At 45.1% G+C, this 144,179-nt stretch overlaps 1 protein-coding gene across 1 annotated transcript; it reads left to right on the forward strand.

The window, feature by feature from the left end:
- Positions 1–225: 225 nt before the first annotated feature.
- LOC135877596 (cytochrome c oxidase assembly protein COX16 homolog, mitochondrial) lies at positions 226–78,874 on the forward strand. Its single transcript, XM_065403092.1, is given in 6 exon segments — positions 226–374; positions 1,735–1,797; positions 1,799–1,819; positions 23,746–23,823; positions 51,337–51,399; positions 78,514–78,874. Coding segments are annotated over 6 exon segments (438 nt in total). The 5' UTR covers positions 226–278; the 3' UTR covers positions 78,631–78,874.
- Positions 78,875–144,179: the final 65,305 nt, after the last annotated feature.

Raw genomic sequence — 144,179 nt, forward strand, 5'->3', positions numbered from 1 at the left:
CAGTATCCGCTACCTGCCGCAAATTACACCGGAAGCAGTTTAATGTTACACTTCCCCCCACCCCGACTCCTCTCTGAGCGGGGCGCCCCGCAGCGGGTGCCGGGGGTTGGATGCGGGTCTGTCCAGCCGCGTTCCCGAAGCTTACGTCATGCTATGCCTGCGCTGAGCGTGGCCCCTCCCTGCAGCAGGGCGGAACCGAGTTGCTCAGGGCGCGGTGTCCGCGGGGGGCTAGTTTGGAAAAGGACCGCGCCTCCCGGAAGTGTTGTGGGCGGTGCCTGATGCAGGAGGCGGCGGCGCGGAGCCTGCGGCGGGGCTTGGAGAGGCTGCGACCGCTCGCGAAGAATAAGACGCTGCGATACGGGGTCCCCATGATGGTGAGTAGCAGGGGGCGGGGCCTGGTGGATGGGGTGGGGCCAGTAGCGCTCTTCGCGGCCGGCAGGGGGCGGGGCTGGTGGCGCTCTCCGGAGCCGGCCGGTGCTGCTTGCTGAGGCGAGCCGCGTGGCGCCGGCGAGGGAGCGGCCTGTGCGCGAGGCCGCCCGTGACCCCGCTACTGGGAGACTCCGCCGCGCCCAGGCCGTGTCCGTGGGGGGCGTTACCGGTTCGGTTCCCGTCCCCGGCGCTCCGGTCTCGGCGGAGCCCGGCTGAGGCCGCCGTGTCGTGCCCGGCTCAGGGGGCGCTGTCCCCGTGCACCTCGCCTCCGAGCCCCGCTGTGAGCGGAGCGCTGGGGTCCCCTTCTCCGCTTGCCGGTGCTCGGTGCGGAGCCGGGTCGCTGCTGTCAGCTCCTGCTGCTGAGAGCGGACTGGCCCCGCCTGAGCGGGTTGGGTCGTGGCGGACCCCGGGAGACGCTAACCGGGGCGGGCAAACCCCGATTTCTTTGTGAAAGACTTTCTGAGCGCGCTGTTCAAAGGCTGCGCTGTTGGAAACTTGGTTGGTTTAAATCAGGCGCTTAGACGATGGTGTTGCTGGTGTTAGTTCGTTCACATAGAGCCTTCCCTGCCTGGCTGCATCGCTCAGGCCTGTTAGGCACATAGGCCACCCCTACTCTCACTATAGACGCTGCTCGGTTATGAATGACTTAGCTTAACCTCTCAGCGGGTTAGATTAACTACAGTGCCCTTCCCTAGATGTAGGAAGCGTCTGTGCTGCAGCAGTAATGCTGGGAGGGGGAGGGCAAGCAAAGAGGGGGCGGTCTGAGGGGTGGGGGCTTAGAGGTCTGTGGCAAAATTTTAAATCAAAACGTTGGTTCTCAGTTTCTAAAGTTTGAGAACCGCTGGTGTAGAGGGGTGTGTGTGAGACTTGGGTTTAGCTACTACTGAGCTGTAGCTCTGCAATGGTTTTTTGTGCTGCCTGTACTTTTAAATGAAGGAATAGGTAGATGAGTGATGTGGCAAAACTGTAGATGCTGCACAATTATTTAGGATAACTAAGATTAGAAAAAGGAATTAAACTCAAGAGTAACCAAACAAAGTGGTGCAATTGGGCAGGGTAATGTCAAATAAAGTTCAGTATAGGTAAGTGTAAGAGAATGCATATTGGCAGAAATAATTCAAGTGCTCAAACGTGCTGATGAGTTTTAAGTGTAACCACTCAAAAAGGTTTCAGAGTGGTAGCCGTGCTAGTCTGTATCAGCAAAAAGAATGAGGAGTACTTGTGGGTTTTAGCCCATGAAAGCTTATGCCCAAATAAATTTGTTAGTCTCTAACAAAGTACCCCTCATTCTTTTCACTCAAAAAGGAAGACCTAGCCAGCAATGTGGACAGCTCAGTGAAAAGATCTACATGCATTGTGATGGTCAAGAAAAGCAAACAAGGTTTTTAAGGTGAGTGAAAAATAGAATGGAAAATAATTCTGATATTATCCCATTATATAAATTGATGGTATACCCTCACCTTGAAAACTTTGTTCAGTTTTGGTCAACACATCTCAAAAAAGCTAAGATAAAGTAGAAATGGAAGGGGATCAGAGAAAGGCAATAGCATTTCTTAGCCCCACAGCAGGGCTTCTGTCTGAGGAGATATTAAAGTATACAATTTAATCCTTTTACAGTGGACGCAAAGAGGTGACTTGATAGAGATATGTAAAACAATGATGTAAAGAAGGTAAATCGGGCTCCTAATTACCCCCTTTTCCTTAATGCAACAACAAGGTGAAATTTCAAATAAAAGGCTATTAACAAATTTAACACTTAATAACCATAGCTCTTATCCCTGGGGATGCCTTATTGTTGGTTGGGGAGTGAAAGTCTCATACTATATCTCTTTCCTAGGCCCCTCCCTTTAAAGTTTTTCTCCCCCTGTACATACTTCAGAGCCCCCCTCTCTTTTGCTTTCCAGAGCTTTCCAATGCAGGAAGAGAGTGGTGAGGATATGATTCTTGTTAGTTTCACAGCTGCTCAAGGAGTTCTGAATAGCATTAGTGAAGCTAAACAGAATCTTGTTAACTTCACTCTTATACTGTTTGGGAAGCTAGGAGCAGCAGCAGTGGCACTGGATCTGTGTGCATAGTCAGGAAGATACCAACTGTGAACTGAGGCAACAATGTCTTTGCAACCAAAAAGAATAGATGCTTAATTTCTTCAGAAGTTGTTGGTACATAGCATTGTTCTACTGTGAGGAAAACTTGGAGTGTTGTTTCCTGTGCCATACTTGCTTTGTTGATTAAAAAGAGGTCTGTCAGCCCTTTCATCAGCACTAAATTCATTTAAAAATACATTCAAACTGCCTTGAAATGAACCTCTTTGTCTTTCATTTTACAACTTGAAGTCTAATCTGCCACTCTTTCTGCAGATCTGAGTGAAAAAGATAATCTTAAAGGCTGTCGGTCTTTTAGTTATTTAGTTATTTAAATATATATAAAATTTTGAATAAAGACATTTGTATATTTACCCATTTTCAGGGTGAATTTATAATTTTGATCTGCTTTGAGTCAAAGAGGTTTTCCTATTTAAGTGATCTTTAAAGCCTCAAATTATCAGCCTCTGAGAGTAACATGGTCATCAGAGTTCCTCTGTCACATTATCCTAGCAGGAAAGAGTGTTTTCTTCCCAACGCCAGCTGGACTGTAGAGAGTGCGAATTAACAAATCAATGGAATGAACAGGGACAGATCTCCACCCTCACCCCCAAGATAAATCAGTGAATCTCATTTTCTTTAATTCTACAAACTTGACATGTGGTGATACCAGTGCCTGGCATAAGGCAACATGTGCCTAGGAAAGTGATGTAACCTGGCATGGAACAGCATTTAGCAGCTTGAATGCTAGAGGGTGTAGAGTCCTGAAGCACTAAGATGGTAACATCTGTGTAGATGTTGGAATGAACTCCACTGACCTTGCAGATGTAACTTGAACTTGCTATTGTGAGGAAGGAGGCTGTGTTGCCTGTGTATCCACTTAGTGTACTTACCTTTATTTCCTGCTGTATCCATCTCTCTCCCTTTCCTATTGCAGAAAGATACAGGGGGATTAACTCTTTCATTACCACCTGCAGGTTATCATGCAGGCCTGTATGACACTTGGTTCTCCATTACAGAGGAAGGGTCCTAGCTTTCAGTCAGTGTTGTTTCTTATTCCACAGATAACTCTGTCTGCCTGAATAGGGATATGTCTATCAGTGTCCCATTCCTCCTGTGACACTTTCAGATGATACTGTGCCAGCAAGGCTCTTTGGTACCACTGCCAATGGAGCTGGCACTATACACTCTTCTGAGACACTGAGCATGTAAGATTACTTCTCCAGTGCAATTAACACATTTAAAGGTGACTGGAAATGCATTTCCTTCAGACAAATACAGATTGTTTTTCCAAATGATTAAGAAAGTACGTACTCAGACTTAAAAATTACAAATAAATAACGTTTTAAAATGAATGTTGCAAATCACCTCCTATGCTCACAGTAGTAGCCAAGAGTCAAGTTAATTGTTCTTCGTTTGTCTGCTACAGCCAATGACTTTCTAAGCACCTAAAGCAGTATAAGGAATATAAATGTGGAGCTTCTTATGATTCTTCTTGCTCTGCCATCAGATATTGTAAGAGAAAAACAGAAACCCGAGGCTCTGAACTTGAGTCATAGCAGGTAGACCTTTTTAAAATGCAACTTGAATTCTAACTTTATTGCATACAGAGATATAGTCTCAACTGAGATATAGTCTCAACTGTTGAACTATTGCACTTTCTAGCCTGATAAAGGTAGATTCTTCTGTCTTCTTTACGTTTATCGGTTTCTCTCTCCGCTGTAATAAAAATGCCTTGTGTTTCCCATTCTTCCTCTGAATTCTGCCTCTGGCATTGAAAGTGCTGTGCATATTGTTGCATTGCCATTTTGTGTGTTCCTATTAATCAGCACTCTGCTCTCTGTGTGTGTCCCATACAGAGCAGGGAACAGAGTTCAGCCAGGAAGGAACACACCAGCAGCATTGGAATAAGTGGTCAGTACTTCTAAGCACCATCAAGGGAATGACAGTGGTCTGCAAGGCTCCTACTAAAGACTTATTTGTCTGTTTAATAAACATTCTGCTGGCAGGACAGTTTGGATTTATATGTTTTGGGGTTATTTTTATCGCCAGTTGAAAGCTCTGGAAGCTCTGACTAGTGTTCAGAAAGATTTTTGTCTGCATTCTGGAGCCTGCCTTTTTACCATGCAGTGTGTTTTTTGGGTGGGCAGTCTCTTGCAGGCCTAATGGTCTGGTGAAGCCACCCTGTTTTTTAATGTATTTAAATAAATGGCTATCTGAGGGTCTCTTAATGAAGTGGGTTCAGACTCCAAAAAGTAGGTGAATTTCTGAATTCCCGATCCTGTAATATGCTGAGCACACTTCACTTCCATTACTTTGTAGGATCTAAGTGAAGATGGCAGATCCTAGAACTGAGGAAGATTCTTGCTATGAATAAAGATTCTAAGGGACATTGCTGACATTAATTTCTGGGTACACAGATCGTTACTACATTGTCTTCACTTGATGCATCAAGTGCCAAAACTCCCATTACAAACACACAAGGAGCATTTCCTCTGCTTCTTGATGCTCTGCCAGCATCATGGCACCCTTAAGCTCACATATAGCATTCCACTAAAAATTCACAGAATGTGAATCTCAGAATCTTCAGGGAATTGATATTTATTGCCTCATGTGACTTTTCTGTTCAAAATACAATTTACTGTATGAAACATAGTGAATTGAAATCTTCATATGCCTAGAATTTGTAGATGAAGAACAAATGGGCCTTAATACTTACCCTTGAGACCCAAACTGGCTTCTGAGTCTTGTAGGTAAACTGATGTATATGTAAACAAACACCTACTAGTGCTCTACATAGAGGATAAAAATCTTTTGTTAATGCTATTTTAGTCTTTAAAACAATTTCTCTCAACCACTGATTCATATGCTGTCACTGGTATGTGTCTGTGGCTATTATTCCAAGCACTGCTCCTCTAATCTAATGATGAGATGAGTTTCTGTACTGGGTCCCTGCTGCACCACTGCTTCTAAACTCTTATTCAGCTGCATTCTTTCTGGAGTATGGCACTGCTGTATGTGAGACCATCCTTTGAAACAGCCTATGGTATGCTGGAAGCTAGTGTGCACACCTGAATGGTCTGCTATGGCTGGTTCAGCTCTGGTCTTAGTTTGGTAAACTAGTACGGCTGCCTGAATTAGCTGACGTACAGTGTCTTTCCTTAGTCCTTCGGTGCGTTGATTTAGGTCTACGGCATGTGAGAGAGTTTCTGAATGAATGTCTTCCGAAAACAAAGCAATGTTCTTTTATTCTGTGAATAAGACCCCAACTTCATTTTGAATAGATTGTGTATGTGTGAATTTAGTGCTGGTAGAATTGGCCAGCCTGAGAGTCATGTAGACTGAAGTCCTCTGTTTATCCCCAGAAAAGATACACATGAGTAGTGGCGATGTTGGCTTCCTTCTCCTCCTCCGCCCCATTTCCTCTGTACAGCCCTGCAATATGTCTCAGTCCTTATCAGGTGGAACCACAGAGAGGGGCAGGAGGTTAGTTCTGTTTCCATGGCTCATTCAGTTTTAGCCCTGTCCTAATACTGACAACTAGGGGGACAGTTAATGGCAACAGTGGTGATGGTTTCTTTGTGTTTTTTGTAATGTAGCTATTAGTCTAATGGTAACTGAACTTATACCAACATCTTTTCACGCTCAGAAACCACCAATGCGCGATCAGATGGAAAGAGCCTTGGTCACAATAAACCTTAGCTGGATTTGCACCTATGATTTATGGGTGGCAGTAAACTTAGTTTTTAAAATGGTACTAGGATTCCCTTTTTATTTATTTATTTTTTTAAAGAAAGGGGCAGTGTTGTTTGTAACAGTAAGCTGCGCTTGACCACCACAGCATATTTGTTCTCCAAACAGCTGCAACTGCTGAGTGAAATTCCCTTGTCACCTGACCAGTCCATGCACTGTGTATAATGCAAGATGACAACAGTCTGGTTGAAAAAGCCCATTTTTGCTAATGCTCACACGAACATATGGGTTGCTGTTTCCTCTGTTGTTCTGAGATTGGTTTCTACTAAATGCCTTTTCTGCATTCTCCCATACGTTAAGAAATGGACATTTTAATAAACAAGATTTTTTGCCAAAAAAATAGACCGCGGTGTCTACAGCGTGTGACAAAACCGAGCTTTACAATGTGGCCCCCAGCCATTCGCATCTTGAATGTCGTCCAGCATCACCGCTGTGATGCTCTGCTGTGTTCAATGATAACAGTCGGGGGTGTGTGTGTGTGTTCCCTCTGTGTGCTGCCCCGGCTCTGCGCAGATAGCTGGCACAGCAGACCCCAAGAGAAACCCCAAGGACCACAGACTCTGATAAGGCACCAGGCCAGGTTTATTGTCAAACAAAACGTAGTCTCTAACTCCCCGGATCAGATGTTGACAGTTCTGCTCGTATATATGTGCTCCCTGACAATGGACTAGTTCAGTCAGTGGCAGGATTCTTCACTGCCCCCTAGGCCAGACAAAAGACAACCACTCAGGGGTGCATTCTTATACACAGGTACAAACAAGTTACACATCACTCCTGACGTATTGAGGTACAACCCCTTTACGTGTTAGGGTGCTGCCTCTCTCCTGGTACATGTTGGTTCGAACAAAACAACTCTATCCATCATATAATCCTTTTGACCCTGTCTTTAGGATGGGTCAGCCTGTTCCTTATTATCTATGTGGAATGTTAGTACCGGAATGTTCTGGTACCGTCCTGGCACATGTTTATCTTACTAGTGCTTAGTACCTTTTAGGTATGTGTATACGTGCACTATCAGCTGCCTTCTTGCCAGCTTCTGTGAGCAGTGCCTGCCTCTGACTCATAGTTTAACTTTGCTTTATGTTAAAGTCTTGACCATTACTTTAGTTGAGGCCTTAGGTCTCATACCAGGCCTCTGATACAAGGGATTATGTTTCAGGGCCTCCTCTTACTACATTGAATATGGTCCCAATATGCAGTGCTCCATACTGATCCAGGTGATCTGGTTGCTTGGATCAAGATGGAGTACTGTGTGCTGAGACCTGCAATCTTAGGCCTGATTGTTCTATTCAAGATTGGAGACAATGGCAATCTGCCCCTTTTTTTTTTTTTTTTTTTAAACCAAGTTGCTGCCCTAGGATCAGCATGGCCCTTTACTTGGTATATTTTATCTGCTCATGAAATACACATACACACCCTTCTGTGTTTCTCTAGTTGTGTATGAACAGTGCAGAAGAATTCTGCTGGCAGTGGCTACAGGAGGCAGAATAGTCAGAGAACAACAGGTTGCAATGTTTGTTAAGGAGTAGGTTTCCCAGCAGGGCTGGCCCTTGTTTTCAACTTGGGTAGGTGGCAGCAGAAGAGAGGCTATTGCTGATCTCTAAGCTAGAAGTATTTATGCACTGTAATGATGTTTGCTCCTTTCTCTATTGGTCATCATCTGCTAACACACAACTCCTAAACATTTTTTTCTTAATTTGTGCTTTGCATCAAATATATATTTTTCAAGGCACTCTAGCACCTTTCAAAAGGAGGCTCTATGGCCTGTAATGAAAATCAGGTTAATCTTTTTGCCACAAAGAGGAGTCCTGGGTTAGAGACCCTCCCCCTTCTGTGGGGAGGAGAACCAAACTGAATGATCCCACCCAGATTTCTGCTCAAATGAAAAGGGAGAAGGTGGGAGGGGAAAAATGAGGCTTGTGTGAGGAGATTTTTTTTACCTCCAATCCACTTCTCTGTCCCATTTGTCTTCACACTTGGATTTAGCACACACAGATTGATTGGTTTCAAAGTAGCAGCCGTGTTAGTCTGTATCCACAAAAAGAACAGGAGTACTTGTGGCACCTTAGAGACTAACAAATTTATTTCAGCATAAGCTTTCGTGGGCTGCAGCTCACTTCTTCAGATTGACTGGGTCACCATATAGATATAGATATATAATATAAATAATAGTAAAATGATACCTTGTATTTCCTTTACTACTGCTACTTGCCTGCGTTAGTGGTGTGGCATGTTTTGATCCATAGTGACTAAATCAGAGGTGGGCAAACTACAGCCCGCGGTCCACATCCGGCCCGCGGGACTGTCCTGTCCGGCCCTTGAGCTCCTGGCTGGGGAGGCTAGCCCCCAGCCCCTCCCCTGCTGTTCCCCCTGCCCCGCAGCCTGAGCTGCTCTGAGCGGCATGGTAAGGGGGCGGGGAGCGGGGGGGCTGGATAAGGGGCAGGGAGTTCCAGGGGGCAGTCAAGGGAGCAGGGGCGGTTGGATGGGGCAGAGATGCGGGGGGGGGGGGGGGCGGTGGGTAGAAGGTGGGGTCCCATCGGCAGTTAGGAGCGGGGGGTCCTGGGAGGGGGTGGTCAGGGGACAAGGAGCAGGGGGGTTTGGATGGGTTGGGAGTTCTGAGGGGGGCGGATAGGGGGCGGGGGCCAGTCTGTTTGGGGAGGCACAGCCTTCCCTACCCAGCCCGCCATACAGTTTCGGAACCCCAATGTGGCCCTCAGGCCAAAAAGTTTGCCCACCCCTGGACTATACTTTACCATCTGGAGGCTGTTCATACGAAATGAGTTGGGAGTCTCAGTAAATTTCCCATTTAGACAAATGTTCATGGTACAAAACCACCACTACAGCTGGCACTAATTGTCTCCCTTATTAGCAGTCACAGCATAGGGACCAATGATTTGAAATGTCCATGGAGGCTAAACTATCGCCTTGCCCTAGAGGGGCATCCCTCCAGTTCAGAGTTGAGCCAGATAGCTGTTTTGGTGGGATGGAAGCTTGCAGTGCTGCTGCACTTGTTTAGTGGATAAATAGGATATCTCCATTAATTCTAAATTCTATCTCCTAGAACTGGAAGGGACCTTGAAAGGTCATCAAGTCCAGCCCCCTGCCTTCACTAGCAGGACCAAGTACTGATTTTGCCCCAGATCCCTAGGTGGCCTCCTCAAGGATTGAACTCACAACCCTGGGTTTAACAGGCCAATGCTCAAACCACTGAGCTATCTCTTCCCCCCCCCCCCCCCCCAATAGAGGACTTCATTCTCCAGGGTTGGCCAAGCGGCACCTCTCACCAGCACTGAACTGCACACACAACAGTTTTTAAAAAAGGAAACCCCCAAAACCTTTTAACTCTGATCACTGCAAACCAAAAAAAAATTTCATATGACTTCCAGTTTTGCAGCTGCACAATGCATAGCTTGAGGCTTTGGCAGCAGCTGTCTTGGAGAAGATTGGCTTGAAAATTATCATATTACTGCTCCAGTAATATATTTCATAACATTTTCCTGCTTTCTTTTCACCAGTGCATGATCTGAGTTGCCAGTATTGAATATTGTGATGTGATTAATTTAGGGATTTATGACAAAGGAAATGTAATTTTGTAAGTTGGCTTTCACAATCGGTGCTGCAGCAGGAATGAGTTTCTTTAGCAATGGGGATTCTATAATATAGCAAATTGCTAGGTGATGTCAGAGAAATTGCCTCTTGTTATTTTGCTAACCCAAGAGACTAAGCGTGGCTGCTTTAGATTGTTCAGGATAACTCAGGGAAGTGCAGTAAGTCAGCGAGTTCTCATGCCATCAGTGAACAACTCAATTTTAATTGGTGACAAGCACTAGCATCCTCCATCTGAAATGCAGCCTTAATAATCAGCTCGATGCCATCCATAACTGTTTGCATAACACACTTCTCAACAGAGAAGAGAATGGGTAGATTTAAAAATAAAGTTAAGGAGAATTTAATGTCAATTGTTTTTGCATAAAATGCTTACTGAGGTTGCTGAATTTGTGACAGATGGTACTCTTACGTCACATTCTTTTATTCTACTTTGCAACATGTTAGTCTTCTGTGCATGCATGATTACGGTAAAACGTTGGGTTATTTTATATATAATCATTGATGCATACAGGAATAATCCAGTTTAGAACATTTAAGAGGGTATTTATGGTAGCAGTGCTACTAGTATGCAAAGTATTGTATAAATTATAACTATTTATTTTTAAAGCTGATCTTTAGATGTCAAAAAAATGAAAAAATACCACCATTAGATCCATATGTTGAATGCTTCAAAATAACTAGTCAGAGGGACATTTCAGCATGTAATGAATTCAGAACCTTTTTTATTTCTTCTCTTGCACATTCTATAAAGTGTAAATTATTAACAGCTTTATCACATAAAAAAAAAATACAGGTTTATCTGAGCTTTTCAAGTTGATTCTGTTCTCCAGTTGGGTTGTCCACAGCATAGGGTACGCTGGGTCATCTGATTAAATGTGAGGCAGCAATTTGCAGGTTACTAGAATTGGGGTGAGTAAATATGTTTTAATCAGGGTGGATAAAAATCAATGATTTTCTTTTAAAATCAGTTTTGATTTATAACAGATTTTTTGATAAAATGCTTTTTGAGGAAAAAAATCTATTTAAAGAGTTTTAATTAGGATATATTATAGCTCAAAGATATCTCATCATGGAATAAGGATTATAAATTCTATAGTATGAGAATATATTCATGTAATGTTTAAGACAAGTTTTGTAAATTAGTTCATGGATTAGGGATCCAATCTTATGGGGTTCCAAGGGCTTCTGTATACATTATTTAGGTTAATCTTTCTATCCACTGAGACAAAGTTCCTCCTCTATCTTGGTGGGTCCTGCGCTTATTGGTGGATTTTCTTGCCTCAGAGATTCACCATGTGGGTTGGGGAACAGCCCAGAGACCTTCCCCTCTGGAAGAACCCACAGTCCAGGTCAATTGGGAGGTTTGGGGGGAACCCGGGCCCGCCCTCTACTCCGGGTTTCAGCCCAGGGCCCTGTGGACTGCAGCTGTCTTAGTGCCTCCTGTAACAGCTGCATGACAGCTACAACTCCCTGGGCTACTTCCCCATGGCCTCCTCCAAGCACCTTCCTTATTCTCACCACAGGACCTTCCTCCTGGTGTCTGATAACGCTTGTGCTCCTCAGTCCTCCAGCAGCACACCCTCTCACTCTTAGCTCCTTGCGCCTCTTGCTCCCAGCTCCTCACACTCGCACCACAAACCGAAGTGAGCTCCTTTTAAAACCCAGGTGCCCTGATTAGCCTGCCTGCCTTAACTGGTTCTAGCAGGTTCCTGATTACTCTAGTGCAGCCCCTGCTCTGATCACTCAGGGAACAGAAAACTACTCATCCAGTGACCAGTATATTTGCTCTCTACCAGACTCCTGTACCCCACTGGTCTGGGTCTCACATATCCCTCCCCCCTGCTCAACGCCAAGGGGTTGGGCAGCTTGGGACGCCAGACAGTGCACACGTGACAAGCCATTGGCATTGCCATGGCGGCTCCCTGCTCTGTGTTGCACACGGAACTGGAAAGGTTGGAGGGATAAGAACCATCTGGTCACCCTTGTGTTCTTCTCCTTGTTTCGCTGCATCCATTGAAGAGGGGCATGGTCGGTCAAGAGGACAAATCTACGCCCGAGCAGGTAGTAGCGCAATGTTTCCATGGCCCATTTTACAGTGAGGCATTCTCTCTACACCACTGCATATTTTTGTTCCCTTGGAAGGAGTTTCCGACTGAGGTATAGAATTGGGTGTTCCTTCTCCTTGACCATCTGTGATAGAACGGCCCCCAACCCTACTTCCGATGCATCCGTCTGCAGGATAAACTCCTTGGTGAAATCAGGGGCTATCAGTACGGGGTTACTGCAGAGGGCAGTCTGTAGGTCTGTGAATGCTTCCTCTGCTGCGTCAGACCATCTTACCAGATCAGGTCCACGGGCTTTCACTAGGTCTGTCAGGGGGCTTACCTTGTGGCAAAGTGGGGGATAAATCGTCGGTAATACCCCAGCACACCTAGGAACGCCCGGACTTGTTTCTTGCGACTTGGTCGGGGCCAATTTTGGATGGCCTCTAACTTGTTCACTTGGGGTTTTACCAGACCTTTTCCCACAATGTAGCCAAGATATTTGGCCTCTGTAAACCCTACAGCGCACTTGGCAGGGTTTGCTGTAAGGCCAGCTTGCCTGAAGGTATCGAGGACTGCCTCCACCTTCTCCAGGTGGGTTTCTTGGTCTGTTAATATCTCCTTCGGTAGCCCCATTCGGGCAAAGATCCCCACCAGCTCTTTGGCTATAGTTTTAGAGGCCGTGTTCCGCAGGGGGATGGCTTCTGGGTAGCGAGTAGCATAGTCCAAAACAACAAGTATATATTGGTGGCCCCGAGCCGTCTTCTCCAGGGGTCCCACTAGGTCCATGGCTATTCGCTCGAAGGGGACCTCTATGATGGGAAGGGGTACTAAAGGTGCCCTCAAGTGGGGACGGGGATTGTGCAGCTGACACTCCGGGCAGGAGGCACAGTACCTCCGCACTTCTTCATGTACTCCGGGCCAGAAGAACAGTCGTAGGACTCGTGCCAGGGTCTTCTCTACCCCCAAATGCCCCCCAAAAAGATGACTATGAGCAAGACTTAATACAGCGTTCTGGTGTTTTTGAGGTACTAGGATCTGCTGTACCTTCTGCCCCTGTACTGGTCCAACCCAGTATAAGAGATCCTTCTTCATTATGAAGTAGGGTCCTGGTCCCTGGGTTTTTCCTTCCACGGGGACCCCATCTATTTCAGTCACCTCCCTCCTAATGTTGTCATACCTTGGGTCTTCTGCCTGGTCCCTTCCAAAATTTCCTCTCCCGGGGCTAATCTGCCCAAGATCTGGGGCCCAGTCTCTGTTGCCTCTACTGGTTCAGAAGCATTAGGGTGGGGGTCAGACTCAGGTGCTTCTCCCTCCTGCGTGGTCTCCTTTTCAGCTGCGCGGGTCCGCCTACCTACAAGAGCGACCCTCTGGCTTTGGGTCAGTATTCGGGTTCCCAAGGCCTTAGCTGCCCTTCTTTCCCTTTTTGTCTTTCTAACCTGTCTGGGAGTGGAGAACAAATCTGGGGATATTTCAGAGAAGATTGGGGGTTGACAGTCTGCTGTGGATGCCTCACCAATTTTAGGGTCCCCATCTTTCTCCAATCCCCCTACTGGGAGTAAGTTTCCAAACCCTGGGAAGTCCCTCCCTATGAGCACTGGGTATGGGAGTTTAGGGACTACACCTGCTGCTATCTCCGTAGTGTTCCCTTGGATCTCAATTTTTACTGGGATGGTGGGGTGGTAACTAACTGTCCCATGGACACATGTTATCCCCGTACGTTTAGCCTGCAGCAGCTGACTATGCTTCCCGAGCTTCCCTGAGATAAGCGTGATAGCACTCCCCGAATCAACCAGTGCCGTGGTCCCTACCCCATTTAGTTTCACTGGTCTGGTATACATATGTGGGGTTAGTGAGACCCCCACAAGGTGGATTAGGGAGCATGGATCTGCCCAGTTCCCCAGGTTACACTGCATAGGCTCCTCAGCATTGGGACACTGTGCAGCTATGTGTCCCCACTCCCCGCAGGCATAACATCTGTATGGAGCCCTAGGCGTTCCCCGGTCTCTTGGGTTGGGCAGTCTGACATCATGATCCTCTTCTCCCTCAGTGCTCCGACTCTTTGTGGCCTCTGATGGGCCTTCAGCCTCTCTTTTTTTTCCCACCTGGGCCCTCCTGGTGGCCCAGTCACCCGAACTTTAGGGCTTGGTGCTGCTAGTTTAACCCGGGGTGCCTCTTCCTTAACTGGTCGGGTCAGCTCCCTCGCTGTCCTTTGCCTCTCTACCAGGGTGACAACCTCGTCATAGGTGGAGGGTTCGTTCTGGCTTACCCCGGCACGAAGGTCTGGTGGTAGTCCCCTCATGTATCGGTCAATGACCAGAACCGCTAGTATCTCTTCCGGACTCCGGGACTCTGTTTGCAACCACTTTCGTGCGAGATGGATGAGGTCATACAATTGGGACCGCTGGGTTTTGTCTTCCTGGTACCTCCAACCGTGATACTGCTGGGCTCGCACTGCTGTTGTTACCCCAGATCTGGCCAGGATCTCTGCTTTCAGCTGGGGGTAGTCTGCCGCAGCCTCTTCAGGCAGATCATGGTAGGCCTTCTGGGCCTCCCCACACAGGAATGGGGCAAGGATGCCAGACCACTGATTGCGAGGCCAGGCCTCCCGTAGGGCTGTCCTCTCAAAGGCCAGAAGGTATGCCTCTACATCATCCTCCCGTGTCATTTTCTGCAGCCAGTGGCTGGCCCGTATGAGCCGCGTCCCATCATGGCCGCGATTCAGCTCTGTAAGGGACTTTACCTGGTTTACCAGTTCCCGCAACATAGCTCGGTCTTGAGCAGCCTGGTCCATCTGCAGGCGATTAGTCTCTTGCTGCAGCCGCTCTGCCTCCTGCTGGGCGGCTGCCTGGACACAGGTAGCCTCCTGCTGGGCCGCCGTAGCTTGTATCAGTGCCCGCACTACATCATCCATTGTGGTGGGGGAAAAAAACAACCCTCTCCCTTTTTGTTTGTTGTTGTTGTTTTTTAAATCACCCTCCTTCTTCCGCTGCGCTGTACACCCCAAGATCCCACCGCTGACACCAGTGTGACAAAGTTCCTCCTCTATCTTGGTGGGTCCTACGCTTATTGGCGGATTTTCTTGCCTCAGAGATTCACCATGTGGGTTGGGGAACAGCCCAGAGACCTTCCCCTCTGGAAGAACCCACAGTCCAGGTCAATTGGGAGGTTTGGGGGGAACCCGGGCCCCCCCTCTACTCCGGGTTCCAGCCCAGGGCCCTGTGGACTGCAGCTGTCTATAGTGCCTCCTGTAACAGCTGCATGACAGATACAACTCCCTGGGCTACTTCCCCATGGCCTCCTCCGAACACCTTCCTTATTCTCACCACAGGACCTTCCTCCTGGTGTCTGATAACGCTTGTGCTCCTCAGTCCTCCAGCAGCACACCCTCTCACTCTCAGCTCCTTGCGCCTCTTGCTCCCAGCTCCTCCCACTCGCACCACAAACTGAAGTGAGTTCCTTTTAAAACCCAGGTGCCCTGATTAGCCTGCCTTAATTGATTCTAGCAGCTTCTTAATTGGCTCCAGGTGTCCTAATTAGCCTGCCTGCCTTAACTGGTTCTAGCAGGTTCCTGATTACTCTAGTGCAGCCCCTGCTCTGGTCACTCAAGGAACAGAAAACTACTCATCCAGTGACCAGTATATTTGCCCTCTACCAGACTCCTGTACCCCACTGGTCTGGGTCTGTCACACCACCCAATGGGACTCAGTGCTCAGTCTAGAAGATACCATCAGAGATTATTAGTTTTGCAGTTCTCAAACTGTGGGTTTGTGTCTCCAGAGATAACATGCTTGTTAACAGCAAAAATATTTTTAAATGAATGAATAAATAAAATAGAGGTGAGAAATAACAGGCCTCAACCCTATTGTCCCTCTGCAAATTTGTGTACACAGAGTCAATCCCTTACCTCTCTAAAAGTGCAAAGTTTCAGAAAGTTCAATTAATAGAAGATTGTTGGGGGTGGAATAGATCTGGACAAGGAAAAGTTTGGAGATAAATGTGAGAAGGGAGGGACAGGCAGTAGAAACAAAAATGGAACTGTTTGAGCAGCATATTCCAGAAGTCTTGAGGTCTTTCTGAGTATAGTCTTCGTTGATTTGAGATCTACCATACCACTCTCTCACTAGAAGGGAAAACCTATAATGGCTGCAAGCCATAAAAGAGACCCAGTTTGGGAATATTTTAATGAAGTTCCTCTACCTGTGGGTAAGACAGGCATGTGTGCAAAATGCAAACAGTGCAACAAAGAAATGCAAGGCCTGGTTGCCGGAATGAAACAACATCATGAGAAGTGTTCCTTCTCAGGAGGAAGCTGCGGTGAAGGTGATGAAAGGAACATGTCTGAATGTGACGGTCCACGCCCCTAGGGTCAGGGCAGCGTGGCCCATCGGTCACAGTCTATAAAGCAGCCCTTCAGTGCAGGGCAGCATGGTCTAGCGGCCAGAGTCTATAGAGCTGCCCCTTGATGCAGGGCCTAGTGGCCAGCGTCTATAGGGTTGGGGCACCCCTTATGGGGTGTGGCAGCCCCAGTAGGGTGGCCCGGGCCCACCCAACTCCACCGGGCCCCACCCAGGGCCCTAACAGTGGCATAGCGCCTTGCCACTGACTCAGCAGGGGGGTCCTACTGAAACACGATGAGTTTCCCCGGCGGGGAGGTACCACTCCATCACCCTACCTGGGTCACTTCCTACCAGAGTCTGTGTTGGGGTTTCCCAGGAGATGTCGGGTCCTCTGTGTTCGGCAAGGCCAGTCATCTCCAAGGGTTCCTCCAATCGCCTGGGTGCAGGCAGGCCGTGGACGGCTTTGATTCCTGGTGCAGTCAGGGGCTGTGGCTGGCCCTCCGCAGGAGCTTCCCAGGCAGGTCCTTCCCCTGCGACCTCCAGCCCAGAATGAGCTGGGCTCCCTCCCTTTATACTACTAGAGCACTTGGAGCATGCCCAGTCTTGCCAGAGAGGCAGGACTTCCGTTGTCAATAACATGGGCTTAACCCTGTCTGGGCTAGTGTGGGGTAAGCAGACCCCGTCACACTGAACATGCAGGATCTTCAGGTTGATAAACTTTTTGTATTTCATACTTCTTTCTTAAGGACTGCCTGTCTTCCTTCTGGACTATTCTTGAATTCTCATGTTTGAGCAAAAAATATAGTTGTTAGTACCATAGAGTATCATTTTAGATGCAGTTGTGATAATAAATAGCGGAAATAGGCAGATCTTCCTTTTTACAATTTCATCTTTAAAGTTGTACTGAGTGTCAGTGAATGCCGTGAGTAATACTAAATGAGCAGTATGGTAATAATAATTAAATAACTGCATTGACTTATTTTGTTTAGGAGAATCCATCCTCAACATACAGGATTCTGAAGACTATCCACCCTCAAGATCACCATCACTTTCTATAGTTTCAGAGTTATCTGCCAATGATAGTGTTTCAGTCATATCATGTATGTCACATAGCCACAGTATATCACCTGTAGCAAAAAGAAAAAAAAATCTCCATCATCCAGGAACAACCATAGATAAGTTTGTGATAAGAACCAGCAGATTACAAAGAGGTAATTGATGAAAAAATTGCCCGGTTTGTTTATGCAACAAAGTCTCCTTTCTGTATGATTGAGAGCCCACACTTCATTAACATGGTTCAGTGATTAAGACCAGGATACAGTCCACCCAACAGAGCAGATGTCGCAGGCACATTGCTGATAAAGTGTATGAAAGAGAAGTTGAGCAGTGTGCAAAAGGTCTAGAGGGTGAAATTGTTAACTTGAGTCTTGATGTTTGGAGCAATGTCCACAATGATCCTGTTGTATGTGCTTGTGTAACAACAGAAGAAGGGAATGTCTTCCTTACAGAAACAATTGATACATCAGGAAATGCACACACAGCAGAATACTTACAAGAAGTAGCAATAAAAGTTTTATAACAAACTGAAAAAAAAATTCAAATGTCTAGTATGCATCTTGGTCACAGACAATGCTGCAAATGTATCCAAGATGAGAAGAAATTATTTAGAAGAGAGTCCCAAGCTAATAACATACCGTTGCAGTGCTCATTTGATGCACTTCCTAGCCTAAGACTTCAGTGTTCCAGAAATAAAGGCTAATGTTGTTGAAATTGCAAAATACTTCCATAACAACCACTTTGCAGCAGCTGCTCTGAAAAAAATGGGAGGAACCAAGCCATCGCACGTCTTGTGGGAGAGTTAGAACTCAGTAGTGGACTGTTTTGAGCACTATATCAAGAACTGGCCTAATCTGATGAGTTTGTGAACAAAATCGTGAAAAAATAGATGGCACTCCCACAGCCAAAGTTCTCAACATTGGGCTTAAGAGAAATGTTGAACACATGCTGAGTACTCTGAAGCATATTTCTGTAGCCTTGAACAAAATGCAGGGAAATAGCTGTTTTACAGCTGATGCTGTTGAAATTTGGAAGGAACTGAGTGAGATCTTAAAAAGAAAAATAAGCAATGTGTGGCAGAGCTCTGACCTTGCCCCCATGGATCCTGTGCTTCTAGGCGGTATATGCTAGCCTCAGTGGCTCACTGTGACCCTCCACGTAGCCCTTCTCTCTCTAGGGCCAGGGTTACAGTCTACAGAGCCCTTTTCATCATAGGCCAGCAAGGAGGTTGGTGAGAGAACTCCCACAGTCTCTGTTGTCCCTAGGGGTGTGTTTTAGAACAGTTTAGCCTCCTGTCCTGACAGGGACCTGACTTCCCCTCCCAGGAGGTGTTCCTGTAGTGGTGGGTTAGGGGGAACCCAGGCCCGCCCTCTACTCCGGGTTCCGGCCCAGGGACCCTAATGGTAGCAGCTGTTGGCAGCCAACCTTTCACTGCTAGAGTTGCTACATTTCCCTGGGCCACTTCCCCACAGCTCTCCTGCTTCTCCCTTCTTCACCCTTACCTTAGGGCTCCCTTATCAATAACTTGAGGGTGTCTTCATTAACCAGCCCTTCAGCCGCACTTTCTCTTCCCTGGCTCTCTGTGCCTGATCAGCGGGGCCTTAATTAGAGTCAGGTGGTCACATTAGCTTAATGGCCTCACCTGACTCTTTGCAGGTTAATTGGAGTCAGGTGTTCTCATTAGCCTGGAGCAGCCCCTGCTCTGGTCAGTCAGGGAACAGAAAACTGTTAATCCAGTGGCCAGTATATCTGCCTTCTGCTATTCTGCTGTACCCAACTGGCCTGGGTCTATCACAAATGATAGAGTTAAATTACAAGCATTAAAAAAACAAATGGAACAAGCACTATCTCCAGCTCATTTTCTTGCAGATATTCTCAATACTCGGTACCAGGGTCAAAACTGCTGAAGAAGAGGAGTTGGCTATGACATGGACATCCAGCAATCATTCCTCCATAATGTCAACTATAATAAACTTCAGAGCTAAGGGTGAACCATTCAAGAAATATGTTTGCTGATGATGTTTTAAAGAAAGTCACACCAGTGAACTGGTGGAAGTCACTTAAGCACTTGGATTCAGAGACTGTTGAAGTGATAATCTCACTTTTAACAGCAGTAGCTTCTTCTGCTGATGTAGAAAGAATATTTTCTTCCTTTGGACTAATTCATTTCAAACTGAGAAATCATTTGGGACCTGAAAAAGCAGGAAAGCTTGTTCTTTCTTTTCCAGATTATGAACAAACAGGAAAATGAAGGTGAAGATGACTGAGTTAGCTGCAGAAGCCAATATTTTAAGTTTCTCATGTTGACCTGTCTGACACAGCCAATTTAATTTTTTTTTAAATATTTCATTTAACTATTTTAGTTAAAAACAATTTTAACAAAAACAAACTTGATTTTTCAAAAATTCATATGCTTGTTTTGTTAAAATATTGTTTGCAGTTGAAGAAAAAATCCAAATACATAACTTTGTTGTTTTAATTAAATAAAACAATTTAAATGTCTGTCTGGTGATGTTCTCCTCCTAATACAGCATGGCAAGAAAATCCTCCAAATATTAATGATTAACCTGTTGAATTGGAGATAGTTCACCTCCCAATGAGTTCATAAATATCTGCTTTAATTACCTTTTGGTAAATGAAATAACCAAACAATCATTCATTTTCTGATATAGCTGTAAAACTATTCTGAAAAGTTTTCAAAATAAATCACTTTAAACATGTAGAGTGTGTACTTTCTAAAAACGAAACCTACATCTCTGAGTTGTGAAGAATATGTATTAAGGTTATAACAACCAACAAGAATGCACTTTTATGTAGAAATCCATGATTAAATCGAGTCTTCCTCACTAGTGATTCAAATCCACCCTGGTTTTAATTTTCAGTATGTACTTAATTACTGCTCCTCCTTCAGTTGCTCAGCATTATATACATAATTGTAACATTGGTAAGAATTATTATTTATTATTAGTGGTGGTAGGAAATATTTATATTATGGCACACCCAATGGTCCCTGTTAGGGAAGGTGACTATTTCTGATTTGGAAATCAGAAAATGGAACCAATCCGTCTGGTTTCACTGTGTGAAGGGCAAAAAGTAAAACAGAATTTAAACATTCTTTAGATTTCATGATATAACGGTGATGTCAGTAAAATTAGGGCAGGTAAAGGTTTGGAACTGTATTCTAAGGAACAGAATAAATTAGTCACACCAGCTGAGTCATAGCCTCTCTCTCTCCACTGCAGAGGCTGCTGGTGGTTTTGTGATCTGAACAAACAAGTAATGTGTACAAGTCTGAAACCACCAATCTATTTTGCTTAGAGCCTCAAGTTAGGCCTTTGATGATTATTATATTTTATTTAATACTGTAGTGCTCAGTGCTGTACTATATTTGGAGGAAGACGGCATCTTGGTGTTACAATCTAAATTAGGTAGTACAGTTCAGATATTGACTTTCAAGAAAAATAGATACTCTAATCACCAGCCCCCTTTTGTATGTCTGTTTGTGTATGTAGCATTTTTATTTATCATGTACTGTATATAGCTGAAAGTGTGCTGGGTAGTATATAGTAAATGGTCTCTGCCAATCAATACAGGACAAGACAAGACAAGACAGAACATATACAGCGTGGTATGACTATTGTTTCATGAAATTTTGAGTGTTTTTCCATAGTTATGGCACAGACAAAAGGGTGATTATTAAATCATATTATATACAGTGTTTTAGATGCAGCAAAGTAAGAGTGTGCGTTGTCATTTCATTTTGGTTAAAGAGTGGCTTCACAAACCACAGTATATTGACCATTCTTAATTTAGTAGGGCTTGGCTTATGAGGAACAGGCTAGCTGTAAGTCTTTGTTAATGTGAATAAGACACAAAGTGAACATATGTTGTATAGTATAATTTTATGAGTGTTCATTGCTGGGCAAACTAATGCTTAATGGATCTAACAAGATTAATTATTGATTTCTGACTAGTTTGACAACTGGGTACCAGATACTTTTCTAGTGCAGCTGCTTCAGACCTGCATTCTTCATACTGTATGTTAGAGTGATTCCAGCTGGTAAACTATTGTGTGTGATAGCAATAAACTTCTTGAAACCAATCTTGCGGTCTGTTCATTAGAGCTTTAAGAATGTGAGGTAAATCATTGGGCTGTTAATTAACACACTAGTCATTAGCTATGAAAGAGGACCAGTTTCAAAGGAGATTCTTGTTTTAATGAGAATAAATGCTGTGACTCAAACCATATTTGGTTAGAGTTATTGCCTGATCCTGTGAGATGCTCAGTGCTTCATGCAATTGAACTTTAACGAGAAGAATGAATGTATTTGCTGACTAATCACCCATGCCATATTTAGGCAGATCTTAAAACCACTTTTAATCAGCATGTTGGGTTTTTTGTTTTTGTTTTTTCCTTCTCAGATCTTATTACCAAAATATTTGTTAGTGAGCAGAAGCTTTTCCCATATAAATCCCTGCTTTCTGCAGTATGTGTTTTTGTTGATCCAGCATCTATGACAATATCATCACTTCCTTGAATGGTGGAGTCAGAAATCTGGCCCAGTTTAGTTCATAATGGTCTAGGTTGTTAGCTACTGAAAATTATTTGCTACCACTTGATGGTTCTTTGATTGGCTTTGTGAAATGAGTTGTAGTTCTGGGTCCAGTTCCTATCAGGTAGGTGTCCATATCACAAAAGCCACTGCTACATTTGGCTCTAATTGTCATGTACACCTCTACCTCGATATAACGCTGTCCTCGGGAGCCAAAAAATCTTACCGCGTTATAGGTGAAACCACGTTATATTGAACTTGCTTTGATCCACCGGAGTGCGCAGCCCCGCCCCGCGGGACACTGCTTTACCGCGTTATATCCGAATTCATGTTATATCAGGTCACGTTATATTGAGGTAGAGGTGTACATCCAAAAGATCAAGACAGAATGAGACTGTGCAGACTTCACTCCTTCGAGCACTCATTGCCACTTGCCAAGGGGTGCCCATTTCTATGGCTATCCATAAGGGTTCAGTTTCCAGTGCTACCAATCTGTCACCTTTCAGCTTCTGAGGGGAGGTTATACCTATTGCTGTTTCTGTTGTGGGGCAGCCCGACCTCTTCCAGTGGAAAATCAATTTGGCCAGCACCTTTCAGGAGGAATAAACTGAGAAGAAAAGTCACTTTAAAAAAAAAAAAAAAACCAAAAAAACCCAGAACAAATACTGCATCACTGAAATAATCTGTCAGGGGTAATGTGCTAGTTAGGAAGGGCACACATTTTAACCATGTCTATGCAGCATGATTTTAACAAGTATGAGACTCCGCATGTTGTCGTGCTGTGTTATGAGCCTGATGCATTTCATTTGAACAGCCAGCATTGTATGGAGAACTGCTACCATGTGAATTGCAGCAGCCTGCAGAAAAGGAGTTAACTAGCAGTGAGGAGAGAGAGAGAAAATACAGGATAGTTTTCCTTGGGTCCTCAGAACATCCCCCTCCCATTGCCTTCCTCAGACATGCCTCTCTTTGAAGCCTGTTGCCCTCCCATTCTGTATGTCAGCCAATGGGCCTTGCCAGAGAACAGCAGAAGGAGTGTGTCAGGCCAGAGCAAGAGTCAGAACTCTGATCTTCCATGTGGCAACTAGATTACTTAGCCAGCCCTTAATGGTGTACTTGATCTTTAGGTTTGTCTGAGCATGGCAGGGCTCTCTAAAGGTTAAAATAGATGTTTACGCTTTGTGACGTCTCTCTGCCTGTCGTAAGAACAAATCATTTCATGATTTTCTTCATGCTGACATGAGACTCTGCCTTGCCTATTTCTTCCTTTATTATTCCTTTTCATAAGCTTCAGTGGTGTGGAGGGAGCTCCAACAAAATAAATGGGACAATAATGAAGATACAGGTGCAGTGGGTTTGATTTCTTCAGCGACATCATAAAGGACAGTAGGACCATTGTTCCAATCTTGCTTGTTTGTTCCAGAAACGTAATTGGGTCCTTTTATGCCCAGGCATAAGAATAAACCAACTGGGCATTGTTACTTCCCTGTTACTGGTATAAAAATAATGAGAACAAATCCAATAGCAGTGTCCTCTGCTGCTGACAAATCAAGGAGCCATTTGAAAAACAATTTATATATGAAGATTGTAAGGATGAAAGATGGGGAGGGAACAGGCACTGGGAAATCTGAGTCCCCCTACAGTCCTTTCTGCATAAATTAGAAACTTGGTGAGATCCATAGACAGACTATCATGGATGGAAGCTCTGATGCCCCCTGCTTATCAGGTGATGCACCCCTTGTCTTTTTTTCTGCCTTGGGAAGAATGCGAGGCCTCCTGACACTTGCAATGGGTGCAGGTCAGTGTTCTCTTGTAGTAGTCCAGTGTGTGTTGTACTGTGCTGTCTTTTTAGTGAGTGCTTTTTCTTTGTTTAATATTTCAGCTCCTGATTATTGGTGGGTCCTTTGGTCTCCGTGAGTTCACTCAAATCCGTTATGATGCTCAAAAACGCCACAGAAAGGTAAGTTAAGTGGTTTGTTGGTTTTTCAAATCTAGAGAGCACCAAAAAATAGTGAGGACTGGAAAAATAGTATGATTTGGTATTTGTAGCGTGCCTAGCATAGTGTGGCCCTCATCCATGGTTGGGGCTCCATGGGAGGCACGCCACAAAACAAATAATGATGATAATGAAACTTGAAAACTTTTCCTGGGTGGCAGGTTGGAGAGCAAAAGTAAGATGAGCGCTGCTACATCTTGCATGGCTTAGCACAGGGGTCGGCAACCTATGGCACGTTGGCCAAAGACGGCACGCGAGCCGATTTTTTTAATGGCACGCTGCTGCCTGCCGGAGTCCCGGCAGGCAGCAGCGTGCCATTAAAAATCCTGCCCAGTCTGGCCCGGCCCACTCTTCTCCACCCTCCGCTCCCCCGCCCTCCCCTGCGGGGGCAGGGGGCAGAAGCTTGGTCCTGCTGGCTCCCCTGCCTCTTCCCGTAGTGTGCTGGGTTCCTGCCCCTCCTCCGCCTCTCCGTCCCTCCCTCCCTCCGGCCGATCAGCTGATGGTCCTTGCGAGAGAGGGGGTCGGGAAGGAGCAGAGTCAGCGTGCTCGCTGCTTGAGGCAGAGAAGAAGCGGGGGCAGGGCCTTGGGGAAGGGGGGTGGTGGAATAGGGGCATATCCCCTCCAGCCCCCTGCCCTGCCCCCCCCCACCCTTCTGCTCTGTGCCCCGCACACCCCCCAGGTCCCTGCCCTGAGCCCTGTACCCCCCTCATACACACCCAGCCCTCTGCTTGACTCCTTCACCCCCCCCCCACGACCCCAGCCCTGACTCGGGCACCCCCACACATACCAAGCCCCCCCCACCCCCTGCCCTGACACCTGCACCCCCCTCACATGCCCCCAGCCCTCTGCCCTGACTCTTGCACCCCCCCCTACATCCCCACCCTGAGCACCAAACAAGAGCTCCTGCACTCCCCCCCCACATTCCCACCTGCACCCCTCGCATCAAATGGGAACTGCCCAGGTAAGTGCCCCACACCCAAACCTCCTGCCCCAACCCTGAGCCCCCTCCCTCATTCTAGCTCCTGGCCAGACCCTTCACCCCCAGCCCTGTGCTCAGTGCACTCCCACACTCAGCTCAGTGCAGGGAGAGGAAGAGAATGGGCCAGAACCAGGGAGAAGGTAGGTACCCACTGTATGTGGGCAGGGCTGGGACCCCAGACCGGCAGCAGGCTGAGCAGGTCTGGCAGCTGGGATCCCAGCTGGCAGGAGCCGGCGGATGGAACCCCTGAGTGGCAGTGGGCTGAGCCACTCAGCCCACTGCCGGTCTGGGGTCCCGGCCACCGGCCCCGCACAGCCCGCTGCCGGTCTGAGGTTCTGGCTGCCAGACCCTTGCCAACCAGGGTCCCGGCCGCAGGCCCCGCTCAGCCTGCTGCCAGCCTAGGTGAACAAAACCCCAGACCAACAGTGGGCTGAGCAGGCCGGCGGCATAAGATCAACATTTTAATTTAATTTTAAATGAAGCTTCTTAAACATTTTGAAAACCTTATTTATTTTACAATACAACAATAGTTTAGTTATATAATATATAGACTTATAGAAAGAGACTTTCTAAAAAAACGTTAAAATGTATTACCGGCACGCGAAACCTTAAATTAGAGTGAATAAATGAAGACTCGGCACACCACTTCTGAAAGGTTGCCGACCCCTGGCTTAGCAGAAGCCCCTCTGACTGACTGATTAAAGAGGAGCAATGATGAGTTACAGCAGGGGTCGGCAACCTTTCAGAAGTGGTGTGCCGAGTCTTCATTTATTCACTCTAATTTAAGGTTTCGCGTGCCGGTAATACATTTTAACGTTTTTAGAAGGTCTCTTTCTATAAGTCTATATTATATAACTAAACTATTGTATGTAAAGTAAACAAGGTTTTCAAAATGTTTAAGAAGCGTCATTTAAAATTAAATTAAAATGCTGATCTTATGCTACCAGCCTGCTCAGCTCGCTGCCAGCCTGGGGTTCTGTTCACCTAGGCCGGCAGCGGGCTGAGCAGGGCCTATGGCCAGGACTCCAGACCTGGAGGGCGGGGGGTGTTTCAGGGGTCAGGGCAGAGGGCTGGGGGAGGGGGTTCAGGGCAGAAGGCTGGGGTGTGTGTGTGTGGGGGGGGAGGTTCAGGGATCAGGGCAGAGGGCTGGGGTGTGTGTAGGGCAGAAGGCTGGGTGTGGGGGGGGTTTCAAGGGTCAGAGCAGAGGGATGGGGGTGTGTGGGGGATGCAGGGCAGAAGGCTGCGGGTGTGGGGGGTTCAAGGGTCAGGTCAGAAGGCCGGGTGTGTGTTGGGGTGTGGGGGGGGTTCAGGGCAGAGGGCTGGGGGTGTGTGGGGGTGCAGGGCAGAGGGCTGGGGGTGTGTGGGGGTGCAGGTCAGAAGGCTGGGTGTGGGGGGGGGGGTCAGGGCAGAGGGCTGGGGGTGTGTGTGGGTGCAGGGCAGAAGGCTGGGGGTGTGTGGGGGGGGTTCAGGGCAGAGGGATGGGGCTGTGGGGGTGCAGGGCAGAAGGCTCGGTGTGTGTTGGGGTGGGGGGGTTCAGGGCAGAGGGATGGGTGTGTGGGGGGGGTTCAGGGCAGAGCGGTGGGCGGGGGGGCTGAGTGGGGCTGGGGGCCGGGACCGCAGCAGGGAGCTGCGTGCCACTCAGAATCGGCTCGGCACGCGTGCCGTAGGTTGCCGACCCCTGAGTTACAGTGAAGGAGGGTGATTTTGCCAGAAGGATGGTGGTTACAATGGCCCTATTTAGACCAGAAAAATAGGTGATGTTTTAAAAGTTGCTAGCTAACATGTTTTAACCAACATGTTTTTAAATACCACTTAGTGCCTAGGGTAGACAGGGTGTTACTCCTTAAAAATTGGTGTTAAATAGTCCTGGTCAACCCAAGGTGGCAGTGAGGTGGGGTAGGAGGAGCCTAGGGTTGACCAAGACCAGCTAACACACTTTTTAAAAGCGTTAAACCATATCTCTCTTACGTTATAAGTGGTGTTTAAAATTTTGTGTTAATCAACATGTATTAGTTCACACATTTTAAAAATGTCACATATTTCCCCAGTTTAGACATACCCACTGAGGGTTGCTCTAGGGTCCCTGAGGGAGGTAGAGGACCCTTCTTCCCCTCCCAATCTTCCCGCATATATGAAACTTGTACTAAAGGGATGGGGGGAAAGAATCTTTCTTGTAATGTAACTGAAAACCCATAACTGGGGGAAGTAAGTATATTAGATATGGAACCTTTCACTGAGTACTGCAGCAAGTGGTGCTGGTGATTCACTGAGTGGTACTCTCACCTCTGAATCATTACTGAATCAATGCCCCAGTGTGTGGCTGTGACTGGTCCCCAGTGTACAACCTGGACTGTGTGACTGCTGAGCCTGGGCTGCCTCTCACACTGTGATGCTGATGTCAAGCTACAAACCTCTGATAGGCACTGCACTTACACAGACATCCATGGGCAGGGACACACCCAACTGTGTTACATGAATGATCTTCCAGCCACTCATGAACCATCAATAGTGAAGCTCCAGCCAATTCCCCCCAGCTTTGCACCCCAGAATTGTATTGTCTTGCGCTGGTCAAAAAGCCTGGCCAGTGTAAGTTAAGTAGTTCGCCACTCTCTCAATGTGCAATGGACTCACACTAGCCTTTGTAAACTGAGCTGAGATTTCACAAGCACTTCAACCAAAACACACTGTTTTAGGTAAAATATAAAACAGGTTTATTAACTACAGAAAGATAGATTTTTTTTTTAAGTGATTATAAGTAGTAGGCATAGAGATCAGAGTTGGCTACTTAAGAAACAAAAATAAATTCACAGTCTAAGTTCTACAAACTAAGCAGGATTTGAATCAAGCAGTGTCTCACCCTGACAGATGGTACAAGCAGATTACAAATCCTCAATACACAGACTGGGACCACTCTTCTGCAGTTCAAAGTCTTTGTCCTCCAGGTGTTGTGTTGGGGGCGGAGAGTGGCCAAGTGATGATGTCACTGTCTCTCTTGTATTTCCTTTCAGCTTGCTGGAAAGATCTTTGCTGTGATGTGAGTTACTCTCTGAGAAGTCTCTAGGATAGTGGATTCTTTTCTTGATGGGTGTTGATGAGCCATTAAAGCTGTCTGACTATTGATGCCTACTCCTGTGTAACTGAAAGGATGGTTGTGGGTGTTCCCAACCTCACAACATATTTCAGTAACACAAACAGTAATGCTTCATAACTTCACATACAATGATAGTACATACAATCCAACAGGATATTAATATTCAACAGATCAAGACTTTTAAAATGATACCTCACAATATATACTTTATACAAAACATATCATACTCGTATCACCCTGGTGAATATGGTGGTTCCAAGGTGCTACTTTGAGGTAGAGAGTGTCATAGCAGTGCTCGGAGTCATTCAGCTGCTGACTTTCCAGTGAGATGTAGAAATGAGCTTTTAACCCTTTGTAATCATTAAAGATTCCATGGCACTTTTTGTAAAAATCATTGGATTATTTTAAGAGGTGAAGAACAGAACTTGGTGGGTTAATGTAGCTAGACAGCACCTTAGCTCCATTCCAGTCCTTGGCTGCTCTAGGCCCTGGAAAAGCCCTTATAACTTAGATGACCCTGGGGTCAAACACCACCTCCCTAGGCTGTCCTTTGGGAGGCAGCACTGCCCAGAGTCTCTGAAGCTCTGCATGGTACAGTCCCACCTCCAACATACCTCCTGTATCAGGTTTTGCAAGGGGTTCTTAAAGGACAGCTTTACAGCTGTGCCTGCATTGCGGGACAGCAATTGGTGGGCAAGTTTTTTTGGGGGGAGAAGCTGGGGGGTCAGGGGAGTAACCTCTGTGACCACCCTCCACATGACCCCCCACTCCTAGCCTGGGACCCCCACACTCTCCCTGTCCCATCCTTTCCCACCTTATCTGGGGAGGGCCAGGGGAGGATGTCTCTGGCCTGGCTGGAGCTGCTCCAGCACACCTGGCGGCATGGCCGCATCCTGCTCTGGCGGGCCAGACCGGGCGACACAGCCACAGCATGTTCCAGCGGGCTGGACCGGGCGGCGCGGCCACAGCGTGGTCTGGCGGGCCGGGCGGTGCGGCCACAGCCTGCTCTGGGGGGCGGGTCCGAGCGGCACGGCTGCAGCCTGCCAGCCCCGGAGCTGCAGCTGCTTCGGAGGCTGGGGGGAGAGCAGTGTGGCCAGAAGCAGAGAGACTCTGGCCCGATTCTTCCCTTCTGGCTCTGCTGCCTCTCCTTGCTCCCTCTGTTGGGGGGAGTAGCTGTGTCCCACCTCTCCTCTTTATATCCGTTCATAAGCCGACCCCCTTCTGTAGTGCTTCCCTTTTTTACTAAAAAAATTCGGCTTAGGAACGAGTATATACGGTAACTTGGCTGTGTTCATATAGGGACTTTGTGGCAGAGCTGGGAATAGAATCCAGGAGCTCATTTCTTCCCACCTTTATCTCAACATGGAAGTGCATATGGCCAGGATACTGTGAATGGGAGCATTGCATACTAAGAGCTGTAGGCTCAGTTGGTTCCACTTTTGATTGTAGCTGCTTCATTGTGAATACAATCTTCTCCATTTTGTGACAATCGGTACTGTAACTTGGTCTCTTGGCAATTTTCTAATGCAGCCTTTGGTTAGGCATGGTTTGGGCACCTCTATTGGAGGGTCTCCCTCTGTGATGCACAGTAAATTTTTAATCCTAAACTGTAGCACCAGGGTAGTCCCCTTATCCTGAATAGGGTTTGTCTACCTGGGTTTTTTTCTTCAGTGTGACCACCACTGTTGCTGAGCTAACTGACAGCCAGATCAGCGTGAGGGTTTTCACTCCACAACAGTATTTGAGAGGAGCCTGCAGTAGAGCAGCTGGCCTTCTTGCAAGAATAATGCAACTAAGCACCACTTTCTTTTCTCACTGTTATGGTTTAATGAACAGAAGACCCCATTAAAGACATTCCTAAGTTATTAATACCTTTCTAGCTTGTTGTCCGATACCAGGAGTTGGGAAGAAGGTTAGTGTGTGACATTTTTGCATTTGATGAAGTATTGCCATGCTAGCTAAAATGATGGCCTGAACAGTAATGTCAGTGTGTAACAGCCATTGAACTGACAATGTCCCAACAACAGATGTTCTAGCTATTTAGAGTAACTTCTTTGGGTTTGAGAGTGGTAAAAGCCCATCCTTTTCCTCAGCAAAAACATGTTTTAGAATGAGCTGAGCCATTTAAATTACCCAGGAGTCAGATAACTAGATTACTCACATTATGTCAATACACTGAACATTCCAATTTGTTTATTTACCATGGGCCATATGTTGAGGTCCATAATCCTGCAAACTCCTACTGAAACCAATGGGAGTTATGCCTGAGTAGGGACTTGAGGATTTGGCCTTCAGAAAAGAAAACTTCCATTGACACAAAAGTAATTTTTGCAATAAAAACCCAGATAGCATTTAAATTGAACTCCTGTTAAGTTGCCTACTTATTCCCACTTCTGGGAAGATTAGATGCAAAGCAAAATTGCTTATAGAAAAATAAATATCTTTATGCAAAAGTCCTATAGAATTTAATGGAGCAAAAGCAATAGGTTTGTATAGAAATTACTCTAAAAACCGTATAGACTTTAATAGAAAATGAGATCCTTTCTATATCATTTTTATTCCAACCAATATATTCAATTTAATAGTGAAACTTATTCCTGCTATAGAATTCCGTTGAATCCTTCAAAAACTTTATAGAAAAAAATATTCTTCTCTATTAAATTCCAGGAAACTTTTCTGTAAGGACAGGAATTTGAACCTGAATATTTTTTAATAGACAGGTACTGTAGCCATCCAAACCATGACATACCTTCTCTGAAGATCAAATTTTGGACCATCGAAATAGGAGACATAGGAATGTCTTTTCACAGCTGTCCTGTTGGCCATTTAGTTACTGCACTGTGCTGCGGGAGATCCAGCTTTGATTCCAAATGCCCCATTCTATTCTATATAGGTTTTTATACCATGTAAATCACCATTGTATCTGAGTGCCTTCCAATAGTGCATTAAGCAATGTTTCTACTCATCTGTCACGTGTGTTCTGTCATCTTCTCCCCAGAGGGAAAAGCCATTTTCCGATGCAGGCAACCAGTAGGGGAGGCAGTGATCAGCAGTACGAGTGCAGAAGCAGTGCATTCAGCTCCAGGGAGAATGGCAGTGCTTTGAGCCCATCAGCTAATCCCTCTGACCAATTGAGTTGCATTTAGCCGTTGATTAGAGATGACTTGTAGGCTGTTCCAATGAGTCATTGTGCTATTGACAACTCTTAGGACTTTATTGTGAGGCTATGGCTACACTGGCGCTTTACAGCACTGCAACTTTCTCGCTCAGGGGTGTGAAAAAACACACTCCTGAGAGCAGCAAGTTACAGCGCTGTAAAGCGCCAGTGTAAACAGTGCCCCAGCACTGTAAGCTAATCCCCTTGTGGAGGTGGAGTACCTGCAGCCGTGGCAGCGCTTTGAAGTTTTGAGTGTAGCCATGGCCTGAGTCTCACAATACTTCTTGTTGTTGTTGTTGTTAAAGCCCAGCTCCTGGAGTCAAGTGATTACATGAGAATTTCAGCTTTAATTTTACAAAAGGACAATTCTAGCCCTCATGGTTGTGGCGAAAAGCTGGAAAACATGACCCCTACAGGCTCAGAAATTCAGAGGCAGGGGTTCTCAAACGGGGGGTTGTGAGGTTATTACATGGGGGAGAGGTGGGATCGTGAGCTGGCAGCGTCCACCCCCAAACTCTGCTTTGCCTCCAGCATTTATATTAGTGTTAAATGTAAAAAGAGGGGTTTAATTTATAAGGGGGGGGGGGTCGCACTTAGAGGCTTGCTGTGTGAAAGGAGTCACCAATACAAAAGTTTGAGAATCACTGTCCAAAGGCAAAGACAAACACCCAAATATTTACTATATTTTAAAATTTTAAGCAACTACATGATTTTGGGGTGCTGACTCATTATTTTTGAACCCTTAGGGTTGGCAATACTGCAGTGTGCCTATATTCAGGTTAGTCCCATTCATTTTTAGGGCTTCAGCCTATTGTTGGGGTCCCTGTTGTTGGCATTCAACCTGGTGGTTAAGGCACAGGAATGGGAGTCAAGAGACCACAGGTAGGCCCCATGATCCCTCTCGGTCCCCATCCAGGCAGGGTTTAAGTAACCCCTACTGACCTTAATAGGCATTTTACCTATATCCTGTTCAGAAAGAATTGGGCTCCTGGATTCTATTCCCAATGTGCAGCAGAATCCCTTTATGAACTTGGACAAGTCATTTAATTTCAATGAGTCTCAATTTCCCCATCTGTAAAATGGAGATGATAATGCTGCTGTACCTCACAGTGAGGTTTCAGAGTTGAATTAATTCACATGTTTTTAAAGTACTTTCAGATCTTCATATAGAAGGCACTATTTGAGTGTAAATTATTATTTCAGGTAGAAATTGCTCAAGTAATCTCCATTCAGTGATTTGGGTCAGGATGAGACAGATAAGGATGAAATGGGAGCACAGAGTTGACCAGTCCCTCTGGGATTAGATCAGGGCCAGGGCATTGTAGGCCTTGCATGAACAGTGAAAGAAAATAGAAGTAAGGAAACAGAGGACAAAATATTAATTCACAAGTGACCTTGTAAAAAACTTGTAGTTAGTAGATAAAGAAATGGTAAGAAGAGTAATGTGTGATAAGTTTGCAGCTGCAGCTTTGTTTACTAGCATATTTTGTATCTTGTGGACAGTTTAGGATTTGTTTATGTAAAGTATATGTGTTTAGTCTGCATCTGTAATCTCATGTATTATGTGCTTTTGGAATTGTGGGGCACCCTAACCCACCTCCTGATATTTGGGCATGATCACCTCATGTGTAGCTTTATGAAATGTCAATAAAGACACCTCAGTGACAAGACCTGATTCAAACCAAGCTTTTGGATTCCAGAGTATTGGATAAAGTGTTCTCCCAGAACCGGATGAGGTGTTCTGGGTAAGTGGAGTGGAAAAGGTCTCGGAGGGAATCTCAACAGGTATAATCCAGCATGCATCTCAGGAGGGACCAGAAATCCGGTCTGGGAGTTTCTCCTTATCCCGAATGAATCATCAGAATGTAATAGGGACTGCCTGTTAGATACTATTTGTAAGCTTTATATCTAGTGGTTACTGTTTTTTCCTGAGATAGTCATATGTAAATTCTAGTCTGGATTTTTGTGCACCACAGACTCTGGCAATACCCTTGAAGCAGGAAGTGCCTGTTTCTCTTACTGGAAAATAAATATTCCCAGAAATGTACTTAATGTATGATGATCTGTGCGTCACTTTTACTTTTTTTGGAAAATGTGTTTCATGTGCGTTCTTCCTGTAAAACAAGTGCAGCGGGTGAAATGAAGATAAGACCAAATCTTTAATTGCAAGTCAGTAGCATCAACAATACATGGATGAAACCAATTTTTTTTTCTAATCATGGAGTTTGGAATGTCAATATTTTATTACAATGTAAAATACATTTGATAGCAACAATGTTTTGTACGTTTCCAGGTTTTCTTCTGCCAGCAGGCATATTCCTAGCTGCTCTGATAGTTGTTGCCTCCTTTCTGTGAACTGCCCTTTTTTTGTTTTTTTTGTTCCTTTGAAGACCTCCAGATGTGTTAGAAAATGCACTTTGTACACATTTTGTGTATAATGAAACTACACAAGAAACCTCTCTTTAGAGGCTTGGCATTAGGATTTAGCTGGCAGAGAAGGGAATTGAAATCAGTGAAGCTATGTAGATTTAAACCATCTGAGACTCGGGCCCTCTATTTTTGTGTCTCAGCAGCGCATTTTGTTCATAGGAAATCAATGAATTATGGTAGTAAGTCAATGGGTTATTATAAACCTATGGGATTGAAATAGCTCATTAGTAGGATATGGCACCTTTCATCTCTGTCACTGGTACAGATCCAGCCCAGGAGAGTGACTGAAGGCCATTATAAGTTTTGTTTCAGTTCCTAATAGATAGATATCCACATCTTAAAAGCTACCATCACAACATACCTTCTTGCAGGCAAGTCTCAGTGTGGCTAAGGTCTGAATGTCTTTCTCACGTTTAAAAGCATCTATCTAGAGTTTAGGCAGGTGGATGGGGTGAAGCGGGGGAAGATCATGCAACTACAGCTTGTCCTCAAGATAAACAGAGGACTTTATTCTTTAGCAAAGTCAGCCCAACACACTTCATCTCCATGTTTGCTTTTTCATTTTATTTATTTATTTATTTTTGTTCCATGCAATCAGTTTTCTTCTGAGTTCTGTGGAGGAGATGAGCCTTTTGTCCCATGTAGGTTTCGACTCACCTTCTGGAATTCAAGTAGGCCAACACCCTTCACCAACATCGTTTACTTAAAATTAAAAATAATAATATAATAAAACTCTTGAATAACTTATAACTCAGATGTTTTTTTAGCAATCCATTGATATAAAATATTTATTTTATTCACTACCTAACTAAATCTAAATTTTTTTATACATGCAGAAGCACTGTACACTAAATATTGTTACCAGGATGCTCTGTCAGCAAACTAGTATTGATGAATAGGCAGTGGGAGAGAAGTGGAGGGTCTCTTTGCATTATTCCACTATATGTTGTTTTTTCCCTGAGGCACAGTGAGATTCTGGAAAGAGCTTTTCTCTGCCTGTCTGTCCCTTAATTTCATAGCAGGTTGTTTAAAAAGCTCTGTGTATTTTTGTCTGAACACTCCCTATTTGGTGGGGGGCTTGGGGGATAGGAAAATAACTTCAGTTTGTCAGCTAGGGAACAGAGTCATTGCATTGTCTGTCACTGAAATTTGAAGAATAACTAAGTCTTCTCATCTATCTGTGCTGCTTGTTTTTAATTGGTTTTCAGCAAGCTAATCGCACTAACACCGTGTGGCAGGGGATTGATGATGACTGCTGTTCATTTTTTTTTTTTTCTTTCTCCTTAAGCAGGTCAGGTTGGCCTGACTCTCGAGTCTAATGAAGACAAACATCAGCTAATTTCTTGGTGTAAGTTGATTTTTTTCAGAGACTAAATTCATTAATGAGCTTGGCTGTAAGTCATAAAAAAAAAACACATTAAAATGTTGTTGGTGGTTTAAAGGGCTTGTGCGAGGCACAAATTTATGAGTTCTTATTACAAAACCCAAAGCTGTGTCAGCCATTTGTCTGTATTTAATAGAGGCATTTTACTGAATTAAAACATACTTCTGTTTTCAAGCATTGCATTGCCTATTTGGTGGAGGATTTGAGGTAGTTTGATATTTAGTACAGTAGCCTTGCTCCTGATTGGTGGGGGACATGATACTGTTATGATAGCTTTGCTTCTATTAGCAAAGGGATCTTGGATCCCATTACCTCATTTTAGTTCACAGTTCTGAATCATCCAAGTTAGTAAGTTCTGACCTGCAACATGACAGAGGAATGAAAGGAGTTTTTCATACTCCATATGTTAGTCATACCGGGTGTTCAAGCATTAGCTCTTCCAAAAGGATTGTTTGGATGGGGAAGTCTGTTTATTTTCCCTCTCCCATTACAGAGTTTGGAGCCCAGCTACTAATGTTGAACTCCTGGACTTTCGCATAGGTTATGGTAGCAGCATTCTTTCACTTTCCTTGGCGTTCCTGGGCTTAACTGGGCCACTCCCTCTCTTTGCTGGATGCTTTCTTATTGAATTTATGATACCATGCACTGGATTATGGATCAGCTGAGATTGTGCATCATTTCCCCCCAATTCAGAAAGGGACTAATACTGTTACCATCTCCACCACAGCTGAGAGGAGGGGCAAGATTTTTGACTCTGTAGAGATCAACACCATCTGTGTGCCACAGGAGGGAGTTTTGGGGCCAGGTCTATGTGGTTCCACTGGTTATTGCTCCTGTAAAGGTCAGCAGCTCTACTGCAGCTCCTCCCAATACGCTCTTGTGGAGTGAAAGCCCTCACTCTGATCTGGCTTCTCCTTAGCTCAGCAACAGTGGTGGTCGCACTGGAAAAAAAACAAAAAAAACCAAACAAACGAGGTAAACAAATCCTATTCAGGATAAGGGGACTACCCTGGTGCTACACTTTAGGATTAAAAATTTACTCTGCATCACAGTGGGAGACCTTCCAACAGGGCAATCTAGAGGGAGTAGTTTGCTCCCTCCCTGACCCTGTGTTATCTCCTTGCACCAAGCTTGACTACTTGTAGTTAATGCAGTAGGAGGATTTGTCTTACAAGCATGGCTGGATCTGACACCAATAGAATGTAGATGGGGAGAGGAAAAACTAGACCAGAACCACCCTAGTGAAACAGATTAAAAAGTTGATACATAAATGACAAGGCCATATGCCCCTTATAAATACCTAAAATAGACATAAGCCTCCTGGACAACAATCTTGTTAAACCAGGACATGTGGTAACCCTAGTTGTGTAATAATACCAAGAGACCTTGATCATAATACATATGCTCAGTGGGGTAGAGTTAAGGTTGCTGTGTGAGCCTTAACTTTGAATTAGCTGGCTTTTGTGATTATAAAACTTCAACCTTTTAGTGCTGCACTAGCATAATTTTTCTGAATGTGACCAAAGATCCTAGATAAGTCTTCAGTATCAAAGGTCTACCTCTTCAGACATATGCACACAAAAGTATGTGGACATTGCTGCTCATACCTGACTTCTACATAAAATGCCTTGATGCACAGACACACAACATAGAGTTTGCTTGTGTACTTACATAAAATGAGTGCATGCTTTTAAAGATTGGGCCTCAAGTGACTTGCCCAAGGTCACCACGCTGTTCTTTGACAAAGCTGGGAATAGAAACAGGTCTCCCAGCCTTGTGCTTAAACACAAAAACATCTTTCCCTTATTAGTTTGCTTTATTTTTTCTTTATCAAAAATCGGTTCATATCAAATTACCTTGTAGAAATTGAGTTGGATATCATGCTAGCTGGAAATAACTTCAGCATATATAGTGCTGTTAGTTTTGAGGTGGTTAAATTTTCTGCAATACCAACAATTCTAGTTGGTTGCTTTGAGTTCTACTACACTTCCATAATTAATTAGTAGTCTTCTTCCATTGCAGTTGAAATGAACCTGTAGCATATAATTTATCTCAAAACACATTTTTGCCAAAGCATAATTTAATATTCAGCAGTGTTTCCCTTGGTCTTTTTCAAGTACTTATGATGCTTAGCGGCCTTTCACACACTGTATCTCCATTATTCGTCTTGCTTGGTAGCCTGAAGCAGGGCCCTGGACCAATGTTCCCTCTAATTTTTCCCATCCATGTGCGGAATAAATTTTGTCATGTGCACCGCGGTATGTGCGGATGTGAGCCACCAGCAGAAACAAAAAACCTAGATATAATTTTTTTTTTTTTAAAGTTACCATAAGGATAATTACTTCAGCCAGGACAGGTTAGGCATTTTAGAACTCGCTACTCAAAGAATTAAATTTAAGTGCAAGAGAAATAAATATTATGAAATGCATAGACCAGTCAAAACACTAAAATAACACACTTTGAGAGAATAAATGTACAAATAATATATGTGCATTGCAGGAAGTACCAAGAAGTAACAACAATAATACAAATATGTGTTGGGAGGTGAATGTGAAAGAGACACTGTGTCTGTGTGTGTCTCTCTCTCTCTCTGAGACAGAGCTGGCTGTTGGGGAAGTCTCAGAAACCATGCACTGTCTCTTTAAGAAAGGCACTCACGCACTGATCAGACTGCTGCAGCTCCAAGTCCTGAGCCAGGCTGTCCCCTATCCCCTGCTGTGCAGAGATGGGGTACAGGGGCGAAGGGAGGGGGACACACTGACATCAGTACCCCCCCTGCTTTGCACAACCAGCAGGAGGGTCCTGAGAGCAGCAGCAGGACAGAGCAACATGGCTGCAAAGCAACAGGGGAAGGGGCACCTGAACACATGCTGCCGGATGTGTGCGCACTGTTTATCAACTGGGCGGCACTTGAATCGCTCCTGGGTGGCCGTCCAACCGTGCAGCTAGAGGGAACACAGCCCTGGACCCATTTTACTTGGCAGACTGTTATTGCAAAACAAGTGACCACAGCATTAGATACCAGAGAGTAGCTCAAAACTCAAGAACAGAAGCACTTTAAATGTAGAGCTGATGTATCGGTCCCTAGACTGTGAATTGTTTTAAGAGTTGTAGCCGTGTTGGTCCCAGGATTTCAGAGAAACAAGGTGGGTGAGGTAATATCTTTTAAGCATTTGAGCTTACACAGAACTCTTCTGAAGAGAGATTACCTCATCCACCTAGTCTCTCTAACAGTTTTAAGAGTGAGCTGTGTCTAGATGACCTTACTTTTTATGTTTCTTTGTGGTTTTGATTTGGGTTTTTCTGTTGACTAATGTTCTGCAGAATTCTGAAGTAGCAGAACCCAAACCCTTTGGAAATACAATGGCAATTGAGAGAGGAAAAAGAGAACCAGTCACTCTTCCAGTAGTTGTCCCTGAACTGGTCATTTACAGCTTCACTGGTGATTCAGGAGGTGACGCATTTCCCCTGGAGTCAGTGCTGAATCAGTACCACTGTGAGTGGTGTTAGGCAGTTGTAAGCTGCATCTTTTTGATAAGGTGCAAAAATGCAGCTTAGCTTTTAGAATGGTAAAGAGTCTGGGGTCTGGTGTGATGTCATGTTTCACCTCTCTAGGAAGCTGTCTGATAAGAGCAGGAGAAAGGTGAACTTGCATTCTCTCCCCCAGTGGGGAAGTGGTAGTGGCCTGGTGTAACCCACACACCACCTGGGTGTGGTGCTGTCCCCTCTGTTCCTGGCCAATTGGAGCTGCGAAGCCAGCACTCTGGCCAGAGGCAGTCTGCAGAGCTGCCTGGTCGCGCCTCCACCTAGCAGCTGAGCGAGGGGGATGTTGCCACTTCCGGGGAGACCCCCAGGTTAGCACCGCCCAGAGCCCCCCTCACCCCATCCCATGCCCCTGCCTCCTCCATGCCCAAACTATGCTCCTGGGGTGGGTGGGGCCGAGACTGCCCCAGCAGCGGCCGGTGCGCCTGAGCTGCCCCGAGCCAGGCACAGCGGCCGCTGCAGAAGTCATGGAAAGTCACTGAATCCATGACCTCCGTGACAAACTTGCAGCCTTACCTATGACTAAAGTCCTTAGTCAGTCAAAACTTGCATTAACTTTAATGGAAGTATTGACTTAGCTATGATTACTGTATTGGGCCTGTACTGCTCAAAAATAGCATAATGGCCAGAGTGGAGAGAATCTGCTCCCTATTTGGCTCTACTGTTGATATTAATTATAAAAAACTGTAAGTATGGCACTGTCTTCCGTGTGCTATTTATTTTTCTCTTTCATTTTGCTATAAATAGATAAATTGCATTTAAAAAAATTGAGTCAAATTATCCAATTAATAAGAACACCTACTGGCAATATGTGAGACAACTGGCAATTTTACCAGTTATGTTTAAATGTAATTAGATCTAATCTACCCAATCTAATCTTTCTAGGTATTTTAATGTACCCATCAGAGTGCCTGAGACACTGCCAACATGTACACTATTTTTTATTTAACAAAAAAATAATATTCAAAATACAAATATCTTTTCAAGGGGATTATAGTTTAATTCTAAAAAGCATAAAATTCTACAAATATGTAGCAACTACTTTCCAAGGGTTTTGTGAGGACTAATTAGTTAATAAATCACTGTGAATATGAAAATCTGAGTGTTTAGTGTTAGGACAAAGTTGAGTTTATTTTTGTTACTGTAGAACTTCACTAGATGTCAGTATAGAAACCATTTTTACTTATACGCTGTTCAGTGAGCTTTGTAGAGAGTGTGGGCTTTTCTCCCTCTCAGTATAGCAGGAAAGTGAGCCAGTTTAATAAAAGGTCTAATTCCTTTAACACATACTACTTCAGGAAGGCATTACCATTTTCATGAAGTATGTTTTAGGATGGTAAAAACATTACTTTAACACATCTGTTCTTTTAAAAAATAAAATCAACATTTTTCCCTTTTTAGACCCTGATCAAGCATCCTTGATCAGGAAGGGTTCTTATGTCCTACTGAAGTCAATGAGAATTAAGCATGTACTTTAAATTTAAGCACATGCTTAATTATTTCCTGAATTGGGACTTTAGAGCCCTTGAAGTTAATTCTTCTAACGGGCATACTCCGTTGTCAAGTATTTCTTTTAAACGACTTCCTTTGCATATCTGCATTGGCTAGCTGCACAAAAGATAATGGGCCAGAACTTCTAGTATGTGGTGCCATTACTTTTGCTGCATTGTCAGTATAAACTGGACCCACCTTCAGTTAACTGACTCACGGGGGAAGCCATCAGTGCAAAGGTGGTCCTCCAGAAGCATAGAGCCAATGTAAAGGCTCTTATACCACTCCCCTTCTTTGCAGCTGGTGTGGCAGTGCACGGGGTGTTGTTGGAGGCATGGGGACGTAGCCAGGGTGCTCCTGCGCCATGCTTCTCTCCGGCTGCATTTTTATCTCCTGGAGTTGTTTGCTGTCAAAGAAAATTAGAGCAGCCCTTAGGTTGCCCTAACTTGGCAGAAGGGAACTGGTGCTGTATAGAACGTTAGCATGATTAAGAGAGTGTAAAGGTGAAGTTTATGCCATAGTTGCACCTTCTCCCCATTGCTGACTTGTACTGTGTGCACTTAGGCTGTAGCTCTGAATCTGACACATACATTAAAAAGCAACCTTTTCATAAATATTATGAAAAGTGACTCTGGGAGAACGGCATCCAGGCTAAAAGATGTTTTTTCAAACTGCTAGTCCTGCAAATTCATGCTGGCATCTGGGGATGCTTTCTTTCTTGCATATATTCACTAGTAATAAACAAGGAGTCCGGTGGCACCTTAAAGACTAACAGATTTATTTGGGGATAAGCTTTAGTGGGTAAAAAAACCTCACTTCTTCAGATGTATGGAGTAAAGTTACAGATGCAGGCATTATATAATGACACATGAAGCGAAGGGAGTACCTCACAAGTGGAGAACCAGTGTTGACAGGGCCAATTCGATCAGGGTGGATGTAGTCCACTCCCAATAATAGATGGGGAGGTGTCACACTGGTTCTCTACTTGTGAGGTACTCCCTTCTCTTCATGTTTCAGGGGGTAGCCGTGTTAGTCTGTATTTACAAAAACAACAAGGAGTCTGGTGGCACCTTAAAGACTAACTGATTTATTTGGGCATAAGCTTTCATGGAGGTTTTTACCCATGAAAGCTTATGCCCAAATAAATCTGTTAGTCTTTAAGGTGCCACCAGACTCCTTCTCTTCATGTGTCATTATATAATGCCTGCATCTGTAACTTTTACTCCATGCAACTGAAGAAATGAGGTTTTTTACCCACTAAAGCTGATGCCCAAATAAATCTGTTAGCCTTTAAGGTGCCACCGGACTCCTTGTTGTTTTTGTGGATACAGACTAACGCGGCTACCCCCTGATACTAGTAGTAAAGATTGTCTTCAGTGACACGTGTGGCTCCATTGCCTTCACAAGGCTTGTGCAAGTGTATCTGATTAACCCTATAGTTAGTGCTTAGGAAATAATTCTGTTGATGCACAAAAAGGAATGGAATTTCAGATCACTCTCTCTTACCTGTGTTAGCTCTGCAGGGATAGAGGGAGTGCAAACTTTTTTTTTTTTTGGTCACTAATGAGCAGATATGTCTTTGAAAACACATTTTTACAGTTATTTTTCAGAGTGGAACATTAGGTACCTTTGTATGCCCTAAAAAAGATCAAACGTTTTAACAATAGTAGCCAGATACCAATGATGGGAAAATTAGAAATGCATAAAAACAGATTTTGAAAATATAAATGTCAGACAAAAATTAGCAGCAAAAGGAATTTTGTAGAGAGGTTTGTTAGATTAACAAAGTACTTGCAGATAAGATAGCATATGGTACGATCAACATTTAAAGATTTCAGTTCTTTTAGAAGGAAATATGAATGAATTTTTCATAAATTGTACCCACTTTGAGGAGACAAGGAAAAAGGAGAGTGAGTTTTTGAAGCTCTGCCTTATATAACATTTCCTTTCTCTCAGCTGATACCCTAAGGGCATTTAGTTTAAATCCTGCACTTCAGGCTGTTTAAGTGGTTTGTAACAGGACAGGTACAGCATATTAAAGAGGCTTTACAAAGGCACCTTGAGGAATTGTCTTTTAATATTTTAAAGATGGGTGTCTTACTTTTCTCGCTCCCTTCCCTCCACCCATCACCATTTTATTTTAGCTGAGTCATCAAATTCTGCTGCAGCAGAACTCCAGAGTAAAATCCTACTGCGGGTTGTGCTATTTGTGAACCACACAACAGTCCACTTTTTGGCCTCAAAGGAAAGCACATGTGCCTGCTTTTTATTTCCTCTAGACTGAAATGAGGGCTAAGAGCACCAAGTCCCTTGATGAAAAAGGCAGGCTGAACAACTCTTGCCTTTCTCAAAATGCCTTGTGCTGGAGTATTGGGAAGTTGTGGCATTCATGGTCAGGTCTGCCTAATTCCTGAGAGAGATCTACACTTGCTTACATCTTTAGAAGGGGGATCACTGAAGGGCCAGAAATGCATGAAAGAGTGCACAAAAAGGCACAGCAAGTTCTTTCCTTCCTACCATTGGAGGTATAGAAAAATCAAGATGTAGCAAAGCTCAGGGGACTTGGCTTTGAAAGCTCCTTTTAGAGAGCTACGTCCTGCTGAGTCTGATCTGGGAAAGATGCATGGACAGTGCTTGGAATCTGTTAACCTTCAGGGCATGCTGCAAGGCCCACCTTTTCCCCAAGGCATTTGGGGAGGGTTGCAGGTCTTGTCATTAGTAGTGGGGGTTATTTTATGTATTGGATCATTTATTATACATGGGAAAGAACAGTCCATTGTATTAAAATGTTACTGTGAAATTAAATTTATTGGCTGGGTGCCCAGAGCTTGGGAAGGGGGCCTCTAGTTTTGTTTATATAAATCAAATAAATCAGTGTGCACCTAGAAATGAAGCAGAATGTGAGGGCATAGAAATAATTGATTAATTGCATGAGAACATTTTTTTGAGATGAGGGCTGATAACCCCTACCATTTCCCGATGGCCCACGTATGTGAGAAAAATATAGAAACATTTAAATATTATGCCAAACAGCTAGAGGGTGCTCAAGTAGCAGCCAAAGCACCCTCCATCTGTCCCCTATTTCAGGCTCTTAGAGCAAATCTAGCAATAAATTAAGTAGGGGGCAAATAAACACTCTCATTTATGATCTTCAGCTTAGTATATTTTTAAAAATTGAGAGAAATAAGAAAAATAGCACCCACTATAAACTGACCAGGTCACAGTTAGAAGGGCCATAAGTCTTCATATCTTGGGGCACGAGTTGATCCCTCCCCATCTATGGTATTGCTAATTTGGATGCTTATGGCAGGGATTCTCAATTTTTTTCATTATATGGACTGAAATTTAATAAATTGTCTCGTGCACAATTCCTTTTCCATTTCTGATTGCACAGACCACCTCCCTTCCCATTCCTGACCACATAACATCCCTGCAATTACAGCAGATGTTCACATGGAAAAATAATAGTAGGGAAGAACTTAATGTATTTTTAGCCTCTCTCAATGCAATTTGACAGCTGGAAATAAGGAGGAGTGCTGACACCACTTGACCAGCAGCTCTTGTCAGATCAGCAGTGCTCTATGGCTCACGTTTTGAGAGCTGCTGCCTTATAGGGTTTTATATGCGATTTTCTGAATCATGAGCTTGGTTATTGTCAGCTATCAGTTGGACTACTGGTCCTTCCCTGTGTGGCAATTTCGGTGTTCCTACGTAGACCCACTTTTTTTTTTTTTTTTTTTTTTTTTTTTAAAAGAGATGGGCCCAAACCATAAAGTTCAAATCTGGCTTCAGAAGTCTCTGGTGGCTGGAGGTGGTCAGATCTAGGGTGATGAGATGGGCCCATCTCTATATTTTATACAGCTGAAATGATTAATATAATAAAACTAAAGAGTATTACAAAGAACTGTAGGTAAATGTATTTTGTAAATACCTTCTCTGTCTTTTCACTATATTACTTACACCCTTCCCTGCTGTTCCCTTGCCTCCTGGGAAGTAAAATAGCATCTAATTTAGTTGCTTCCGTGTAATTATACATTGCACTTTTAAACTCTGGGATTCATCCCTTCTTTGCCTGTAGCTTTTAAATCTGCTCATAAACCACAGTTCAGTAGCCTGATGTCAGAGATCCATGTGAAGAGGTTAAAGTGTATTTTCCCCCCTCTCCTTTCTCAAGACAGATCCAACCTGGCTGAATCTCTGAAATGAATTGCTGTTTTGCCTTTTATAGGAGTAGAAGTATGATGTGTGAGCTCCAGGAAGCTGTTTCCCCACTTGTAAGGCTTCAATTGTTGCTACTCTGGATTATTTCAGATAATGAAGTACTTTGGGGGGGGGGGACAGAATTCATCTGGTTCTAGTGTACATGGTCACTCTCTGGGCCTTGCCCTGGTGTTATTCATACTCCGAAAGATTGTGTCCACTCTGCTTGTACTGGAGTGAACAGGTAAAAAAAAACTTGGTTTAAACCTTGTTCAGTAAATCCAACCACGAGAGTTTCTCTATTTACAGAATGAAAGTTGAAATCCTTTTTAACTTAGTATTGTTAAGTGGGGGATGGGAGGCAAGAAACTCATATTTTAGTAGTAAGAGTCCTAAATAATTAGTTTTAACACAGAAAGATCTTCTGCTGACCACCTGGAAAGATTTTGTAGCTCATGAAGTTCTGAAGTACAAATATTTGATCAGTGCTTGCCAATCTTTGGATGTAACTGTACCAGTTTACCAGATTAAGATCTAGTCAACATTACAGCTACTTACGCTAAAGGGAGCTGGTTCCAGCACAGTTGTACCCTTATGGAGTTTCATTTTGTAGTGTAGGTGGGCCCTTGACATTGGTCCCAAAAATGTCCTAAAGCCTAGATCTGCACCAGAGCCCCTGACCAGAAACGGTACATGTGTGCACACAAATAGATGTTACAATTACAACTAGAAGAGTGTGAGTTGCTGTTGCAAAAATTCATTTTTAAAACCCCAGTTCTAAGCTCATTTATAATTGGTGACTGTGATTCTACTCTGAACATGAGGAAAAAACTTCCCTTTCATCCTTTCTGGATGATAAATGGAACGGATGCTGCCAGTTTGCTTTGGATTCCTCCACTCAGTGTCAAAAGTCTTTTTTGGAAAGCTACCTCTTCCCTAGCCCTTGAGGCAGGGCCATCCCTAGGGGGCTTTGGGGCCCGGGGCGGAAGTGACATCACTTCCAGGACCAAACGTGCTGGGGGCAGGTAGGGGAGGCTGGATGAGGTGGTGCTCCTGCAAACAGCCAGGTGTGGCCGCCACAGGGCCTTGCTTCAGCAGCACCACTGGGCTCCAGGGGGCTGGGGCCACACCACCCGCCTTCCTGGGGCTGGGGAGGCTGCGACGGTGCCGCCATGCACTCTCCCCCCGGTGCACTCTCCCTCGGGTGGAAGGGGTGGGGCTAGGGGTAGCCTCCCCCAACCAGTGGTTCACCCGCTGCCCATGTGGCCCTGGCCAGTGGGGCCCGGAGCATTTGCCCTGATTCGCCATCCCCTAGGGTCAGCTCCGCCTTGAGGTAGTTAGTTGCATGCACAAATTTCACAGTCATCTCTCTGAGACTGTATTTTTTATTACTAGACTAAAATGAGCCATGATTGTCACTCAGGATCAGCGTAAGGTCTTTAGCTTGGGAGTGTTTTTAGTGGCAGCACAGTTAGTTATATTTGTGCCAAACAGCTTCTTGTCACAAACAAAAATTTCCTTTGGCTCAAAAGTACATGAAGAGGCCAACACTCTAGTAGCAGCATGTTGCAGGAGTCGCTGGGCTATCAGGCTGCAAGCAATGAAGTGCTTCACGTTGCTCCCAAGTGACACCCTTCCTCCACCCCCAAAATCTGACCAGTGCTTGGAAGGGCATTTATCAGCTGGCTCCAGTTGGATAATGGCAGCCTTAAGCTAAAGAGTGGGGTACAGATTTTTAAAGGTATGTAGATACCGAAAGATGTAGACATGCACCTAGTAGGATTTCCAATGTATCTAGGCAGGTATTGATCTTCCAACTGATCTTAGGTGCCTGGGCACTTCTGAAAATCCTGGGTTCCTGTCGGATCACTGCAGTTGAGTGTTGGGAAGGATAAAATTCAGAAAGAAATGGAAGGGTAAATTGGGGCAGGTTTCTGGGGAAATAACTTGGTCTTCGATCGATTTTTTTAGGATTTTTTTCATTTAAATAGTTTCAATGAGCCTATGCAGTGCAAAATACTCTGGCAAATAATGTTAATTTGAATGGGTCTTATCTGTAAGTAGGCATTGTAACAGGGTTGGGACTCACCACCTGGCACCTCCTGCTGGTTGTCTCTGGGAATTAGCTCAGTCCAGTGGAGCACCCTCTCCTGGTGGTGTCCCGTCCGTTGTCTTGCCCTTGGTTGGCGTGTGGACCCGCATTGCTCACCAGCTCACGGCGTCCTTTTCCGGACCACTGCCCTCCGGCAGTGCCCCTCAGTCCATCCACACCCCCTTCCGGGGGGGGGGTTGATCAGCAGTCTCTCTACGCCCCAGCCGCCATGTCCAACCACACACCCCAAAGTCTAATCCCTCTTGTCAGGGATCTGGCGTAGTCTATGATGGCCACTCCCTACGGCCAATGGCTGGGTGTACTGCAAGGGGGGAAGGGGGAGACCCAGGCCCACCCGCTACTCTGGGTCCTGGCCCAGGGACCCTCTGGCGGCAGCCTTGCTGTCCTCCTTCTCTCCCCTCGTCTGTCCGCTTCCCTGGGCCGCTTCCCCTACCGCCCCTTGTACCCGCTAGGCCCTTCCCTTCAGGGCCTGCAGCCTGGCAGGCTACAGGCTAGAGCTCCCTTTTGCTCCCCGAGCCTGGCCAGCACTGCACTGTCCACGGTGCTAGTCTCCCACCTCTGGAGACAGACCTTCCCCTCTCAAAGGCCTGGGACAGACTGCCTGCTCTCTCCCTGAGCAGCCTTTTTATAGGGCTGAGCCTGGCCCTGATTGGCTGCCCGTCTGCGCAGGCCCACTGGCCTGCTGCAGCCTAAATTCACCAGGAGTGGGGCAGCCGCCCCACTACAGGCATTTAAAAAAATACTTCCCAGAAAAGTAAAATACAAAGCCTGCTTTCTACCTTAAACCCATCTGAAAGGACTCCCTGAGGATTTGAAGGAATTCTCCAGTGGCATAGGAACACTGTGCCTCCTAACCCATGGTGCATTAGACACAGTCTTGTTCTTCCTGCACCTTGACAATCTCTGGCCACTAGAATGGCCCTTAGGGGCTTCTGGTCAGCTGGTGTAATGCACAGCAGCCTCCGAGGTCAAGAAAGCAAAAATGTTGCATAGCTACCTTTGTGCGCACACCCTTCCTTATCCAGGTGTGGAAGGATGGACTCCTGGATTTGATTGTTAGTTTCTCTCAGTGATTCCATTTCAAATGAGTCCATTTTATAAACCAAAGAACATGTTCAAGCTGCCAGGCCAGTGCTACAAACTCCAACTGGGATCTGAGAATTCAGCAGGGCTTTGTCTGCATCAAGATTCTGCCCTCAAAATTCAGCTGATGATTCTTTTGCTGATGTGTGAAGTAGAATAGATTCCAGCTCACTGTACTGTATTGGCTAGGCAAGGATAATGGAAACACAACTATGTTTGTGTCTGTGAAATGGGGAGGTGTGACTGCTTACAGGGAGGAGATCTATAGAGTAAGGAGTTGCCATTGTCATTTTGACATAGTTACTTTCCTGGTCATAGCCATACTCTAAATGTTCTCTGATGGTGCTTGATTATGGCTGACATGCTGTTCATAATTGTAGCATGTACTAATGAATGCTTTATTAGAGGGAAGATATGCCCATTCTGTCTTTCTTTCCTTTCCATAATGTTGCAGATGTGGTTCACTGAGACTTGGAGTCATGGGAAGTGGCGCTTTGTAAGAGACTTTTTCTCCATGGTCAGCCATCAGGATCAATGCATTGGTTCCGAAGACATGTATTCTTGCTTAACTCTTCTGATTAGACCTGGTGACTGAAATGTGGGGTCTTGAAAGCAGGAGTTGAGAAAGTAGGGCAGAATCCTTGAAGTCTAGAATCATTCAACTTTGCTGGATTGGGTAAATGTGTGGGAAACAAAAAATGGAAAAGGTAAGAGGGAATACTTATTTTATTGTCATTGCTGGGAATCTTTCTACAGAACAACTTTTATAACTTCAGTGGGTCATCATGTGCTCCACAGGAGCCACACACAGAGTGTGTGCTCAGAATAGGATCTAGCCAGTCTCTTTGTAATTAAGGTACTGAATGAAATTCTTATTTATAATGAAGAAGCGTTTTCTGTGTACTTGCCAGTGAGCGTTAACAGAATAAGATCTTGTGATGTTTCACTCCATATTTATGAAAATATGCTTATTATATGAATATGACATAACTGAGATATGCAAGATGGCTCATGTAAGATATAATTGGAAAGGTTATGATTTATTGAATGTGATTATCCAATTCGTATGCCTGTGATATTTCTGTATCTGAACACTTGTTCTTCCACTGGGAGACAAAGAGTTCCTGCCATACACAAGAGCTATATAAAGCAGGGGAGTGACGTCATCGTGGTTCTCCTCTGCCTCCCCACCCAAAGAGACAGTGAAAAACACCTGAAAGCAAGAACTGAATTGAGGGAAGAAGGGTTGAACCCAGGCTGGGAGGGCATCCGGTCTGAGAGTGGATATACCTGAAATCTCCAGCTGCAGGCCAGTGCAGCTGCCTTTCAAGACTTTCTGTAATCTACCTGTGACAATATCTAGGGTGAGAAATTACATTTTGTAACCTGTTTCTTAAGTATATTGAGCTTAGCGTGCGTATTTCATTTTATTTGCTCAGTAATCTGCTTTGTTCTGTCTGTTATCTCTTATATTCACTTAAAATTCACCTTTTGTAGTTAATAAACTTATTTCTTGGCTGTGCATACCTTCCTCCGCATTGAGGGAGGAGGCGGATTTCATAACCTATTTTTGGGTCTGCACCCCAAGGGAGGTGGACACCTGAGTGCTGGGGCAAGTTCCTTAAGCTGAGCCTTCCCAGAACTGATCTCTGTGTCTGTTTCATCCTGCAGTTTGGTGTGGCCCTGCCTGTGTGTGTGCTGGAGGAGGCTTAGTAGAATAGCTTGGCTCAAGCAAGACAGGTAAAAAGGGTACCCAGGCTGGCATAATAGACAGGCTCGGTGGTATCTCAGCACATCAGGTGGCATCCTAAGGGGGGCAACCTGTCGCACATCTGCTTGAGCAAGTTCAGGTGGCTTCTTTGGCTGACCAGGTTTATTTTGGGCAACATTGCTGTTACTGAGTCAAGCTAGTTACAAATTTGCAGGATTTCTGTGTCTTAGACTTAGATGCTCCCCTCTCCTTCCTCAGGTGGAGGGGAATTAATGCACAAGGAAGTGGGCTGAGAGCAGAGGGGGCCTGGAGTGGAGCAGCAGCAGTGCTCCCCTGAGTTTTCACAAATGTAGCCATGTGAACTAGAATCACCAGACATAAGTAAAATAAATCCGATAAATAGGGGATATTGAGATGTTTATGGTAACAGTCAAAACAAAAATAATCATATAGGTACATTTTGCCTGTTGTAATTGAAATAAAAACACAGATTTAACTACGTAGGTACTTTTATGGTACTCACCACCATGACATCTGAGTGCCCCCTAGCCCCTGCTCCCTTCTCCATCTGGAGAAGTAGCTTGAAAAGCATAAGAATTAATTTCCACCTTCCCTTTGTGTGTGTGGACTATGTGAAGAGCTATTGTGAGGACACTAAGGAGAAGTTCGCATTTAGTTCTGAATGACGTGAGGTCCAGAGGTTTTTTCCTCTTGCTCCAGAGAGAGTTCTCTCTCCCGCAGTGTAGAGAGCGGAGCCTTTTCACAGAAGCCTGTTTTGCTCACCGGACAGGCTTCTGCATTTTGTACCAGGTTAGCTTTTTTAGTCTGTCTGGCTTAATTCCCAGATGTAATGAGCTGCAGTAGAGTCTGGAAGTCACAAATACGTGTATTACAGTAGCTAGATCTGTGACTCATGCAAGGGGACTAAGGCCTGGTGTACATTTAAAAATTAGCTCAATCTAGCTACGTCCCACAGGGCTGTGAAAAATTCTGAGCACTGTAGTTAGGTTGACCTAATTCCCAGCGTAAATGCAGCTAAGTCGATGGAAGAATTCTTCTGTTGACCTCATTACTGCCTCTCGGAGAGGTGGATGTATTGTGTCACAGAAAAACTCCTTCCGTTGATGTAGAAAGCTTCTACATTACAGCACTACTGTGACAGAGCTGCAGTTCCATAGCTGTGCCACTGTAGCAGCTGTAGTGTAGACGTGTCCTAAGTCTTCTAGCCATTCACAGATGGTAATGATAATTTTTCACAGCCACAGCTGTCTGAGCATCTTTAGGAACTTAGATATGCAAGAGGATCCCAAGGCTATATATTGACTTTACAGTCAGCAGTCAGGTGCCTTAGATCAAGGGGAATATTATGGAGCAGACATGTGCTCTGAGCACCTGCCTCTTCCTACCTGTACCAATTCTGTCATGCCTGGGTTCAGTTTTAGCCAGCTGCTCTTCATTCAAGTGTTGATCTGTGCTAAGCATTAGGAATGCAGTGAGTTGGTCCTGTTTATATCTGATGGGAAGGAGACATACAGTGTATCTGTATGTTGCTGACATTTTTCAGTGTGTAACCAGCTCCCCCAGTGTCTTCATATAGATCTTGAATAATATTGGGGAAAGGATAGAAAGGCAAGAGAGCACTTTCAGGGCAGAGGAATAGTTGCCTATTACACCTCTCTGGGTTAGTTCTGAAAGAACTCAAAACCATTTTAGGACATTTCCATGGACCTGTGCTGTTCATTTGAGCAAAAACATCAGTCTAATGTGTATTGACTATTATCATCATTTCCACATTTGTTTGACATAAGAGAAGATATTGGAATGGGGGGGTTGGCAATGGGACAGTAATACAGTGTTGCTGGAGTGGGAAATGAGGAATTTACCGCTCCAGTATCAAAACTTCAACTGCTTCCTGAGTACCAATACTCTTAGCATCCAGCTGTGAAAACCCACCTCTATGCATTGCAATATAAACAGTGGTACATTGAAAATTTATGGGAAGAGTAAAATAAAATTCAGGTAATATACAATTAAGTAACACAAAGGTTACTTTATTGTACTTGGAGAACAACAGAGAGGGGGAGGGCAGTTTTCCCCCCCCCTGCTACTCTGAAAGAGCTAGAATCTGTTGACCTTTGTTCTATTCGGGTTCATATATTGCACCCATCACCTTGGTATCTGGGCAATGCATTTAGTTTATTTTTAAAAGAAGATTGAGAAATGTTTTTTTTTTCTTTCAAATTTGGGTATATTTTATAAATAAACATTTTGGATGTCTTTCTGTTTGCCTTACAGATGGATCCAGCTTTGGAAGAAAGAATCAGAAAGAATAAGTTATCATTGGAATCTGAATATGAGGTACTCTAGGCTTCTTGCTCAGGGCTTGTAGCCTTGTCTTGCCTACCCTAGCTGTTGGTCAGGTGTGCCTGCCCATAATTAAAATTAAACCAACTCTTTGCCTTTAATTCACTACTGTCCAGTAAAACTAGGTTTTTTTGGTAAAAGATTTTGAACATGCAATGCTTCTTTCTAAACACAGCCCTGCTTTGATCTCCAGTTGCCAAGTACAGCACTACAAATGAAGCTAACAGTTTCTGTGGCTAGCCTAGTCTATAAAAGTAAAGCTTACGCTGGACTTGGATAGAATATGTGCATGTCAGCATTTATGCTACATATGATGTGATGAGATCCTTGTGAGAAATTGCAGCACCATGTGACCGCCTAGCTGACACTACCCACTAATCTATCTGCCTCCATAACTACTACTTATATTCCAAACGTGTGCAGTTTTCACACAGCTGCCATTCCCCTTTTGTCCATCAAAATATATATATATCACAGAGAAATATTTCCTCCTTTCCCCCAAATGTATTTCTTCCCACAATTACACTGCTCTAAGATGGAGGCCTGAGCTAGCAACAGGTTTAATGTCCAGTATCTCATAAGTCTTCAAGGCTGGAAATGGGTTTGTTATCCCTGAGGAAAGCTGTTATCCCTTTCCACAGATAAAAGGTGTTTGTTTCAGGCTCAGTCCCTTCCAAGATATTAGACTTTAAAATTATGACACTGATATATAGAAAAGGTTTTGTAGGTAATTGTAGAGTTTTATAAAATTCAGTGGAACAAATTATCTGCTCGTTGTTTCTGCACTTGGTTTGTTTTGTTATTGAGTGGGGGGAGAGGGATAAAAGGGCACAAATAATTTGGGGTACAGTTTTTTGCCTACATTTATTTGCAGGTGAAATTCCTGACACATGGGTGTCAAGTACTTGATTTCACCCTACTTAAATATTCAAATGATAGAAACTAGGGATGTAAAAGGTTAACCGGTAAGCATTAGGCTTACCAGGTAACCAACCTTAACCGTTAACCCTGGCGGCCCCGCGCAGGCGCCAGGCACCCACGCCCCGGCTGCAGCTGGCCAGAGGGACCTCAGCCCTGGCTGTGCTGGGCTGGCCGGCGGGACCTCAGCCACGCCACGCCAGTGGGACCCCAGCCCCGGTCGCACCAGGACGGCCGGTGGGACCCGGTCGCACCAGGACGGCCGGTGGGACCCGGTCGCACCAGGACGGCCGGTGGGACCCGGTCGCACCAGGACGGCCGGTGGGACCCGGTCGCACCAGGACGGCTGTCCGGAGCGGGCCCAGTCCTCGCTATGCCAGAGCTACCTCGGTTAACGGTTAATTAAACGATATAATTTTAATCATTTAACCAGTTAACTTTTTTAACCGATATTTACATCCTTAATAGTAGCTGGACTTGCTAATAAAACCGTTCTATCACACTATCCCATCCATCATGAATCTATATCAGAATAATATGTTTTTTTTTTTTGCTTTTCTAATACAAGCACACAGATTTTTCCTTCTCTAGTATGGTAAAGTTATTAAATTAAGATGATTGGAAACAAATTTGGGGCATTGCACTTTTTACAAATAACTTTGTTTTGTACTGTTTAGGGGGCAGAAAGCTTCATACTCTGAGTATGAATGGAAAATCCCAGCCTGAAATTCATAATTTACAATCCACTAATGACAGTTCCGTTTGCCTTTTGGGAGCCTTTAGTCTTGTGCGCTCCCTTATATGCATTCTAACTCTGGTGTGATTTATTAATGTGAAAGAACCACAGTGCAATGAAAAGAACAGTCCCTGTCCTTTTAACATGATACATAACTCTAAGCTCAGAATGGAACTGTACGTGTGTTTGGATAAGCCGCACTTTCTCCCAACCACAATTAAGTACATGGTTGAAGGACAATATTTAAACGGCCATAATTGCACTGACTCTTGTAGGGGACGTCAGTGTTAATAAAATGAAGATGGCATAACACAATCTTAAACGCATGTTCAGATCATTCTTGTGAGGCTCATTCCTGTTAGCAGAAGTGACTGAAACATTCTTAATTTTTGTTTTTTAATCTAAACTGCAGATGAGCCCCACGCCACAGAGTTCAGATCTAGATCCAAACTTTACCAAACAACACAGCATTCAGATCTTGCATTCCAGTGTGGTTGATTATAGAGAGAGGACCAATATATGTTGTTTGGATTGCATCAGGATTTGAAATTCCTCATAATTAAGGTGGATTCAGATCAGTTCGGGGCCCATCTCTAATGTCAAAATACAAATATATAAAAGTATATAAATTATAAAAACTTTACTATGGGCCCAAACCTGCTAAGTGCTGAGCATCCTAAATTCTCACTATAGTGCAAGTTAAAGGAGCTCAGTGCCCCAGCAGAGTTGTATATCACCTCACAGGATTAGGCTGTATCAGAGTGTTTGACTATTTAATCCATTGTTTCCTCTCCATTCCTACTGAAAAGATTACTGGACAAGTCCTTTGTCATCTCTCTCCTTGAGTACAGTAAACTTTCTCCTCTGTGGACCCTATATTCTACCTTTTCCCTACACTATTCCCTAGGCTACCCAAAATATGGCTGCTTAAGAACATCTTGGAATTTTATATATAGAACTACTTGGAGGGTTATAATAGTGCCTCTTATTAAGGACAGTAATAGTAAAATGCCAAGGGCCCTAAAAAGGTTGCATAATTATTATGTAATACTCAAAGGAGAAGGGCATTATTTTACAATTTTGCTATACTAACAGCATTAATGTACACAGCTGCTGTTGAAGACAACTGTCCTTCTTGAAATTTGACTGTCTGATGTATAAAAACCTTCTGTTGACTACTTCTTCTTCTTCTTCTTATCGGAATATATGTGTTGAATGCTTTTGGTATGCTGAGATTACTGCTTAAAGCTTACCTACCACCTTTTGAGTCCTGGCTCACAGGGCAAAGATATTTCCAATGTACTATAACATTATATCCTGACTCAATATGAATTTTGTGAGTTAAGATATCATCAAGTCATGATTTAAAGTGACAAGTTCCATGTAAAGACATTTTTTTCACTATAACTTAATAGTTGTGCGAAGTTCAGTTTATCCCACATAAGAGCATAGTTGGTATTGATGTTATTTCAAGGACTGCAGTAGAGGCAACCATTTGTGTGTATAATCTATACTGAAGTGTTAATCTCTCGGGTCTATCATTGGTTCCATCCATCTTGTGCTTTGGGACGTGCCAAAGGCGCAAACTGCCTTTACACACAGGCAGTTTTGCCTTGTGTTCTCACACAGCCAGCTAGTCCTTGCTGCTCCCATTTGCCTAATAAATCATTGCCCTTTCCATAGCTGAAATTAGTACTAATGTGAATGTTCCATGCTTGAGTCTTGTTAAACAAACTGTAAAAAATGCGAAGTACACCTCTACCCCGATATAACGCTGTCCTCGGGAGCCAAAAAATCTTACTGCGTTATAGGTGAAACTGCGTTATATCGAACTTGCGTTGATCTGCCGGAGTGTGCAGCCCCGCCCCCCCGGAGCGCTGCTTTAGCGCGTTATATCCGAATTCATGTTCTATCGGGTCGTGTTATATCGAGGTAGAGGTGTAGTATATAACTTGTGCTAAGACAGAGGTCTAGAGTATTTTTTTTAAGTGCTAAAGTGGCACTTAAAAAATTAAAGCAAGGAGGGGAATTATTTTCCCAATTGGCACATTGTTCCCTATCAAATAATTTATTTTGAACACCCCAAAAAAAAATTCTTTCTAATCATAATTTTTTTTTTCTACAGTATCTTTCATCCTCCAGGATCTAAAGTGGTTTGCAAATGTAAAGGGTCACAGTCAACTTTTAATCACAATTCTGTTTGAAATTGTTTATTTACTAAATTATATTTTACCCTGAGGATTACTATACCTGAAAGAGATTAGAGTATTTTTTTCTTTTTTTCTTTTTTTTCTTTTCAGATTTTGTACTTTGTGGGCAATCACTTTCAATGTCCCTACATTGAGACCTGGATCCAGCATAGCACTTAACTTAAAGCCTGTGCTGAACTTAACTTACAGGAGTACTCCCATTGAAGTCAAAGCCTAAAATTAAGCACATACATAAATTTGAAGGATTGGGGCCTTACTTAGTTTCCCCTATTATTTGTCTGAGTCTTTCCAACAGCAGAAGAGAAGAGAAAAATATTTTTAAATTGGAAAATATGATTGTAAAACCCCCAAAAAATGGCAGGAAGAGGGACTCAGGAGCATGTGAAGAACCTGAAACTACTTTTAGCATCCTCTCTCTGTGTCTTTTCTTTAACTGACTAGATTTCAAGTTGTCAGTTTTCCTTTTAACTAACTGACTGCAAATACATAGTTGCAGTAAGAATTTTTCAAGACAAAACATAATTACCTGGGTTGGAATTTAGCAAAGGTATCCAGGATAACAAACCAGGTACTTAAAGGGCTCTTCAGTCTAGCAGAGAAAGGCATATCAAGAACCAGTAGCTGGAAGCTGAAGCCAGACCAAATTCAAATTAGAAACTAGGCATAAATTTTTAACAGTGAGAGTGATCAACCACAGGAACAAACATCCAAAGGGAATGGTAGATTCTCCATCTCTTGATGTCCTCGAATCAAGACTGGATGCACTTCTGGAAGGCATGCTTTAGTCAAACAAATTACTGGGCTCACTACAGAGATAACTGGGTGAAACTTAATAGCCTGTGATATACAGAAAGTCAGATGAGGTGATTAATGGTACTTTCTGGCCTTAAACTCTATGATATATGAAACCAGATACTGATCCACTTCCACCTTGCATAGTTTATTAGATTAGATAAGAAGTCTGCGTGAGGAAATATGACTGAACTCCACCACATGCAATGGGTTCACATCCCCTGTCCAATGGCCCACCCAAATCATGCCCCATACTTTGCACAATAGAACTACATCAGTTCTGCTGCATGGAGTGACCCAGGCATCCATGGAAGAGGGGGCAACATTTGTCCCTGGGTGAGGAATGTGTAACTGTTTACTTATCATGTGAGATTACTGGCAAATATTGCAAAATTATTAAATGGCATCTCAGTCTTCAAACAGCAGAGCAAGAGGTTTGGGGATGTGGTTTGGGAAGGCTGCTTCCTACACAAGATGCCTTGTGAGTGAAAGGAAATAATATATGTATTATCTCTGCTAAGCTGGTTAGTGCCATTTACATCTTATTAATTGAATTTGGGCCCGGCCCCTGCACCTGTCGGGATCCCGGACCGCCCCCACCCCCGAACGCGCACACACACGCCCAAATTTTAGTCATGGCGGGTATTTTTAGTAAAAGTCATGGACAGGTAACAGGCCTGTCAATTTTTGTTTACGGCCTGCAACCTGTCCATGACTTTTACTAAAAATACCCATGACTAAAACATAGCCTTAATTATTAGTCTTTCACATGCCAAGACTAGCAATAGGTATGACAGCAAGTGGATTTTAGTTAGGGCAGTTTTTGTGTTTAAGTACTGTATTTGTTGAGTGAATGTACAATATATACATAAGTTATCTTGTTCTCTCTTCTTCCTCTTTCAAAAATCTCATAAACCTGTGGTTCAAGATGTGGGTCACGGGGAAAGGTCAAAGTATTACAGGAAGGTGAAGCTGGGCAGCAATTATGGCACAAGCTCCTAAAATAAATTCTGGCAATAGAGCTTTAGTACAAGGAGGAAGGTTCTTACTCTCCCAACAAGACTTTTCTCTCTGTTGAAAATGTTGGCTTATCCAAGCCTTTGTTTCCGTTAGGCTAGGGTATGCCACCCAGAACTTCAACTAGTGGAGAGAGCACGCAGTGTATTAAGAGCAGGCCATGCCAGAAAGAACTTAATATTCTTGTACCACACATTCCTGCCAGAATGCTGGTTATTATCTATAAAGCCCTAATTAGCCTAGGGCACAGCTAGTCCAGGCACTGTCTCCCTTTCTGACCTGCCACCTAATCTGTGCTTGTCCTGAACATTTAAATTAACCATCTTATAAATGAGGTTAGAGGGGGCCAGGACTTCTCAGTAGCTGGCCCTCACCTCTTGAATTCACTATTGCTAGATATTCACGTAAGCCCCAGTCCGGCCACATTGATAACACAGTATAAGACACGTCTCTTTGTACTATACTTTCCATAAGTGCCAACTCTTTCTTCACTTGCTGAGTGGCAGCCTCCTTTTCATCTCTATCCTTAGTGCTTAGAGTGTCATTGGCTCCCCTTAGATAGAACTTTTTCTGGGAGGGTTGGTATTCATCTAAGCCATCTACAGTGTTACTGTGATCAGGATCATACAAATGCCTGAAATAAATAACCTCCTCTCTCCCCCTCTTCAAAATGGAGCTATCCATAATGGTTTGCAGTTCATCTGCTCTTCTTGGTGCTTTTATCTCTGTGCCACAGGCACTGATTGATTATTTCCACATTTCAATGCCAGCATTATGCATTATCTCAGCCATCAGAGAATACAGTGAAAAAATGTGCCCCCGTGGGGAATCACTAAGTCTTTGGTATAAAGTATCTTGCAGGAAAAATTTTAATGCAGTGGATGGGGATTTAGCCACACAGCTGAATCTCTAGGCATTCCCCTAATTGACTGCCCCTCAAGGAAGTGCACCAGGGCTGCTAGTTCCACATAGCCCAGGAGCTATCATTTGAGCAATGGTGTAAAGTGGTCTTTCACAGTTGTTTCCTTGTAGTTGTGTTACCATGTTCATTCTTTACTCTTTTTTGTGAACTCCTTAAGCATTACTTTGAAAATGTATTATTCTAGTGACTTTTGGCCATGTCCACATTCACGGTTTCATTGTTGCCCTGGATTTGAGGGTTGTGTATACCCCAGAATGTGATTAAGCTAATTGCAACCATATTATGTGTACTTAGCTACTATAAAATATTGAAATAGAACACTGCATAGTTAAGGGTTAATTTGGAGAGAGGCTTTTAAAAACAAGGTTAAAATGTAGCTGGCAGTTTTTGCTAATCAAAATTTTTTTAAAAAGTAAATAAAAGCCTTGAGTCTAAACACCTATAATATTAAAAGCTTATTAAAAGTTAGAAAAAATAATGATCCAGTTGGGTCATTCTGATCTATGTCTTTTGTAAAAGTTAGTTATAAAAATTTAGCTAATAAAGTGTACTTTGCAGCAGTCCTCTGAAGCCATTTTGAGAGACATATTTCCTGACACTTTTTCTCCATGGTGGGTGAGCAACTGGCCACTGCAAACCTGCTGTTAATTACTCAATACCGTTCATAAGAACATAAGAACGGCCATACTGGGTCAGACCAAAGGTCCATCTAGCCCAGTATCCTGTAATCCGACAGTAGCCAAGGCCAGGTGCCCCAGAGAGAATGAACAGAATAGGTAATCATCAAGTGATCTCATACCCTGTTGCCCATTCCCAGCTTCTGGCAAACAGAGGCTAGGGACACCATCCCTGCTCATCCTGGCTAATAGGCATTGATGGACCTATCCTCCATGAATTTATTTAGTTCTTTTTAGAACCCTGTTATAGTCTTGGCCTTCACAACATCCTCTGGCAAGGAGTTCCACAGGTTGACAGCGCGTTGTGTGAAGAAGTACTTCCTTTAGCTTGTTTTAAACCTGCTGCCTATTAATTTCATTGGGTGACCCCTAGTTCTTGTGTTATAAGAAGGAGTAAATAACACTTCATTATTTACTTTCTCCACACCAGTTATGATTTTATAGACCTCTGCCATATCCCCCCGAGTCATCTCTTTTCCAAGCCGAAAAGTCCCAGTCTTAATAACCTCTCTTCATATGGCAGCCATTCCATACCCCTAATAATTTTTGTTGCCCTTTTCTGAACCTTTTCCAATTTCAATATGTCTTTTTTGAGATGGGGAGACCACATCTGCATGCAGTATTCAAGATGTGGGCATACTGTGGATTTCTATAAAGGCAATATGATATTTTCTGTCTTATTATCTATCCCTTTCTTAATGATTCCCAACATTCTGTTCGCTTTTTTGACTGCCGCTGCACATTGAATGGTTGTTTTCAGAGAACTATCCACAATGACTCCAAGATCTTTCTCTTGAGTGGTAAGAGCTAATTTAGACCCCATCATTTTATATGTATAGTTGGGATTATGTTTTCCAGTGTGCATTACTTTGCATTTATCAGCATTGAATTTCACCTGCCATTTTGTTGCCCAGTCACCCAGTTTTGAGAGATCCTTTTGTAGCTCTTCACAGTCTGCCTGGGACTTAACTATCTTGAGTAGTTCTGTATCATCTGCAAATTTTGCCACCTCACTGTTTATCCCTTTTTCCAGATCATTTATGAATTTGTTAAATAGGACTGGACCCAGTACAGACCCTTGGGGGACACCACTCTCTCCATTCTGAAAACTGACCATTTATTCCTACCCTTTGTTTCCTATCTTTTAACCAGTTACCAGTCCACCAGAGGACTTTTCCTGTTATCCCATGACAGCTTACTTTGCTTAAGAGCCTTTGGTGAGGGACCATGTCAAAGGCTTTCTGAACATATAAGGACACTATATCCACCGGATCCCCCTTGTCCACATGCTTGTTGACCTCCTCAAAGAATTCTAGTAGATTGGTGAGGCATGATTTCCCTTTACAAAAACCATGTGGACTCTTCCCCAACAAATTATGTTCATCTGTGTGTCTGACAATTTTGTTCTTTACTATAGTTTCAGCCAGTTTGCCTGATACTGAAGTCAGGCTTACCGGCCTGTAATTGTCGGGATCACCTCTCGAGCCCTTTTTAAAAATTGGTGTCACATTAGCTATCCTCCAGTCATTTGGTACAGAAGCTGATTTAAATGATAGGTTACAGACTACAGTTAGTAGTTCTGCAATTTCACATTTGAATTCCTTCAGAACTCTTGGGTGAAAACCGTCTGGTCCTGGTGATTTATTACTGTTTAGTTTATCAATTTGTTCCAAAACCACCTCTGATGACACCTCAATCTGGGACAGTTCCTCAGATTTGTCACCTAAAAAGAATGGCTCAGGTTTGGGAATCTCCCTCACATCCTCAACCGTGAAGACCGATGCAAAGAATTCATTTAGTTTCTCCACAATGGCCTTATTGTCCTGGAGTGCTCCTTTAGCACCTCGATCGTCCAGTGGCCCCACTGGTTGTTTAGCAGGTTTCCTGCTTCTGATGTACTTAAAAACAATTTTTTTTTGCTATTGCTTTTTGAGTCTTTGGCTAGCTGTTCTTCAAATTCTTATTTGGCCTTCCTAATTACTATATATTTTTACACTTCATTTGCCAGAGTTTATGCTCCTTTCTATTTTCCTCACTAGGATTTAACTTCCACTTTTTAAAGGATGCCTTTTTGCCTCTCACTGCTTCTCTTACTTTGTTGTTTAGACACGGTGGCTCTTTTTTGGTTCTCTTACACTGTTTTTTAATTTGGGGTATACATTTAAGTGGAGCCTCTATTATGGTGTCTTTAAAAAGTTTCCATGCAGCTTGCAGGGATTTTTCTTTTGGTGCTGTACCTTTTAATTTCTGTTTAACTAACCTCCTCATTTTTGTGTAGTTCCCCTTTCTGAAATTAAATGCTACAATGTTCAGCCACTGGGGTGTTTTTCCCGCCACAAGGATGTTAAAGTTAATTATATTATGGTCACTCTTACCAAGCGGTCCAGCTATATGCACCTCTTAGACCTGATCCTGTGCTCCACTTAGGACTATATCAAGAATTGTCTATCGTCTTGTGGGTTCCAGGACTAGCTGCTCCAAGAAGCACTCATTTAAAATGTCAAGAAACTTTATCTCTGCATCCCGTCCTGAGGTGACATGTACCCAATCAATATGGGGATAGTTGAAATCCCCCATTATTGAGTTTTTTATTTTCATAGCCTCTCTAATCTCCCTGAGCATTTCACAGTCAGCATCCTGGTCATCTAGTTGGTAATATATTCCTACTGCTATATTCTTATTATTCGAGCATGGAATTACTATCCATAGAGATTCTATGGTACAGTTTAGTTCATTTAAGATTTTTACTTCATTTGATTCTACGCTTTCTTTCACAGATAGTGCCACTCCCCCATCAGCACGACCTGTTCTGTCCTTCTGATATATTTTGTATCCTGTATTACTGTGTCCCATTGGTTATCCTCGTTCCACCAAATTTCTGGGATGCTTATTATATCAATATCCTCATTTAATACGAGGCACTTTAGTTCACCCATCTTATTATTTAGACTTCTAGCATTGGTATATAAGCACTTTAAAAATATGTCACCTTTTAGCTGTCTCCCATTACATGATGTAATTGAATGAGACTTTTTTTCATTTGACTATTTCTCATCTGATCCTACCTGTATTTTATCATTTTCCATACTCTCCTCCTTACTAGGACACAGAGAGTCTCCATTAGTAGATCCTCCCCTAAGGGATGTCTCTGTCCGAACCACGTGCTCCTCCACAGTTGTTGGCTTTCCCCCAGCCCTTAGTTTAAAAACTGCTCTACAACCTTTTAAATTTTAAGTGCCAGCAATCTGGTTCCAGATGTTAGGTAAATATCTGGGATGTTCTAAACCTATTGCTTATGTCTGTGTGTGCTTAAATCTAATAAACTGCAGTTTTAGATAGAGCACACTTACTTTCATTAATCTTTTATCAGATGGAATTGCTGTGCTCCCATTGATTTATTCCTGACAGCGCCTGGAGTGAAATAGTTATGTTACCCCTGTTGGGGGTTCTAAAAACCCTAAGTAACAGTATCTGTGTTTGAAATGCTTTTAAAGAATGATTCCAGAAGAACACTGTTATAACATAGTCTGTAATCTGCACATCAAGGGGTGGTTATTAAACGTTTATATAATACTCTAAATGTACATGGCACCGTGCAGTATTAGGTGGGGGCCAAACAGTGAACCAGCCCCTGCTCTGAAAAACGTACTGTCTAAGAGCAAAAGGGAAACCAAATGTACAAGACAATAGTGGGGATTGGCCATTAGAGCTTGGATGCTTCATGAAGGAGATTGAAGAAGTTTTTAGCATATAGCAGTAGGGGGTTCATTCCAAGCATTAGGACAGCATGGAAGATGTTGTGGAGTTGGAAGGGGCTAAGATAACACATAGGTTGGAGAAGAGGAAAACTTAAATTGAAATCAGGAGTAGATGTAAGAGAAAATGAGGCAAGTGAGAGTTGTATACAAGGGCAGAGTTGAGGAGAAGCTTGAAGTTTGATGCAGAAGAGAATGGAAGCTAATGCAGGGATTCATGGATGGGGAAGGACAAGGTCAGAGTAGTGGGAAATAAAAACTAACTTGTTAAACTATTCTGTAGACATGCTCATGGAGTAGACTATAGCATACTTTCCACTAAAGAGATGACTTTAAAAAAATCCCTGTTCACACTGGGTGCTAACTACAATTAGAAGGGTTGTTTGAGTAAAGAGATAGGAAACCAGGTGGATGAGGTAATATCTTTTATTGGACCAACTTCTGTTGGAGAGAGAGACAGAAGTTGTTCCAACAAAACATACTACCTCACCCGTCTTGTCTCTCTAATATCCTGGGACCAACACAGCTACAACAGCACTGCATACAGTGCTGGGCAGTAGGAGGCAGGACACAAGAGGGCCCAAATTTTAAAACATATTTAAGTGTTTTAGGCTACTAAGTGCCTAAATCCCTTTAGAAAATGAGACTTTTGCTCCTAAATCAGTTAGGTGTTACAATACTGAGCACAGTAATGCTTAAATACCTTCAAAAATGTGGGCCGAGATCCATTATCACCTGTCACTGTCTTGCTTTGTGATCTTGGGGAAATCACTTAACTTCTGTCTGCCTCATATTATCCTTCTGTAACAAAACAAAAGCAATAGTAGTAGTAATAATCATTAATATGGGGAATAATAATGTTTACCCAGCAATGCAAGATACATTGAACCACACAATTAAACAGTGCATAACAACTGTTTTAGAGCATGATTGGATCTGATTTGTCCAGATTTGGCAGTGACCAAGAGTGTCATATTTACAATAATGTAAAAATGTTCCACAGTGAGATTAGAATGGTCCAGAGACTGTTTAGTTTCTGTCCTGAAGCCTGCCTGCACTAAGTGCCATCTTGCCAAACTTTTCCCAGTTCATATGCCATCACATTCTGGGATGAAATCTGGACCAGTGCGGGGCTGTGTCATGCCTGCCATGGAACCTTGGGTGCCTTGCAATGCTTTGCTGTTACAGCTCCCAACCTGGGCTGCTCCCACCAGCCTACCAGCAAGCAGGTCATACCCTGAGTGTGTGTGTGTGTGTGTGTGTGTGTGCTAGACAGCCCTGGTTCTGCAGTTCTCACCCCAGCAGCCCATCTACAGCCCCACTCTGGCTTCCACTAGCCTTGGTTACTACTTGCAGGGTGACCCTAGCACGCTCCCTGTCCTGAATTTTCCCAAAACCATGTGCTCTGCAGTGTCCAGCCCTGGACAGTTCAGAGAAATAATATGGTTCACTTGTTCCCCTAAAGACACAACACACATCATAGCTTATTGACTCAACTGGGGTTAATACATCCTTCCCTTTAAACACCGCAGTAAGTTGGTTTATAGTAAAATAAAACAAATTTATTAACAATAGGACATAGGTTAAGTGATGCTAAGTAAAAAGAATAAGGTTAGAAAGGGTTACAAGCAAATAAAAGTGAAAACACACATCTAAGAGTCTAAAAATTAATCTAGCAAGATACAGCCTTTGTTCAAGATGGTTTCCATCACCAGTCATGCTTCTTCCCAGCCATGGCTAACTTTCCTTCAGTCAGGACCTTCCAAAAAGGTACATGGCGCTGGCTTCCCTTGTCATCTTAGGTGAAAGATCTTTGCTTAAACAGGCTTCTCACCTCTATTCAGTTTCAGATACTTCAAACCCCCCCCCCTTGTTTGAAGGACCCATCTTTCTCAGCTTGCAAGAGCTCTGTTCCCTTGTGTCTGTCTAGCAATGGATACCAAAAATGATTTTTTGCCCTTGCTTATATCTCCCAAAGCTCAATGGCCAAGAGACAGGAAGCTCTTCTGTGTGCTCTGCTTGCTGTGTCCACTAAGAAGCTGACCTCATGCTATTCTCTTCCCCCTTCTGATTTCTATGCAAATGGGGCTTCTGTTGTTTTGATTCTATTATGCTTAATTTACACAGGAGACAGGTAAATGTCTGCCCCCACTCCTTGTCTGGGCGGGAACTTCCTTTGGCCACACACTTTAAAATATAATATCAAAAATTAGCTGGAGTATCCTGCTAATTCTCATGGAAGAATTTGAACAAACTCTATATATGGACTACCTATTTGGACTATAACCTGATGAAGTGATTCTGGCAGTAACTTTTTGCAACTCGGCAGCTCGCACCCTCTACAATGAAACTGACCTAAGAACTTTATTCATATCTGTATGTATAATGACCTTTTATCCAATACTCTTTCTCGTTTTTCTTTTTTTTTTATATACATCTTAGTTTAGTTAATAAGCATTGGCTGTAAGCATGTATTAGGACAAGATCTGAAATATTCATTGATGTGGTGGGTAATGTGTCTGATCCCTTGGGATTGGTAGAACTTTATATCTGATTAACAAGATTTTCAGTAATCCTCATCATATTTGATTTGGCTGTCTGGGTAGAAGCCCAGGAAGCTTTAAGGGAGCTGTGGTTTTGGCTTCTGGGTAACCAGTAAGGTATTGTAGAAGCTGTTTTGTTGCTGGCTTGGTGAATCTCATTATTGGAATAACCACCAGTTTGGGGGATCGTCTGTCCTGTTCTTTGCACTTAACCCTGATTGAGCAATCTCACTGGCCCCTCCAAGGCACCAACGGTCACAGTCTGTTTACTGCTTGTATGTAAATTGAGGTAAATGCAAATTCCTTTGTTTAGGATAGACCTGATTAACAATTCACCCTGACATACCTGGTTCATACACACTTTAGTTATAATTCCAGCATATATTCATGACTCTTAATATGCATTGCGTACATATATATCACAAGAATATTAATGATCAGTAATTTATTAGTTTTCAAATGATACCTCACAAGGCATATTTTTTTACAAAGATTATTACAATAGTTTGTAGGGTATGAATACAAGGGTGCTTAGTGTCACACATATCCATGCGTCATAGCAATTCCCTGTGATATAATCAGTGGAATCACAATGTGACAGATGTTAGTATTAAAATGCACATTTAATTCCTTCCCTATTCTTGTATGGGGAAAGGAGAAATTGTCTTCCCAAATGGATATGACACATGTGGAGGAGTAGATGGAAAAAGATGAGGCAACAGTTAAGTGTGTGAAAACCAGACTATAGGAAATAACACTTGTGACGTTGCACCCCATAATTCTTTATAGAAATATGCTTACGAATGTGTAGATGACATAACTGGAATGTGCTTTATGCTACATATGCCATGTAACATATCTCTGTAAAGGTTCTGATCTACTGAATATATTCATCCTATTTGTATGCATGTGTTTTTTTCGTATTCAAAGTTATGAATATTGGCTGTGTACTTATTTAAGTAGCCTTAGTAAAGCATTTGGTCAGCTTCTTGAGAAAGGAATGTGCAAATTAAGTGCCCAATCAAGAAACACTTAACTGACAATGGATCTTGGAAGACTCCAATCCACATAAGTCTTCCTGGAGCCATTCAAGATAGCATGTGGGCAATGGCTGCTGCCTGTAAAAACTGAGTCATGCATGGACATGTGACTCCAAAACTCTATCTTGGAGCTGGATTTTACATAGGAGAGAGGAGGGGGTCTCCACCCACAAGAGAGTCTATTTAAGCCCCTGAGAGACCCTTCATTTTGTCTTCAGCTGGCTCAAGAGATAGGTATCCTTTGGGGGTGGAGAGACTAATAGAAACTGGAACAAAGGACAGTAACCACGGGGGTGTGAGTGATTGCTGGTCCCAGACTAGAAGGAGGCTAGTCTGTAAAAGAGGCTTATTGGAACATCTGAGGGTGAGATTTTATCTGTATTCAGCTTCTTACTGTATTAGGCTTAGACTTGCGTGTTTTGTTTTATTTTGCTTGGTAATTCACTTATTACTTGGAACCACTTAAATCCTACTTTTTGTATTTAATAAAATCACTTTTTTATTTATTACTTAACCCAGAGTATGAATACCTGGGGGGGGGAAACAGCTGTGCATAGCTCTCTATCAATGTTATAGAGGGCGAACAGTTTATGAGTTTACTCTGTATAAAGCTTTATACAGGGTAAAATGGATTTATTTAGGGTTTGGATCCCATTGGGAGCTGGGTGTCTGAGTTTTGGAGACAGGAACACTTCTTAACCTGTTTTCAGTTTAGCCTGCAGCTTTTGAGGGACCTGGTTCAGACCTGGGTCTGAGTTTGTAACAAGCTAGCGTGTCTGGCTCAAACTGGCAAGGTTCTGGAGTCCCAAGCTGGCAGGGAAAACAGGTTAGAAGTAGTCTCAGCACATTAGATGGCAGTTCCAAGGGGGTTTCTGTGATCCAACCCATCACAACACCGATTATATTTTTGATGAAAAAGATGTTGTACTTTATAGTGACAATTAGGAACACGGGAGTATAAAGTAGTTAGTAAGAGCATTCAGTTGTAGGGAATCCCAGTTGCTGATGAGGGGAGTGGATCGTGCAGGGTTCCCCCCTGCTCCCCAACACACACAAATTAATCCCACTTACTGTGGGAATTGAATGTTCTGTGAGTTCGTTCATTCATAAGGGTTGGGCCTGGTTAGTGCTTAGGTTGGGAAACTGTTGTGGTAAGTCAAGGTGCTTCAGGAAGTGTACAGTAGTTGGTGATATAGTCCATAGCACTCTCCCCTGGGTCAGTACAGAGCCAGTGTCTCAGTATAGTGCTCAGGTGCACTGTGCTGCTCAAAGTGCCATTTTACAGCTGTGTCATAACTCCCCACCCCAAAGTCCTGACCCCCTTTTCTAACAAAAGGGACTGTAACCAAATCCCACTTTAGGTAATTGCATTCTTCCTTCCTAAATTCCCTCTATAGCTCCAATTCTTGTATAGAGTTAAATGGCTGCCTGGTTCCATCCCAGATGTGGCTACAAAGGTGAAATGATTGCAGTATCCTTTTGGATCCCTCAGAAAGAAAGATACAATTTATTTGCAAGCAATATTTATTTATTTATTTTATTTTATTTACTTATTCCACATCCTGCACAGCTTGAGGGTGCCACCCAGAAATCTGCCTGAAAAAAGAACGTCCTGGGGGAAAGGAGCAGTGTTACCAGCCTTATCAAATAAAAAAACAGAATTTTTGCCAAAATGAAGAAACAAGAGGTGGCATGGAATGGTTCAGATTTATTTTATATTTTTTTCCCAGGCATTTGCTCAGAAACACAAAGCAAAAGGTGGGCATTGGCGTCACTGAAGAAATAATTTATAGCTGGAGGAATTGAAGCTGCTGTGTTGCATCCGGCCAAAATCAGAATTACTAACAGAGACAAAACCTTTCTGTTTTGGGACTATAAATTGCCTAGCAAGCTCCTGGAAGAGATGAGTGGAAAATCTGCAGGAGAGTGTGGATAAGAGACAGAGAGCTAACTAAAAAGACTCAGTGTGAGCACTGCCTAAACCAACAGCTGGTCTATAAACAGTAACATCTGAGAAACAGAAAGTGCAGTTTACAAATATAGAGGGGTGGATCGGTTTCTAAGTTATATCTGCTACGTGGGTTTTTTAATTTTTTCTTTTCAAAGCTCTTAATGGCCTAACTGTAGGCTATATTTAAGCCCCTTCATTTTCAGTTTAAACCGATTTTTACCAAAAAATTCTGGGGTTTTACAAAAAGTAGTATTCATTTTTTTTCTGATTTTCACCCTACTTTTGTAGTATTCAAATATATAAAAAGTAACTTGTTTTATTAGGAAAATACATATTGCATGAGATAGATGTATTATGATAATAATTAGTCTGGGTGTATATGCAAAGTTGCCTGTTGAAGTAAGGCTATGTATTAGTCTATACACACAATAAACAAGCAGGCATGCACGCAAGGTCTGAAGTGCATGCACATCTGAACATACTAATGAATCTCACGCCCACCACGTACACATTTCAGGCTTTTATCAGATAACGGTTTAAAGATTTGACACACTAAAATGGGAAGAAAACAAAAATCTGTATCAGAGTACGTTTCAGAACACCGGAAGTATTTGAAAGTTTTTAAAAAACACACAGGAGGCAAGGATGGAGTTGAGTGTATGTGCTGCAAATGGTGTGGCCCAATTATAAAATGTAAATATTTATAGGCTAATAGTTCTAAGTCTACAACAGTAAACTCTTTATTCAAATGAAAAGTTCTATTTGGGGATTAGAGATACATTGTTTTCATAAACTCAGAGGGGGCATTGTGTTTTGAGTTCTGTAGCAAACCACATTGATCGAATGGAATTCAAAGCATTAATCTACTGAATACTTTTTTCCCCGTCTTTCCGTCCATCAAAATAAACCCCGATATTTACCCCCAAAAATTAATAGTTTTTTGTACTGATTTTTTACCTGCTTTTGTTGTTGTGGTAATGAACACTGATAAATTCCTGGGGAAATTTAAAATAAAAACTGAAAATGAAGGGCCCTAGCTATATTCGAGATCTGTTCCTTGAGCCTTGTCTTATGGGAGCCTGTATTCTGACATGACAGTTTTTAGGGATGCCACCATCATGTATTAGTTTGGCAAGTAATCACCTCTTGCTATGGTGGCTCCTTGGCTCACTCCTTGACATGCATCTCAGCCCTTCCCTTCCGCTTGCCAGAAGCCCCTGGAAACTTTTATATTACAAAAAATTTCAGAGGTTAAACCTCCTGGTAGCACTCATATGTGAAATGTTTCCCTTTCTTCTTCCTCCCTAGTAGTATATCTTCTGTTTTTAGTATATAAATTTGAAAGAGTGTTTTTTAGTTAATTATTTGTATTGCATCAGTGCCTGGAGATCAGGGATTGGGACTCATTGTGCTAGGCATTGTACACACACACAATGAAAAGATGGTCACTGCCTCAAAGAGCTTACAGTCAAAGCAAGATAAAGGAGCAGGTCTTCTCCCTGGTGCCCACCCTGACAAATTCAGCTGACTGCAGGGGCCCTCTATAGAGGGAAGTGCTGGAGGAATCTGTATTCCTCTCCCCACCTAGGTCCAGGAGTAGGACCTGAGGTGCTCTGCAGATGTTACTCCATCCATACAAATGTCCCTAGCCCCCATTCTCCTACCGTGCTCATCCTGCAGTGTATGGGGGATGGGGAAAGACCAGAGAAGCTGCACAGCAGGGGAGCCTCACACTTTGGCTGACCCCACCCCAGATCTCAGGGCACATAGCTGCATAGAGAGTACCCATGGAGGTGGACTCCAGGCAGAAAGAGAACACCTCTCAAACGTCTGCCCTGCCGATTCTGCTGGAAGGGGGCCCTTTAAAGTGGTAAAATACTGGCTAGGATTTACTTCTAAAAGTTTTAATACAATATTAAGATGGCAAGATTAAGCACTCAAAAGTAAAGAAATTCCTTAGCCCCGGTGCACCTGCTGTAAATTTTATGGCACATCTCAGTGACAAAGAGCAATACTTCGGTCTCTTTCTGAGCATTTCTAAGGTCTTGTATCTTAATATGCTAACCTTCCATAAACAAGGGAAAGAGGAACAGAAAATATTACATATGTGCATCCTGGCCTAGTTAAGGTTGGAACTCACTGAATTTTCAGTGCTTGTTCTTGCAGACTTAACATTGTGTTAATACTACTATTTTGCTTTTAATTTTCCAGATTTTTTGTTTAAGGAAAGAAGATAATGTAGAAGTAAATGGCCAAGTTCTGTCGGCTTTATTACTGGAGCTTGTGAATTCTTTGAACCAAAAGCAATACAGGAATGGCCTTCTGTCACTGCTGATCTCCTGCCGTGTGCGTGGGTTCTGGGACCCTCTGGGGTGTAGGAGGTGAAACCTCTGGCCAATAGAGTGTGGGGTTAGTTTAAAAATGGAAAGGCTATGTAACCCCACAGATTACTGAGTGCATTAAATACTCTGGCTATTAAATAATTTGGATCTCCATACTACCGTCCATCCAAGGCTCTCAAAGCAATTTACAAATATTAACTAAGCTTTACACACTCCTGTGAAGGAGGGATGTACTGCCCGTATTTGAAAAATGGAGAAATTGATGCACAGAGATAATAAGGCACAGATTGTCAAAGGTATTCAGGCTCTTAATTTCCACTGATTTCAATAGAAGTTAGGAGCCTAAATACTTTTGAGGATCTGGGCCTAAGTGATGTACTCAAGCTCATGTGCCGAGAGTGAGATCCTGTCCCATTGAAGTTAATGGCAAAACTCACATTGCCCTCAGTATCATCAGGATTTCACCACAAGTCTTCAGCAGAGCTGAGAAGAGAACCCAGATCTCTTGGATGCTAAGTTAGTTAAGTGCTTAAACCCCAGACTTAGGCACCTAAGTCCCCGTATTAGGCTCCATCACAATCCACAGAAGTCCCACTGAACCCTGTAGGTGCCTAAACTCACTTAGTATCTAAATGTTCAGGGTAAAAGTTCCCGTAAGTTTGTGCCTCTGGGTATGTGCACTGCTGCTTCCTTCTAGGTGCCCAGTTCCCTATCTCCTATCTAAGACCCACTGCAATTCATGAACCAGGGGAAGATAGGCAGAGGAGCACCTAATGCACTCATTGGCCCAATCTGGTAAGCATGCTGAGAGGCTGCCCACTGGCATGGGTTCCATTCAGAATTGGAGGCCAGGGAAAGAAGTGGTCGTGGTGCCCACCTTATAACTTTTAGCTCAGTAGTTAGAGCACTCCCCCGGAATGTGAGGAAGAAAGGATTTGAACAGGCAAGTGCTCTAACCACTGAGCTGGGGAATATTCTTATGTAGGGCTCCTTCAGTCTCGCCTGTCAAAGCTGTTCTGTGTTGCATATAATTAGTCACAGTGCTGTAACGCTCAGCCGGAGAGTGCAGGAATGACTTTGTAACCTGGTGGACAGGGCACCCATTTGGGAGGTGGGTGACCCAAGGGTCCAGTCCTCCTGCTCCAATAACTCTTTAATTATCTCCCATCAGTATCTTCCACTGGCTATCTGAGTTGGCTCTCTGCCTAGTGTGCTGTCTTTTGTGGATCGCATTCTTAGGCACCCATCTCTTCTCATTCGTTGTCTAGGGAGCATAAGCACCTAACTCGGGCTCTGTGGATTGCAGTGTTGTTCCAGTAATTTTCTAGGTGCCTCACCTAGAAATGCTGTAACGCTTAGCGTCATGCTGCCTAAGTTCCTTTGTGGATCCAGGTCTAAATCCTGTGCTCCAATCCCACAACCATTCTTTCCTTCACTAAATAAAAACCTTACTTCAGACTTTGCATTATCTTTCCTCTCAACTTCTTCAGCCCTTGTCAACTTGCATTATACATGAATAACATAAAACTACAAAGAAACACCCTCTGGTTAAAAAGAATTACTCCATGCAGCTTTCCAGTCTGAGCAGGATTAATCACAGATAATAATTAAATTCAAAGTGATAACCCTTAAATCACTAAACAAATGTGGCAGCAAACTTTTCTAAGGAAAATAAAAAGAGCAAAGAGATTGCATTGTGAAAGCTTTCCTGCAAAAACAGAGCTTCATTAGTGCAATAAGGTGGAGATTTTAAACCCCCATTTTCACTCTGTCCCCCTACATCTATACGTTACAATAGAGTCTTTCATTACACACGCTGTAGCCCCGGAAGTAATTTGTTGCTCTGACACGTACCGAGCTGATTTGATGCAGTTCTCTTCCCTGCTCCTTTTAACTGTGAAGATGCTCCTCTCTTTGTAATCTTTCCATCTTTATCTGAAATTTTACATGCCAGTTACCATAGTGACAGGCAGTAATTGCCCCTTTTGATTTGTTATGTATAGGCATTTCTGGGGTGCTTATCACCAAAGTATCTGAGCACCTCACAAGCCTAATGAAGTAAGCCTCCTAACACCCTTCTCAGAGAGGCAAGTTTTTATTGTCTCGTTTTTACAGGTGAGATAGTGAAGCACAGAGACACTATAGTCACAGCTGTAAATGACCACTGATTTTGGTGGCCAACTTGAAATAACTTGGCCTGATTTTTCAGAGGTGCTGAGAGCTCCCAGGTCCAAATGAATTTTTATTGACTTCAGTTTGCTCTTTGTGGTGTGGAGGCTTGCCCTCTACGGACAACGTATACCCAAACTCACAGGGTAATGATTTTCAAACACCATCAGTCTGGACCAGATTTGAACCAGTGAGCTGGGAGTGAATGATTCCCTAGGCCACTTCCTGTCCCTTATACCATCCAGTATCCCTAATATTGAAACCTGCTTTACAGGAGTCTTATACAAGCAAAATGTGTAGTGAGCAGCTGAATGCTTGTTTAGCCACACCACCTACTCACAGAGCTGCAGCTTTCTTCTAGTTACAGCTTGTCAGCCAAAGACTTTTAAGAGGCATTTTTAGCTGATTTAGAAAGAGAATCCGTAGGTTTGATGTACTACATTGCTCTAACTTTAAACAATTAATTTTCAGTATCCTTTGGGCTATTTGAGACAAGTAGCAAAAGGGATGTCAATCTGATCTGGTTAAATCTCCTTCAGTGATTGACTGTTTAGTGGATTGAATAGTGCAGGGGATTGGTAGCAGAGTAGAGAGCCTTTCACCTCTAGACAGCCAGTTTGTATAGATCTCAAGTTGGGAGTGGCTGAAAGTAGTTTGCCATTTGTATGTGGTACTTCTGTGAAATTAGGGGGTCTCAGTCCTGGTCCTAATGGACAGGTGTCCACATCACAGCTAGCAGTAATTGGCATTCTCAGCAGAAAAGCCAAAGACTGAGTGAACTTGGGGGTTGAGCTACCCTCTCACCCAAAGATGTGGTCCTGCTACATGGTTGTGTGCCAATCTGAGGGAAGCTTGTAATGCCGCTGCCTGTGCTGTTCCTATTCAGTGGACAGAAAGAGGACTTAACTCTTCAGGGTTGTCAGGCTTATTTAAGAAAAATAAAAATAGCACAGTAACAGTTGAAGGCCAAATTCTCTATTGCCCAGCACTGGCGCCGTCATTTACCTCTGTACAAAGTGGGTGTGAAAGGCTCTCACCAGTGTGAGTGAGTGAGTGGAGAGTTCTGGTTTAGTAGAGTTGTACCCACACTTTGCACAGATGTAAATAACTACAGGTGCTAAGCCGTAGAGAATCAGGACTTTTTTCAGGTCCATTTTCATAGCTGATGTTCCTTCTTACCTTTACCTGAATAAAAAAGGACCCCTTTTCTTTTTAAAACTTTTATAACATAATCAGATTTGGGAAATTGTATAGCCTGGCTGTTCTGAAAGTATAACTGATTGGATACATGTCCCTTCTAGACTGATAATAGTTAAGGCTACGTTATTGTCACGGATATTTTTAGTAAAAGTCCCGGACAGGTCAGGGGCAATAATGAAAAATTCACGGAAGCCCGTGACCTGTCTCTGACTTTTACTAAAAATACCCATGAGAAAATGGGTAGCCTGGGCAGCTGGGAGGGGAGGGGCTGGGAGCTCCAGGGTCCCCTCCCACTGCGGCTGTGAGCTGCCCAGGTCCCTTTTGCTGCCCATGGCAGCGGAAATCCTGCCTGCTGCTGGGAGCAGCGGGGGTCCCTCTTGCTACCCGTGGTGGCCGGGAGCTCCATGGATCCCCTCTGCCTCCCGCAGTCCATGGGAACGGTGGGGATTCCCCCTGCCACCAGGTCCCCCCTGCCGCCCACGGGAGCTGGGAGCAGCGGGGGTCCCTCTTGCTGCCCACGGTGGCCAGAAGCGGTGGATCCGCCCTGCTGCATGTCTTTGGAAGTCCTGGATTCCTTGACCTCCATGACTAAATCGCAGCCTTAATAATAGTTGCAGATTCTGCCATGTGTCCTTAAGAAGCTACTCTCCCTAGACTTGCAGTGAGGCATCAAATGAACTCTTTATTGTGAATGTCACAAGCTATTAATGATGTTCATGAATGTAACACCTGAACAAACAAATGTATGGTTTCTCTGTGCATTGATTAGATTTGTAACTCCTTAATTTTAACTGACAAGGATAAACTCAGTTAGTAGACCTCATCAATTGTATAGTTTAATCTACTTATTTACTCTGACTATACTCATCCCTTGTATGTTAAGTCATTCATTATGTAATTCATAATGTCTTTTTCAGGAACCCTGATACCACTAAATTTGGAACAAAGACTACCGAAATATTTTCTCGTTTTCATTTCCTTAGATACTGTACATATTTGAAACACCCTATGCTGTAAGTAACCTTTTGTCTTGAGAGTGACCCCTTCAAAGCCTTCTTAAGGTTTCCAATACTATTGAGTATGACCTTTAGTTAAAGACTATCCTCTATTAGGTATTCTGCTTGTGTTGGTCCCTTAGCTAGTCTCTTCAGATACTGTAAGTTTCACTGAATATATTTCACTTTCAGTAACTGCTTATTGAAAATATCTCTGAACATTTCTAGAGCAGGCATTGTGGATAGAGAATCTAAACTTACAGCTGCACGGTATATGTGTTTTATAAAGTCAGAATGCTTTCCCTTTGTAAAGCACAAGGTTCTTTGCAGTCTATTTTCTTTGAATCTTCCGTTTGAGTCAGGTGTTAAATTCGGTCTCTTGTAATCCAAGTGATGGCTGCTGACGCATGGGATGATGGGGCACCTTCCCTAAACTCCCTCTCCTCCTCCTCCCTAGTCAGTTCAGATTTCTTCCAGTGGAAATGAAAGGCTGGTTAATCACAATTTGAATAAAGTAGCAAGGACAGTTTTCAGGAAGTGCTTATGCTAACTCACTCCACTGTATGAAAAATTCAGCTGCTGCTACCTCATATCAAAAGTCTGGTGAATGTATATGCGTGCACAAGTGTTTTCTGTGGGATCTTGCTTAATTTATTTTGAAATCTGACTAATCTCATTGAGATTTCTTCAAGTTGTAGAAGTGTCATGAAGGTTTTGCATAACATGAACTAATAACAGCAGGCCTGTCCTGTTACAGCTGCCAAATTTTTCTGTGACCCTTTTTCAAGTCCCTCATTGTTTGTCATCCCTATTGACAGTAGGCAAATTAGAATGCAAGCGCTATAGGGCAAGGGTAGTGTCTTCTGGTGTATTTGTAAAGTGCCTATTGCAGTGAGGCCCTGATCCTGAGGCGGGGGTTGGGTCCCACTACAATATGTATCATTAATAAGGCTATGTTTATGTCACGGAGGTCATGGAAATCACAGAATCCGTGACTCCCAGAGACCTCTGTGACATTCTCTGCTTCAGCCCCAGGGCTGCAGGACTCCGGAGCTGACAGCCAGTGGGGCCCTGGGCAGGGTTCTGGTGACAAGCCATAGGAGGCCCCCTGCAAAGTTCCAGTGACAGGTGACAGACTCCTGAGGGGGCCCGCCTCAGGGTTCCAGCAACAGGCAACAGCCTTGTGCGGCAGGAGGGGGACACCTCGGGCAAGCAGCTGGGGTGTTCCGTTTTCTCTTTGGGAAATACGGTCACCCTGCAGCTCCCAGCCGCTGTGGGCGGAGGGGGAACCCCACAGCTCCCAGCCACCACAATGGTGGGGGAAACCATGGAGCTGCAGCAGCAAAAGTCACAGACAGGTCATGGCTTCCATGAATTTTTGTTTATTGCCCGTGACCAGTTCATAAATTTTACTAAAAATAACCATGACAAAATCTTAGCCTTAATTATTAATAATATACAATCTTCTCCACTTCGGTAACACTCGGAATGCCCCCTTGTCCCATCAGTGTGAACCTTTGGGATGATGGTGCAAACTCCCTCACAGGTCTGCTGTTTAGCAGATGTGAAGCTCCAAATTTAGGAACTTACTGACTATAGAGAGTCTGTGCCTAATGGGAAATGGGACTTCCATTTCTCAACTAGCTGCACTGTGAAGAGGTGGGTCAAATTTTGGCCTGGTGTAAACAAGCAGAACTCACATTGTCTTCAGTGGGAGAGGCGCCTGCTTATACCACTATGGGACTTGGTTCAGAATGTGCTATCTCAAGAATAAAGTGTGGAGAATGGGAGGTGGAGAGCAGGGGAAATAACAAACTAAAGTAGATGGTCAAGGAGAAGACGGGATAAGCAGCTACTTCTCCACTATCTGTGTGCATTAAACTAAAGGAAGAGTCAGCGGAGTTTGCTTCCAGCTTGTTTTCAGTAACTGCATTGAAATTAAACTTTGCACTAAAATGCACTGGATACAGAAACTCTCTTGGCTTTTGTCTTTTACTATTGTAGTTCTTTGACATGGGAACTGGAGAGGCTTTAAAAAATAGTTTGCAAAGGTTCTCTAGCTTTTCTATAGCAAGAACTGCAACGTCCTGTGCCAAAATGCTGTCTTGTGTGTTGCTACAACCATACTCCTGGGGGAATCTCAGCATCCCTTTGCCTTCTGCAACAGCAGTACATTGCAGGGGAGGGCAGGAGGGTATTTCTTCTTTTTACCCAGTCACAGAAATGCATGAAGAATCCAGTTGTGGATGCCCTTGAACAGGGGTGCTAGAGGGGGGTGGGGAAAGATCCTGTCTACTCCCCAGAGCACCCGTGTGGGAAATCTAGACATTGTTTAAGTGCTAGGCTGTTTGGCCACTTAACACACCCTGGGCCTGTCTCCACAATGTATTAGTCTGCATTAGAGGGGTGTAAATTCTAGTGTGCACTAGTGTTGATATAAAATTATTCTACTTAACTGCCAGGGGGCAAATTTGTCACGTACACATGGGAGAAAGAAGAAGGGAAAACATCAGCTATAGGTTGTCTTAACTCAGGAAGTTCCTTCGAGAGGAAATGTAGCCAAACTCCAAACCTGGAGACAATGGAACATTCTGTGCCTGCGTCCTGTAGATAACTAACTGCTTGGTTTGCAAAATAACTTAAGGAGGGAGCAAGTAGATGAACAATAAGGGGTCATAAGAGGGGCAGATACATGTAGCTTGCTAATTATGTATGGTAATGATAGCATATTTTGGCCAATCATAGAGCAATAGATTATCATAAGCAACTGCATATAATGCTTTGGTGTAAGTGTTTTCTTTGTTCTTGCTGACTTATGAGCTCGAACCCAATTGCAATTGAAATAAACGGATCGCCCCTCCCGGGGCTCCTTGCTTGATTAGCTGTGCCCGTCTCTCCTTATTCCTCAGCTGGAATGGACAGGAATTTCTATGACAGTGTGTTGCGCACTAACTGGCCCCCATGGACCCTGCTAACATGCACTAACAGTGATTACAGAAATCTGACCACAGCTCATATAGTCCCATTTCAAACAGTTCTAGATTAACACGCACTAAGAAGCTTTTAGTGCATGCCAACAGGGTCCACATGGGCCAATTAGCGTGCAACACGCTAGTGGACACCCCTCAGTGTGGACTAACACACCATATAGACAAGCCCCCCAGCGTATTCCTCACCCCAAAGGGGGACATGGGTAGGTGGGTTGGGAACATGGCTATAGCCCCATCTCCCATTTGTGGCTTCTGGAATTAGGAAGCACATTCTGGAAAGCCGTGCATTCCTCTCTTTTATATGAAAGTAGTATGGAGTGAAGGGGATCATGCTGGTTCAAACTCCCCTGAGGCCATCTGCCCTGCACAGACAGAATACCTCTGGGCACCAATGATCAGACATTGTCTTCCCTCCCCTACCTCCCACAAGAGTAGTTCCTTCTGCAAAAGCCAGGTTTTGGTTGTTCTTTGGCATCTTTCTATACCTCGACACCAGAAATTCCTGCAGTCAAAGGGCTGACCTGAAAAATAGGGTAGTTTAAAAAAAAAAAAAAAGAAAGAAAGAAAAAGTAAAGAAGAGAACCTTTTCTGCCTTGTCCAATGGCTCGCTCTTCCCTAGATATTGAGGAGCAGTTACAGCTACAGTCATTGCAATTAATATATTTCTCTGTTCTTTCTCCTGTCTGTAGACTTTTTTCTCCTATAGAATATCATTTGGTCCTGGGTGAAAGTTAATCAGCCAGTGGATGATGTTACATTTGTGATATAGGAAACAAGCATATTTGGAAGAACTCTATTTAAAGCACTGCACTCATGCCCTAACATAGCTTTATGTTTGTTACTGTTTATAGAAACTGAAAAGCTCTGACTTTGATGACTGGAAGAACGTCAGAGGGCCCCGTCCATGGGAGGATTCCAAGTCTCTTCAAGAGCAGCAGCAGCAAGTTCTTCATTCCAAGCCATCTTGACTGTGTGCGCTCACTCCGGTGTCTTTATAGAATCACTGCTATGCCAATGCCTGGGCTTTCTTGCTTTCTAATCCTGTGTCCAGGGAGAGACATGGGTGGGGAAAAACCAAGTTGACAGGTGGTTTACTTGAGATCAATCTGAGATGAAATGTTAAATAAAGATCTTTGTTCAACTGCATCCATTTGCATAGAAGCCCATAGACCGTGTATATTAATTCTTAATAAAGTTCAGCCCATTCTTTCATTGAGGATGTCAGTGTTTTCCTTCAGTATTTTTAATAGCTACTGGTCAAAATCTTGTGTGGGCTTCAGTGAGGGCTGACATCTAGGAATTCAGCCTGTCAGTAGCACAAGTTGTCACCCTAATGAGAGCGGTGGTTCTGCAGATGGTTCTAGATGCGTGTGACCAGATACATGTTGGTGCAGAGAGCTCCTGTGTGATCTCAGGCTCAAGGCTTTTAAACATGGGAGGTACTCTACAGACTTAAGGAACAGCATGCACATTTTTGGATAATAATGCTCTTGTGTTTTATTTCTAGCACCTCGCCCATACACTAATCAGTTCCAGCAGGTAATGGTTTTAATAACATTCGTTCAGCTGTGGTCAGATTTCTGTAATCACTTTATCGATGTGCTGTTGCGGGCAGCAACTTTCCCTGTGGAACATTTCAGTTTAAATAAGAGCTCTTCCACTTTAGGAGCCTTACTGTTTTTTATGTGAGCTAGCCGAGCAGAGTGGTAGAATCTTCTTGACCCAATATGAGGAGTGCAGAATCTCCCTAGGACTGTTATAATATACATGTATGTGCACATACATATAGATGTAGGGAAACAGTTTACCTGTAATTGGCTTTCTCTATAATCTTCTTTGTGTGAATCTGTACCTTCATGCACTAATATGTAGAAGCTGCTTAGGCAAGTAGTTATGGTAAAGTTTAGAACCTTCTTGCAAAGAATGTCTTTGTAGCTGCTTCTAGGTGGTTCCTTTCAGCCACAATGAATCTCTGTCTAAGGTGTTGCAAAAGACATGTAAAACTCCTCTCCTGGAGAGCTGGCTAGTTAAACATGGGTCAACAGAAGATGCTACTTTCGGAGCACTCCAGAGACAAGTACATGTAAATCTCAAAACTCATCGAGACATGTTCTCTTTAAATCCCTTCCCCAGATAAAGTGTCTAATGCACCTGGAATGTCCTCCCCCATCCTGTGTATCATGCACCCTCCCTCAAAACTCACTTTTCTACAGTCTCTCCAACAATGAGCTCCATTCCCAGGCCCCACTAATGAAATCTACACTCATTTTAAAGAGGAACTAACATGATACATGCTGCCTGAAATCAGACAACCTCTTAGCCTCAGTGAGGTCTGTTTGCATGCCAGATTTGAACTTTCTGCCATATTTTAGTTATCTATGAAAAAATGAATTTGATCAGACTGGGAAATAGTTGGTACATTTCTGGTCTCATTTGCACTAATGCATCTCTGGAATAACTCTCATCCCTTCCCTTTTTGAAGTATATTTTATCCTCACTTGGCTGCCAAGATCCCCATGTAGTCCCTAATCCTGCAAACATTTAAATAAATTGGACTTGCATAAAGTTAAGCATGTGCATAAATGTTTGCAGATTTGAGACCTGAGTTTGTAAATTTCTCAGGACTGTCTTCTGTGTTTTCCCTGTGATGCATTTATCATACTTATAGCGTCTATAAAATAATAAATAACAGTATAATACATGTATTATTTTTACTATATTATACCTCAAGATCGCTGAATGAAAGTTGCTCAGATTTTTAAAAAAATTACCTTGGAGCTGAGATGAATGGAATTGGAATGTTGCAATTTTTTTGGAATGTTGTGGGAATGGTTAAACAGTGAATTATTACACAGAGTGTTTTGCTATTTGAACTACAGAGGTCACTCCCAAGGACTGCTGTAATAATGGCTCATACATGTAAGCATCATCTTTCTTATTGCATTTTATCTTAAATAATTTCAGCTCTTATCTTTCATCTATTCAGATAGATTCCTTTCTTCCACCTCTCTCCCCTTTCTCCCTGTGAAGAATCATTCATGACAGCAATTAGAAATGGAAAAGATTTATTAGATCCTCTAATCCATTACATGCATGTACAAGATGCAGTCTCCTGAGAGCAATTTAATATAGTTTTCTAACACATACGAGACTTGATCTGGCAAATCGAGGGTGTGAATTCCCAGAGAAGCCAGGTTTACAATGTGACACTGGCACACCAGGTGCCAGCTCATTCTAAGGTCCCTAGGCCTCATTGAACTCTTACAAATGCATAGATGGAAACCAATCTGGCTTACCTGTGGGTTAGCAGTATCAAAATAGATATTAGAGTTATAACGATGTGTTTAGACTATGGAATGCTTGTAGGATGCTGCATGAATTAATCCTAGTTATAATATTTTCTGTATCCCATATTATAAGGTAGTGTTTAAATATAAAAATGTTTAAGACTGTAAATTCCTCATAGTCAGGGGAGAAGAATTACCAAGTGTGAAATATTAGTTTACCACAAGAGGTGTTATCTCCTGCCCATCAGGAAGGACTAGTGAATCCAAATGGGCCATTGTGGAACAAAGACTTTGTTGATTGCTTCCCTCCCTCCCGCCCTCCCCTCCCCCCCCAATGAAGTGGTTGCATGCAGGATCGCTCATCCCATCAGCTTGGATTCCGAGGTTGGGGGGATAAAAATCCCTGACAAGGAGAAACTGGATCTTTTATACTGTCTGGACTCTGAGGGGCAAAGATTTCCAAACATAAGCAAGAGATCCCAACGTTGCTTGGCATGGGTCAGCCCTAAAGAACATATAGAGATGCTTATTATAGAAACTTATATTACCTTTTAAAATCTAAAACTGTAAACTCTTGTATGTCTATGTTTTCTGTTTTACCCTTAAAAATAACTCTCTTTTCTTAGTTAATAAATCTTGAATTAGTTTATTACAGGCTTGGCTACAGGCATTGTCTTTGATTTCAGATCTGAGTACAAATGACCTGTGGTAAGTGATTGGGACTGGGAGTAACCTGAATATTGTAGTGATTTTTGGTGTAAAGTGACCATCTATCACATAGTCCAACTTACCTGGGTGGCAACATAGTCCCCCTGGGCATTCCAGTCTATCTGTGACTCCATGGTAAGACTGTTATAGACTCATAGACTTTAAGGTCAGAAGAGACCATTGTGATCATCTAGTCTGACCTTCTACACATTGCAGGCCACAGAACCTCACCCACCCGCTCCTGAAATAGACCCACAACCTCTGGCTGAGTCGCTGAAATCCTCAAATCATGGTTTAAAGACATCAAGTTACAGAGAATCCACCATTTACGCTAGTTTAAACCTGCAAGTGATCTGTGACCCATGCTGCAGAGGAAGACGAAAAGCCCCAAGAGTCTGACAAGCTGACCATGGGGAAAATTCCTTCCTAGTCCCAAATATGGTAAGCAGTTAGACCCTGAGCATGTGGGCAAGACCCTCGGGGCAGATACCTGGGAAAGAATTCTCCATAGTAACTCAGAGCCCTCCCAATCTAGTATCCCGTCTCTGGGCGTTGGGGATTTTTCTACTGGCAGTTGCCAATAGGCATATGTCATTGTAGGCAGTCCCATCATACCATCCCCTCCAGAAAGTTATCAAGCTCAGTCTTGAAGCCAGTTAGGTTTCTGCACCCAGTGCTCCACTTGGAAGGCTGTTCCAGAACTTCACTCCTCTGATGGTTAGAAACCTTTGCCTAATTTTGAGTCTAAACTTGTTGATGGCCAGTTTATATCCATTTGTTCTTGTGTCCACATTGCACTTAACTCCTCTCCCTCCCTGGTATTAAGTTATTTATCCCTCTGATGTATTTATAGTGCTTTAGGAGTTCACACTTGTTACTGGGTTGATGAAATCCAATTACAGAACATACAACCAGTCAGGGCCGCCCGGGGGGGGGGGCAAGTGGGGCAATTTGCCCCGGGCCCCACAGGGGCCCCCACGAGAATGTTGGAGGCTCCCCTCCGCCTTCCCCCATCCCCCAGCGCCTCAGCGCGCCACGTCCAGGAGCGGCCCTGGACAGCGCTGCAGTGGCGTGGCTCGGGCGGGGCCTGAGGTCCTCCCGCTCGGAGCCGCGTGGTAAGGGGGCCGGGCTGCGAGCTCCGGCGGGCCGAGCGGCAGGAGCTCCTGGACGCGGCTCACTGAGGCTCTGGGGGAGGCGGGGGTAAGCGGCATGGTAAGCCCCTCTGAGCCGGGCACCCCCCGACCCCAAGCTCCGAGCCCAGCCCCTCTGAGCCGGGCACCCCCCGACCCCATCCCCCCACAGCCCTGACCCTCAGCTCCGAGCCCAGCCCCTCTGAGCCGAGCACCCCCCGACCTCCAGCTCCGAGCCCAGCCCCTCTGAGCCCTGACCCCCAGCTCTGAGCCCAGCCCCTCTGAGCTGGGCACCCCCCGACCCCATCCCCCCCCCAGCCCTGACCCCCAGCTCCGAGCCCAGCCCCTCTGAGCTGGGCACCCCCCCCGACCCCATCCCCCCCAGCCCTGACCCCCAGCTCCGAGCCCAGCCCCTCTGAGCCGGGCATCCCCCGACCCTCCCCCCCAGCCCTGACCCCCAGCTCTGAGCCCAGCCCCTCTGAGCCGGGCACATCCCGACCCCATCCCTCCCCCCAGCCCTGACCCCCAGCTCCGAGCCCAGCCCCTCTGAGCCGGGCACATCCCGACCCCATTCTCCCCCCCAGCCCTGTCCCCCAACTCCAAGCCCAGCCCCTCTGAGCCGGGCACCCCCCCGACCCCATCTCCCCCCAGCCCTGACCCCTAGCTCCGAGCCCAGCCCTTCTGAGCCAGGACACCCCCCGACCCCATCCCCCCCACAGCCCTAACCCCCAGCTCCGAGCCCAGCCCCTCTGAGCTGGGCACCCCCCAACCCAGAGCCCAGCTCCCCACCCAGTCCTGGGCAACAGTAGTGCTACCCCCAGGCAGCGACAGCCCATTGGCACCAACCATCACCATTACCCAGCGACAGCCCATTATGTAATTACAAATGTATACATACCATTAAAGCATTTAATGTTTTTAAATAATGTATTTCGTGTATTTTCAAATTATTAAAAATTAATTTTTGAATGTATTTCACTGGTTATTTTTTACATTTCCAAATACATGTTACTATAGTATTGCAACTTTTTTTTATGGCAGGGGCCCCCGAAATTGCTTTGCCCCAGGCCCCCTGAATCCTCTGGGCGGCCCTGCAACCAGTTTGGGGTTTCTCCCTGCCTTTTGACAGTCTGCCCTGAGGTTGGCACTCACAGCTGTAAGCCACTCCAGACAGCATGACATACACATTAGTACCTCAAACTAACCTGTTTCTCCACCCGCTCTAGAGAGCCAGCTAACTCTCTCTACATATATCATGCATCAGGCTCCCATCTATTTATCCCTAAGGCTGCTGCTGTTTCCCCTCTTTGCTAGCAGTAGAAGGATGCACATAGGATTCTCTGCAGCTGTCTAACATTTAAAATGTCATCATTTTCCCTCCCTAAATGGATGCTTTCCTTCATCACTTTTAAAAGACAGCCACTGCTGGCAAACAAAACCCTATTTAACCTTTATGCATTCAGTGCACTCTCAGCCTTACCTTTTCTGCCCATTCAATGATCATAAGACCTGTGTGAAGATAGGTGCTGCCTTCTCCCTGATCTGTTCAACGTGTGTGTGTGTGTGTGTGTGTGTGTGTGTGTGTGCGCGCGCGCTGTGGCCACAGGGGCCAAGGCACCAAAATCCAAGTTTGTCTAGAGTACCATTTTCCCTAAGGCCGGCCCTAAGGACATGCGAGGAGGCATTGCCCTCACAAGTAACCCAACTGTGGCCCAGGGAAGGGGGGGGTCCTGACTAGGAACCAGAACAAAACATTAGTGGAGCGCACCATGGGCACAGGTGCGATAGAGAAAGCCGATGTGGTAATGAAGAACCAGAGATGAGAAAGGGTCCTGCAAAGATAAGAGTGAGGGATGCAGGGACAAATACAAAGAATAGTCTAAAGACAGTAGGAACCCAGACCCTGAGAGACAGAGTGCTGGGAGAGCCTACCCAACAAGGAAAGGTGCTACAACAGAAATTGGTGGCAACTGAGAAGGCTTTACACGAACCTATAGAGGACATTCAATTCTAGAAGGAAAAGTTTGAAGACACCATGGAGGAGAAGGGTAAATTGCTTCTCATGGTGGGCGACTTGGAGCAGGAGCGGGATGACCTGCAGACCCAGCTCTGGCAATACTAGGGGAGAAGGCCTCCATACCTCCGAGGGATGCAGTCTTGAGGGGGACAGTGTGTGGTGGGATGTTCACTCCACATTAGTCTTGAAAGGATTAATGATGAGAAGGAGGCCAGTTAACTTGATAGGCCACACCTGAGGGGAATTAGGCTGGATAAGCAGCCCCTGATTGGGAATAGAGCGCAGCTGAGAAGTAACAGGCAGGGCTATGATAAAACCAGGAAGTTGGCAGCAGAAAGGGGCTGCAGTGAGGGAGCCTGCATCCACTCTCTGGACATTAGAGAGGGAAGGAGGGAAACCTAGGGGAGAGGCTGTAGGAAAAGGCTCAGGAAAATGGCAGCAAGGCTTAAGATCGTACAGGCCTTATCTACTGATTGGAGGATGCCTGATCTGGAACCCGGCCTACAGACTGGGCCTGGATTCCCATACCAGCCACAGGGGAAATGGCACCACCTGGGCAGTGAATGAGAAGATTGACAAAGACAGTTGCTCAAGGGTGCTAGAACAATTTGTTTAGTGGGGGTGCTGAGAGCCATTGAACCAATCTGTGAACCTTGCATATAATGGAAATCACTTCAAGCCAGGGGATGTGGAAGCACCGCCAGCACCCGTAGTTCCAGCACCTATGCAGTTGCTATGGAAAGACTTTGATACTCCAGAAGAGTGAAAGGACTATAATGACCTAGTGGAAGGGCCACACCACAGAGAGAGAGAGAGAGGCGCAGCAGGACACATGAATGAGCAGCAGATCTGGGAAAAGCTAATCCCCAGAGCAGCCAGGAGGAGGAACCCTAATGATGAGTGGGACTGTAGTGATGTGGGACTCACCCCTGCGGCACCCCCTGCTAGTCTCCCGGGGAATTAGCGTTCCAGCCGTTGGAGCACCCTCTGCAGGTCACTGTCCTGCTGTCGCTGGCCCCATGTCCCTCCCGGACCCCGGTGCCCCTCTCCCTTGGGTGCTGCCCCCTGGCAGTACCCCCTCTCTCTGGGCTCCCCTCCCAGGGGAATTCCCACCCTCTAGCCCCATCTTGCCTCTGTGTTCACTGCCAGTCCTCATCTAGCCCCCACACTTTGGGGCAGACTGCAGTCCATATCACTCCTCATCGGCAAGGGAGGTTTGAACCTGCTGCCTCCACCTACCCCCGGGCTGTACCCCTGCAACCCCAGTACCTTTTCAGGCCTTTGGCTAGGCCTGCAGCCTGGGGGTTTTCCAGGCAGGAGCTCCCCGGCTCCCTTGCCCTATTCCCCAGCACTGCTCTACTCCAGTACTTTACTGGAGTCCCAGGCAGCCAAGCCCTTCTCTCTCTGCGCCTAGAGAGAGACTGCCTGTGCTCCCAGCCCACAGCCTCTTTATAGGGCCAGCTGTGCCCTGATTGGGGCGTGGCCCAGCTGTGGCTACTTCCCCAATCAGCCCAGGTTTTCCCCTACCGCAGCCCTCTACCAGGGCTGTTCTCAGCCCTTCAGGGCAGGAGCGGGTGGCCACCCTGCTACAGGGACCCCGTGACACGGCCAAAAAAAAGCCAATGTGATGGAAATCATTTTAAGGCCTAGCTGGCTTGTGTCTGATGCAAAAACAGTGGAAGGCTCTATATTCCATTGCTAATTCTCTGAGCCTCTTCCCCCAGGTCCTCTAAAGCACTGTCATAGACTGTAGGTCAGGATATGGGCATGGTGACCAGGTGTCCAGTTTTTGACCAGAACACCCAGTTAAAAAGGGACCCTGGCGGCTCCAGTCAGTGTCACCAACTGGGCCATTAAAAGTCCGGTCAGCAGTGCTGCGGAGTGAAGGCAGGCTAGTCCCTACCTGTCCTGGCTCTGCGCTGCACCCCGGATATGGCCAGCAGGTCTGGCTCCTTGGCAGGGGAGCCACGGGGCTCCACGCATTACCTCCCCCCTGTGAAAGTGAAATGAATTATATTAAAGAAATAGAATGAATTAAAGAATGCTGTATGTACCTTTAAGTAGAAATGAGAAATGCTGCAAGCCAGGGGGGCAGGAAAGCAGACATTAACTGCTTAATGAATTGCCCCACTTAAGGGCAATTGGTGAAGCATTAGTCTTAGATCGATAAGAGTTAATAAGGAAGCAAGATATGCATATTGTGCTCCATGCATATCTTACAATTTTGCTCTCTCTGTCCCTTTGTTTAGTTCGCACCCTTTTATCTGTATAAATAAGACTGTTTGAATCTTGCATGAAGGCTCACATTATCTGAATGTATTAGCAGAGCGCTGTGCTAATAAACAGAGTGGTCTTGACAAAATTGTGAGTCCTGATTCTAACTTTGACAATTTGGAGGTTCCACCGAGATGGCAACCGTCTTCACTGGGGCTGTGTGATTTCTGACCGTTTTTGTAGAACGACCGTGGTAGCCGGCACCTGGGCATTTGGCCCGAGCGGTCCTCCTCCTGAACGGAAGGGTGCACAACCACAGTGAGGTCTACGCCATTGAACCTGTTGGTTCCCACTCTGTTCTGGTAGGGATCCCAGGATCTGACATCAGGAATCTGGTCAGGTAATTATTTCTGTGTTTTGTCCGGACTGAGGACTGTCCTGTCTCTGTGTCTATCCGTCCTCCTGTAGAGTGTTTGAGTCTGGGTGCCGTCTCTGTCCGGGGATCGGCCGACCAAGGGGTTCCTGTCCCCGCGGTCTGAGTGAGTGAAATCTGCACAATCGCAGCCGCACCGCACCTTGGGTAAAACCCTTGGTGTGAAAGCAAGGGCGATTGAGGCAGTAGCCTGTGGGCTCCTTTTGTGTGTTGCACCGGGCATCGCTCTGACGAACCCGAATTTCCTTCTTGTGTGATTGGTGTGTGTAAAGTCCTCCTGTATTGGTAACCAGACGTCTAAGTCGGGACAGTTCCCTAAAGGAACGCCGGCTCATTTTATGTATTTTAGGAAGGGTCCGGACTCCTGTAAATTTCTGGAAAAATGGTCTAGGCTAACTCAGGGAGATCCCAAAACTCAGTGGCCACTGTTAGGATCTTGGGACAAGGACCGAGTAGACGTCTTAAAAGACAAACTCGGCCAATCTAAAACTAAATTGGCCAGAGGAGAGGTTGATTGTTTCATGCAGTGGTGGGAAGAGGCAAATCATAGGTGGACAGAATCGAAACTCGCCTCTCTCAAAGATTCAAATGATAAGTTAAAAGCTTTATTGAAAACCTCCTCTCCCACCACCAGACCGAGCGCTCCCCTTTACCCCGTTCTCTGAGCAGATCCCCCTTCATACTCCTGTCTCTCTGTGAAAAAAGATGAAGAAAACTCCTTGTTAGATTCTGGGGATGATGATGAGGAAGACGCATTAATTGGCTTGGCAGCCTTGCGTCGGATCAATAGACCGTCACCAGATTCCCCAACTCAGGAACAATTTCCAGAGATCTCCAGTTCAGACCCATCCGGATCGTCCGATACCACCCAGGCCCATTCCTCTGATCCCGCTCTGCCCCGTAAAAGCTTACGCTTGGGCCTTTAAAATATCCAGGCTCCCCTCTGAATCCTGCATACTGGGGGCCAAGACGGGGGTCCCACTTGGAGCTATAAACCCTGGACTCGTACAGAGCTCCTTTCAGTTGTAAAAGGCTTTCCAAAGCCCCGAGAAAATCCTACCAAATTCGCAGAGGAATTTTTGTTAGTATGTGACACCTATGAACCCTCTGAGGCAGACCTCCTGCAGCTGTGCAAGCTACTTACCCCTAGTGAGCATGAAAAATGGCTCACAGCAGCAAATTGGCTCGCAGCTGACCGCCACTCTACTTTACCAGACACTGGTCCTAATGCTGAATACCGGAAAAGATGTAAGGAGCGAGCTAAAAATCTATTTGAAGCCATCCCTCGGGTATGGACTCCTAAAACTAACTGGACGGCCATAAATGGCTGTAAGCAACGACAGGGAGAGAACCCGGGTAACTATCGCTCCCGGTTAACTGACATTTTTCTGCAACATTCTGGTATACAGCAACCGGATAAAAATGGACAAGGTGCCCTGGCTAATGCATTTGTTAATGGCCTCCTACCTGCTGTTGGTAATATGCTAAAACGAATAAGTGTTGGGTGGGAGACCGAAACCATGGACAAATTGCAAACAGTGGCAGAGCACTGCCAATGTACTTTAAAAGGAAAGGAGGAACAATCAGCTCAACAGTTAATGGCCCTGCAAATACAGCATTATTCAGGGCAGGGCAAACAGTACCGGGGACGGGGGAAATACCAGGGACGGGGACGTGGTCGAGGGAGGGGCCGAGGAACTGGATTTTCGGGTTATGGGGATGTTTGTAATTACTGTAAGCAGCCTGGACATTGGAAGAACGAATGTCCGAGCAGGCCTAATAACTCTGTAAATAACCAGCTAGACCCCTGCCGGCACAGCCAGTCAGTCCCCAGCCTTACTTTGTCCCACAGCAATGACGGGACGCCAGGGAACCTCAGGAAATTTTAGCTCCTTTACTACCTCTCACTCCCACGGGTGAGTGTGTGTTAACTATCAGTGATTTGTCTCTCCCTTTCCTTGTTGATACGGAAGCTTCGCTCTCTGCAGTTCGTACTACTGACCTGCCTGCGGTTCCCTGCTCTGGAAAGACAGTGTCTGCTGTGGGCATTTCGGGAATCCCAACCCCTTATCCCCTTTCAAAACCTCTATCGGTCCAGGTTGGTCCCCTATCCGCAGATCATGCCTTCCTTCTCTCTGACTCCACTCCAGTAAACCTTTTGGGTCGGGATCTGTTATGTAAACTTGGCTGCACCATATACTGTTCCCCGGATGGTGTCTATTTGCAAATTCCCCAGTCCTCTCTGAGTGATTCTGTGGCCTCCCTGCTGTCTGAAACCCCCCTTTCCACCCCAGTCCCTTGTTGCCCACTGGTCCCGTCCCTTGAACACCTAATTTCGCAGGTCCCATCCTCTCTGTGGCCAACCCATCCCTCTGAGGTGGGCCACCTAAATACTGACCCCGTCTGCATTACTGTTGACTCCTCCAAACCTCTGCCTCGCCTGTCTCAATACCCTTTAAACCCTGAAGCCGAGGCTGGCATTGCTCCGGTCATGACCGCCCTGCGGGAGCAAGGCATTATTGTTCCCTGCTCCAGTCCCTGTAACACCCCTATCCTCCCAGTTCGAAAAGCTGATGGCAAATCATGGCGATTTGTTCAGGACCTTCGAGCCATTAATCGTATTGTCATACCTGCCTTTCCTGTTGTCCCTAACCCAGCAACGATTCTGGCTTCTATCCCACCAGATGCAACTCATTTTACTGTTGTTGATTTGTGTTCTGCTTTCTTTTCTGTTCCGGTTCACCCTGACTCCCAGTACCTCTTTGCCTTTTCTTACAAGGGACAGCAATATACATGGACTACGCTTCCCCAGGGGTATACTGAAAGCCCATCTTACTTTTCCCAGGCACTAGCCCGAGACCTAGCTGACCTTGTTTTCCCATCCAGGTCCACTCTAGTCCAATATGTGGATGATCTACTCCTCTGTTCCCCCTCGTTATCTGCCTCAAAAACTGATTCTTTAGTGCTCCTTACTGCCCTAGCAAAAAAAGGTCACAAGGCTTCTCGCTCTAAACTACAGCTCTGTCAAGCCTCTGTCACATACCTTGGTTTTCTCCTCTCCCAGGGTTCCCGTACACTTTCTCCCGCCCGCGTCCAGGCTATCCTTAGCTTTCCCCGACCCCGCTCCCCACGTCAGGTCCGAAAGTTTTTGGGCATGGCTGGATTTTGCAGGCAATGGATTCCCCAGTATGCCTCCCTTGCAAAACCTCTCCAGGAACTCACTCGACTCTCTGTGCCTGACCCCATGCCATGGCCCCCTGAAGCAGACTCTGCCTTTGTTTCCCTCAAACAGGGTTTGGCTTCTGCCCCCGCTTTAGGGCTGCCTGACTACTCTAAGCCTTTTACCCTTTTCTGCCATGAACAATCTGGGTGTGCACTTGGAGTTCTCACTCAGGTGCACGGAGGCAAGAACCGCCCAGTGGCTTACTTCTCTGCCACTTTGGACCCTGTGGCCCAAGGCTTACCCCCCTGCCTGCGTGCTGTGGCTGCCGCAGCACGCCTAGTCGAAATGTCCGAATCCCTTGTCCTTCGCTCTTCCCTTACCCTCATGGTCCCTCACTCTGTGGAAACCCTGCTGTTACAACGCAACACAGGCCACCTCTCCTCCGCTCGCCTTACCAGGTATGAACTTTTACTGCTGTCAGCTTCGTATATTACCGTGAAGCGTTGTTCTCAGTTAAACCCTGCCACTCTCCTTCCTTTGTCTGATGACGGTGATCCCCACGACTGCCTTGCAACCGTTTCTGCTGTCACCGTCCCGCGCCCTGACCTCTCTGATGCCCCTCTCCCTAACTCTGACCTTGTTTTGTTTACTGATGGTTCCTGTTTTCGAGACAACCAAGGTCGTCTCCTTGCAGGGTATGCTGTAGTGTCACTCGCTGAGACCCTAGAAGCTGCGCCTTTACCTTCTGTAACCTCAGCACAAGTTGCCGAATTGGTTGCCCTCACCCGTGCCTGCTTTTTGGCAGAGGGACGCTCCGCCACTATTTACACTGACTCCCGCTATGCTTTTGGGGTTGTACATGACTTTGGCACCCTCTGGCAAGCTAGGGGTTTCCTTACTTCTGCCGGTACCCCTATTAAGAATGGCCCCTACATCGCTGCTCTCTTGTATGCAGTTTTACTTCCGTCTGCCCTAGCTATTGTTAAGTGCCCTGGCCACTCGATGGCAGATACTGATGTTGCTAAGGGTAACGCATTTGCTGACGCCTCTGCTAAACATGCTGCTGCCATAGAACCTTCCCCAGATGCATTTCTAGGTTCCCTTTCTGTTTCTATACCACTGCCGTCCCTCACTAACCTCACCCTGCTCCAAGACTCTGCCCCAGAAGTCGAAAAAGACTCCTGGATTGCCCAGAGTTGCTCTCTATATCCTGATTCCCTTTGGCGTTCGCCTACTGGTGCCTTTGTGGCCCCCTTTTCACTCTACCCGTCGCTGGCCGACCTGCTACACGGTGTTTCGCATGTCGGAAAGGAGGGGATGGTCTCTGCTGTAACTAAGGCAGGATGGTGGGCCCCCCATTTCAGCTCTTTTGCAGCCCGCCACTGTGCTGCCTGTACCACTTGCCAAAGCCATAATATTGGTAAGCCTGTAAAAGTGGCTCAGGGGTTCCGGGGCCTGCCCCAGGCACCATTCTTGCATTGGCAACTTGATTTTGTACAAATGCCTAAGTGTCAACGATATGAATTTATTTTGGTTATGGTATGTTTATTTTCTGGTTGGATCGAAGCCTTTCCTTGTTGCAAGGCTGACTCACTGTCTGTTGCTAAATGTTTGTTAAATCATATTATGCCTGCCAAGGGAATTCCTGCCACTCTGTCCAGTGACTGGGGTACACATTTTACCAGACAAATTGTTCAACACCTGGATCGTATATTACATATCACACACCTGCTGCACTGTCCCTACCACCCACAAAGTGCAGGTGCTGTGGAAAGGCGAAATGGTGTACTTAAGAATAAGCTTGCTAAGATTTGTGACTCCACAGGGTTAAGCTGGCCAGCAGCTTTACCACTAGCCCTTATGGAAATGCGATCCACTCCATCCCAAAGGCATAAATTGAGTCCCTTTGAAATTGTTATGGGACGCCCCATGCGAGCTATGGCTACCATTACTCCAGTCCCAGACTTGAACTTGACTCACAGTACGCTCCTTCAATATTGCAAGGGATTAATGCAAGCTGTAAGTCACTTCCATTCACAGGTTCGAGCTGCCTGGCCAACAGAACCCACCTCTGACGCTTGCCACGACCTCGAGCCAGGTGACTGGGTCTATGTACGGCACCATCATCGAAAACACGCCTTGGAACCCCGGTGGAAGGGTCCTCATCAGGTACTGCTTACTACCCAGACAGCTGTTAAACTATCTGGCATTGCAGCGTGGATACATGCTTCGCAGTGTAAGAAGACACCCTCCCCGGCGAACCAATCACCACCTCAGAACTGCGCAGAGTCAATTTTGACTCCGGAAGAAGACGTAGAGGAACAGCCTGCAATACCTTACCATCTACGCTCTCGTAAGGGTTGCCAGAAGCAGACGACGACCTAAAGCAAGGCCCGAGAAGGAGCAGTAGTGAGCCTAGCGCCTGCTGCCTGGTGGACGTAAAACCGTAACTGCGGTTCCCTCAGTTGAGGTTGTCAGAACCAGAAGGGCCTTGCCTCCAACATGCACCTCTGGTGGCGCCTGTTCCTTGGCTGCTGGTGTCTTAAGGTCTGGGGAGTCCACAATGACAATTCTTTTATTCAGCAGCAAGTGTGGATAGCTCAGACTCTTAATATTTCTAATTGCTGGGTCTGCAGCCACATCCCAGCTCACTCTCAAGCTGGTGTTCCTGTCCTGGCAATCCCACTCAATTCCCCAGACCTCACTGGAGGACTTCGTCCGTTTAGCAAAACATGGAACAATAATGACACTTGGGAAGCAGTGGGAATAAATGTATCTAAATGGATAAGTGTGGTGGAGGGAAAAGGTCTTTGGTGTTGGGTGTGTAATGGGACAGGGCTGGATCTGGGAAAAAGTCATTGCCTTCAGCATATTGTGGCCAATGGTGTATGGGATTATTCGAACAAAACTAAAGAGTGGCGGGCCGGGTATGGGGATATGAATTTTTTCTCGACCTGGGATCAAACAGAAAAATCAATCTCATGTTCCCCCTACAGTAATCTTAGTGAAAACAATACAATCTTTCAATGCCATGCAAATAACACCACTCCTCGTAAGGAGAATTACCCTGTGCCCTTCGGAGGATATTACTCCTCCTTCGTAGACACCTATGTGACAAATGGGTGCAACCGACCCTCCCCAGCCTTAATAGGCCATCATTGGGTTTGTGGGACCAAAGCTTATACTGTGTTACCAGCTAACTGGTCAGGTATCTGTTATCCCGCCCGACTCTTCCCACAATTCCGAGTGCTAGGGTCCTTCCCACGAGAACACCTTCGTAATTTCAAGCGAAGAAGAAGGGACTTATCAGATGCCCAATGGTATGTAAATAACATAAGCCCCTTGACCTGGGAAGAGGCCATTGGCGGTTCCCTTATCCCACTTGGGGGAGTAATACACCATGCAAAAAGGCTCCTAAGGTTACAAGCAGTAGTTGAAATAATGGCAAATGAAACCGGAGAGAGTTTAAAGACCCTGGCCAAAGAAACAGGGGCGATCCGACAGATGGCCCTCCAAAACCGTCAGGCATTGGACATAGTGCTGGCGGCCAAAGGAGGGACCTGTGCTCTCATTGGAAAAGAATGTTGTGTGTTCATACCTGACGACACCAATGAGGTAATAGATCGCGCTAGTCACTTAGAACAAATTGCATATCTTCCCCATGAAGAGCCAAGTTCTTTATGGAAGTGGCTAAGTAACCTATTCAATTTCTCTGGCATAGGAAACTGGTTGTTTCAGGGAGCCCTGACTATCCTGTGTGGAATCCTAATGATTTTTGTATGTTTTCAGTTAATCTCCTGTTGTATCCAGAATTGTGTAAGGTATGCCACCCAGGTGACTGCCCCAAAACAGAGTGCTAATATGATGATGTTAAATATCACTGATGAACGAAGAGATAAAGAACTATTAATATGTGGAACCCAGTAATTGTTGGTCTTTGCGTAAGCTTGACCAAAAGGAGGGATTGTGAAAGTGAAATGAATTATATTAAAGAAATAGAATGAATTAAAGAATGCTGTATGTACCTTTAAGTAGAAATGAGAAATGCTGCAAGCCAGGGGGGCAGGAAAGCAGACATTAACTGCTTAATGAATTGCCCCACTTAAGGGCAATTGGTGAAGCATTAGTCTTAGATCGATAAGAGTTAATAAGGAAGCAAGATATGCATATTGTGCTCCATGCATATCTTACAATTTTGCTCTCTCTGTCCCTTTGTTTAGTTCGCACCCTTTTATCTGTATAAATAAGACTGTTTGAATCTTGCATGAAGGCTCACATTATCTGAATGTATTAGCAGAGCGCTGTGCTAATAAACAGAGTGGTCTTGACAAAATTGTGAGTCCTGATTCTAACTTTGACACCCCCCAAGCACTGGCTCCACACTCCCATTGGCTGGGAACCGTGGCCAATGGGAACTGTAGGGGTGGTGCCTGCAGGCGAGAGCAGAGTGCAGAGCAACCTGCCACGCCACCACCTAGGAGCCGGACCTGCTGTCCGCTTCTGGGGCACAGCGCAGAGTCAGAATGGGCAGAAAGCCTGCCTTAGCCCGCTGCTGACTGGGAGCTGCCGGGGGTAAGCCCCTGCCCCAACCCTAAGCCCCAAATCCTTGTCCCAGCCCTGAGTGCCCCCAAACCCAGAGCCCTCTATTGCACCCCAAACCCCTCATCCCTGGCCCCACCCCAGAGCCTGTACCCCCAGATGGAGCCCTCACCCCCCCTGCACCCCAACCCCCAGCCCAGAGTCTCCTCCTACACCCTGAACCCCTCTGCCCTAGCCTGGAACCTTGTCCTACACCCCAAACCCTTCCTCCCTGGCCCCACCCCAGAGCCTGCACCCCCAAACAAAGCCCTCACCCCTCTGCACCCCAACCCTCTGCCCCATCTCAGAGCCCCCTCCCACACCCTGAACCCCTCTGCCCCACCCCCCAGCCTGGAGCCCCCTCCTGCACCCCAAACCCCTCATCCCTGGCCCCATCCCAGAGCCTGTACCCCAACCCCCTCCCTCAACCCACAGCCCCCTCCTGCACCCTGAACCCTTTGTCCCCAGCCCTACTCCAGAGCCTGCACCCCCAGCCGGAGCCCTCCTCCCCACACACCCCCAAACCCCTGCCCCAGCCCAGTGACAGTGAGTGAGGGTGGGGGAGAGTGAGCCACCGAGGGAGGGGGAATGTAGTGAGCAGGGGCTAGGGACTTGGGGAAGGGGCAGGGCTAGGGTGTTTGGTTTTGTGCGATTAGAAAGTTGGCAACCCTAGATCTGGGTGGTGGTATTTATTTCATTTTTTTTTGGCTCTGCTCTGTGATGAGGTTTATATTTGGAGACACCTAAAGCAATGATGATTTCATGTTGGCAGTAAATAATCATTACAAAGGTGGAGGAAGATCCAGCCCTGTCATCCTTTATTAAGATGTAACATGCAATCCCAGCTTTGTCCACTCCTCGGGTAATCTGCCAAAGCTCTCTGCTCTGGGAAGGGAACCACCAAAGAGCCCGGGGAGTGGAAATGCTGTCGGATTGCATGGGCAGGACTAAATGAAATACCGATCTCTGGGTAAAATGATTTTTTTCCCAGCAGATCTTTTCTGACCTAAAATGGTGAGTTTTGCCTCGAGACCATCCCTTCAGTGAGATCACATGTTGCATGAGCAATAAGGTCAGAGCCATAGGCTTAAAAGTCTCATCCAACTCAACAGAATGAATAACACTGAGATGTCTTACACCATTAAGGATAAGACTGTACACAGCACTCTTGGGGTTCCCCCAAGACCTCGTCCACTCACTTTTCCAACAATTCAGTTCAACTCCAGTCAGGTTCCTTTATTTGGCACACAGCAAAGCTATGCTGAGTTGATCAGACTCAAGCGTAGGAGGTGAGTATATGGCATATCACATCCAGAGTTACACAGCAAGCCTCTTCCTTTATATACATTTACACATTACATTGCATTTACTATACATTGCATCACACGTTTTGGGATTGGCTTGGTCGCTTTGTAGGAAACAACCCCTGAACAGCGCACACTGCCCATGCATAGCTTATTCTTTACCTCAGTATAAGAACATAAGAATGGCCATACTGGGTCAGACCAAAGGTCCATCCAGCCCAGTATCCTGTCTACCGACAGTGGCCAATGCCAGGTGCCCCAGAGGGAGTGAACCTAACAGGTAATGATCAAGTGATCTCCCTCCTGCCATCCATCTCCACCCTCTGACAGACAGGGGCTAGGGACACCATTCCTTACCCATCCTGGCTAATAGCCATTAATGGACTTAACCTCCATGAATTTATCTAGTTCTCTTTTAAACCCTGTTATAGTCCTAGCCTTCACAACCTCCTCAGGCAAGGAGTTCCACAGGTTGACTGTGTGCTGCGTGAAGAAGAAATTCCTTTTATTTGTTTTAAACCTGCTGCCCATTAATTTCATTTGGTGGCCCCTAGTTCTTATATTATGGGAACAAGTAAATAACTTTTCCTTATTCACTTTCTCCACACCACTCATGATTTTATATACCTCTGTCATATCCCCCCTTAGTCTCCTCTTTTCCAAGCTGAAAAGTCCTAGCCTCTTTAATCTCTCCTCATATGGGACCCGTTCCAAACCCCTAATCATTTTAATTGCCCTTTTCTGAACTTTTTCTAATGCCAGTATATCTTTTTAGAGATGAGGAGACCACATCTGTATGCAGTATTCAAGATGTGGGCGTACCATGGATTTATATAAGGGCAATAAGATATTCTCCATCTTATTCTCTATCCCTTTTTTAATGATTCCTAACATCCTGTTTGCTTTTATGACTGCCGCTGCACACTGTGTGGACGTCTTCAGAGAACTATCCACGATGACTCCAAGATCTCTTCCCTGATTAGTTGTAGCTAAATTAGCCCCTATCATATTGTATGTATAGTTGGGGTTATTTTTTTCCATTGTGCATTACTTTACATTTATCCACATTAAATTTCATTTGCCATTTTGTTGCCCAATCACTTAGTTTTGTGAGATCTTTTTGAAGTTCTTCACAGTCTGCTTTGGTCTTAACTATCTTGAGCAGTTTAGTATCGTCTGCAAACTTTGCCACCTCACTGTTTACCCCTTTCTGCAGATCATTTATGAATAAGTTGAATAGGTTTGGTTCTACGACTGACCCTTGGGGAACACCACTAGTTACCCCTCTCCATTCTGAAAATTTACCATTTATTCCTACCCTTTGTTCCCTGTCTTTTAACCAGTTCTCAATCCATGAAAGGATCTTCCCTCTTATCCCATGACAACTAAGAGCCTTTGGTGAGGGACCTTGTCAAAGGCTTTCTGGAAATCTAAGTACACTATGTCCACTGGATCCCCCTTGTCCAATGTTTGTTGACCCCGTCAAAGAACTCTAATAGATTAGTAAGAGATGATTTCCCTTTACAGAAACCATGTTGACTTTTGCCCAGCAAGTTATGTTCTTCTATGTGTCTGACAATTTTATTCTTTACTATTGTTTCAACTAATTTGCCGGGTACTGACGTTAGACTTACCGGTCTGTAATTGCCAGGATCACCTCTAGAGCCCTTTTTAAATATTGGCGTTACATTAGTTAACTTCTAGTCATTGGGTACAGAAGCCAATTTAAAGGACAGGTTACAAACCATAGTTAATAGTTCCGCAATTTCAAATTTGAGTTCTTTCAGAACTCTTGGGTGAATGCCATCTGGTCCCGGTGACTTGTTACTGTTAAGTTTATCAATTAATTCCAAAACCTCCTCTAGTGACACGTCAATCTGTGACAATTCCTCAGATTTGTCACCTACAAAAGACGGCTAAGGTTTGGGAATCTCCCTAACATCCTCAGCTGTGAAGACTGAAGCAAAGAATTCATTTAGTTTCTCCACAATGACTTTATCGTCTTTAAGTGCTCCTTTTGTATCTCCATCGTCCAGGGGCCCCACTGGTTGTTTAGCAGGCTTCCTGCTTCTGATGTACTTAAAAGGTAATAACAAAATGTTTTTTGAGTTTTTAGCTAGCTGTTCTTCAAATCTTTTTTGGCATTTCTTATTACATTTTTACACTTAATTTGGCAGTGTTTATGCTCCTTTCTATTTACCTCACTAGGATTTGACTTCCACTTTTTAAAAGATGCCTTTTTATCTCTCACTGCTTCTTTTACATGGTTGTTAAGCCATGGTGGCTCTTTTTTAGTTCTTTTACTGTGTTTTCTAATTTGGGGTATACATTTAAGTTGGGCCTCTATTATGGTGTCTTTGAAAAGTGTCCATGCAGCTTGCAGGGATTTCACTCTAGTCACTGTACCTTTTAATTTCTGTTTAACTAACCTCCTCATTTTTGCATGGTTCCCCTTTCTGAAATTAAATGCCACAGTGTTGGGCTGTTGAGTTGTTCTTCCCACCACAGGAATGTTAAATGTTATTATATTATGGTCACTATTTCCAAGCGGCCCTGTTATAGTTACCTCTTGGACCAGATCCTGCGCTCCACTCAGGACTAAATCGAGAATTGCCTCTCCCCTTGTGGGTTCCCATACCAGCTGCTCCATGAAGCAGTCATTTAAAGTATTGAGAAATTTTGTCTCTGCATTTCATCCTGACGTGACATGTATCCAGTCAATATGGGGATAATTGAAATCCCCCACTATTATCGAGTTCTTTATTTTGATAGCCTCTCTAATCTCCCTTAGCATTTCATTGTCACTATCATTTTACGTTCCTGGCTTATTTTATCCATTGTAACTGGTTCCCTGAGTGTTCCCCCTTATCTTAGCTAGTACAGGCATTCTGTTTCTAGCCTGCTGAGTCACAGACTTCCCTAATCCTGTCTCCCAGAGAGTGAGGCCTCACCTTTGTTCAATTACTCATGTCAAGCCAGGCCTACATTCCACTGCTTTTGTTTGCAATGCAAGCATAACATTTTGTGCATCATTTCTACACCCTCTCTGCATTTTACCCAAGAGAAAATTTTTGCAACCCCCAAATGTCCAGCGGTTTTAAGATCATGACAACCTCAGAGCCTCTTTTTTTCAATATATCTGGTACAACCATTTGATGCCTGTATCTATCACGTGCTGATTTCTCCCATCCCCTACACAATATTTCATCTTTAAAGGCCAAGCCTTCCCACTGTGACCGGAAAGCTTTTACTGTGGTGTTGTGAGGGGACACCATTCTAGGGTGGCTGCAACTGCCAGTTGATTTTTCGATCACACACTATCCTGATGTCAAGATCCTCTCGCTGGGAAATTTTTAGTTGCTCTGAGTCCATTCCTGCATTCCTGTTGTTCCAGTGGATGAACCAAGAACATGGACACTTCTGCGAATCAGAGGACGAGAGGAACACCCATCCCCTGATAAATTAAATCATTGTTCTCCTGCTTGGAGCAGTGTTTGCAATTAGCCTCCTGACAAGGCATGACTATGCTTATGGTCAGGCCTGTGTGTGATTGCAAAATCATAGTACTGCAGTTTTTTCCAACCACCTGACAGGCCGTCCCTCAGGATTTCTAAGTCTAAAGAGCTATTGCAGGGAAGCATGGTCTGTCCTGACCACAAACTTCCTCACATGCAGATAGTGATGAAAATGTTCTATGGACTTAACCACGGCTAGGAGTTCCTTTTGGGAAGTGCAATAATTTGTCTCAGGAGAACTTAAACTATAATAAGATACCACTCATTCAAACCCTTCGATTTCTTATTTGAATACTGCCCCCAAACTGTAAGCACTAGCATCTGTGTCCAATACAAAAGGGACACAGGAATAGTACAAAGGGAACTGTGGTTGCTAAATGTGAACTGGTCAATCTGATAAATACTGGTATAGAAGGAAACTACACGGGAAGGGAATGAAGGTGAGCTCCCAGAGTTTGTACTGGACTGTTTCAGCACTTAAATGGGAAACAGAAGAACAGCTGAGCATCTATAAACTGGTTTATCGCCAATTCACCCTGGAAGGCGTCACTGGTGTCTGGGTATGCCCAGAACACAGGCCTGTGTAAGACCTCTGCCAGTTCAGGTGAGGTTTCTTCTTTCCTCTCCTCCTTGCTCTTAGCTGTGTCCTGGCCAGCTCAGATTGATGGCTTGTCAAGGGCTTGTACCAGGTCTGGATAACTCAGTCTGTTCTCTGGGAGTATGTTCTGCAACACTGTCAGTGTTGGGCTGCAGTTAAACCCCCTTTCTGTCCCTCCTCCCATCCATTCATTTGGCCTATCATGTTGAATTCATCCATATAAGCTTCCCAGGGAGTTTTCCCCCTCAAATAAAATGATGCTTTTGCATCATTTGAGCTGGGACAGGCCAGCCTCTCCTCTCTGTGCAGTTTACAAGCGGGATAGAAAACAGTTGTAAATGTCTGGTCTTACCCAAGTCCTCTGTCTGGATCAATTACTCATCCAGGCAGCTTCATTCCACTGTGGCCTGTGACCCTTTGATGTCCTTCTGGAGCTGAATTTTCAGCGCCTTTAGTCCTTGCTGCAACGGTCTCCACTATTTTAGGGCAGAACTTCTGTTCTATGGCAGTCAGATGGGAAGCCCCACTGCAACACACTCCAGCTGGGATGGTAAAACTGATTGATTGAGGTGCCCACCGATCTGTCTTCTCGCTCTGTAGTCGCTGCTCTAACAGGGATCTCATCTCAGCCTACAAGTCCCTCTGAGTTCTTTCTGGGAAACCTCCAGCTCTTGTTTTAGGTCTTGTCTTTATTCCTGCTGGCCGTTTCTGATTTCTACAAATACCTCTGTTGTTTGTTCTGTCTTGATTCAACAGGAATACCAGCTCAGTTACTCTCCTTGGAAACTGGATCCTGCTGCTAACACCAGTGTCACCCCTATTTGACCCGAGCAGCTAGTCAAAAAGATTTGTTCTCCTGTGTTGCAAGTTTAGACGTTTCCCTGCTGTTGGGTAAAGGAAAAGATTCTATCCTAAAAGATGCATTTTAAAGAAAATCAATGTTTGTTGGGTAACAGGAAAGCTGGAAATTATATTTGTGTATTCACAAGAGAGGGTGATTGGAACAAAAGTCAATGTGTATTTTTAGCCTCTCTTGTAAGTGTGTCACCTTTCAAAATCAAAGCATCAGTGCACTAGAGCTGAGGAACTTAGGGCAGGACACATTCTCCCAAGAAAAATGCCATGCCTCAGGTGGATTGGCGGAAATATGCAGGCCAGGGAGCGATGTTACAAGCACAGGCCTCAGCAGACTTGTCTCCTCCCAGCTGCAGATTTCCTTCCTCTTCTCAGATCCAGACCCCCAAGCGGCCTCCTCCCTGGTTCTAATCTCCCATCAAACTCTCTACATACCTGTGAAATCAACTGTATCTGCCTGACTGGGAACAATTTAAAAACTGTCCAACCAGACAAAAATATAGACCATGTACAAGATGGCTTGGGGTTCTTTCATCATCTCGGCTCCCTGGGCTAGAGCACACCTGCTGATGTCCAATGGTTAGACAGCCTTGCAGGAGAGAGTCAAACAGGAACTACTGACCAAACTATAATGGAAGCTATTAAATAACTTTTAATTCATTTGATTTCTTTCCAAAATAACTTAAATCTAAGGCAGCTTGAGAGAACTTTTCTCAGCATCCAGTCTCATCTGTTTAATAATTAACATTTATTGGCTATTCTTCTCTGATCTCTGTAATCTAAAGTGACTCTTTCATTTGGAGAAATTACTGACTAGTGTTCTTGTAGGAAATAGGAACCTGTTTTCTAGGGAAGCAGGGAAAGGGTCTTGGCTTTGCCATCGCTTCTCTGGCCTGGATCCTCAAAGGTCATTGATTTCAATGAGCATTAGGTACCTAACTACCTTTGAGGATCTGGGCCTCTGTGTGAGCACGGTCAAGTCACTTAATGGCTTCCTCTCATCTGTAAAACTGGGATATATCTGTCCTTATCTGGCTTGTCAGCTTGGAAGCTCTTCAGTACAGGGTCTGTCTCTTTCTCTATGTTTTGCGCAATGCCTAGCACAATGGGCATCTACTCTGTTACAGCCCCTTAGTGCTACTGTAATATAAATTGATTAATATTAAAGCCCATGTTGGGTTAAAGGCATGGAAAATGCTGTGATCTTCCTCAGCAGTGTCACAGAAGGTGTGTAGGTACCGGTGTGAGCAAAGGGGACGTGGAGCAAAAAAGACAGAAGAGGCTACTGTGATGTAAAATTCCTATGAGCTAGGCTTTGTCTCCTTCATTTAACCCTCACTAATGTTAGATTCCCAAGCAAATGCCTTCTACTACAGCCTGTGAGAATGATGCCTGTGAAGGCAGGACAAAGTGCCCGTTAGAGCCAGGGCCGGCGCAACCCATTAGGTGACCTAGGTGGTCGCCTAGGGCGCTACAATTTGGGGGGCGGCGACCGTGGTGGTATTTCGGCGGCGGGACCTTCTGCCGCCTCTGTGGGGGGTGGCATTTCAGGGCGGGACTCCGCTGCCTAGGGCGGCAGAAAAGCTGGCGGCACTCCTGGTTAGAGTCCTGTTAAGACCCAAACACCAGCTGAAATGGCTCTGGCAGGGCCACCGCAGAATTAAATGAACTATGTTTCACTCACTTCTCATCACCTTGATATTCCTAACAGCCTGCTGCATGAGCTGTTCTCATCTCTCAGTGGGATACAATTGACTAACCAGGGTTTGATAGGATGGGGCCTTGGTTGCTAACAGGACCATTCATCGCAGCCATTCTCTCCCCTTGTACATATCACCGTCTTCACTGTGGATCAGGATTTGTTTCCTTACAGAGCACAGACAGTGCCTGACTGATGGATGCTCAACCAATGCCCTAACCAATTAAACAGGCTTAGTTATTCATATGCCTCTGTTTCTGTGTCTGTGACAAGCAGACAGCCAATTGATTGGGCAAATCTTGCCGTACCCTGTCCCTCCCTCAGCTTCATTCTTCCCCTGAGCAGTATCAAATCCCTGCTCTGCTGTACTGGTACAAGCAGAGGTGTGAGGTTTCCTCCATGTGCCAAGCTTTCAGTCTCCTATTCATTCTGCCTCCTGCTGCACGACTCCCATCTATAAGACTAATTAAGCTATAGAGCTGGCTCTTTATGTTTTTTCCTTTCACAGAAATGCTGACGAACCAATATTCCTTCCATGCCCACTAGTGAGACAGCACTGAGATTCCCCTTGATAAAAAGGGGAATAAGGAGCATATATTTCATTCAGTGACTCTTGCACTGCAGAGTTCCCCCAAATCTGCTATGCAGAATATCGGTTATGCTGCAGCCCCCCTGGTCCCCAGCTAACCCCCCCCCCCCCCCGCAACAATGCTAGTAAACAAGAACTTGGGGTCCTAAAAAACAAGCTGCTAGCACTTAAGGCTTGTCAACAGGGTGGGCTAATGTGCTCTACCGGGTTGTGATTTCTAAAGCAGGCTAATGTGTTGCATGTTAATTGGTCTGTGTTGACCCCGGCTGAGCCCAGGGAAATGCAGCAAGAAAACAAACTGCACCCATTGGGGAAAGCTAGATTAGTTTGGGATGCAGTTTGATACAGCAGCTAGGGGCTTGGACTGGGAATTACAAGACCTGTGTGTCCTGTTCTTGCCTCTGCCACTGACCTACTGTGTGACCTTGGGCGAGTCACTTCACTTCCATGTGCTTCCATGTCCAAGCCCAGCTTTTCTCTGTCATCGTTATTTAAATTGCTAGCTCGTCAGGTCAGGGACTCTCTCTTACAATGGTCAGGATCTTGCTAAGCCTTACGCATGTGCTTACCTTTACACACTGCGAGTAGTCTCACGGAAGGCCATGGCACTGCTCCCTGTGTGTGCAGTAGAGCTGGTCAGGACTCTTCCATCAGAAAAACTTTCCAAAGGAAAATGCCCTTTTTTGCAAAATTTGAAATGTTCACCGGAAAATTTCATTTTTGCAGAAGAATTTCAATTTTCCGTTGGGACTGTGCCGCGGCTCCCCACCTGAAAGCTCCCATCAATTCCATTTGCTGCTGCCGGGAGAAAGCAATCTTGACAACAGCCTTCCAGGCAGGCAGTGGGAGAGCCACAGTGGGCCCTGGCTCGCCACTTGGCTACAGCCTAGTTGCCTCTCCAGCAGGTGGGGGGAGGCTGGGAGGTGGAAAGCCTGGGTGCTCTGACTGACAGTCCCCCAGGGAGGCCTGTGTGCAGGCAGAAAGTGGCACCGACAAGAGCCTTCCAGGAGGGGAGGCGCAGAGCTGTCCTTTTGATTTCCCCAATCTGAAGACACATTACAAAGGTGGGTAACTATTATTAACCTAATCTTCTAGCTGGAGAATCTGAGCCCAAGACACATTAAGTGATTTCCCCACATGGACACAGCAGGAGTTTGGCAGAGTTGAGCCCTGATCCTGAAAATACTTATGTATGAGCTGAATGGGACGACTCCTGCAGTTAAAGTTGAGTGGGATACACACAGACCTAACGTTATGTGTGTAAGTGTCTGTAGGATTGGGGGCTAGGTCTGCCATTTCCCAGTCCTCTCCTCTATCAGCTAGTGAAAGCTACTTGTGCTACCTTGTTAATGAAGTGCTCTGAATTCTGACTGAATAAAATATTCAGCCTTCATTGTGTGCATGGATTGGAGGGTGGCATGATAGGCAGGCCTGTAGGAATACGTTACTCATTTGAGAAGGCACCACAGAATGGTAACATTTCAGAGATCCAATCATAGTGGAACTAGCTTGTTCAAATGTTGCATGAGTACAAGGCATAACTTCTGAATGCCCTTCGCTCCCAGACCTTTCATCAAGTACCGCAGTTGTGCTACATTTCTCTTCCATTCTAGAAGAGTTTGCATATTTCTCAGTTCAGCTATTAGTGTGTCCATATCACAGAAATCACCACCATCGCTGGAAATAGTAGATGTCTGGTTGGCAAGATCAGCAGAAAGTCCAAAGGCTGAATGGCCCTTGGAGACCAAACTCCTTTCATATTCCTGCTGGTATTCCCCCAAGTCAGTACTGACACACAGGAGGGACAACATGGGGGAAGCTTGTATCATCTCACTCACTGCTGTACCTGCTTTGTGGATTACAAACATGATTAGTACCCAATTGTTGTGATGTTGTTTTGCTCTAGATAGACCCCTAGCAGGGAGGTATCTCCTAAACAACCATTTCACAGGAGCACCCAAACAGCAACAGGGTGGGAATTAGGATCAAGCCTTTCCTGACCAGGGTCAAATCTGAACTGGTAACATAGTGCCGAAGGGCCCTGCATCCATTAATAATTCTCTGAATTAGCCAGTCCCCAAATGATCTATTCTATTTCAAAGGGAGATGTCGCCCATTCACCCTTGCCTCTCTGTGGCTTTTGCCATGCTGCACCAGATGTGCTTAGTCAAGAAATGATAGCGAGCAAGATAAAACTGTATTCTCTTGTCAAGAAACAAATCCTGTATAATAACCTTTTGGAAACTTCCCCCAGGCCATTTTTGTGGTCACACTTCTTGTCTCTCTCATTGTGTCTCTGTGACCCATATTTGTAAAGACAGGTAATCCAGGTTAAAGAGCTATAAGCCATTCAGTGTTTATGTGATTTAAAATCTAAGAGACAGGTTCTGGGGCTGCTTAACTTTTTCGTCTAATGACTCACACTTCTCTTTTCAATGCCAATTTGCCAAAGTTCAGGGAAGACAATTTAATTTCTCCCCAGGGCCACTCCATTATTTGTTATAATGTATTTTGGTGGGTACTTTTCCTTCCACCAACCCGCTTTTCTTCTGCCAGCTTTTGAGCCTGATCCCTCCCTGCCGGGCACCTGGTGTCATCATTTACACCTGTGTACAGTGAGCACAAAGCGGGCGGGAAGTGTTACCAAACCAGAACTCCACTCATACTGTTGGGAACATTTTACACAGGTGCAAATGACAACACCAGGTACAAGGCAATGGAGAATAAGGTCCTTAGAGCCTGAATATCTTGTTGGCTTCGCTGAGTGAGCTGTGTTCTAGGGTAAGATATATGAAGAGAGAGCAGTTAAATCTCATACCATCCCTCTGATGAGCAAAACTATTACACTACAGAGGCTCCTCTAATCACTTAAGTTCTAATTTTCTCTCTTTAGGCCTGGGGTGTCTTTGAAGGGGAGATCTTGGTAGAAAAGCCAGTGTGCTCTAAGAAGTTTTGTAAAACTCACTCGTTGTGTTTTTCTTTTGGGGTTGGGGCTCACTTGCTGCATCAGAAGGGTGTTGGAGGTGTTGATTTTGGATGAGATGTGAAAATGAGGTGATCTGGTTAATCAAAGATTCATCCCTCCTGCAGGCCACAGAATCTCATCCGCTAACTCCTGCATCAAGCTCATAAATTATGGTTGAATGAGAACATGTCTTTTAGAAGGACGCCCAGTATTGATTTAAAGGTTCTACAAGTGATGGAAAAACCAACCACATCCCTAGGTAAGCTGTTCCAGTGGATAATTACTCTCACTACTAAACATTTGTGCCTTACTTCCCATATGAATTTTTCTAGCTTCAACTGCCAGCTGTTGGATCGTGTTATGCCTGTGTTGCTAGCATCAAGATCCCTGAAGTATCAAATGTCCTCTGCCTATGTAGGTACTTTTAGAGCCAGGGCTCGGGTATCCTAGCCAAATTCCATTTTGGCTACATAAAATATGTCCTGTAGTTTCATTTGGATATAGCGTTCTTCATCTCCTAACCTAAATAGCTGTGTAGTGTTGCTGTGGGTAGACAGGCATCTGCTGTGTTCCACCCCAGTGATTACTGCATTTTTGTGGTGGGTGAAGTGGCTGTTTGTGTGTCTATATAGTTTGTAAGGGTTTCTTTGATCCTCTTGGATGAAAAGAGATACGTTAATGTACACTTTCACTGTTGTGCTCAGAAGAAGGAGTATAGAGTTCTTTTTGTCCACCTGCAGTCCATTCTGTGGTTGGTAGAGCATATACTGCCAGAGGCTATAGCTTAATTTAGCTCAGCTATGGTGTCTTGTAATTAAGAAAGACCAAATCACCTCTGGTAATGGAAGGTTTTGAGCAGGAATTGATTTTTAGCAATAAGAGACTGTGAGATCCCTGGCCAATAAAATCAGTAATAAAAATGATTCTCTTTGTGCTAATCTCGCTGCAATGGGGTGTTCACCCCACACGTGCCCTGAAAAGGTTAATGAAGACAAAGAAGGGGGCTAATTAACCCAACAGGCCGCAGCTGAGAGGAATCAGGTGACTCAGCAATCCCCTGATTGAATGAGGAAGCCCAGCTGAGGACGAATGAGCTGGGCTGGGAGTATAAAGGCAGAAAATAGGCAGCAGAAGGGAACTGCTGGGAAAATCAGTAGTTACTTCCTCGGAGAAGGGAGATGTATTTGGCCTGGCAAACCAGGAGGGGGGCTGCCAGGAAGGTAGGACAGGACTCGGGGAAAGACAGTAAGGTCTAGACGGGAACAGACCTTGACTGCTGGCTGAGGGTCCCTGAGCTGGAACCCAGAATAGAGACTGAGCCCAGGTTTCCCTGCCAGCCACTGGGGGAGTGGCACTACAAGGCAGTGAATGGGAAGACTGCCCAGGAGTGCTGGTAAGGAAAGACTTTGATACTCCTGAAGTGGAAAATGTGTATAGTGACCTGGTCAGAGGGTTGAGTCATGAAGAGGCAGCAGTAGCTTGGGGAGCAGGAGAGGGGCTGCAGACCCAGAGAGAGAGAGAGACAGCGTGCAGCCGCAGGAAGGGGCATCAATCTGGTGCGCTATTCCCCAGAAAAGCCAGCAGCGGCCCTGTCCTAGAGGTGAGTGGAGCACCCTGCCACACTAGCTGTCAAAATGTTCCTAAAAATGCCAGTTCTGTTCTCTAAACACAGGATCATTTGCCCACACCGAGTAATTCATTTTTTTCCCCCTCACACCAAAGATCTCAATAATGGACTTTGTCACTTCTGTATTCTCCTTATTGTTCAATTTGCCCTGTGTAATAGAAAGGAATTTCAATTTTCCACAGAGTTTAGCAATGTTGTCTCCACAGTATGAACACAGCATCATCCCAGCTCTTCTCCCTAGGTATCTTCCTTCATTGTATTAAAATGGGGTGTGTGTGTGTGTGTGTGTGTCACACACACACACACACTCACACACAACCAAATAAAGATTAGGTCTGGCAGATAGTTGGTCGGCATCTAAATAATGCCTGGCCATGCAGCAATTAGTTTCTTATAGTGGCATTTCCCTCCCTTGCTGATATTTTATTGTCAAACGTTTCCTTTTGTGTCCTGTATAAGAGCTGCTACGTTGGCCTAATATTCCACTTACCGAACTCGTCTGCCTTTTTCAATACGGCACCGTGCAAGTTAATGACTGTCAATAATACATAATCTGGGCCCAACAATGGCCGGTGCTAGCTGATTCAGAATGCATAACACCCCCCTATCTTAGTGTTGTGTAGGACTATAGCAGGAAAACTTTCATTGTTTGTTTGTATTATTGTATTTGTCCCTAGCATCCTCTGTCATGGACCAGAACCCCACTGTGCTAGGCACTGTACGAACAGAACAAAAAGATGGTCCCTGCTGCAAGGAGCTTACATTCTAGGTATAAGACAAGCGACAATAGATGGATACAGCCGGACGGGAGAGCACAAGGAAACAATGCAATAGTATTGTGAGCGTGACGGGAAGTGGTCTCTGCATGCCAGCGGCCTCGCTGGTAAGCCTTTTTTAGGTGTCACAGCAAAGCAGAGTTTTAAGGAGGTCTTTGACAGAGAACAATGAAGTGGCTTTGGGGATGCTTATGGGAGTTCCTTCCAAAGGGCAACTTGGGGGAAAAAGTATGACCCCCCCACTGGTCATCAACTTATTCTGAAGCATGAGGCTTGATTGCCCTGGTGATTGTTATTGTATCTAATTTATTCTCCGGGGAATAATAGTACATTTGGACTGAGGTCTTGTAATGTATTGGCTCTGTATGGATGAACGTGTGAGTGACTGATGCTGCCCTCTAGTGGAAAGTACTTTTAGCTCAAGTGATTCAGGTCTCTTTTTGGACCAGAAAGGGTTTTAAAGCCAGCTCCCTGTGTGCGTGAGATTTGTGTATAGTAGTAAAGTCTGTCTGCAACACATGGACTCATTCCAGTCTTCAGAGGCATAGGTGAGCTGCTACTTACTGGTCAGACCTGCACTCTCCATCTCCCATCGGACTACTTGCCTCTCGTGATTCTAATCTTTGGCAACTGCAGGGATGTCACTGATCTGATGTCACTGGGGGTGACACTTTATTTGCATATATGCCTTCTCCTCTGTTTAACATGGCTAAGAGAACATGGTTAACATGTGTGAACTGAAGGATGAGCTGAACAGAGTAAACAGGAAACAAAGACCAGGGATGTTGGGGATACGTTACCTGACAAGTGGTACGAAGAACTAGGGCCTGATTTTCTTTCTTCTCTCTTGCACTGGAAAAACACTACTGATGTTAGTGGAGTCGCTCCTGATTTACATCAGTGTAACTGAGCACTTTCTTCACTGCAGTGTTAGCTTGCGGAGTAACTCGAGTGTTGTCCCAACCTGACTCCTCCATCCACACACGCATCTCTACCTTGAATTAAGTAGTGCTTGAAACTCAAGCTACCTGGCCATTCAGGGGGGACAGGGCTAGGTTAAAGCCCAAGTGTTGCTGACATTCAAGCTAGTGAAGCAGTGCGGACTCAGCATTCTGTATGCCTACAAACACACTGTGTAGCTTGAGCGTTTTGCAGTACAGCCGCTCTCACTTGAGTTAGGTCAGCTTGAGTGTAGATGACTCAAGCTAATGCTGCAGTGAAAACCAACCCTGTAAATCAGGCTCTTAAACTAAAACAGTCCAAATCATCAGATGATGTAGCCGCACTTATTTACACCAGCTGGGGATCTGGCCCAACATGTGCCTAATTCAGCTATTCTGTGAGCAGGTGCAATTCCATAGTCTTCAATAGGTGCTATACCCACTTATCTGTAATTTGCACTTGGGTTGTATTTAAACACACTGGTGTAACTCTCCACTGAAGCCAAGGGGATCAGAATCTGGCCTAAAGCTCCAATACTTGATTCCATTTGATCCATCAGTGTCTCCGTTCACTTTGGCTTAATTCTAAGGTGTTAAGTTTGGGGAAGCAAAGAAAGGGTCTGCCCCAGCTGGAGTCTCAGGAATTCTGGGAGGGCAGCAAGCTCTCTAAAGAGCCTCTGTTTCTGCAATATTAAATTCTTGCCACTTCTCAAGCTGCCTCTCCTGAGTCATTTTGAAAGCTGATGGGAATTATTGATCCCGTTTACACTCCTGTTTTTAAATGCAGAATCATGGAGTGTCCAGATGCAGAATTAAAGAGCAGCTCATCCCATGGCCTGATAAAAAAATGACCTATGGGTCTGACCTGTAGTCTCTGAAAGTGGCTTCATACTTTCATGGGATTGCTGCCCCCTGCTAGGGTTACTGGCTTGTAAATTACTGTGCCTCATCCATTATTCTGTGGTCTGCATCCTGTCCTTTCTTGTTCCCTAAACCCTCTTTCCTCCAGCACATGCATGCATCTTCCTGCCTACTGCTTAATAGAACAAGTGCAGAAAACGTTCTGAATGCCAGGAGGCAGGTGGCATGCCACACTATGCCAGACTCCTTGTTGGTGAGAGGATGAGCTGCCACTTGTCCTTCTCCTTCTGGCAGGATGGTTTCTTCATGGAAGGGCAGGATTTCACCTTATGTCCAAAGTCAGCCCTGAAATAAACAGTGTAAATCTGTTTCCAATGGGAATTGCATATCCTTACACCAGGGCTGAGTTTTGTCCTTTTTGTTCTGATCTTGTACTACTAGCTTGCTAGACAAAAAAGCACCAAAAAGGTAGCTCAGTGCTCTAATCTAAAGTACCATAGGTTGGTGTGTTGACCAATTTGCTCTGGGTGCTGTCAGTGCAAACTTCTCTGGGAGCTGTGCTCCATAATGGGGCAAGTTTGTGTCATCCACAGAAAGGAAAGAGAAGAAAAGCAGATCTTAATTTCCCTTGTCACCTTCTTTAGTCTCTTTCAAGCCACGTTCTTTCTGCCCAGGTGTTGTCTGGAGGGAGGTAGATATTTTTAAAGAAAAAATGTGTAAATATTAGTAGTTAAATGGAACTTTGTTTGAACTATTTTTTTTTTTTTTTTTTTGAAAATGTATACAAGTGCACAGGCTGTTATGTCCAAGTGATCTACTGCTTTGCTTCTTATAACCTTTGATTTGTATCCGTTTGGTACAACAATATCTTGTCTGTTTCATTCCAGCTGATGTCCTGGCATATGCAAAGGATGTCTTCACTGTGTCCTTTACAACTGGGGGAGGGAGGACAATTAAATTGCAGCTTACAGGGAGAATTTCATGCAGACCTCAAAAGCTTTGGTACCTACAAGTTCAGCTGCTTGTCCAGCCTCTTGAGTCTGCAGAACTGAACAGGAAATTGGTATGCATTCTGTCATAAGACATCAGGTCTTCCTGCTTATGGCTGGGCTGACTGTATGGTGGGAACAGCCTTTCCCTTAATATCCCAGTGCTTCTGATCCTCACTTCAATCAGGAAGTGCAAATACATGCCAACCTCGCCCGCCCTGCCCCCCAAAAAAACTACACACACACCACCCGTAAAACACACCCCTCCCCCCAAAAAGAACCAGTTTGTTAAAAACTCTAAAGTCTGAGGTTTTGGAGGGAGAAATTCTCATTGTAGCTAAACCAGCTCACCCAACCTTCATTGTTACAGACAGGTAGTCAAGAGTAATCAGCATGAAATTAGAAGATAGGACTCTTGGGTTCTTCCCCATTTTTGCTACTGACTTGTGTAGCTTTGGGCAAATCCACTGAGCTGTTCAAAATTCTCCATTAATGTTGGGTACCTCCATTTTTCAGTGTTCAACTTGAGAAACATGGGGCCTGATCTTTAGCAGCGCTGGGCACTCCCCATTAGTTGATGGGAATCACAGGTGCTCGTCTCTGAAATTCTGTTCTTTAGTTGCTCTGTGCCTCCGTTTCCCCATCAGTGAAAAGCAGGGAAGTTGATTTCCCCCCAATGTTCATGCAATATGCACAAAGGTGAAATTGCTATATAAGGGCCTAATGTTGTTTTTAGTTTGTACCAGCATGTGTGCTGTGAAATTGAGAGCTGGATTTCAAATACTTCAGAGCTTGAGGGGGTTTAGATTTGGGATTTTTGTTTCACCTATGAGAGAGAGAGAGAGAGGCACTAGCAGCAAGATCTGCAGGTTTGAATTCTGAACCCTCACCTCCTGGAATATCAGAGGGTGTTTGGATCCAGGACTTTCGTTCAACCCAATAATAAACAAAACCAGAGCAATGGTGAAAAATATTTCACTCTTGTATAGTGCTTTCCATCCATTTATCTCTATGCCAAGAAGTGATATGATTTATCCTTTTGTAACACCACAGGTGAGTGGAAGAGCCAGGAATAGAACCTATGTCTCTGGCATGCCAGTGTAGTATGCAAGAGAGACAGGGAGGGTGAAGTAATAGTTCTTATTGGACCAACATCTGTAGGTGAAAGACGAGCTTTTGAGCTACACGGAGTTCTTCAGGTCTGGTGGATGACGTCTGTAATACCTCCAGAGTGCTACTGGAGCACTCTGAACAAGATTGCCTGTGAATGACCAAATAGCACTTGGTCTGTGCCTGTTCTTCAAAGGCTTTCCCCTCTTCAGCTGTGAAAGAGCCACACCACCCTAATCTCTCTAGTAGGTGAAGCAGCCTACCCTGAAGGGTGTTGAAGGCAGCAGAGGGAAGATAACTAGGCTGGTGTGATCACTGTGCTGCCTCCATGTGAGCACAGAACAGAGAGCAGCTGGAGGAATGGGAAAGGAAAGATTTCAAGACACTCGATTCTTTGCTGAGGGGGATCTCTTGTTGCAGGAGAAGGAGGAAGTGGAAAGGCAGATTTTTTTTTTCTGTCTAGATTTTTCACACACCCAGTCCAATCCTCCTTGCCCCCCCCCGTACTACATACTTAGAAGCCTTGTCTACACAAATAAATCAAACTGTTACTGAAAATGGTGTCTCTTCTCTCTTCGCTCCCCGCCCCAAGCCAATATTGAAAATGGATGTCTAGTCTACACACACTTAAACCACTGTCAGTATTAGTTCAGGGCTATGCGTGCTGAAACCTTTTCATCAACAGTTCAGTTTCCTAGGGTAGACAGAGCTGGAGTTTCATTCATGTAAATCTTTGTCAGTTACACTTCATATTTCTGTTCTGTGGCTGCGCAATAGACACAACTGATGGCAGGAAATTGATCACACGACAGCAAGCCTGCCGCCATGGGGAATGTGACAGCACTGACAGAGTGTCTCTTTCTGGTGGTGCCTCCAGAATCCCCTGAAATACAGTATAAAGCCTAGTATCCAATTTCCCATGCTCTGTAATTCTGTATGTATGCGTCAGTCAGAACCACTGTGTCATTATCTGACGATCTATCACATTAAAACATGGGGGAAGGAAAACCACCCTGAAAGGGAAAAGTAATGCTTTGAAGCACATCCCGTTTAGTCTTGGCCTCTGAAACTTTCATTTAGTCTTGTACCCTTCCAAAAGGTTCTGCCCATAGCCCAGCACTTCACTGTACTCACAACAAGAGACTGAGGGTGGGGGACTAGTGCAGGGGTTCTCAACCTTTTCCTTTCTGGAACCCTGCCCAGCGGGTTGGGGTGCAGGAAGAGGCGCAGAGTGTGGGAGGAAGCTCAGGGCAGGGGGCTGGGGTGTGGCAAGGGTTGGGGGCTCAGGGTGGGAGGTTGAGGTATGCAGGGGGCTGGGGTGCAGGTTCTGGCCCAGCGCCACTTACCTTGAGTGGCTCCAGGGTGGCAGCAGCACACAGCGGGGCTAAAGCAGGTGCCTTGGCCCTGGCCCTGGCCATGTGCCGCTCCCAGAAGCGGCCGGCACCACATCCCTGCAACCCAGGGGGGGGCGGCGGGGCAGGGCAGAGGGCTCCGCGTGCTACCTTTGCGTGCGGGTACCTCCCCCAAAGTTCCCATTGGCTGCGGTTCCCCATTCCCAGCCAATGGGAGCTGTGGGAAGTGGTGCCTGCAGGCGAGGGCAGCACACGGAGCCCTCTGCCCCCTCCCTTCCCCTCCCTCAGGAGCCACAGGGACGTGGTACCGGCTACTTCCGGGAGCGGCGCGAGGCCAGAGCAGGCAGGAAGCCTGCCTTAGCCCCGCTGCGCCACGGGGGTAGCAATCCTGCGGGCCGGATCCAAAGCCCTGACAGGCCAGATCCGGCCCGCAGGCTGTAGTTTGCCGACCCCGATCTAGGCTTTAATCTTACCAGCTTGGCGTGTGTGAAAGGAGGGTGTCTGCCTACACTAACCTTTTCAAATGTTAGTTAGCACATGTTGCCTGATGCCTAGCCTCACACCTTTTGTCCTAGTCTGCCGTAGGAGGTTAGCAGGGCCGGCTCTGGCTTTTTTGCCACCCCAGGCAAAAGCCTCCCACCGCCCCCCCCCCCCCCCCCCCGCAGGGGAGGGCGGCGAGCCCCGTCGGGGAGAGCAGAGCCCCAGGGGCCAGAGCGCCGGGGGGAGGGCGGCGAGCCCGGCCGGGGCTCCGCTCTCCGCGGCGGCCAGAGGCAGCGCCAGGGGGAGGGCGGCGAGCCCGCCGGGGCTCCGCTCTCCCTGACGGCCAGAGCGCCGGGGGGAGGGCAGCAAGCCCAGCCGGGGCTCCGCTCTCCGCGGCGGCCAGAGGCAGCGCCGGGGGGAGGGCGGCGAGCCCGGTCGCGGCCCCGCTCTCGGTCGGAGCACCGCGCCGCCCCCCCTCCAGGTGCCGCCCCAAGCACCAGCTTGGTGGGTTGGTGCCTGGAGCCGGCCCTGGAGGTTAGGGTTGAAGGAGGGGAGAGTCCAGGGTCTGTAATAAGAAAGTATCTTTTCTCCCCCCTCATGCCCATTATTAAGCAACAGACTTGCCCCCTCCGGGTGTGCTTTTGTGTGACTTCACAGCCTCCGCAGGGCTGCGCCCTGTTGGCACTAGGATGGGCACCTCCCAAGGAGTAAGAACAGGAGTACTTGTGGCACCTTAGAGACTAACAAATTTATTTGAGCATAAGCTTTCGTGGGCTACAGCCCACTTCTTCGGATGCATAGAATGGAACATATATTGAGGAGATATATATACACATACAGAGAGCATGAAAAGGTGGGAGTTGTCTTACCAACTCTGAGAGGCCAATTTCCCCCCCCCTCTTACTTAATTGGCCTCTCAGAGTTGGTAAGACAACTCCCACCTTACCAAGTAACCAACTCCAAGCCCAAGTAAACAGACTTGCACTAGTTGGGGTCAAGCTAATGTGCTAAAAATAGCCACATGGACGTTCTCCCTTGGGATCTGCAGCGTAAGGGGTTGGGTGGGTTTGAGAGCCCAAGCCAGAACATCCACATTGCTCTTTCTAGCATACTAGCTGAAACCTCCCTAGCACAAGTCTGTCTTCCCACACTGGTAGGTGCTCTTCCAGCTGCAGTGTAGACACACCCTAAGTGCCTATGTATTTATTAAGTGTTGAGAAGATGCTGCAGTGGTGGTATTTATGAATCAACACCTGTGAAGGAAACCTCAGCAGCTCATAGATTTCTCTTGTATAAGCAAAACAAAAAAAGTTTGAAGGGTTACATCAAACCAAATGAACAAAACCTTTTAAGATGTTTTGTTCTTAACCCCCTTCTTCGCACCTCTCTTGTAACTGGGGCCTACAGAGGGACTTGACAATGTGAGAATGAGCTTGCTGCAGTTGCGATTGCATAGAGGCAGAGGTTTGAGGCCCCCACGTTTCATGGTGAAAACACTTATAAAATTAAACCGCGATTTCACACATCCTGATACTCTGTGAAAATGATTTGATGCAGTGTCTGGGGGAAGGGAAGGCTCTTGCTGAGATTTAGTTCCTTCTAATCATGTGTGTGGTGGGTTATTTATTTATTTTATTTTAAAGTGTACTCATGAAAGTTGCCAGGAGCCTGATGTCTTGATTCATCTGTGGAGCAGGAACAGCAAGGACATGGCAGTGCAGGTTTCCCCGCTGCCCAGCCACTGGGCCCGCCCCTTTCAGATGCAGAGCTATTCCTTTTCATTGAATTACTTGAAAAGTGAACAATAAAAAGTTCAAACATTGCTCAAATCTGTTCACTTTATGCCAAGATCTGCACACATGCAAACTACCGTGGAAATTGGACTCAGTGCTCCAGAGTATGCTTTGCTCCTTCCATAAAAAGACCTGTTCAGTGTCTTTGTTATGCCAAGAGGGATAACCAGGGAAGAACGCTGGGTGTAGATCTGTCTGCGGGTTTCCTACTGTGCTCAGCGGTGGCGACTGAACTGTAGCAAGCTGAGCAGAAGCAGCCTGAGGTGCTCTGTTTGTGCAGAGCAGGTGGAGGCAGAATGCCCCTGGAAGCACTGGGGTGCATGCTGGGCAGCACTTATAGTTGCTGGAGAAAAATATAATGTGCACCTCACGCAGTGCCTTCTGCCGGATGCTAGCAGGTACCTGGGGATGGGTCCTTGGCTTTGCCCCCCGGGGGCTGACTGGCAATGGGGGTTGTGGAGAGCTAATGGCAGTTAGCCAGTAGCCCCCAGTGCGTTTGTGGAGTGACAGTAGCAGCATTCTGCCTGGATCTGTGGGAAAGGAAAGCTATGTATGGGAAGAAGGAAGGAGGTTCCCTCTACCCTCTTTCTCTCCCAGGGGGAAGATGGCATAAAAAGGGAAAATATAAAACAAAGAGGCAGTAAAATGGATGTGTATATATAGGGGCCCAACCCTGCATTCAATTCACAAATCAAACTCCTACTGAAACCTTGTATCCTCAATCAGATGACCACAGGGGGGAATGTTGGGTGAATTAAGATGCATGATTGAGCCCCAAACCAGTTGTGATAATACCCTGACAATATCCTGTTATATTCTGAACAGACCTTATGGAATTAAGATCAACTTTATGGAATTATTGAATGAGGGTAATACTTCTGGGATGGGTACATCAGATTAAAAATGTAACTGTGTATGTGGTGTTGGCATTATATGTACCTTCTCTCGTAGGAAGCGGGGATGCTAGTGAACTTCCTCAAGCCCTTTGAAGCTCCCCCCTCTCCCCCCCGGGGAGAGATGCATACACTAGTTCAAACTGGATTTTCCAGAGACCAACGGACAGACTTTTTTTATAAAAGCCTGGGTTTTAAACTGACTCCAGGCCTTCTTCCTGATCCAGGAAATGGACAGGACTCCTGGTCCATGGAGAGTCCCAGTCCTTAGGGGAGGATTGGAAGGACTTGGCCCAGGGGACCATGGCAATGGGATATGGGAAGCTAGCACCAACTGGGTCCATGCAGCTCCACAGGTGTTCCTTGTACCTCCCTTGAGGGTGGCTTTGGTGGCAGGGCAGCCACACAGATAGATGGAGGGTTAAGCAGCCCTCCGGGAGGCTGCACAAAACCCAACCAATGGGAGGAGGGCTTGTAGAGAGCCAATCAGGGCCATATAAGAAGGGCTGCTCAACAAAGAAGGACTGGCTGCCTTAGAGAAGTACCTTAGATAAAGCAGTGCTGGGCAGGGTCAGGGGAGCAATAGGGAGCTCCAGCCTGAGGACTACCAGACTGAGGCCCTGATACAAAGGGCCGGGAAGACGCTAGGGCTGCGGGGAAGTGGCTCAGGGAAATAGGTAGCAGGAGTTGGAGGAGCGGCCTCTGGCTATAGGGTCCCTGGGTCAGGGCCCAGAGTAGCAGGTGGGCCCGGGCACCTCCTCCCCCTTCCTCTACTTGCCCTAGAGGGGGTTGGCCAGAATTCAGACTGCAGTTTGCCCCATGAGGTGAGGAGCTAGACCGAAGGCTGCAGTAGGCCACAGCGGCAAGTGGATGGACGAGAAACAGCCGGTTCCCCCAGAAGCAGGGAGAAAGTGGAGTGGGGCACTGCCAGAAGGCCGTGCCTAGAAGAGGATGCTGGGGAGTGACGCAGGTCTTAGAGGTGGAACAGAAGTGACGGCAGTGAGACACCACTAGAGGAAGGCACACTGGCAACCAAGAGCTAATTCCCAGCACGGCCAGCATGAGCACAGGAGGATTCTGTCCCCACTGCAATCTGCAAAGACCTCACCAGCAAACGCTGCCTGTTTGTTCAGGCTCAGTGCTCTGTCTAGGAGTGTGCTGGAAGGAACAACACCTCTCTGACCAAGCTTTCCGTTAACCACACAGGTTCTTAAATCCACTGGCATTTAACTGACTTGACGAGGGTTTCCCATCCCTTTCTTTTAAGAAGAGCAAGTTTGGCATTGCATGGTCATGGTGCTCCCTATATTAAGTTGTTGTTTGCTTTAACTCCAACCCTTGCAAAGGGCCTGCAGATCCTGTGGAGATGGGCACTTTATAAATGTGTGTGACAATAGTAAATATGTTGGGGGAGGGAAGTCCCACTGGATTTTATTTGTAGGGGTCTGAGACTGACAGAACTCCCTGATGTTAGTCAAACGTATCTTGAACTCTTTTTAGCTTCACCCCAGTTTTGCATAGAGGTTTGGGGTTTGTACAACTGAAGAGGGGTTTCCTGAGCTGCCTCTAATTGGAGTATTGCATTGCCCTAGGAGGAAACCCCTAATTTCTGCATCGAGCCCTCCTTGGGTGGTACTTCCATTGGCTTCCCAGGAGCTGAAGGTTTTGAGGATCATTCCTCAAGTTTACATCTGTCAAGACAGTCATGGCAGTGCTTCTTCCTTGGTTTGAGTCACTGCTATAACTTCAACATTATGAACCGTATGTCTTATGAAACGCACAACAAATACACCGATATAACGTGACCCGATATGACGCGGTAAAGCAGTGATCGGGGGTGTGTGTGTGTGCACACTCCAGTGGATCAAAACAAGTTCGATATAATGCAGTTTCACCTATAACGCGGTAAGATTTTTTTGGCTCCCGAGGACAGCGTTCTATCGAGGTAGAGGTGTATGTGAAAATGAGGAATTTTTCCATCTGGAGTTTCTGTTCATGACCCCCTGGGAGTTCTAAATTGCTTGTTTTAAAAATGAGCAACTTACGTGCTGTGGACTAGTCACAAAAGTGACGTGCCCTTTTCAGTGGCAGACTGGTGAGTGGGGAAAACCACCTAGCAGAGCAAATTTGCAAAATGATCTGCTGCCACGCAGCCCCATCTAACATTGAAATAAATACCTGGAAGCCATGAAAGGGTTAAATGTATGTGCCATTGCAGGAGACCCTCCCAATATCTGACCAGGATAGGCTTGTTAACCCAAGGTTTAAGGCAGCTAAGTGAAGTATTTCAGCTGTTCCTAGGTTAACTCCCCTATTGGCTCCAAGGCAGCTCTCCTGTTCTGAATGTAACAGATTGCAAAGTGGTTATTGTGTAACTCAGACAGAGAACCCCTCCAAGCCCATTGCTTTTAAGTGACACCTTCCCAGTGAGTGATAGCCAAGCATGTGTACTTGCAAAAAAGATTTGAGGGTGTTTGATACAGAGTGAGATAAACCTTGGTTCTGGAAGTGGGGGCGCGGGAAAGGAAGCAGAGGAGGGAGAAGTGTTTGGCTGGACAGTTTGAACATGGGGCTGGGTATCTGTTTGTTTTTTATTTTGTTCATTCTTACTCAAAGCATTAACAGAAATGATGTGCCTGTTCTAAATAAATAGATGAGGAAAGGCCACCCAGGGTGTATGTCTCTTTCTTCTCTATAAGGAATTATCCTGCTCAAGAAGTCTTGACTATTCAGAAGATGGGACAATATTGGTTAGATGAATGGACGTAGTTTCTCATTTTATTAAAAGTGGGCAAATTTAGTCATGATACAAAAGTACTCATTGACGTGATAGACAACAGCTGCTATTTTTTTAACTTTAGTCCAGCCTCTTGCAATTAAAAAAAAAAAAAAAAAAAAAAAGCACTCTGCGCATCTGCCACGCGACTGTGTCTAGGCCAAATGCTCTGCGTGTAGCAGTCCATGATCTGTTGTACGCAAGTAGTAAATTGCTTGTTCGCAGGGTAGTAATCTAAATGCTGCTCTAGGAGAGGCAGGCTATTAGGAGAGGTGACTAAATGGGAGAACACTCTTTAGTGGAGAGCCAATGTTTTATTTAATAAACCACAGTTCACTACTCTTATTCACTGGAATCAAATCATGCGTTCAGAATCACTTATTACAATCTATTTACTTGCATTACCATTAGCCTTGCTCTTATCACTCTTTTGCATACGCTGTAAACTATTTGATCCAAAACATTTCACATATAAAAAGGACACTCTAACCATAGAGAGATGGGAGAGCTAAGAACTAGCCCTCTGTACTAGGGGCTGGGAGCAGAGCTGATGTACAGCTAGCATAAGGGCTGTATGCTGACCAGCCATCCTCTTAGGGCTGCTTCTGCTATCCTGAAGGCCATTCGATGCCACCAGAATGAGAATCAGACCCAATAACAGAGAGTACAGTCCCTTTAAGGACTATGTAGACCCAGACAGTCAAGAAGGTCACATGAATCCTAGGGAAGGAGCTGTGGCCTGGGGAGAGTTTAGGATTGTGGTTTTGTTACTTTTATTACCCTGGAAGGGTGGACTTCTAAGTGTGTCTGAAGGACTAAAATATCCACAATAGGAGAGTAACTCTATGGAGAGACCTTGATTCAGCAAAACACTTAAGAACAGGCTTAAAAACAAAGCATCTGCTTAAATCCCATTGGGACTGTGCTTCAGTGCTTTACTGAATCAGGGCTAGAGAGAGGTAAACTACTCCAACAGTAAGAGACAGACTGTCTACCAATGTGGAAAGTGAGGCACAATTGCAGCCTGACGGCAAGAGGCATGGCACCCATCTATAAGCCCATATTGTTCTAACTGGATATAATTAAATTAGCATTTTGCCTATATTGAATGTTCTCTGTAATGTCTACAAGTCCATTATTCACCCCTCTCCCCCTAATTAACTGTCCTACTCTTTGTAGGCCCATTTTCTTCACCCCATTGTTAATAAAATGGGATCAGTGTCTCTGGGAGGGAAGCTTAGATTGTATCTAATTGTTCAAGGGAAAGAGGTATGTCTAGCTGTCAGGTTTTGTCCCAGATTTCTAAGGTAAGATATCCTGTTGGACAGGAGCTCCTTTGAACAGGTGTCTGCTGAACATTATTATGTTGACTTCAAGGAAGCAGTGAAATCTTGTTCCATATTTATCCAGCGTTTGCGATGCCCATGCCAGCAAGGCCTATAATTGTTCTGCCCCATAATATTCTGTAAAGTCTGGGGCTTCCATTTTGAAATCTCACATGCTTGAAGTGACTACTCACCTGTTTAAAGTTAAGCATGTGCTTAAGAACTGGATTGGGGCCATATGGGGATTCCATCCATTTCCTAAATGTGTTTTCCATCCCCATGCCATCCAGCTCTTTTGAAATATAATTCCATTCAACCCTTTCAAATGCCTTCTCTTGATTGTGTGACAGCAACATGACAGGTGTAGTCTTTTCCTGGGTCAAATAGATGACATCTGCAAGTGTCAGAAGGTAATCTGCAGTCTACAATAATCTTTAGGTCTCTCTTAATTAATAATAGTAGCAGAATCTAGCCTATTAGCAAGCACCTTGGCAAGTGCTTGCTACCTGCATGGAAGCTGGAAGGAGGAATCTGGGATGCTGGAGGGAAGAGTTTTTGGAGGAGGCATCAGGAAACCAGTCTGTGTGAATGTGGCTTCAATGCTAGCTGCCGTTGCAGCACTTCTGTAAATAGTGCTCTTAATGAAAAGCCAGTTTAGTTTTAGAAACATGGAGTCCTCTCAATGTATTGCTCAGCATGTGGTACATGAAACAGCCAATATCTTGGTATCAGCGTTTAAAAAGAAAATACCTCTGTTAGAGGCATAATCAGTTTTGCCTTGGCTGGGTTTCAAAATCAATGGGAGAAGGTCATATTTCATTGTGGTGGGGTTTTTTGGTGTGTGTTTTATTTATTTATTTATTTATTTATTGAATTTGAGATAAGTCTGGGAAATTATTTAAAAAAAAAATTAAAAGCTTGGGAGTGAAATTCTTTCCTGGATCTTGGTAATATGCACATGAGAACCCATCAGACCCTGGAGACTTCCCTACAGGCTCTTAGACTATTCTATTATTTTCTTATTGACAATATAAACCTCTTCTACAGTGATAGCTCTTTTGAAACCCCCTTTTGGTCCTTAGTGAGAATAGGTAAATGAGTAGTTGCAATATACTTTCATTATCTGGTTTTCATTTATCTGGATTTCACTGGAGGCATAAAAACTCTCACAATTTACATTTGTGGGTTGTAGCAGAGGTATGTTATTTAGCAAGTACTCTAAAATATCATCAAAGGATTAGTTATAGGAGTCTTCCCTTCCCCCAGAGAGGTTTCCCTTGCTACCCTCCCTAGTTGGCAACCAATATGCTGGGGGAAATCCTTTTAAAAGGAAATAAATTAAAAAATAAAATCCTATTCCATCCCATTCCAGTGTGTTGCCTCGTCTGCCCTATCCCAGACCAGCTGACAGGCAGTACACTCCAACTCATTATTCCTGTCATCCCATTCCTAGTGCTCTTTCTGCCCTTTGCTTGCTATAACAATGTGTGTGCCAGGACAGCTCCTAATAATCAAAGCTAAAATGGAAAGCTTGGAACAAATAGAATGTCGGTGTTCTAGAAACTTTCTCCCCAACAGCCAGCATCTTCTCTTTCCTACTTCCTGTCTCTACCCTCACTTCTATCTGTCACCATATGTACTCTTTGGAAGACATCTGTTCCATTTACTGGTCCTCTGGGCCATGACTTGTTGCCGCTTCAACAGAGACCTTCTGCTAGTCCTGTTTCTTTCCTCCTTGAAGCACAATTCCAGCTCCTCTAGGAACTGTTCATGCTCCGCTACTGTGGTGTAGTACAGCAATGTCAATTGGATGCCCAAATAGGATTTTATATTGGCCTGGAACAGCATTTCAGGGATCCTGCTGAGCTCCCCTCTCATTCTTAATGTAAGTGACGACCTCTTGGAAACATAACCACACTTTGTCCATGTGCCTCCAGTGGGGAACTTGGTGCTCCAATGATTCTCATTAAGGATCTGATCTCACACAGACTTAACTCTCTGCAGGATTGAGACCTAAGTGATTCTTGCCCTCATGGTAGTGCGGCTGTACAGCCTTATCCCTAGGGCAGGACCTGGCAGCTGCCTGTGGAAATGTGCTCTGGTTATATACACAGGAGCTCCTTTCTCCTTCACCAAGGGTTCTCTTAGCAGGGTTTCCTTATATTTTTAGGGTTCCCTTTTATATTCCTCTGTGAGTGCCTTCCCACCCTTCTATTATTTTTTCTTTCCTTATTTTCCAGATCATCCATTTTTTAAAGCTTCAAATCAAGCTATTTGCCTTTCAAGTTTCTTATGTATATCAGTTAGTGCATCTGGATATCTTGTTTCTGCATGCCTTGACTTCAGTCACTCGATCAGCAAGTTCTTCTGTATTTCTCATTAATTCCCCTGAGCACGTTTGCATCTCAGATCCCATTGATCTTGATTCAGACATTAATTCTCTGTCTGCCTTTGTGGCACCACACTCCTTGTCTTCCCCAATTGTACTTCATTTATGAGGGGCACGTTGGGCCTCCTTGGTGACTTGTACACAAAGGCTATTTGGAGAGAGAGGCCCTCTTCACAGGCATATGTTTCAGGATCTCTTGTTTTTAAAATGGCATGTGTAAAGTACAGCGGAGTTCCATTAAAGAGCAGTCCTTTTTGTCCCCCTCCCTTTCACCAGCTGAAGTTTGTCCAATAAAAGATATTCCCTCATCCACCTTGTCTCTCTAATAGCCTGGGGCTGCCATGGCCACAACCACACTGCATGTATCCCCACTCCCTGAGTATTTGGAACATAGCGAGTTATGAAACTGATCAGATGGTAGAGGGGGAGAATGGTAGACAAAAGCAGCCTGTCCTTTGGGCTCACTGCAACCCCACTGGTGGGATCTCCAGGGTGAGTGGGGAAGAAGAAGGAAGCAGTACCCTGTCCCTGCCTGTTTTGGGCTCCCAACAGCTCACAAGTGGATCCTCTATTCTGTCATTTTAATAAACCTTAATACTTAAGCTGGCATCAGAAACTCTGGCATTGGGTACTGTGTAAGTGGCAGCTTTTTTCAGCAGTACATGCATCTGACCTAGCCACAGACATGCATGCCTTTGCCACATCCAGGCTGGGTTACGGCCATGCACTCTAGTTGGGGCTGCCAAGTTACTTGAAGACTACTCCGAAGCTCCCATACAACTAATACAAAAGGTGGTCTGTCTGCTTAGTGGAGTGAATTGATGTGAGCACGTTATTCCTGTGCTTTGTGAACTGCCTGAGTTCCTATGTGCTTCTAAGGGCAATGTGAGGTGTCTATAATCTATACAGCCCCTCCTATGATATGGGACCTAGCTACCTTAAAGACCACCTAGTCCACTGTGTACCATCACAACAGCTAAGATCAGCAGAGGCAGTCTTGTTTTCAGTCCCTAGATATGCAGTCTTGAAGGGTGGATGAAACACCTGTTCAATGGAGAGTCCCTGGCTATGGAATATGCTCCATATAGCTCCCTATCAGACCCTGAGTTTGACTTTCTAAACATTGTGTAAGGCCCATCCTTTTGGTCCAGAAGTTGTTCTCCTGGAAATCACTTGTATGGAGAGTTTTCCTGTGGCAGCTTGGGGTGGCACAGAGAAGATGATGTTTGGGGCATCAATTGTTTAAATTAACATGTTGCTCACTTTTATGTTGTGTTCTCAGGGACCAGCGTGTAGAGCCTTCAAAAATCATTAAATACATGTGACAAGAACCCCCCCTCCCACGTTAGAACTTAGCAATGTAGATATTGACCCCTAAATTAAATGCTAAAAGTGCAGCTCCACTCTGAATAGAGACTGATGTTTTCATCAACAGGTCTGCCCTCTTGTGTGTCATAGCCAGACTTGCTGGCTTGAGTGGTTAAAAGATTTTACTCCTGTTAGCCTTGCAGAGCCAGCCCAGCTCAGAGTGGGGGGACTGCATTCTCTTCTGCCTTCTGAATCATCCACAGGATTCCAATTACAGGGCCAACCAGTTACACCTGTGAATGAGGCTAATGGGGCTGCACAGCTATCACTGGGATCATTAGTAAATGCCAGTGGGATTGCACAGGTGACACCAAGGATACAATTTGCCCTGCAGCACCTTTATTGCTAGTGGTGGTCTGTGTGAAGAGCCCAGTCATTCTCTGAGCTTTGGCTGTGTTTGCAGAGCTGGATGTTAGAGAAACCAGCATTTTCCTTGTAAACTGAGCTCATTTGCTTTGGAGTCACTGACCCATGATGACATTTTTGTTTTGTTTTTTGCAAAGTCAAACTGCACTTTTAGGGTTCTCCAGCTGAAATCCTACTAATAAATGCCACATTATCCAACCCCTTCGGATGCTGAAATGAAGAGATGCCTGACGAAAGCTGAATGAGGAAGAAAAGCAGAGCTATAAGAAACACATAGATAATGAAACCCAAATCCAGGTGATCCAAGGCCAGGTTTGAACGAAAATGGCTCGCTCTTCTAACCCCATTGGACACAAGTAACTCTCATTGACTTCAGTTACTTGTGGCCTGTATGGGGACAATAAGGTCTTCAGTGTTGTGTTGAGTGCTGAATGAATGGGAAAGAAGTGAGTAAAAGCAATGAATATTTGAAACTGCTCTAAGGCAGTTAGGGGAGCAACTGGCACCAGAAGAGAAAAGCAAAGTCCTGGGAGCTGTTACATTTCTGTGAGTGTGCTTAATGAGAGAATCCAGTTTAATCCTGCTGCCAGCTTGGCTACTTCAGCCAACGTACGCTACAACACCTGGGTCATTTTAAGATTTGGGATGGAAACCACATGAAATTCTTAAAAAAAAAATTACAGTAGAAGTGCAGTCTTGTATGGGTATAGAGAGAAACTGCGTAGGAAGGGGCCAGTTTCTATCTGGTCCCAGTGATTCTGCCAAGCAGCCATGGCGCTAATGGATTTGTGCGTCAGTAGGTGACATTGCCATGACAGTGCCCTGGCAATGCTTTGGGAAAGTGTGTGTATGTGTGTGTGTGTGAGATCTTTGACAACACCATTTTCAGCTAAGTCCTGGTTGCAGAATCTCTAACTTGTGATGAAGTTAGAGGAAGGAAGAACTCAGCTGGATTTTAAGATTGTGGATTGTTTGTTGCGTTGGCAGGTAGAAAAAAAGATCCCTTTATATGAAAAACTGAGCACCAGCCCTGCAGGTCTTGCACACCACATATTGCCAGTAAAATCAATGGGAGTTTTGGAGGTGGCTTCAGTTTTTGAGTACGCAAAGAATGGATGAGTGGGTGGGTCCTTGATCTGGAAGCACTGACAGAGAACTGAAGACGGGATCACACAGGGTCCTGTTAATACTGTTACCCCACATTGAGGTGCTGAAAGGGAATATTTTACAAAGGCTTTTGTTTTAGCACACACATAATAAAAACAAATTATCGGCTACAGTTGTCATGGTCCAATATGTGTGATATCCATCTATGAAAATGAAGATCAATGTATGTTGTTAGAAGTAGTCCAGTATTGGTATTCAATTGTCATCTTCTAGGTCTGTCAGGTAACACTTGAAAAATCACCTGTGCTGGAGTCCACTATTAAAAAGTGAAATTCAGGTCGGTACTGGGGGAATGTAAACTGCAATCTAGTATCTTTAATATACATGACCCTAACCTCAAGTAAGGTACATTTTTCATTGGCAGGTTTGGATACTTGCTTGCCTGGGTTGGTACCTACCAAAAACATCTTAAGATTATTGAGAAATAAAATATTTAATATACTCGTGTTGTACTAATTTATTTCTTCCTGACTGAGAGACAGGAGTTCATGCACATACAAAATGGGGAAAAAAGAGGGAAATGCCTGGGAGCATTTCTTACACGTATTAGGCACAACTTTATGTACTGGGTTGTAGAGATGAGGTGAAACAAAACAGGTGTGTATAATAAAGAGTTGTCTGTCTCAAATTATTATCAACCATAAATTTGTGCATTGCCCCCAGGCCTTGTTCCTACCACTAAGCAGTTTGTACCGTCACGCCTCAACTCTACACCGGCTCTCACTGAGAATTAAACAAAAAATAATTGTTTCAAACCACAAAAAAAATAAAAATAAAATAAAAAATTGTGGATTGGAAGAGCTTCTGCACCTGCCATTAAGGGATGTAGCCTCTTAGCCTCAGGAACTGAAGATATTGGACTAAATCCTGCCCTGAGTTAGTGTGGTGAAATTCCAGAGTAACTCCTTCAACTCCAATGGAAGTATGAGCATCAGCCCACGAGCCAGCACTAAGGGCAATCTGAGAAAAGATGTGTATGAGGAAAGGGTTCGGTCTGGTAAGATGAAGTAGCTGGCCAGAATAAACCTCATAAGTCAGGCACAAGTCAAGAGGCAGTAGAAACCAGCACCACAAGAAAAATGTGCTGAATACCAGCAACATCTCCTGGCTACAGCCAGACCCCTAGAACTGGTCAAATAGTAAAAACAAAGATCTGTTAACATTTTCCCACAAATAAAAGTGCAGTTTGAGGTGTGTGATGATTTGCAATCAAATGTTCAGACAGTTGCTGCCTAGTTGTAAAAATATTTGAATCCTGAATATTCATTGATCTGAGCAGGAATGGTTATTTGGAAGAAGATTTATACCTGAAACTAATTATTGGTTGGTCTCTTGTTTAAAATATTTGTTATCCAATCAAGGGAGCTGAAACAATACCATGTGACATGGTGATGAACCATACACCGTGAAGAGTAAACAGCTCACAGACAACCCAGGAGCTAAAAATTATTCATCCAAATTATTACGTGGTGAATTAACACATTACAAAATTTAGCCCCCTTTTTTGTTAATGAATTCTTCATAAGCTGATCCTGATCTTTTGTCCTCCTCAGACAAACAAGTTTGGATATAATTTTCAGGAGATAATGCTGCCCACTTCTTGTTTACAATGTCACCTGAAAGTGAGAACGGGTGTTTGCATGGCACTGTTGTAACCAGCATCGCAAGATATTTACGTGCTAGATGCGCTAAAGATTCATATGTCCCTTCATGCTTCAACCACCATTCCAGAAGACATGCATCCATGCTAATGACGGGTTCTGCTCGATAACAATCCAAAGCAGAGCGGACCGATGCATGTTCATTTTCATCATCTGAGTCAGGTGCCACTAGCAGAAGGTTGATTTTCTTTTTTTGGTGGTTTGGGTTCTGTAGTTTCCGCATCGGAGTGTTGCTCTTTTAAGACATATGAAAGCATTCTCCACGCCTCGTCCCTCTCAGATTTTGGAAGCCACTTCAGAGTCTTAAACCTTGGGTCGAGTGCTGTATCTGTCCTTAGAAATCTCACATTGGTACCTTCTTTGCATTTCCAAGACTGCTATAACATGAAATATATGGCAGAATATGGGTAAAACAGAACAGGAGACATGCAATTCTCCCCCAAGGCATTCAGTCACAAATTTAATTAACACATTATTTTTTTTAACAAGCATCATCAGCATGGAAGCATGTCCTCTGGAATGGTGGCCGAAGCATGAAGGGACATACGAGTGTTTAGCATATCTGGCACGTAAATACCTTGCAACGCCAGCTACAAAAGTGCCATGCAAACGCCTGTTCTCACTTTCAGGTGACATTGTAAATAAGAAGCAGTCAGCAGTATCTCCCATAAATGTAAACAGACTTGTCTGTCTTAGCAATGGCTGAATAGGAAGTAGGACTGAGTGGACTTGTGGGCTCTAAAATTTTACATTGTTTTTGTTTTTGAATGCAGTTATGTAACAAAAAAAAATCTACATTTGTAAGTTACACTTTCACGATAAAGAGACTGCACTTCAGTACTTGTATGAGGTGAACTGAAAAATACTATTTATCATTTTTATAGTGCAAATATTTGTAATAAAAAATAATATAAAGTGAGCACTGTACACTTTGTATTCTGTGTTGTAATAAAATCAATATATTTGAAAATGTAGAAAAACATCCAAAAATATTGAATAAATTTCAATTGGTATTCTATTGCTTAACAGTGCGATTAATTTTTTTGAGTTAATTATGTGAGTTAACTGCGATTAATCAACAGCCCTAATAACAAGCAACAATTCACAGGTAGAGTATAATAGAACTAATGAAGCCTCACACCACCCCTGTATCAACGATGGATGATTGTTTGTATGACAGTAGTGCCAGAGGATTGGGGCCCCATTCAACTAAGCATCGTACAAACACATAGTCTCTGTCCCACTGAGCTTACCCTCTTCATGGACAAGTCAGACACAGGGTAGGAAATAGGAGCTATTGTTGTCCTCGTATTACAGATGGGGAACTGAGGCATGAGAAATTGAGTGACTAGGCCAAGGTCACACACACTGGCACAGTTGGGATCAGAAATCAATACTTGTTGACTCCTGGTTCTGTGTCTTAACCACAAAAGCTGTCCTCCTCCTCCATCATACCTTAGTTGGTGTCAGGGCTCAGGGTTAGTAGCAACACTGGTACCAATTCTATTCTTACACAATGCAGGAATAGGTGTAGTGACTGTCACATGACTGATAATGGCCATGGCCCAGGCACCATGTATCAGAAGAAACTGAATGAAACATGACCATACATACAGCTGCCTGTGGCTTAGGCAAAGCATTCTAGCCTTCCCCTGACATCCACAGATCTCAGGGAGTAATGCCATGCTGCTGGTTTCATGCATAGATATTGTTAATCATTGTTTTCCCTGTCAGGCATAAAGGACTGTGGAATGGTGAAAGTCTGATGTTAGCCAATAGTGCAGGGGGTGGGGTGCTGGCTTTTGTATTACTGGGGGCCCCATGTTTATGTGTGGGCTACAGTCATGGGCACCTTCTCTGTTGTATGTGTGCCTGGTGTTGTGTAAATGAGAGCTGCTCCCAGATCCCTCTCTCCCTCTTATTGCTCCAGTTATTCAGATGAGCTGCCTTCCCTGTGTCAGGAACAGCCCAGCTTATCTGTTGCACAGGTGGCTGTTGCTTGTTCTGGGGTGAACCAGATGGCTAGTTTGTGGCGGGCCTCCTTTCTCGGGATAAACTCGGTGCTTGTCTGATTTCCTAAGGGCAATATTTTCTCTACATGCTTTAGTGATAGCCTCCAGCAACCCCCTCTCTCTGCCTCATGGAGGCTACAGGCCACGTCTGTACTGCTGACTCTGCAGCGCGGGTTGGGTTATTTGTGGAGAGCTGGAGTTGTGAGCAGTGGTAGTTGGCTTTGGGAGCTGGGTGTGCTTGTAGCAGCTAGAGTTCATAAGTACTGAACATGTGTGATACTTTGCATTCTCCTAGTCTGGCTAGGCAGCCCTCTGCTATTCATTCATTCTTTCTGTAGGTACCTTTTTTCCTGACTTGCCTCTCCTTCCTTGCCTAGCTCCTCACCTCTCTGCATCCCTTTCCTGTCTTAACTTTCTTCATGTATACATCTGCTGCTGTGACGGGCCTGGGGTCAGAGCAGTTACATGGTTCTGGAACAGATTCAGAATGCTCCCTGTCCTACTTTGTGTTGCCAGTCTGCATAGTCACTTTTGACATAGGCAATTTGCACTTGTGTAAGTGCTTAAGTCTTCAAACTAAAAGCTGCTGCTTCAAAACACAGCACAAGTCAAATGATGAAAGAATATACCAGGGTGATGAGTTTACAACCGAGTAAAGACAGCTTCCCTTTATAAAACAGTACCTCATTCCACAGTAATGCTTGTTACTCTTTTGTACGCTGCAGAGTTTGAGGACTTTGCTCTACAATACTTCATAATTCTTTCAGAGGTAGCCTCTGCCAACAGGTAAATCTTAGGGGAGATACATTCACCCTTCCCTGCGGCGGTTGTGCCTGACAAATATAGAAGCAATTTTAGGCTGTGAAAAACATTGTGTCTGTACATAATTTTGTGTCTTACACAAAATGCAAAGCCATCATTTTGTTCTGTGGTTGTGGAACATGCCTAGCCCAGTCTGCTTTGGCCAAAGTCAAATACCAACATGTGAGGCAGCACATATTTTTAGCCTAAAATTATTTGCCACCCCTCACAAGTTGTTGTTTGACTTTGGTTAAAAAGATGACTGGGTGGATTCTGCAACCACAAAACAAAGCATGCAGTTTCAAATGAATACCCAGGACACATAGCTAGGACTGACTCTGCCTATATAATTTTCTTGGCTATATTTAATCTCTCAGATGTGTTTGGCAGATACTTTAAATTTAAGATTTACAATCAATATCTTATGATCTGAAGGTGAGCTCCTGGTATCCCTCAGTCTTCTGACTGAAATATACAAGGTACAAAGTCAAGTCAATAAACTTAGAGGCTCCAGTGGTGATCTCTGTTCAATCAGCCTGTGTGAAATTAATAAAGCTGGTCTGTCTGTATTTATTTTGGACAGGGTTTGTCTGTGGGTTTATTGTGATTTTTTTGATTTTTTTGCTTTAAACAATCTGGAAACCTCCCCCGCCCCAATTCAGGAGAATAAATATGCATGGCTTGTAATTCTGTTGCAGTTCTTGCGCCCAGCTGATAGGGTGACGTGCAGTTTGGAGGCTTGGAGATTGGCTTTTTGATTTGGCTTCTTGCTGCAGTTGTGCAAACCTCGTTGTCTCTCAGAAGTCCGGCTCAGCGGCTTGCCTGGTGCTGTGATGCTGGGAAGTCTCAGCTGAGCCCCGATGCTGGGAGAGAGAAGGGGGAAGCCCGGCAGATTCGATTGCAATTGGGGCACAATCCAATTTTTCCTCTTCAATCCCTATTCATCCTCCTCCTCCTCCTCCCCCTGCCCACATCTCCCCGCCCCAAACTATTGCACACCCCAGGAGATCAAGGCTGGTGGATTTATCAACATTCAACCACCCCTCCCTGCCCCCCGCCCCCGATTTCCCGATGCACTTCCCCACTCACCCTGACAGCTGCAAAAGAGAGCAGAGGTTTTTTAGCAAGCGAGGCAAGTTGGACTGACATGCAAAGGAGGACCCCGCGCCCCTCCCCAGTCACTGATTAACCACCAGATGCAATGAGCTCTGTTTAAGAACCGGCAGGATCTGCATTGGGGAGCAAGCAGCCCCCCCCCCCCCAGGAAGTCAGAAAGGCAACCAGGAGGGGTAAGTACGAGGGCTCTATCCCCGCTCTGTAGGAAATGCAGGGCGTATGGTTAAGTTTCCTGCTATGAAGCGGGTCCTGATTTATTGCATGAGAATTCCCATTGAGGTATAGTGGGGTGCTGCGAGGGGGGCAGGGATCTCGCTGTAAGAGCATCCAGCAGAGAAGGGGTTTTAACATTGGGAACCCGGACAGATTTGTCACAATCGTGCCGTTTTCCTGCCCCCCCCCCCCCCCCGTCTCTCTCTGTGTGTGTGTGTGTGTACACAGATGGAGATAAGCCGACTGCTGCTGCAGCTTCGCATCTCGGCGCGAGCAGCCTCTGCGCTTGGGCCATGCGAAGAAGCGGGTGGGTTTTGCAAGGCAGGGGGGCTGATGTTTTCATGCTCCGGGGTGTTCGGATAATGTGGCTCTATTCCCCCCCCCCCCGTAATATCATGTCTCGGGGACCAGGAGCTTTCCGGGGGAGGGGGGATGGGTCCAATCTAAAATAACAACAAGCCGGCGGCAGCTGAGAAGGAAAACGCTCAGCCCGCTGAGCAGTTTCAGACCCAAACCCGGGGTTCAAGGCGAACGTGCCGAGAGCCCTTCAGCTCCTGTGCAAAAGCAAGCGGCGGAGGCTGTAGGGCAGAAAAGGCAGTTTCCAGTGCCCCCTCCCCGGGTTGGTGTGGGGAGGGGAGCGGACACGTTAGCCGGAGTAAATGCCTCTAATGCAGTGCTATAAATTTCTTGCTTTTCAATGCCTGACTCGGGCTAGGGAAGCAATCCGAAGGGGCAGCGGGCAATTTGCAAAGCGGTTGAAATTGGCCAGGTGCAATTTCCCCTAGGACATACAAAAGCTTGCAACCGCGTCGGTGAATCTCTCTGGCTGCAGGCGACAGCGTTTTATTTTTATTTATGCCGGGCGGCACACGAAAAGCCCCCACAAGAATCGGGAGCAGGATTGTTATGATCCCTTCAAAGGGAAAGGAACCCCTGGAAGCCCCCGGCGTGTCTGCCTGGCTGGCTCTCAGCGTGTGCGATTAATCTCGCACAGCTGTTGTGCTCCATCCACTTGTGCTGAGATCTTGTTTACCTCGGTTTTCAAATATAGCTACTGCGCCATGCTCTTCCCTAAATAGGGCAAGGGCAGTTTACTTTGTAGTAGGAGACAAGCTGGGATTTCTGCTCTTCGGAAGGGGATTACCCTGCTGCCCTCATGACTTCTTATGCCTTGGTCTCCCTTCCCCAAGAGGGAGCGGGGACCAGCCAAATACTGCCAAGCATAGGAAGACATAGTACTTTCTTCTGTACCCATTTTAACAATGGTTTCTTCCAACCCCCACAATCCTCTGAACACACACACACACACACACAATTTGACCTAAATGTTGAATAATTTTATACTCCCCCTCCCCTCCTTTTTTATTTTCTTTTTTCCCCACCAATAAGTCTCCCCTTAGGTCTGAAATCAAACACCTGTACATTAAAAAAGTGACATGCCCATTTTTCTCAAGCTGAACTGCAGTGTAATAATGGGGTTCTCTGCTTGCTTGGGATATCCCTGGTGCTTGTTTTTAGGGTTAACCTTCCCAAATGTACTTAAAAATTAAGGTGAGGCGGTGTGTGTGTCCTATAATGGCCTTTTTGTTGGGAGTGTGAGAAGATACATTTCTATTCACATCACCTTCTCCTGATATCTATTAGGGGAAAGGACAATTTTGCTGAGCCATTTTTGATTCTAAGAGGAGGTCCTAAAGACAGAGCAATGGAAGACTGTGGGCAACCTCTAGCCAACATCTCCCTATTCAAAAGCTTTCATCTGTTCAGCTCTTGCCGCCTGCTGTTGAAGCCAAGGAGAGCAGGCGCTGGCTGAAGGGGATCATTAAACCTCATAGGCCTTGTAGATAATTTGTAGGCTTGGTGCAATGGGGAAAGGAGAGGCAGCTTTCAAATGTGATGCTAACAGTCAGAGCAAGTTTCTAACTTTTCCCCATCTGCAGCTGGGTTACAGGCATTTTATTTGCCTTTCGGGCAGTTTTAGTAATGAAGGTAATTCGTGTTTGGTAACTCGTGTGCTTGCATGTAAACTTTGTGGTTGTCTGTTGCAATAATTTTTGTTCCCTGGATAGAAGTAATGAGTTAGAACGGGAGAGGGTATAAACCCTCTATTAAAGAATATATGGTTCAGGAAAGAGGAAGTGTTTATCTTATTAGAGCTGTGACATGGGAGCTGGGACTCCTGATTTCTCTTCTCCGCTCTGCCACTAACTTGTAGTATGACCTGCGGCAAGTCCCTCAGCCTCCTTTTTTCTCAGTTTACCTATCTGTAAATAAATGAGTATAATATCTATTGCATAGAGGGGGGAGTTGAAGCTTAATTGCTATTTATAAAGCACTTCAGCTCCTCAGATAAAAGGTGAAATGTATCCAAACAGAAATGTCTTAGTCTAATAACCCATGACCCCAATTAACATAGTTCCAAAATCAAAACCACCCAAACATGCTGTTCCAGAATTGGCACCAGCATGCATCACCAAGGGCTTGTGGTTAAGGTGCTGCACTAGAACTCGGAAGACGTGGGTTCACTCCTTGCCTCTGCCACAGGTTTCATTTGGGATCTTGTGCAAGTCACTTAATCTCTCTGCAGCTCAGTTCCCTATCTGCAAAATGGGGATAATGACATTTCCCTACCTCCCATTGGGTTTGCAAGGATACATTCATTTAAAGCTGGTGAGGTTCTCAGATACTAGGATTAAGGGGGCCACATATCTATCTAGAAATGGACATGCACAGCAGCACTTGCACTATTCAATATTCAGAATAAATAGCCCATTTATATGTAAAGCGACCATTTAGATTATGACAAGTAGTGTTCCCAATACTCGTATCCAGACTGGATAGTTCATTATGTTTTGGATCATGCAAACACTCTCCATTGTTCCAAACACCAATCTTCAGAATTACACCACTAGGATATTACACTTGTATTCTAAGTATTGTGGAATGTTTGGGTCATGTGAACACTATACCATATCCCAGATGCTTTTCTGTTGGTGCTCACTGAGCATGTGCAAGAGCGTGAGCTGCCCAGTACAATCTGTATTCAAAATAATAGACTTGACTTGTTGTTGAGGAATGCTATACATGTCCTTTGCAGAGAAGTGAATCGTTTGAAATGCTGCTCCTGAATTTTCTTATCTTTGTATTTCAAAGGTTGTGGCATAAAAGCTGTAAGTATATGACAGCTGCAGAGTTACACCAGGGATGAATTTGGCTGAGTAGGTTTCTATTTTTTTCTCTCTGAAAAACGGGGTATTGAAGCTGGATGGAGATGGTCTGAGAGTCTATGGCAAATCCTACTGCTGGTTAAAAGGTGGTTTGCAAAGGGACTTGACTAGGCCATTGACTTCCCTTGTGTTTTGATTTGGTGTGTATCCATACAATTGGACAGCTTCAGAAAGTCCTGGCTGAATAAGACATCCTCCCTTTCCAAGGATAGGAAGTGTTATAATTGAGTGTGTCAGCACTTTTTAGAGAAACCACATTAAAATGAGTTCTTCCTCCATAACAATATTTTAAAACCAAGGTTTATAAATATAAATTGATTATCTGTTATATTCAGTCAAAATACAGCAATCCCCCATCCCAAAACTTCCTGAATAACCAAGGAGCCTTTTTAAAAACATTTTTGCATGTTTGTACAATCAAAAATGGCTTTGCCTGCCAAATTTAATTTGTTTTTCAATCAGGCGGTAATATGATCTAATTCTGTCTTAAAAATAAATAAAGGAAATTAAATTACACACACGGGGGGGGGGGGGAAATCTCAGATGTTAAAATGGAAAAACCTCTGAAGCCAGGAAATTCATAGTTGAGATACTCCGGCATCCAATCACCCCTCTGTGTCCAGGTAATTTCACAGTTGTTACTGTTTGTATACCATTTATATTGCAGTAACTGCTAGAGGCATCATCCAGGTTGGGTGCCCATGTTGCTAAGTGCTATACAAACATGTAGTCAATGACAATGTGCATCCTGAAGAGCTTATGCATCTAATTCTGGTTGTTGGGCAGGGTGCGGGCGGCAGGTGGTTGGAGTTTAGTGGCCGGGATCAATGCTCTGAGATCGATTTAGGGGGTCTAGTGAAGACTCGCCAAATCGACAGCAGATCGCTCTCCAGTCGACCCCTGTACTCTACCCCCGACGAGAAGAGTAAGGTAAGTCAATGGGAGAGTTTCTCCCGTCGACCCCCTGCGGTGTAGACCCCGCGGTAACTCAACCTAAGGTACGTCGACTCCAGCTACGTTATTAAGGGAGATGTTTGGCCCTTTAGAGCTTCCTTACAATAGTTTTTGCTAACAAAAAACCCCCAAACCCGCCAACTAGCACTTGCCATACTAACGATAAAGATCGCTTTTCCAGAGCAGCCAGAGCTTCCATTTTCATTTACTGGCAGGTTATTTTAAGATAGCACAATGATCTCGTTCCATTTGTTACTGTGGCACTAGTACCCTGCCAGGGGGCATAGATCAGCATTCACGTCACACTCCCTGTCAGTGCTGGGCCAGGAAAGCTAATGATCCAGCCAGTGGACCAAATTCGGTGATGAACCCTGGTCACGTGCCACCTGAGGCACATTGCGCATGCGCTAAGTGGAGGAGTACCCAGCCTCCTTTCGTCTGAGCCTCCCAGCTACAAGTACAGGCAGAGACACGGTGGTCAAACAGCAATCAACAATATTAATATCTTGTACATCTAAAGGGCTTTTTATCCAGAAAGGTTTTGAAGAGCTTTAAGGCTAGATCCACAAAAGGATTTAGGCCCCTAAGTCCAACACTTAGGTGCCACTGAGATCATCAAAACCCCTAATCAGTTGCCACCTAACCCTGTAGGTTCCTAAAATCCCTTGGCATCTGAGTTTCTAACAGTGAGCATGTGTACAGCCACCTCAATTGTGGCACCTGGGTACCCATCTCATACCTAAACCCCAGCAGGATCCTCAAACTAGGCAACCCCCCCACCTATGAGGCCTGATCCGGTAGGCAGTCTTAGAGTAGACCCCGCCTAAACCCACACAAAATGGCCTGGCTGGGGGGGATGAGAGGGTGGAGGCAGTAACAGCCTCCTTTAGCCCAGTGGTTAGGGCACTCACCTGAGAGGTGGAAGACCCGCGTTCAGATCTCTGCTCCATGCATGGAGAGAGAGAGCAATGTAGCCGGGTCTCCCACATCAATGCTCTCTCTCTCTCTGCATGTGTGGAGCAGAGATCTGAATGCGGGTCTTCCACCTCTCAGGTGAGTACCCTAATTGCTGGGCTGTAGAGCTATTCCTGCTCTCTCCTTGGCCCAATGCGTATTTAATTATTTATACACGGTGGAACAGCTTTGGCGGGAAAGACTGAGATCTCAGTCCAGAATATCCCATAGTCCTGTTACTAAAGCACTCACCTGAGAACTGTATGGGTTCCAATCCCTGCTCCACATCAGGCAGAGGGGAGAATTGGACCTGGGTCTCCCAAACCCTGGGTGAGTGCCCGAACTCTCTTCCATGCAAAATATTGCTTAGGTGCCTGACTCCAGGACAGGTTTCCTGGCTGTGCAACCCAAGCAGAGATAGGTGCCTCCCTCCAGCCCAGATTTAGATGCCTAACTCCCTGGGAGGTGGGAGGGAGGGCCTTACGACCTACCCCTCTTTCTTGGCATTTCCTGCTAGTTAGCTTAGGCAAGTCCTCCACTTGGCATGCTGCCTTTTGTGGATCCCAAACGTCTTAGGCACCTAACTTTCCTAGTGCATTGTATAGAGTGTTAGGCGTTGCATTGCCTAAGTCCCTTTGTGCATCTAGCCCTTGGAAAGTATATACTCTTAGGAATCCCTTCAGTTTCCACATTGATAAGCAGCCACCTCTGGAGCATGACTTGGCAGCTGTTTAACAGCACAAAGCAATGCTCTACAGCTGTTTAGGTGTAATGTAGAATACTGCTGTGACAGACTGACAATGTCCTGTAATATACCGAAGAAACCTTATGGAATTGAGATAAGCTTTATTGAGTTCAGTTTACCCCTGTTGAATTAGGGTTCACACCTTTGGGGTACATTGTATTAAAAATGCAATTATGTATGGGTTATTGTGTAATTCTGGTACCTTTTCTAGTAGGGAGGGGGGATGCTAATGTACTTCTTCTGTTATCAACCATTTGAAGTCCCCCCCCCCCTCTCCCCCCCCGGGGAGATATTCATACACTAGTTCAAATGAGACTCTCCAGAGACCTACAGACAAAGACTTTTGGAAAACCTCAGGGTTTTCTTCCTGACCCAGCATACGGACAGGACTCCTGGTCCACAGAGGGCCTTGAATCCTTAGGGGAGGATTGGAAGGACTTGGCCTACTGAGGCCCTGTGAGACGGTGCACTTGTCCTGAGCTGAAGCTCTGATGAACTTGTAACCACAAGGCTGCTCTATTGAAAGGCTGCGCCTGCCAGAGCCCATGTGAGAATGGTGGTGATGTCTGATAAGTCGGGCCTTACCAAAGTCACGGCAGACTGTGAAATCTGGTCTCCCTGGGGAAATCTGGTCTTTGGTGTAATTTTATCCTGTACTATACAGATTTCACGGGGGAGACCAGCGTTCCTCAAACTGGGGGTCCCGACCCAAAAAGGGATTACAGGGGGGTTGCGGTATTGCTACCCTTACTTCTGTGCTGCCTTCAGAGCTAGGTTGCCAGAAAGCAGTGGCTGCTGACCAGGTGCCCAGCTCTGAAGGCAGTGTCCCACCAGCAGCAGAGCAGAAGTAAGGGTGGCAATACCACACTATGCCACCCTTCCTTCTGCGCTGCTGCCTTCAGAGCTGGGCGGCCGGACAGTGCCGGCTGCTGGCTAAGGGCCCAGCTCTGAAGGTAGCAGCATAGAACTAAGAGTGGCAATAGCATACCATGCCATCCTTACTTCTGTGCTGTTGCTGGCAGAGGTGCTGCCTTCAGAAGTGGGTGGCTAGAGAGTGGTGGCTGTTGACTGGGAGCTCAGCTCTGAAGGCAGCGCCGCCGCCAGCAAAAGCGCAGAAGTAAGGGTGGCAATACTGTGACCTCCCTACAATAGCCTTGTGACACCCCCCCCACCCCCCCCACACCCTATTTTGGGTCAGGACCCCTACAATTACAACACCATGAAATTTCAGATTTAAATATCTGAAATCATGAAATTTAGGATTTTTAAAATCCTATCACCGTGAAATTAACCAAAATGGACCACGAATTTGGTAGGGCCCCACTACTTATTATACACATGCTAATAAGTTTGTAGGTTCTTTTATTGTTTTGAATGTTTTCTCTGTAATGCTTTTTACCTTAAGAATACAGTAGGCTTGCTTAGAAAGGTGTGGCAACTTACATCTATAGCAATTACACTGGTATCTGTCTCTGAAGAGAAAGCAAGCAGGAGTCTTAAGGCAACCTCTTTGTGCTGGGAATGACACAGTGAAGGCAGGGAACTATCCAACCTGGAAACACCCCAGGCAGAAGGGAGAGAGACCTGTGTCTCCACCCAAGAGAGGCCACAGCTGGGGAGCTGAAAGCCAAGAGTGGTGGGCTTACTGACCACTGGGGAGGAGGGAAATCCAGGTGCAGTTGCCCTGAACTGTGACAACTTCATTAAACACAAGTTACAGAGATAACTTAATGAGGCGGAATGTACTAATCTCAGTTGGGAACTTTGGCTATAATGCTGAGATGAACAGCCCCTATTATTACTAAAATTATCATGGGGGTCTCTTCAAAACCAGAAACCATTAGGACTTCTTTTACCCTTTTTGGAAAGGGGACACCCTCCAGTAGCACAGTAACCCATAACATTGTACCAGTTCCTCACTGGATAAGTATTTATCCAGAGGGAAATGTGCCACCTACTAAATTACCAGCACCACTCCTTAAGCACTCTGTATTTCCTTGCTGATCTTCCATCCATGTTTGAGATCTGATAAAATCACAGTCTGGTTGTATGCCTGTGAGGTGAGCAGCGGAAACCACCAATTTGGTCAACTTAATGTATTCTCTGTACATACACGCACATCATATATCATTTGAAAGCCTATTATGTCTACTTTAAGATGAGGAACTTTCAAGTGGTACCATAGAAACAGTGATAAACACTGACACCATCAATATGTTAAAATGACTTCTTTGAAATATTTGCATTCATTTGTTAGTTTAATGACTCTGTATTATTTTAAGACATCAAATTGGATTTCTTTGACCTCAAAAGAAGCAACAATCTAAAGGGAAAACAAAATCTAATAATAAATTTGTGCACGTATCATTGAAATGTAATAGCACAGGTGACATTTCTAGTCAACATTATTCTCATCATCTTGTTCATCACTCTGATCTCTGTCGAGAGTGCGTGGGATACCACAGTCTTCATTGCCTTGGCATATACACAGTTCTGTGCAGGGAAGATTGTTCTCACTTCAGACTAAGTTGATTCTCCAGTGACCCCTAAAGGTGCAGGAACAAATACAATCTTGTAGAAGCTCAAGTGCCATTGAAAAATACAGGAAGTAGCTCATCATCCCCATTTGTCCATCCATGTTGCTTGCAAAGGTGATCCAATATCTGGTTAACCTATGTGCGAAGACATCCAAAGCTTTGTCAAAATGCTCTTTTGGCATGCTCTTCAAAACTGCCCTCCCATGGTGGAAGTTTGGCCAGTGACTTGTCCTTTTTGATGGCTAGATTGAGGTTCAAGCAACTCCAGCATCTGTGGGTCGTCTTTTCTGTCTCGCTCTGGTCATACAGCACTGCTACCAACTTCTTTGCTGCAGAAATTGTGGCTTCTCCGTCACTCTCTCCCAATTTGGCAAAATTTCTGAAGTGGTCAATTCCCTTTGTTTTGACAACATTAAACACAGATTTTCCCCCCCCAATACCAAATAGGGATGGCTCAGAGTCACATTCTGTTAATGCATGTACAGAAGGAAGTATGTTGCAGAAGTCAGGCGTGAGTGCATCACAAATTGCATGCACAGGTATGAAGTGATACTTGTCAGTTGTGCTGGTTATGGTGCCCATTTCTATCCACATGTTATCTATGTGTTCACTTTTTTGGAAAGTAGTGAACAGCAAGGACTAAGACAGCTCTATCAGGAGACCTAATTCCTAGGGTTCTTTTGACACCCAGAGGCCCAAAAGCTATATTGGCACATACAGCATGCAGAAGCATCCTTGTGTCCATAGGTGCCGACTTTCTCTCTACTCGGGGGATGCTCGACACCCCCCCACTCTGCCCCAGGCCTGCCCCCACTCCACCCCTTCCCCCCAAGGCCCCACCTCTTTCCACCCCTCCCCTGAGCACACCTCCTCCCCCTCCCTCCCAGTGCCTCCTGCATGCCGGGGAACAGCTGGGAGGGAGGGGGAGGAGTTGATCAGTGGGGCCACCTGTGGGTGGGAGGCCCTGGGGGGGGGGGGGAGGGAGGAGCTTGGCTGCTGGTGGGTGCTAAGCACTCACTAATTTTTTTCCATGGGTTCTCCAGCCCTGGAGCAACCATGGAGTTGGCAACTATGCGTGTCCCCTTCCTCTTGAGTACTATACAAGTCTTAGGCTTCTTCAGCCACCTGTAGTGGTAGTGGGCTTTGCTACTTCACCATTGGAAAACCCTCCAGCAAGAAGGAGTGTTTGTTTTGGGTGTGTGCCTACTCTCAAGGGCACTTTGAACCGTGTATTCACAGAGGAATTTTACAAGTGATGGCTTGTTGGATGCCACATTTGGAAACTTTTTCTTGGAGGCACAGGGTGTCCACCAATCATCTGGTATTTCTTGTATCCAACCTTAGATCCTGTCCGGCGCTGTCATTCTGCAGTTTTCAGAGGTACTGTTGTCATATCTGTTAAAGACTTCGATTACAGAATTAGTTTTGCCAAATCCGTTTAGGACCTTCCTCAAATTCTCAGCAGCCAATTCATTGAATGTGTGGAGTTTGTCTTCAGCCATCATTTGTATGACAGCCATGGCATCTCTGATGTACACTGTGCTTACTGTGTTGCATAGTGTGACAGGGTGCTGGCTAGGAAACCCTGAGCCACACCTCTGTCATGCCAGCTCCAATCAGGAAAGGGGAATTGGAGCTGGCTGAGTAAGCCCAGCCCTAAGTGGCAAATAGGGAACAGCTGCTGGCCTTGTTAGCCAGGGGCTACATAAAGGCTGGCAGGAAGGAAGCTAGGGGGAGGGGAAAGGGAGGAGCCAGGGAGTTAAAGGCCATCCTCCCTCCCCTGCTGGCTGTGGAAGCTAGCAGTCCTGGAGGGTGTAAGCCTGATGCTGTCGGTAGCTACATGGTGGTGGGAACTTGTATTGTAAATAAAGAGCATGGGTGATTGCACCAAAGCAGAGGTCTCTGGCTCATTTGTGGGCGCAGAAGCGGCAGAAGATTGAGGGGCCCACCTGCGCCCTGTTACACATCGCTCATGAATTCTTTCAGCTTGAGCTTCCAGCTGGTGCTATAATTTAGCTTTGCCTGTTCTTCTCATTGTTCCAAAAGCATGGCAGAGTGACATAGGTACAAGTCCTATTGGGTTACTAAGCACATCATTGAAATATCGCTTCATCTTGTGAAGGACAAGGCTCTGTGAAAAATGACTTCTGGACTGATAGCTGCTGTGACTGTCTCTCCCTTGACTGATTTAAATTTGGTCTTCTTGGCCATGTCAGAAATGTTTTGATGCCAGGTTTCATAGAATCATAGAAGTAGAGGATTGGAAGGGATCTCGAGGGGTCATTTAGTCCAGTCCCCTGCACTGAGGCAGGACTACACAATAACTAGACCATCACTGACCGGTGTTTGTCTAAACAGTTCTTAAAAACCTCTGTCTTCTCTTCTCCAGACTAAACCATCCCATTTTTCAATCTTCCCTCATAGGTCATCTTTTGTAGACCTTTAATCATTTTTGTTGCTCTTCTCTGGACTTTCTCCAATTTGTCCACATCTTTCCTGCAATATGGTGCCCAGAACTGGACACACTACTCCAGTTGAGGCCTAATCAGTGCACAGCAGAGCAGAATGCCTGAAGTTTCTTGATTGAGCTGAAGAAGCCGTGTCCCATCAGAATGAAGTGCATCTTTCACAAATCTCTCCATTTGTTCTCACTAATGTCTTCTAGTCTCAGTAAAGACTCATGTACATTTGATGTTACATGCAGTCCAGTAGGTATGCTAATAAGCACCTCTTGATGTGATTCAGGGTCAGATGGGTTTGTTATATTGTCAGGGACCTGGTTGATAAGAGGCTAGTATGGCATGCATAGGCAATTACAAATTAAAACCTTCTACCAGGCAGACTGGATGCTACAAACTACATTTTATATATATACAAAACCTTTTAAACTGAGAAGCATTATACAGTATTAGGAATTCACGTATGTTTATATCCATCCACTATGCAAAACTACGGGTATGCAATCTACAGCTGTACAGCCTTCCGTGAGAGACTGATCTGGCCCACAACTCTCAACTGAAAATATAGAA

Source organism: Emys orbicularis, chromosome 4 (genome assembly GCF_028017835.1).
Source record: "Emys orbicularis isolate rEmyOrb1 chromosome 4, rEmyOrb1.hap1, whole genome shotgun sequence".
In the NCBI taxonomy this organism is placed as follows: Eukaryota; Metazoa; Chordata; order Testudines; family Emydidae; genus Emys; species Emys orbicularis.